This window comes from Pseudonaja textilis, chromosome Z (assembly GCF_049901715.1).
Source record: "Pseudonaja textilis isolate UNSWEBS1 chromosome Z, rPseTex1.2, whole genome shotgun sequence".
Classification (NCBI taxonomy): Eukaryota; Metazoa; Chordata; class Lepidosauria; order Squamata; family Elapidae; genus Pseudonaja; species Pseudonaja textilis.
In genome coordinates, this window is record NC_142008.1 from 100,535,803 (window position 1) to 100,679,981 (window position 144,179).

General features: G+C 38.9%; 2 protein-coding genes and 1 long non-coding RNA gene across 20 annotated transcripts; 1 reads left to right on the forward strand and 2 right to left on the reverse strand.

Annotated features, from left to right (window-relative positions):
* Nucleotides 1–1,050: 1,050 nt before the first annotated feature.
* MPP2 (MAGUK p55 scaffold protein 2) lies at nt 1,051–99,210 on the reverse strand. 18 transcript variants are annotated; one of them, XR_015740285.1, is made up of 16 exons: nt 86,211–86,416; nt 77,536–77,644; nt 60,321–60,439; nt 55,728–55,880; nt 45,353–45,502; nt 43,305–43,532; nt 37,425–37,556; nt 35,319–35,424; nt 30,966–31,034; nt 28,830–28,991; nt 25,389–25,591; nt 24,748–24,876; nt 23,482–23,598; nt 19,603–19,659; nt 16,163–16,212; nt 1,385–1,672 (listed from the first exon to the last, which is right to left on the reverse strand). XR_015740285.1 is itself a non-coding variant. In XM_087917440.1 (15 exons), exons 2-14 carry the CDS (start codon nt 77,564–77,566, stop codon nt 19,645–19,647), a joined length of 1,614 nt encoding a protein of 537 aa, XP_087773566.1. In that variant the 5' UTR covers nt 77,567–77,644; nt 86,211–86,416; the 3' UTR covers nt 1,386–1,672; nt 19,603–19,644. The 18 variants fall into 18 exon arrangements, 16 of the variants coding, with proteins under 16 accessions (XP_087773564.1, XP_087773568.1, XP_087773566.1 ...); XR_015740284.1 differs by having other exon boundaries at nt 23,450–23,598; XM_087917440.1 differs by lacking the exon at nt 16,163–16,212 and having other exon boundaries at nt 1,386–1,672.
* Nucleotides 55,805–63,664, forward strand: LOC148124178 (uncharacterized). The gene is made up of 3 exons (XR_015740286.1): nt 55,805–55,887; nt 56,148–57,593; nt 63,399–63,664. It is a non-coding gene; the product is annotated as an uncharacterized LOC148124178 (long non-coding RNA).
* A 24,651-nt stretch (nt 99,211–123,861) lies between the features above and the next one.
* On the reverse strand, nt 123,862–130,698 carry LOC113442976 (goannatyrotoxin-Vere1-like). Its single transcript, XM_026710902.2, has 4 exons — nt 130,628–130,698; nt 129,855–130,042; nt 126,038–126,112; nt 123,862–124,347 (listed from the first exon to the last, which is right to left on the reverse strand). Exons 2-4 carry the CDS (start codon nt 130,040–130,042, stop codon nt 124,323–124,325), a joined length of 288 nt encoding a protein of 95 aa, XP_026566687.1. The 5' UTR covers nt 130,628–130,698; the 3' UTR covers nt 123,862–124,322.
* Nucleotides 130,699–144,179: the final 13,481 nt, after the last annotated feature.

Here is a 144,179-nt window from a genome sequence, read left to right on the forward strand (position 1 = left end):
CCTGAAAATCAGACATAAATGCTGCTTTGGGCAAAATGTTCATAAAATTCAGCCATGTGACTACAGATCATGGCAAATGAGCATCAAAAAGGCCCAGTGGTTGAATGCCTAAAATGTAGTCAGATGACTGGGGGGGGGCGGAGCTGGGCGAAGCATCCATTAATCAGAATTCTGAATCCAGGTCATAAGTTCACTCAGGTAGGTCCATCATAACTGTAAATGGGTCACCAAGCAACCAAGGAAAGTTGACGGCTACCTGAATAGCCGATCTCAATCAGTTATTTTTAGCTTTCCTGTGGAGAGAACGTATTGTTCTGGTCGACCTGATGGGGCTGAACCACTCCATTACTAGATCTGTTTGAAAACAGCAGCCCAACAACTATAAAAGGCAGAGGGTAGAGATGGGAAGAACGCCCACCAACCAAATGGGATGGAAGCATTTGCATAAGTCAGAATCAAATGCTACAAGTGAACTGGACTGCCCTGCTTGTGTGCACACAAGGGGAAAAATACTGCTTTCAATGTCCAGCAAGAATTGCAAGGGGAAGTTGCCTTCTTAGTAGATTAGAGATGCATTCTTTGTGATGTCTCCCCGAATGGTAGGTAGGAGGAACAGATTAGCCCTTTATTAGTTCAACTCTTTCCTACTGGCTTTCACATTTCCAGCTCCCTTGTGCAGACTTTGGGGGTCTTTTGAAGATCACTAGAAGCAGATATTGAAGGCTAATCCCAGTATTCATCATGGAGTGAATTTCCCTTCCTGCCTTCCAAGTCCACCTTGTTTGTCCAATGAACCAACAGACTGGTGTCAATCCTGCTTTTAACTAGTACTGTTTTTAGGAGAAAGATGTTATATAAGCAAATTTCATGCCTGCTTGGCTAAATACATAAATGAAAAGAAAATGGAAATCTTAGAAATTCTAGGTTTCAAATTCATGGCATGAGAGAATATGGGGCAGAGGTATTCAGCAGGCTCTGATCAGTTCTGGAGATCCAGTAGCAGAAATTTTGAATAGTTTGGAGAACCAGTAAATACCATCTCTGGTTGGCCCCACCTCCATTTATTTGCTGCCTCCTGAGTCCCAGCTTATTGGCTGGGTCTTCTTTTGTTGCCCTGCACAGGACAACGGAGCTGGATAGCAGGTTAGTGGGGTGGGGAAGGGAATGGAGATTTTGCAGTATATCCTTCCCCTGCCACGCCCACCAAGCCTTGCCTACAGAACCGGTAGTAAAAACTTTTGAATCCCACCACTGATTTGGGGCCATCCAACTAAAAGGATGGTGGCAAAGCACAGTAGATACAAGCTACTGTAATCTCTCTGGAAATCTCTCCAGAAAAATATTTACCCCTGATGTTAGGGCCTAGAGGCAAGCAAAAAAATCAAAACAAAACAGGAAAAGAAGATTTGTTGTTTGTTAAAACATTTATAATTGTCCTTTGCCAGGACAGTGTGCAAATGGGATGGAAATAAAACATAACGTAATATCAAAGCATCTCAACCACATTAGCTTGTGTACTTATGGGACTACCTATCTCCCATAATATCTGACAGGGTGATGTAATCTGGCAGGGTTGATGTACTTCTGGTTCCTTTGTTTAAACAATTCCATCTATTGGAATCCTGGACGTCTGGACGCCTTCTTTGCAGCACAATCAGCCCTTCAAAGCAGCCTAGACAGGAAAAATAAAACCATGAGTACTAGCATGCCTTTATTGTGGGTTACATTAACACAACCTTGCAAGCAGTCCTTCCCTCCCATACCTTGTTTTCCAGAGAACTAGGGAGGATCCCTCCTGAAATAGTTTCTCTGCCTCCCACCCACTTCTTTGGACTTAGATTTCTCTTATTAGACCACTGTCTAGCCTTGGCTTTTCCTCCTGTCTCCCAAGACGCCATGGTATGTGGGAATGACCTTTGGAGAACCACAGCCTATACCAGAGATGAACAACTTTGGCCCTTTTATGACTTGTGAACCTCAATTCCCAGAATTCCTGAGCCAGCCATGCACAATATTATAGCAATATTATAATGAAACTGAGTATTGAAAGAAATCTTACTACTGATACTCCTCAATTTATGAACACAATTGAGCCCAAAATTTATGTTGCTAAGTGGGAAATTTGTTATATGAGTTTTGGCCCATTTTATGACCAGTCTTGCCACAATTGTTAACTGAATCACTGCAGTTGTTAAATTAGTAACACGGTTGTTAAGTGAGTTTTCCTATTGATTTTGCTTGTCAGTAGGTCACAAAAGGGAATCATATGTGTCCTGTCGCCAGTAAAAGAGACTCGAAGACCGGAGTTGAATTCAGCTCTTTAATAGTAACCAGTAACTTCAACTGCAGTCGAGCTGTGGCAGCCCTTTTTATAGTGGCTACTCGCGCTCGCAACCAATGGCATTTATTTAAACTTCCCACCGCTTTAGGCGGCCAATCCGATACTGACGTTATTAACCAATCATTTCATTGCATTAACTAACCAATAGGAACATCAACTTAGAAGTCTCTATTTGAATACACTACACCCCTCCCCTCTTGGTTCATTCCAACATGACGTAGTTGCGCAGGTAGGTGGGGTTCTTGTGAGTCCTAGTTGACCTGCGCAGTTCAGTCCCTGTGTTGGTCTCCACCGGTTCAGACAGGCCTGCTGTCCATCCCACTCTTCTCCTTGGAACCTCCTGGAAGGGTGCCTCAGCCATGCCACTCCTGTCGTGCCTTGTTGGGTTGACTTGTCTCTCCTTGCGCTCTGGCTTTGTTGGATGGACGGCGTGGTCTCCTTGCATTGTGTGCAGGCAGGTAGAGTTGGCTTGGCTGCTTCTCTCCTGAGGTTCCTTCAGTTCTTCTTTTTTCTTGAAGTCTTCTAATGGTAAGTGATTTTAATTTTTTTCTGGGTTCTCTGTTTCCGGTTAGTGTTTTGTAACAGGATGATTTTCATTTTCTTTATTAATAAATGGTCCCCCCCACCCTGGACTTTTTATTAATATCTGGGGGTGTTTGGGAAAATGTTTGTTCTGCTTTTCGGGGAACGTCAGTGTCTTGTTCGATGTGTCATGACCGTAGTTGATCGATGTATCATTTCCATGATCTGCCATCAGCGGTTTCTAGTTGGTAAGAATGAGGGCCAGTGATTTGTGTAATTGTTGCTGGTAACCACAATGGTTCTCTGGTAAGATTTTTTGCATAAACTAAGTCACCTGGTAAGAAAGAGTGGTACTTACTGGAAGAGTCTGGTGGCTTTTCTGGGTTGTAAGTACGGTGCAGTCTATCCAAGTAAGAATGCAACTTTCTTCCCATCAAAAGTTCAGCCGGGCTCTTTTCGTAGCCATGTATGGTGTTATATGTTGGATGGTGAGCATGGTGTTGAGTTTTTCTTGCATATCATTTCCGTTAAGCTTTTCCAATGCTTCTTTCATGTAACAAACCATGCGTTCCGCTCTTCCGTTCGCTGCCGGATAAGCTGGCGCTGTCAAAGCGTGTCATATTCCATGTTCTGCGAGAAATTGTTCAAAAGCCAAGGCTGTAAACTGTGGCCCATTGTCTGATACTACTACATCTGGTAGACCATGGGTGGCGAAAAGTTTTTTGAGTTGTTTGGTGATGGCTTCTGTTGTTGTTGAACTCATGATGGCGACTTCCAACCAGTTGGAATAGGCATCCACAATGATCAAGTAAATATAATCTTTTGTGGAGCCAGCGAAGTCCATATGGATTCATGACCAGGGGCCTCTGGGTGTCTCCCATTCAAGGACTGGTGCTGAAGGGTGGGGGGGGTCTGGAAGATTGGCATTTGTTACATGTTTTAACCCAGGTTTCAATGTCTTTATCTATTCCTGCCCACCAAATGTAGCTTCTGGCCAGGGACTTCATCTTTACCATGCCAGGGTGTCCTTCGTGTAGCATGTTTAACACATTTTCTTATAATTTTTGAGGGACAACCACCTGGTCTCCCCACAAAATGCACCCTTTTTCCAGTGATAATTCAGTTTGCCAGTTTTTAAAAGGTTTAAAAGTCTTGGTTTTTATGTTTTCCGGCCAACCCCGTCCCACCCAGTTCAATATTCGGGCCATCATTGCATCTTTAGCCATTTCCCTTGCGATGTCCGATATGGTGATTGGCCAATTTGGAATCGTTTCAATTTGTAGGGTCTGTGTGGTGGGAGCTGGATCATCATCGTGACCTGGTAGTGGTGAGTGGCTTAAAGTGTCTGTGTGGGATATGGCTTTCCCTGGGCGATAAATGAGTTTGTAATTGTAAGCTGCCAGAAATTCTCACCATTTAGTCATTCTTGGGGACAGGATATTGGGGGTTGCCCTGTCTCCGGCTAGGATTCCCAATAGCAGCTTGTGTTCAGTAATCAAAGAAAATGTCCTACCATATAAGTATTCGTGGAAACATTTCACCCCCGAGATGGCTGCCAAGGCTTCCTTGTTCAATTGACTGTAGTTTCTCTCGGTTTTGGACAACATCTTGGAATAAAAAGTGATTGGTGCTTCTCTGCCATCTGGTAGTGTGTGGCTGAGTATTGCGCCTATTCCAAAGGGCGAAGCATCACAGGTGACAGTTAGAGGTAGTGTGTCACTGTATTGAATCAATACCAATTTTGATGTGATTAAGTCTTTAATTTTTTGGAACGCTGTTTCCTCTTGGTGGCCCCATTTCCAGTTGGCTTTTTTATCGAGGAGTCTATGCAGTGGTTCTGCTACTGTTGCCTTCTGTGGCAGAAAGACATGATAAAAATTAATGAGTCCCAAAAATGCTTGTAAGTCCGTTTTGTTTTTTTGGTCTGAGAGCTTCCTTTATTGCTCGTATTTTTATTTTTTATTTTTTGTGGGGTGGATTCCTGCTTCATCAATAAGGTATCCCAGGAACTCGACCTGGTTTGTGGCAAGTTGGCATTTTTCTTTTTTGACTTTGAGTCCTGCTTCTCTAAATTTTGTCAGAACTGCCCTTAAATGGTCTTATAGTTGTTTTTTGTTTTTAGCTGATATTAGTACATCATCAAAGTAGGGTACCACCCTTTTAGTCCTTGTAGGAGACATTCCATTAGGCTCTGGAACATGCCAGGGGCCACGCTTACACCGAATTGTAATCTATTACATTTAAAATCTCCTCTATGCGTTACGATGGTTTGTGCCTCAGCTGTCTCAGGATCAACGGGTAATTGTTGATATGCCTGCGTGAGGTCGAGTTTTGCAAAAATCCTTCCTCTCCCCAATGAATGCAACAGGTGTTGGACTACCGGAACAGGATATGTGCTGTGTTGCAATGCGTGGTTCAGGGTGGCCTTATAGTCTCCACAGATGCGCACGGACCCATCAGGTTTTATAGGGGTCACAATTGGGGTCTCCCATCTGGCATGGTCGGTTGGCTCTAGTGTCCCCTGAGTGATTAGCTTGTTTAGCTGCTCGTCAATTTTTGGTCTTAGTGCAAATGGTACCCATCTGGCTTTAAGCCTGACTGGAGCTACGTTCGGGTTTAAGCTAAACGATATAGGGGTCCCAGGGTACTTGCCTAAGGTCCCATCAAATACGTCGTGGAATTCTTCCATCAGGTCTTTTTCCCAGTCAGTCATGGTGATGCTGTTGATCCCTGTCACTTCCATTCCGAGTGGTTCGAACCATTCCAACCCGAGCAGGCTGGGATGATCTGGCTAACGGCAGGATCTCGGTGTGCCTTTTAAAATTTACTTTGAAGTGTCCCAGTCCCACTACTGGTATCTTGTTACCCTGTTAGTCCTTGATGATCAGGCTTTTCAAGTTCTCTTCATTTTATGTCGGGTATCAAACTTTTTATTGTGTTCCATGACACCATTGATAAATACGAACCGGAGTCTACTTCCATTTCACACAGCTCGCCTTCTATCAGGACGTTGATTTGAATCTTCTTAGTGTTTGTTGTTCTGGCCATCCCAATTGTGATAGTTTGATGCGTTTCTTCCTTTTCATTTAGCCATTGACTTTTTCCGTCTTGGCTCCAACGGCTTCCGGTTGACCTTTCTTTGTTTCGGGGGAGGTACTGCCTTGTACCTTTGGATTATAGCTCTTTTTCTTTTGGCATACCCTTGCAATGTGCCCCCGTTTCTCACAATGCTGGCATGTGGCATCCAAGAATCGACACTCAGATCTCAGGTGGTTTCTGCTGTAACCCGCACACCGGAACTCAGGTTTTCTGCTTCGTCTCTCTCTCCGGTTCCTTTCTGAGTAGAGCCTGTTTACTTCCTCATCTTCCTCATCTGAATCAGTTGATGATTCGATGTCCTCATGGTGAGAGGTTGTGGCAGCATGCTTTTGGGTTCCTTCTGTCTTCTTCTCTTTGTTCATGCCCGGGCTGCCCGTTGTATTCATCTGCTTCATTTTTGCTGCAGATTTCTTTGCGGCTTCAGCAATGGCTTCGTTCGCAGTGATGTTGGGTCGGTTTAGTAGTTTGCTCTGTGGGGTTGCGTCTCTTAGTCCAAGGACTATGTGATCCCTCATGGCTTCGTCCATGTTGAGGAACTCGCATGCCCCCCCCCAATGTCTCTTAAGGCTGCTATGAAGTCTCCAATGGTCTTGCCTTCTAGTTGGTCATGCTTGTAAAACTCGTGCGTTCTAATGAGGTTGGATACAGCCAGTGCATAATGGTTCCTCAACATCCAATTTAGGTCTGGCCAGGCCATCTGTTTAATGTCATTTGGTCTTGCTAATGTCTTGGCCATTTTAAAAATAGTCGGACCGCAATGCGTTAGGAATACGGCTCTCTTTCTCTGGTCAGTGATTCCCTGCAGTTCGTTGCTTTCTAAAAACATCAGGAATCTGTCAATGTATGACTCCCAGTCTTCTTCAGCTGGGTTGAACGGTGTGGGTGGTGAATTGTTGCCAGCCATCTCATTGGTCCTTTGGCTATCGTTGCCACGTGCTTACGGTCTTTGTCTCTTCGATCCCATCTTCGTCGCCAGTGTTCTGTCACCAGTAAAAGAGACTCAAAGACCAGAGTTGAATTCAGCTCTTTAATAGTAATCAGTAACTTCAACTGCAGTCGAGCCGCAGCAGCCCCTTTTATAGTGGCTGCTCGTGGCTTGCAACCAATGGCATTTATTTAAACTTCCTGCCGCTTTAGGCGGCCAATCCAATACTGATGTTATTAACCAATCATTTCGTTGCATTATCTAACCAATAGGAACATCGACTTAGAAGTCTCTATTTGAATACACTACAATATGAACCAGGGGCCATCATAAATGTGAGTTAGTTGTCAATCATCTGAATATAAAAGATATTATCATGAGAATGCTGCAATGATAAGTGTGAAAAATGATCGTAAGTCCCTTTTTCAGTGCCTTTGTAAAAAAGTTACTAAACTGTTGTAAGTCAAAGACTAACTGTATAAGAAATCTAAAATTCTAATTCCTAAACAAAACTAAGAACACTCTTTGGTCTATGCTTATCTTTTCCTGAATTAAAGAAATCACAACAATCCTATTTGTCTTAATCTCTTTTATATTTAATTAAGTTTTCTTGCTTTAGAGATCCTTATTACAGAATCTTAGTTAATAAACTCATATCCATTTCCCTCATTACTGAAAAATTAGGCCTGTCAGAAGGGGTGGGATTCAAATTTTTCAACAACCAGTTCTGTGGGTGTGGCTTAGTTAGTGGGCATGGCTTGGTGGTCATGTTATTGGCTGGGTGTGGCCAACTCAATATCACTCACATCGAGGCATGCATCTCCTCTCCTGGCTTCTCTTGACTGTGGGGATACTGCAACAGTTGTAAGTATGAAAAATGGTCATAAGTCACTTTTTTTCAGTGCCATTGTAACTTTGAATGGTCACTCCACACAAGCAAAGTACCAGCAAAGGAGGGGGAAAAATCTCCAGAGAAGTTCCTGACACAGCAAGTCTAGTCCTGCCAGGAATGTAATAAGGGTTAACAGAGAGGCAGTTTCTGTAAGCAACACCAGAATGTTTCCTTCCTGCCTTCCTTACAGGATTAGGCCAGTAATTTCTTCCAACAACCGGTTCTCCGAACTGCTTAGAATGTTAACAACCGGTTCTAGAGAATAGGTTCGAACTAGTAGAATCCCACCCCTGCCTGTCAGAAATGACACTGTAGTGGCAGGAATAGTTCTGTGGAAGGGAGGGGGGCTTGATTTTTAAAAAGTAGAAAAATCTAACATAGCCACTCTCTGTTATTCTCTTGTTATTCTCCTTGCATAAATGAGGGTCCATAAATGAGGGTCCATTAACTATGGAATCAAATTATTCACAAAGTTCATAATAAGGTCTCCCATTTAAACACATGAGTCTGCTTTAGAAGAAGTTGGTAACAGTTCCCAATTATATGTTCCCTCAGTGAAAATATTCAACTGGAGCAGGATTGAAAAATGATTGCTAGTGTGCGCCTTCTAGGCCCTTAGCATAAGGGAGAAGGTTCCTAGAGATAATTATATAGTCAACAGCATTCATTCTGGAGCCAGATAGGTAGATGAATTCAGATGAATTCAGCTGGATGATCACTAAACAGCCATGGTGGTGCAGCGGTTAGAATGCTGTACTGTATTGCAGGCAAACTCTGCACACGGCCTGGTGTTTGATCCTGATGAGACCCAAGGTTAACCCAGTCTTCCATCGTTATGCGGTTGATAAAATGAAAACCCAGATTGGTGGGGGCAATATGCTGGCTCTGTCAGCTGCCCAGAGAGTGTTGTAAAAGCACTATGGGGCGGTATTTAAGCCTAAATGCCCTTGCTCTTGCTATGGCACTATTTAACATATGAAGGTTTAAATTAAAGGCTGTTTGAACTCAAGGCCCATGGGCTGGATTCAGCCCATGGTGCTTAAATGTGGCCTGTGGGATTGGCCTGGAAATAGCAAAGGACCAGCCTGCGTCACCTCTGGCAGCCAAAATGGATGCATTTTTGGCCTGGACAGCATCCTGCAGCACCTTGCCAGCCAAAATGAGGTGTGTGGGGGGGGGCATGTGCACCCTGCACCCTGTTTTCAACCTGGACGACCTCCTACAGCACTCTGCTGGCCAAAATAGAGCACACAGCTCCTCCACATCCCCGTTTTGGCCAGCAGGGTGCTGCAGAAAGTGTCCCCCCATCTCCTTGCACCCATCCCCACAGGCCCATGGAGGCGAAGTACAATGCTGATCCAGCCCTCCAAGAAATCCAGTTTGACATCCCTGAGCTAGCCAGAGACCTGCAAAATCTGATTTCTGATCTTTTCATCAGCGGATGAAGAAGAATCTGGATTGGGAGGCAGAGTTTTGTGACTCTGAGTTTTGTGCATTGAACTGTCACAGTTCAGAGGTATTAATTTGCTTATTAAGGAATGAACGGAAACAGAACCACAAATGCTCCAATAATTTAGCATTGGGCTACTGCTGATCATCAATGCTCTATTCTGCCTATCAAGGTATTCCATGTGCTTTGCTAAATTTCCTAGTTGACTCAAGCCTGAGGGAAGTTAATTTTAGCCCTTCACATTATAATTTAAAACTGGTGAATTTGCAGATCAGATGTCGGTAGAAGCTTTGAGAATTCAGAAAACCAGAAGTTGAGCAAGAACATTATTGTGTCTTTTTCAAAAGCAGACCAGCCAAAAGAAAAAAAAATATGGAGTCATCCTGATGAAACTAAGAAGTGGGCATCTAATCACTTAATCATACCCTGATCTTGTCCGTAGCGAGTGAGTCAATTATGGTAAAAGCAAATTGAAGTCTCTATTCAAGAAGATTCACTTATGACCACAATTGAGCCCCAAATTTCTGTTGCTAAATGAGACGATTGATAAGTGAGTTTTGCCCCATTTTACAACTTTTCTTGTCATAGTGGTTAAATGAATCCCTGCAGTTGTTATGTTAGTAACATAGTTGCTAATTGAATCTGGCTTCCCCATCGACTTTGCTTGTCAGAAGTTTGCAAAAAGACAGTCCCTGGGCACTGCAGCCGTCATAATTACGAGTCAGTGGCCAAGTGATTGGATTTTTTGACTATGTGATCATGAGGATGCTGCAATGGTCGGAAGTGTGAAAAATGATTATAAGTCACTTTTTTCAGTGCAGTGGTAACTTCGAACAGTCACTAAACAAATGGTTGTAAGTCAAGGACTACCTGTATAGTGATTGCCAGAATATATAACATATAGCACTCTAGAAATAGAGAAGGAAAGTGTGGGGTATAGGGAGATTTTTAAAGCAAGTTTTATAGTTTCTATAATTTCAAACTATGGCTTGGTTAGTCACGGTTTTGTATTCTGTTCATGCCTTTTCCACTTGAGTATCTTCCTCTCTTCTAATTCCCGTGGCCCATATTTTCTTTTGAAACCATTTTGAAAAGATTTTCTCCTTGAATCAACTTTGGACTCTTCCTTTTGGCGTTCTTCTACCTGCTGCATAAGTGGAAACCTTCTGGAACAAATCTCTCCCCATTTATGGCTTCTTTGGAGAAGGCCCCATGTGTTCCATCTGTCATGCTTAACTATTTATACTTCCACACAAATACATTGCACAAAACTCCATGAAAACATGCATTTAGACACTTGTTAGCACTAAAAAAAAAAATTGCCAGCTGAGAGGAGGCAAAGCTGTTGGCTCAGGAACACACAGCTCCTGCCTGTTTAGTTTTATTACTAGTTTTTAGCGAGTTTTAAATGGAACTTTTGCCTTAAATTCACCTTATTATATTGCCAGTTGGTGTATTTGCGAGTTGCATTAAAAAAAAAAAGACATCTAGAATTCCTATCCTTAAAGCACCAGAGATTCACCACCTCAGTGTGCCACACTGAGTCTGGGTTGCAGTGGGATAGGTAGTCAGTCAACTGACTCACAAACACAGTTTTGTTGGTCATGTTTTATAGCCTTTCAACATTTTCCTCCCCTTCCACCCCCAGAGCTGCTTAGTTTAGGCACAGCAGGAGAAATTTACATATTAATGAGGAATTAAGTCTACTAGGGCTCCTGCAAAAACAAAAGAGAAAAATCATTATCTAATTTGGGTTAAAGTGGAAGGTTTGAATTAAAAATGTAGATCAATCATAGGCCAGTGCAGATAGTCCTCAACTTATAACCATTTCAAGTTACAATGGCAATTTGATTTATGGTTGGTTTTCACTCTTACGATTGGGACAGCATCTCCACAATCATGTGATCAAAATTTAGGTGCTTGATAACCGGCAGGTGTTTCCAATGGTTGCAGCACCGCAGGGTCATGTGACTGTCATTTGTGATCTTTTCAGCTGGCTTCTGACAAGTCAATGCAGGGAGCCAGATTTGCTTAATGATAATGTGATTCATTTAACAGCCAACACTTAGCAAACAGCCTTGCTTAGCAACAGAAATTTTGTTTCCTAATTGTGGTCATAAGTTGAGGACTACTTCAGAGGTGGTATTCAGCAGGTTCTAACCAGTTCTGGAGAACCAGTAGTGGAAATTTTGAGAACCGGTCAATACCACCTCTGACCGGCCCCACCCCCATCTATTCTCTGCCTCCTGAGTCCCAGCTAATCGGCTGGGTCTTCTTTTGTTGCCCTGTACAGGAGAACAGAGCTGGAAAGCACATTAGTGGAGTGGGGAGGGACTAGAGATTTTGCAGTAACCTTCCCTCAGGAGTGGGGAGGGAATGGAGATTTTGCAGTATCCTTCCCCTGCCACACCCACAAAGCCATGCCCACAGAACCGGTAGCAAAAAAAATTGAATCCCACCACTGGATTACTTGTATCCATGAGGACTACAACTTGGAAAAAGCAAAGTTGCATTTACTTTCTAAAACATGTAAGATGGCCAAGGTGCGCCCAAGAGGGGAAGGTGGAAACAGAAAATCAGGATATGACTGAAAAGAGTAATGCTAAAAAGCAAGCTACAAGTGGGGAGATGCTAGCCAGAAGAATATTAGGATCCAGAATCACAGGAAAGTGGGCATTACAATTAATTCCCTATTTTTAAGCCCTGTATAAAGGGCTATTTATTATTGTCTCCTCCCTTTCTGAATGAAGAGGATGAGGGTGCTGTGGGAACTTCTAGTGGATATAATTATGCCCTGGTCTAGGAGGACTTCAATTACTGATTTAATTCTTTCTTTAGCTTCTGGGCTTAAAGGATATAGCATTTACCTAGAAAATGGCTTTGTGGGATCAATTTGAATGTTAAGTGCTCTGCACATTCAAGCTGGCTATCATCCTGGAGAGGCATTGAAGGTAGAACCATTTGGCTTTTTTTTCTCTCCTTATGCTGGCAAATACAATACTGAGTGCCTCTAAATGGTACAGTGGATCTCTTCTAAGGGGATTTAGAAAAGAGAGACTTAGGAGGAAGGCTTGCTGAGGGGCAACAAATCCTGTAGAGACAGTGAGCAGATCAGAAAAAGGATGTGGATTAGACATTCCAACTGTCTTATGCTGCAGAGGAAGAAGATTTAAGAATTCAGTAAAGTTCCGGCCACAGAATGAAAAGTGCTATTATCTGAAAAAGAAAACTGATATAGCATAGGTTCCAGGCTAGAAACCTGGAGATAGTGTGTCCTTGTCATCCGTTGCAATAAAGCCAGCTGGATGACCAAGCACCCTTTCAACTCCAAGAAGCAAGCATGGGCAAACCATGTGGCCAAGAAAATTGCATGGACTTGCCAGAAGTTAATATTCATCTGAAGGGACTTAGATTAAAAAAGAATCCAAGAGGTAAGGAACAATTCATAGAGCATAGAAGTGAAAGGGGCCTTGCAGGTTTTCTAATCCAACCCCTTGCTCAAGCATTTTGAACAAATGGCCATCCAATCTCTTCTTGAAAACCTCCACTGACGGAGTATCCACAACTTACAGAAGGTAGCTGTTCCACTGACTAATTTTTCTCACTATCAAGAAATCTCTCTTTAGTTTTAGGTTGGATCTCTTTTTAATGATCTTCCGTCCATTACTTCTTGCCTTGTCCTTTGGAGCAGGGGTCCCCAACCACCGGGCCCTGGACCAGTACCAGTCCGTGGAACATTTTCTACCAGGCCGCTGGTTTGCTGGGCGCCGCCATCTTGTTTCGATGAGAAAGTGCTTCCAGGTGAGCTTTTCCAGTTGGAAAGCGGCATTTGGGTCCTGAAGGAATCCTCATGCCTTAGTTTCATTGAAAGGGGGGGGCAGCTTTGAACGAAACTAAGGCGTGAGGATTCTTTCAGCACCCAAGGCAAGGCGAGCCAAGCGACCATCCCGAAACCGTCCCGAAGCCCATCAACAAAAGGTACAAAGGAGGAGTTGAAGGTGGTGGGGAGAAGCGGGGGACAGCTGGCTGGCCGGTCGCTCGGCTCGCCTTGTCTTGTCATGCGTGCTGATGCCGGTACCGGGCCGTGGCACAAGAAAGGTTGGGGGCCACTGCTTTGGAGAATAGGTTGACCATCTCTTCTTTGTGGCAGCTTCTTAAATATGGGGAGACTGCTTTCATATCACTCCTTGTCCTTCTCTGTCAGACTAGGCATAATTAACCTAACACCATCTTCCTATGCTGCAGTTAACAAAGCCTGCATACGTAGAACAGGGTAAGAGCAGCTTTCTTTTTTCTTTTTGTCATTTTAAGCATTTGAATTTAAGAGTCTATTGTAGAAATCTTGTAGAGTTTTTCCTTTGCTGGTCTAGAGATAAAGAATTTAAAAATAAAAATGCCCTTTCTGTTCTCTATGCCCATGCTACCAATTTATCTTTAGTGTCTCTGCTAATCCAATCACCCTCATGCTGAAATTGCTGAATAGCAATATCTTCATTGCCAGGCAGTTCAAAAATCACCATTGTACCTAAAACTATGCAGAGCAGTGTTTCTCACCCCTTCGCAAATTTAAAAAGCGTGAACTTCAATTCACAGAATTATGAGTTGGAATTCATACATCTTAAGGTTGCCAAGGTTGAGATATAGTAATTTAGATAAAAACACCAGGAATGAAGTGCAATCTCTGAAGGTAGAGAGACTCCATATGCATATACATCAACACTATTTCCAAAAGGAAAATAGCTGTGCAAATAAATCACAAATCTTCCACTAGCTGATGTCTAAACCGCCATCCCAAAGGCAATTTCTTTACACATTAATCAGTATTATCTGAGCTCATAAATTCTGATATTAAAGAGTATACTGCAAATAAAAGGTGTTTCTACTGTTTGGCTCAAGGCATGGTAATGGGCTGTGCCTTGTGAGTTGGGAACCCCTGTTCTATTGTAACAAAGAAAAGGTGTCAATCCTGAAGCAAAACTGGCTAAGGCCATCTTTATGGCTTCAGGGTTGCCGCAAGACAGGGAGGGTGGAAAATAGTTAGTTAGTCAAAACAAAAGTGTTCCTGTGGGAACCAAGGACATTTCAACAGGTAGCAGGGAAAAGGAGTAGTAGACCAACCGAACAACCGGCCAGCACCTCTATCGGATAATGTGACTGATGGACTGGGATGGAGGGGAAAAGGGGAACTTTCACTTTTTAATTAGATGAAAACCACAGGAACTTTCTGAGTCAGTTTTCACCAGTTGTGCCAATATGATGTATCCAATAAATTGTTCTTTGAGGAACCTACCTGCCTTGGAGTTCTGCTTTCAATAGGTGTATTATTTAGAATGTTGACACAAGTCAATGTATGTGTGGTTATGGGAGCACATTATAGTTCAGAAATTGCAAAACATAAAGGCATAATAATTTCATAATGAAGTTCAAGTGTAATTATGCAAAACACTTCCCCATGTACTTGGCACTCTTGAGAGAGAGAACAGGAACAAGATGGCCCAGTAGACAGCTTGAAAGGGCATATATTTGCAGGTTATCCTTGACTTACGAACACAGTTGAATCCAAAATTTATGTTGCTAAGTGAGACATTTGTTAAGTGAATTTTGTCCCATTTTATGACATTTCTTGCCACAGTTATTAAATGAATCACTGCAGTTGTTAACTTGGTGACATGGTTGTGAAGTGAACTTAGCATCCCTTGTCAGTGAATTTAGCATCCCTTAGCATCCCTTTGCTTGTCAGAATCTGGTCACAAAAAGTGAACACATGACCCCAGAACATGGAAATCATCATAAATATGAGTCAGTTGCTATGCATCTGAATTTTGATTACATGACCATGGAGATGCTGCAATGGTCATAAATGTGAAAAACAGTCATAAGTTACTCCTTTCAGTGCCATTGTAACTTTGAACAGTCACAAAATGAATGATTGAAAGTCGAGGATTACATGTATATTATATGCAGTGATGGCGAACCTTTTTGCTGATGTGCCGAAAGTGTGTACTTGCGCAATAGCACACAAGCATGCCTGCCAGCACCCACAATTCAGTGTGCCCCGCCCCCCCCCCTGCGCATGCATGTGCAATACCCCCGCCCTGCCCCCTTACCTGCACTGCACATGCATGCGCCTTCCAGCTGATTTTTGGCCAGTTTGAGACCATTTTTGCCCACCCAGAGGCTCAAAGGAAGCCTCTGCAGCCTCAGGAGGCCGAAAAATAAGCCCGTTTCAGCACTTCCAGTATTTATGGAAGGCCCATTTTTCAGCCTCCTGAGGCTGCAGAGGCTTCCCTCAAGCCTCCAGGGGGGCAAAAACGGCCTCAAACTGGCCAAAAATCAGCTGGGAGGCACCCGCATGCACAGTGAAGATAAGTTTGGCTGGGGCTCTGCATGCCCGCAAATGACTCTGCGTGCCACCTGTGGGTATGCCATCACGGCTATATGCAGATGCCCGCATCCATTCTGTTGTACTTCTTTTACTAAAGCTAGTGGGATATACCTGGTTTCTTATAAAACAGTATTTTATTCAGTGGCCATATTATGTTACAGTTCCACAAGGAATAAAAAGGCGACCAGACACTAAAACATCAACAAAATATAAAAGGAACACAGATTTTAACTTATCCCTTAGGGAGATAACATTCTGGGGAATCGATATAAACTGGTATTTAAAATGAGAGTTGTTTTCTCTGTTCAGAAGGAGAACACAGAGACTAACAGGAGATGGATATCTCACAGTATCATTTAACTGTTAAAATATGCCCACAATGCATGATTTGATATTGCATTTAATCTTTTAGGTTAAAGATAAGAGAACAATGCAGTTTATTTGCCTTAAGGACCAGAGAGAAGATACATAATTAGAGCCTGATGGTAGCATGAAACCAATCTATGACAGTCTTAGATGCCCCTGAACATCAATCACATCCAACTCACAGTTGGTTGATCCAGACATCCCAATTTCTCTTGACATTTTTGCCCATGTCCTGAAGGATGAATAGCGGTTTTGAGTGCACAGGTAAGAGAAATAAACAAAACTGGTGAGTTCCCATTAATTATCTCAGCTCCTGCAAGCTTAGCAGTTCGAAAGCATGCTAATATAAGTAGGTAAATCGCTATCACTTAGGAGGAATGTAACAGTGTCCCATGCATTACAATCATGTTCTCCACATGACCACAGGAAGTGTCTTTGGACAACGGTGGCTCCCTCAGCTAAGAAACAGAGATGAGTTTTGCTCCTTGAGTCAGACATAACTGGACAGGGGAAACCATTACTGTATCTCCTTATTGTGTATTTTGTGGGTCTGCTTTTGAAATGCTTGAAAATTTTATGTGGTACAAAATGTGGCATGCAAATACAAGACATGGAGATTGCATTGTGCTTGCATTAGCAGCCAGTTGTCTAACAGGTACAATTAAAGTACTGATTTTTTTGTGGTTTAGGGCCTGATTGAAAGTACCACTTCTCTCAATGGTAACCTGTTCATTTTATTAGATCAGCAGGAAGGGTTGATTTGAAAATGGATGACTACCTGATATGTAAGACATGGCCACCTTCTGTGTGGCCCGTTGGCTAAAGCCAGCATTTCTCAACTTTGGCAACTTTAAAATGCATGGTCTTTACCTCCCAAAATTCTGGGAGTTGAAGTCCACACATCTTAAAGCCACCAAGGCTGGGAAATACTGATATAGGACCCACGGAAACTCTTTCTTCCCCTACCCCAACTCTCTCACAGGATTTAGCAAAATGGCAAAATGCATTCTTTCGTTGAGTTGTTAAGCAAAATTTGTTGATATTTTTGTATTTCATATTTTATTGTTGCACACTGCTCTTAATGTTTATTTACATAGAAAAGCAGGGTATAATTTAATAAATGATGAAAATATGGGAAAGGTTAGAAGTTCATTTATGGGAGATTTTCAAACGCTACCAAGTCTAATTATGAAAATACATGCCCATTTTAATTTCTCCATTTGGCATATGGAAAATTATGTAGGCTGGCAGCTGAATATGTCTGGAGTTGGATGATTGTATGAAACAGCATCATGAGCATTTAGTTGCCAAGAAAATATGGAAGGGCCAGCATTTCACAGCATAAGAGATGATTTAATTAAAATTAGTACCAACTAGTCAGAAGAAGACACAAAAGCACAACCCTGTGGGTTTTTTTTTCTGTCTGAAATTTAATATGTAAACAGAAACATAACAAAGAGGAAGCTTTTTCATTTAGTAGCTATAGGATTATAATAGATATAATCAAGAGAAAAATGCACATTATCAGAGTTCTCAAAGAAAGTACATTGCAATGCAAAGAATTACTTTTAAAAAGTGTGAATTTCTTTTAAAAAGAGGGCCAAAAAGGCAACACAAGATCTGATGAACTATTGGAGAGGTAGAAAAACATTAAGAAGCGGAGGGAATTATTTTGGTTCTTAATCCCTCTTTACTGATTTAGATCAATAATATTCACATTATATCTTACTTACATTATTACAGTTATTTCTGGAGCCACAATGGGCTCCATACAATGTGTGTCCAATCCAGTTACTTATTCAGCAGTAATTCCAATCTGACCATATCTTGAAGACCCATTGACCTCATTCTGAATAGGAGTGAACAGGACTGAGCTGATGGCATCTAATCCCGGAGATGGGAAGAAGAGTATTCACTTCAGCAGATGCTGTTAGACTGCAATTCCAAACTGACTATTGTTGTTGTTGGATGATTCAGTGGAAGTTGGAGAAGCACAAACATGTACAGATCCTGATATTCATGAATGCAAACATTTTTATTTTCAAGCAAGTGGCTTAGGAATAAAACTTTTTGGTAAATGGATGCCACCTGCAATGTCTTCTTTTGTTTACTTCCTGCTTCTTGCCTCTATTCTCCTCCTACTTTATTATTATCCATCTTTTTGCCATTTTCTCTGAACATTTTGAAAGCAGTTATTATTTTATTTTATTTATTTGTATTCTGTCTTTATTATTTTCACAAATCTTGAGCTAGTGAACATATCCAGCACACCTTCCTCCTCCGATTTCCCCCAAAATCGATAGCTAGTGGACCTCCACAAACATCTGACTGATCATGTTTATTCATTTATTTTTTTCATTTATATACCATCTAACCTACTTCTTGCGAACAATAAGGAGTCCTTCCAAGATTGTACCAGCCTGAAATTAGTGATATTGCTATATTACACATCTCAAGAATGGTTTCAAGGAAATCCAATGACAGCAGTTTTGCAGTAATTCTTCTAAAGGTAATTGGGGAAAACAGGCACTTCATCCTGCCTATCTATTCAGAATTCTGGCCTCCTTTTTTGAAGCTATGGTGCCCCTGTTCACTTGTCCTCCTCTTTTCCAACTGCAAATGAAGGAAAATTTGGCTACTTCCCTGCAGTGCCATGATGGAACAAGGAAAGCAAGGCACTGACTAACTGCTCTTTTATGTATCTTCCCATTTGATTAGGTAAGGAGAATCTCTGGCCAAATCTAAAGAAGGATACACCACTTCTGGAGCAAAATGAAGCCACTTCTGATGATATACATGGTAGTTAGTGGCTATAGTAGAAGTAATTTGAACATGGGGTGGGTTTGTTTGTTTTTTGCTATTGCTGTTTTTTACCACTTTTAGGTGGTAGCATAATTTACTTATCTCTGCTTCTCACCGAAACATTATCTGGTGCTCCCTAGTTAATGGTCTTCTGCAAAGGCCTCTATGACTGCCACAGCCATTTTGTAATGAACCTGGGGTAAAAACAGCCAGGAAAATAGATACTGATCAAGCAGAGCACATCACACCACTTTTAAAACAAGGGTTGGCAAACCAAGCTCTAGCAGAAGTGCAGAAAAGCACTTTGGAAGGAGAATAGGAACCACAAAGCATCTCTACTCCAAAGTGCCTGAACAAATCAGCACAGATCTAAATAATTTCCAAAAACTGAGACCATACAAGAGCAACCATGAGGTCAGAATTGAATAGCAAATATCAAGTATTTGTACTCAAAGTTCAACTTAGGTTCTTCATGTGATTGGTAATAACTGCAATAAACTTGAAACATTCCCATTCAATGAATTGTTTTTGTTTACAAATAAATATCCAATTGTAATGAAACATAATTCAAAATAGAAAAACTTGGATAACTTCTCTTTTGGCTATCTACAATGAATGCATTTTTGCCCAGCATTAAGAGGAAAGAAACACTTATAAAGAAGAGGATACTCTGGCAAGCTAAGCCTTCAAGACATGTTTTTTTTTCTTTAAAAAAAAAGATATAAATCATCATTTGCAACTACGTGGTGCTAATTGAAGTAACAACACTTTCGAGAAAACTTGTCTAGCACAGACAGTAAATAGACACTTAACTATTTACCTTTTAAATAATGATTCTGGTTTTAAAAACACACCAGATTATTCAAGGGGAAGATAACTGCAAGATTTTTAAAAAAAGAAATTAAAAGAGGAAGAACAACAATACAAGAAATGACAGTTTCAAGGAATTCTATTTCACAGTATATGCAGTTTAAATACACACACACATACACACACACACACACATATATATATATAAGCAAAAATTTTAGAAATGTTAATGTTGTTCACTGGTAACATATATAAATGCATGTAGAAAGGGAAGTGCTTAAATAAATTGTCACTAAAATAGTAACAAAGTGGACTGTGAATAATTCTTTATTTGACAATGTATATTATAGATGTGTTTTAATGACTAATATTATAGAAAGGAACAAAAAAAGAATTTAGCCCTTGTAATTACCTAGACAGAAAATTAAAAGAGAATTAAAAGCCAGATAAATGTTACATTAGGTTGTTTGAGGACACACAGATGGAAGGATCAAAACTGAGGGAACGCAAAGGGCTTAAGCACAGGAGAAACGAAAATAAAATTACATGAGGGGGAAAAAATAAAACGGGACTGGTGTGGGGCCAGTTTGCTGCTCAACAAGAACACCAAATCCTTCTAGGCCCATCTTGAAAAACATGGATGGCTCCACTTAAGACACCAATAGTTTCCTTCATCTAATCCACTTCAAAGGCTCACCTCAGTAGGTCATTTAAAATCTATTGTGATCACAGAGTAAAGCCCAAATCATCACACTCAAAGTGTGGAGGTTGAGATATTCCTATTGTGGTAACATAGGAAGGGAAATATAGGATAAATCTGATAAATTTTGGAGAGGTTTTTCGGCATGCTTTTTTTACATAGAAAATGGGGAAGAAATTGTGGATTAGAATAACAGTCCCCAAATCATTAATGAGCTAATCTAGAATATATTGTGTCCACATTATAAAAAGATTGCTATGAAGTTGGGCTTCCACATTGACAAAGTGGATGTCCTGCTATGCCAATAACAAAACATTTAATTATTTGGACCCACAACACCAACTGTCCCCAGCATTGCCCCTTTCCCCCATCTGTGTATATTTAATGCCATATGGAAATACTTCCAAAAAGGAGGGGGGAAAGTTTGAGCTGCGATCAATATTTAAATATAAAGCTGCCTTAATGCATTGTTGTCCCCACAATAATCAAGTGGATCAAATGGATTCCCTGAACAGTTCTTGTAGGACACTAAAATTATAGGCCCATCAGACTTGATTACCAGCAGATGGAGTTATTGCTTTAGAAAGTATATGCTCTGGTTACAGGAAAGGAGAGAGAGAAAGAGGGAGGGAGAGAGAGAAAGGGAGAGAGAGAGAGAGAAAGAGAGAGAGAGATGGCTGGGTGTGCAGTAACCTAGTCACCCATGTTAGTCAATTTTTCCAATTGAAAAGGGAAGTCTTTCCAGTCTGAATTCAGATGCAGTGAAGCTTCACAACCTGTACAGTGAAACACTTTTATACAAAGCCTAGCTAAATTACAGAGTGTGCAGCCGTCAGATGTGGTATGGCCACAATTTAATCGTTTTAAAAGAAGACAAGACAAATTCATATTTCCTCCAGCATACAGGGGCAATCTACTCTAGAGATCAGTTGCTAGAGAAGACTGGAAGAGGGAGATCATTTCTGAGTGGTTGGCTGCAATGTGACACAAACAGAATCCTGGACTAAATAAGCTAGCTCCATCAGGGCTGTTAATCTCATCCCTTTACACTGCCTTGTCCCTCTTCCAACCAATTTAGGCAGACTCAGCATTTTTCCAAGCATCATTTAAGATGTGGAAAAATCAGAACGAGGACAGGGGGAAATAAAGAAATGAATGTATATAAAAGGATTGCTAGAAATGCCCTTCCAGGTTTGGCAGTGAAAAGCTGAGCCCGAGGTCTCACCCTTGGTCTGTAGAGGCTTCTGCCACCATTTAACAGCTGCCATAGTATGTGAGGTAGTGGTAATTGTCTCTCAGAAACCCTAGAATCATGAAGCATTGAACCTACCATTATGGCGAAAGCCAAACTGGACAGAAATTGAATGGTCCACCACAGGCATTTCTCCAACACAACAGAATCTCACTGAAGGCAAGGTTGGCACAACCAAGGAACTGAGTTGGCCATCCTCAACAATGAGGAATTTTTAGTAATATCTGTGTGGCTGTGAGGAATTCTGAAGTTCACACATTTGGATGGTGTATGTTGAGAAGCCTGCATGAATAGATATAGAAACTGTGGGGAAGAGATTTTATAGTATGCATGAGCATGTATTACAGTCAGTCCTTAACTTACAACCACAAACAAGTCCAAAATTTCTGTTGCTAAGCAAGATAGTTGTTAAGTAAGTTTGGCCCCATTTTATAATCTTACTTGCCACAGTTGCTAAGTGAATCATTGCAGTTGTTAAGTAAGTTGAATCCGGCTTCCCCACTAACTTTGCTTGTCAGAAACTAATAAAAGATTATCACATGACCCTGTCATAAATATGAATGTTGCCAAATTTACAAATTTTGATCACATTGATGCTGCAATGGTCATAAGTGTGAAAATGGTCAAAAGTCACTTTTTTCAGTGCCATTGTAACTTTGTAACTCAACAAATGGTTGTAAATTGAGGACTACCTATACAATTATTGTGAAGCACCGGTCATTTGAATCAATGATTAATATAGGTCAGTCTTTGATCATTTGCCAGATGTATAGATCTCAACTCCAAGAATTTTACAGTCAGCATGATAGGACTGAGAATTATGGAAGATGAAATCTATAACTTGGAAAAGCACCCAGACTGACTAATACTGAAAAAAAAAATGCTTAATTTGACAATGAAACATCTTTGCTATTAATACATCAGTTTCTGGAAAGATAAGGAAGAAGTCTCAGTTGAACATAGGAAAAGCTGTCAGGTTCAGTTGATCCACCTTGTCTGTTATAAATTGGAATAGCTTTCCAAAAATTTCAAGCAAGAGATCTGCACCATTTTCAGATAATACCACAGAGTATAAACATAATTACCATGATACTTAGCCCCATTTTATAGATAGGAAAACTGAGTCACAACACTTGCTTCTTATCACCGCCCTGGTATTTCCAGGGCATTAGGTTCCAAAAGACCAATCATTCGTAAATTTTCACTATAAACTTTTTATGTATGTATCCATAAATCCCCTTAAAATGTTGCAATATTAGTGCAGGCCAGGCTTATAGCGGGCAAAGCATTCTACCCTGGTTCAACAATCTCAATGAGCAACACATCCAGTTATCTCAGGCTGACAAGTTCTTTTGGCAATATCAGAATTGTGGTCCATCTAGAAAAACAGGGATTTTGGCAGTGAGTTAGCTGTGACTGGAGAAATATCCTTCTCATCTCACAATGGTTGAATTACAAAAGAGAGGATCAGGAGTAGCAAACCTAGCAAGGCATTGTGGGTATTGCGTAGCTCTGTTCCACTCCCCTCCAATTCTGTGTTCACCAGATTGAATTCATATTTAAACAACTTACTGTAAAAAAAAGAGAGAAGGAGATGAAGGACATCCATTCACTTATGGCAATTTAAAAAAAATTCCTGTCAGGCTGAAGGTGTTATGAAACAGAATGAGGAAAAACACCTTTTCTCTAGAATAGAGTGAAGCCAACTGAATTTAATCTACACAGCCTAGACGCTTGAGTAAGGTTGATGGTTGAAAAGGGACATGGGCACATTAAAAAAAAAAAAGTCTAGGGTCCCCTGGCAAAAATGGAGATAGTAGAAGGTGGGGGAAATCAAGGCTCAGAGGCTACGGACCTCTGGAGAGGGGAACTCCTTCCTAGTAAACCCAGCTGACAGGAACCCACTGTGATTCGTTGTACAGCTTCTGCAAGGCCACCTGAAGTTGCTGGAATGTCCGCTCCATATTATCATTCACTAAGCAGAGATCAAAGTAATGGCCATAGCCTCGCTGGATTCGGCAGCTCTCGTCCACAGTTCGCTTCAGGTCAGCATCCTGGTTAAATACAGAAAAAGGCAGAGCAGGCGGTAAACCAGGGGAAAGAGACCATAGGTAGGTTTTGTACCCTTCTGAAGTGCAAATATACAAAAACGGTAGAACAATCCCTAAAATAAACATGTATGTCTCGTTCTCTTTGTGTATGGTATGTGTGTACGTATATGCTATACCTAGGCACCAGTGGTGGGATTCAAATTGTTTTACCACCGGTTCGGTGGGCGTGGCTTGGTGGGCGTACTTTGCCTAACGTCAGCACACAGCTTTCCCCACACCAGCTGAGACCTGCAGCGCCAATCAGCTGAGAAGATAAAGAGGAGAAAAGCACAGGGCTAGGTGGGAGGGCCGATCCTGCACATTTCTCTTTTTTCTCCTCTCAGCTGATCGTTGGAGGCTTTTTTTTTTTTTACTACTGGTTCGGTTGAACCGGTCCAAACCAGTAGCGTACTACCACTGCTAGGCATGCATACACACACACTGTATATACATACAACATCCCCTCCCCAAACTCATAAAGAGATAAAAATAACATTCTGACTTCATTCGTGTGTAAGATAGCCTCAATCATTTTGCACCATCACTTCACCCACTGAAGTTTTCAGCCTTGCAAATGTTTGGACCAATAAAAGGTAAAGCCACCCTTGCTATAGGCCACTTAATTATAATCACAGTTCCGGTCAGGGAAAGTGTGTGGGGGTGTGCAAGAGGAATTACACAGGACATTCCCTTCCTCCTTCCTACCTGCTTTTCCCTTCCCAGGAGGTAGATAAATGGCTTCTGCTGAGGGGGATGGGGGGAAGGGAGCAAGGGTTTGCAAGAGTGGCTGGGAAACTGTCATGTAATATTAAAAATTGGGGTCATGTGCCCAGGTCCCAGACTCAGTATTTTAGTCAATTTGAAGTCTCTTTGTTGACAAGGTTTTGCCTTATAATGCACCAATCTGCTCAATTAAATGTTACAAACGTAAGAGTGTTAGTGTCAGGATTCCGGCAGTTGCCCTAATTAAATCAGGAGCCAATTTATAAAACATTTCCACGCATGTTTTAAAATTGCCAGTTAGCATATAGATTTAGCATAGGTAGTTAGCTCCATTCCCAAACTTATCACTTCTCATTTCCATCATTCTGAAACCTTCTCATGAAGACTCACCGTGAGTTGCTTAGTAGCTATACCACTTTCCAAAGCTGCTTTGTTCATAGCTCGTAAAGTCTCAAAATCTGGTGCTTCAATGAACACCACATATGGAACGAACTCAGCTGTCCTCAACACCTTCACAGCCTATCCAAATATCCAACAAAGAGAATACTTGCTATTAAAAATACCCAACTTTCCACATCACTAGCATGCTAGGCACTATACAAAGTAGAGATACCATTCATTATTTCTGTAGTCACACATTTACCTGATTGCAGAATTATTCCATTTTCCAGATTAGCACAACACTAATTCAGTCTCCTGAGATCATACAAATAAATCAAGGTTGACACCAACTTAGCGAACAGCTGTTTCTCCATGTATGTTAGGAGAAAAATGTGTAGAAATATGATTTGTAAAGTAATATGAACACGAGGCAGTACAATTGTCAACATTTCAACAATAAGAGAAAACTGAATTTGGTGAACTTCTATTTATCTGTCATAGTTAGGATTATTACAATCGAAGAAGCTGTCATATTAAGAAGGTATACAAATATACTTGGATTTCTAAAAATTACAGAAATCAACGTGTTTCAAATCCCGTAAATAGACAAATCTCTAAGTAACCAGTGGATAATGGGAAATATTTCCTACCTGTGGGTTAACATCCAGGATACACATTTTGCCTGACTCCACAACCTCATGGATGGAGTCAATCTTAGTTCCATAGAGGTTCCCCTCATATTCACCATGTTCCAGATAGCGGCCTGCTTTGATGTCTCTCTCCATTTCATTTCTAGTCACAAAGCTGTAGACTTGTCCAGTTTTTTCATGTTCCTTGGGCCTCCGTGAGGTGTCTGCCAGAGACAGATTAAGACACTGGGTTCAATTAGAACAAACTTTGGCAATATTTTAGCCTGGATACTGTCATGAGTAAATATAATTCTACAAAAACATTTTTTAAATTGTCATTTGATGATGTCACAATTTTTGGTATTTTTTGAGCAGCAGTGATAGCCTAATGGTAAAGATACTCTCCTCCCACTCTTAAGGATGACAGTTCAATTCTAGGTAGAGACAGATGTTTCTCTCTCAAGACACAAAGAGAAAATATCTGTAAGTATAATGAAAAGCATCCAGCCAGTAAACAGTCAGCTCCATTCAGCTGCCTGAACTCTATCCCGAATTAAGGGATTACAGGTCATAAAAAAGAGAAAAAAATGTTGGTGTTTTCATAAACTGCAACAGGTACTTCAGAGTCCAATGGTTCTCATTTCCTGAATTTGAAAATGGAGATGATCTCTACCTCCTGATGAAAGGCCTGATGAAAGGTCAGAACTCATATATAGTCCTCTCCACTGCCTCCTTTGATCTAGGCTCAGAAGAAAACTGATACGTCTGGTATGAGTGGTTTAGAAATAAAAATAAAATAAAATGGCAGTTAGGAAAAGAATGAGGAAGTATGTAAATATGTATATATGTTATAGAAAAGATTGAATGTAAGATTAAATATATTGATTTGTAACAAGAGTAAGATGTAATGGTAATGGAATAAATAACCATATATTGAAAAATGTAAAGAAATGTAAAAGATATCTTGATGTTGATAACAATGCATAGTTTTATTTTATGTTTTTAAACTTTGGAAAATTAATTTAAAATTTTTTTAAAAAAAATAGAAAACTCTTTGCATTGCCCTGGATCTTTTGTTTCTCTATATCAGGAGTTGGCAACCTTAAACACTCAAAGAGCCACAAAGGTCCTGACCGGAAGTTCCCGTTCAATTCTGGAGCTGACTAGACTCTATTGCAATTCCCCCACCATAGAGCCTCCTCCTAGCATGGCGTCCTTTTTCCTCTACCTGTTCTAACTAAAAGCCCTATCAATCGTGGAGCCGACCAGCAACAGGGAGCTGCAGCAGAGGGATGAAAGAGCCACATGCGGCTCCAGGTTACTGACCCCTGCTCTATATGTACTGCAGATCCTTCACTGGGTTTCTATAAGAATCAGGACATAGTACTTTGACTTACGACTACAATTGAGCCCAAAATTTCTGTTAAGTGAGACATTCGTTAAGTGAGATTTGCCCCATTGTATAGCCTTTCTTGCCACGGTTGCTACGTGAATCACTGTGGTTATTAAGTTGTTAAGTGAATCAGGCTTTCCCATTGACTTTGCTTGTCAGAAAGTTGCAAAAGGTGATCCCATGTCCCCAGGGCACTGCAACCGCCATGAGTCAGTTGCCAAATGCCTGAATTTTGATCATGTGACCAAGGGGGTACCGCAATGGTCGTAAGTGTGATAAATTGTCATAAGTCACTTTTTTTCAGTGCCACTTCAAAAGGTCATTAAATGAACTGTTGTAAGTCGAAGACTACCTGTAAAGAGTTTTGGGTTTAATCTCTCTAGATCCCTGTGATGTAATATTCCTTCTTTTTCTTTTTTCTCTTATGTCTTGGTATATTCCTTCTTGGGCTACTCATGCAGCTCCACAGGACTTTTGGTGATGCCTCCTTTTCTTCATGTTGCCTTTAGACAATTTTCTGAGTGAAATCATTTCATGGTAAACTTGGGGTTATAATTGTCCTCACAACATTTTAGGAGATTTATATATTTTGAAAAGGAAAGTACAGTTCTCTATAGCCTCCAAAGGAGAGAAAAAAAATCCAGGCTGGGGGATTTGATGACTCTCACCTTGTTCAACATCAAGAGGTGGTTGTAGGCACTGCCTTTGCACAAAATTTCTTTAAGTTAAAAAAAACTGCTTTGCAATCTCTCATAGCAAAAGAGCAAAAGAGAAAGGAAAGTTTTTTCAAATGCTCATCAAACCAGCCAACAAAGGATGTGATGCACATTCTTAAAGCACTTGGAAAGTGTTTTCCCTCCCCTCCCCAGAGTTTAAACAAGCTAGCACAGTGTTTTCAAGAGCTCAATTCACATTGCATAATCATTAAATTAAGACAAATGAAGCAATTGGGCAGGGGGCTGACTACATCAGTAAACAAAATATTCCAGGTTTTGTAATATTTTTGTCTCCTGCTTTGAAAGAATGGCAAAAAATAGGCCAAAACATAGAGCCAGCATTAATTTAGCAAATTCCTACGGCTGAGCAATCAAAGCACAAATATCAGATCCTGGTAAAATGAGGTCAGTAAAATGAAGACCTGTTGGGGGCAATATACATATAATTCTTAAACTGCAAATTGCCCAGAAGGTACAATAAAGTGATATGGGATGGTACATAAATCTAACATGCTATTGTTATTGCTATTTACAGCGATCACTCCAAATTTTATCTCCACAACAGCACTGTGAAGAAAGTTAGGCTGAGAGGTAGGAATTGGCTGAAAGTCACCAAGGAATATTTGGGATTTGGGTGTAATCTCTCCATACATAAAAAGCATTGCATATTACTATATTATTATATAGTACTATACAGAACTTCATAAGAACTTATGTAATCCATTCAAGGAAGAGAAGTGAAAAACTAGAATAAATTGTTTTGCTCCATCCATGGGTTGCTTCGGGTACATAATTCCTTCTCCCTGCCTCTCTATGAAATCAAAATATTTTCCACTGAAAAGGATCTTAGCATTGCTTAGTATTTCCCATCAAGAGATTACATGAAGAAAAGGTTTCCATGAAAAAGCAAGCGTGCACATAACATGAGTGATGCTATTTATGAGAAAGGTAATTTCAACCCCCATAGATCAAGGGTCTTCAAACTTGGCAAGTTTAAGACTTGTGGACTTCAACTCCCAGAATTTCTGAGCTAACATGACTGGAGGAGTTGAAGTCCACAGGTCTTAAAGCTGTCAAGTTTGAAGACCCTTGTCATAGATGCAGAGACTTGAAAGCAGGACCACCCTTTGAAACACAGGCATGTCCTAAGCCACAAATACTCAAGTGTAATAAAGGGTGTTTGCCAAATTGTCAGCATCGAAGTAAGACTTGACTCCAGATAACTTTCTGTTCCTCAAGTGGAAAATAACAACCTATAAGGTCTCCTTGCCCAACCCTGCAGCTAAACAATGCTACTAAAAATATCTGGCCAAAAGACATTTTCTTTCAAATTGCACCACAGCCATGACTCACATGGGATGGTGGTTCCATACTGAGACTGGTCAGACATGATAAGCTTGTTCTTAATGCTACGTCGTCCAACCCCCTGGGCACCAATGAGCACCAAAGTTTTCCTGCGGAAAGGGGGCATTCGAGCCACTTCTTCATAGATCAGCAATTCATGTCGATCAAACTCTGCAATGAAGAGGAAAGATATCACTGCTAACTGTACTGCAGAATCCCTGTGAGCTTTTGAGGCTGGCTAGGAACTACAGACTTCATTTCTCTAGGCTGGGCTGAGTAAATCTAGTCTTGGCAGTTTTTCCGTAGAAAAATGCTTGGACAGATTTGAAAAAATGTCCAAAATAAGTTTGCTTGATTTTTTAAAATGTTATTTTCCATATATGTAGAAATTATTCTTTTGAAGTAGTCTGATTCATCAAAATGGAGACAACTTTATTAAGTTACCATTTGACAAATCTTTATTCCAACTCCCCAACAGTTTCATTTACTAGGAATGCCAACTGTACCGGATCTCTCCAGCTCCCAAATTATCTATTAAAAAAATCACAGATACGCAAACATGAAGTAGAAGAAATAGAATAATAAATCCTGAACACATTGTTCTTTTGAAAAGTCCGTACAAAAATATTTAAAGCCCGAATGGCATGAAGCCAGGTTTTCTCCCTGAGAGTATCTGCCCATCCCAACAGGTCGGATAAGATAGACAGACTTCTGGTCATTTTGCTTAAACGTGGTCATTTGGCAGGACTTTAGGAATATGCCTTTTCTGTGGGGTTGTAATGACAAGGCAGTCAAGTTGTTTGATCATGAACAACTGAATCATGATGATCTTTATTGGAGTCTAGTCTTGCATTTATACACATTTTTAGTTATCCTCCATCACTGGTTAACTTTGGTTACTGCTTAACTTTTGTTATTGTTTAGCATAGTAATTAATACAATTAATTATCTCTAGTTAAAGTCTAACATATGTTTACTTCCCCTCTCTAATCCTCCTTTAGATTAGTGACTTTGTTTGCCTGAGTTGTATTTGCTTGGAAACATTCTTTATCTGAGGTTTGCCATCCGAGACTGGAACATTCCTGCAATTACAACTCTAAATTGTGGCTCCCCCAACCCTCTGGGACAGTCTCCCTTTTTGGAATGTCTCTGCCCTATTGACCTTTTGGAGAGCTGTGAAACCTGGCTTTTTAGCTGGGCTCTGGACTAGGATAGAAGCAAGCCCAACAAGGTAAAGAGTATGGGGAGAATGTGTGATCTTATGCCACTGTACGTGGGATATGTAGTGCAGGGGTGGGATTCAAATTTTTTAACAACCGGTTCTGTGGGCGTGGCTGAGGTGATGGGTGTGGCTTGGTGATCATGTGACTGAGTGGACATGGCTTGTTGGTCATGTTATTGGCTGGGCATGGCCAACTCAATATCACTCACATCAAGGTACACATCTCTTTGCCTGGCCTCTCATGACTGTGGGGATGCTGCAACAGTTGTAAGTGTGAAAAATGGTCATGTCACTTTTTTTTCAGTGCCATTGTAACTTTGAATGGTCACTCCACACAAGCAAAGTACCAGCAAAGGAGGAAAACAAAGGTCTAGAGAAGTTCCTGAGACAGGAAGTCTAGTCCCGCCAAGAATGTAATATGGGTTAACGGAGAGGCAGTTTCTGTAAGCAACACCAGAATGTTTCCTTCCTGCCTCCCTTACAGGATTAGGCCAGTAATTTCTTCTAACAACTGGTTCTCCAAACTGCTTAGCATGTTAACAACCGGTTCTAGCGAATAGGTGCAAATAGGTAGAATGCCACCCTGATGTAGCGGCGTCCTTAAGTTAGTTTGGTTTATTTATTGTTTTATTGTAAGCCACCTAGGATTATCTTGAGTTATGTAGGCAGCCATGTAAATTTCTAAATATACATACATACATACATACATACATACATACATACATACATACATACATACAGTGCACAGAAAGGAAATTTTGACTCTTCTTACCTTTCTTCCATTCAAAATACCACATTGGTGAACAACAGGCTGGGATGGAGAAGATTACAGGACCCAGTGCTTTGTAAGAGATTTCTGCTACTGTATTTGCTTCATGCAATAAATTGTGCATTAGTTAAAAGAAGATTAATTCCCCACTTGCCTGCATTTTTGGTGGTCAAATACATCATCCTTTTCTTTTTCTTCCCACTAAGGCTTCCACACAAGGCCCCTGCCAGAAGAAAGAAAGAAAACATGAAACTGATTCAACAAGGTAGAATAAGGACAAGTAAAATTCCAGAATGAGATAGCTTTAGGAAATAATTCATAACAAAAACCCTGTTTAAGAAATGGTCTAATTACAGTAATTGTTCTCTGCTTATAGTCAAAGAGCTGTCAATTCAAATCCTATTTACGGGCTTGAGGATTTTTAAAATGCTTTTGAAGATATGGTAAAACAAATAGTGATAACTCTAAATTATTTCTACATGATGTGATATTGGCAAGCAGCAATGAGTCATTAAAAATGCTATGATTTTAGTTGAGTCTGGAACACTGAAACAAAATGTTAACTAAAGATGTCTTTAGTGTGATCTAATAGACACTTTGTTCTAAAGACAACTGCAGTTGGACAGTGATTATATACTTTGAAATCAGTAAAATAATTCATATTACTACCTGGAAAAGCACCCCACCCCTTAAAATTGTTAGAAATCCAGACTATGCTACAAATTCACAAAATGAAGAGGAAAGGGACAAAAGGGAAGGCTCAATAAAAATAAAAAGAGATGAATGAAAAATAATATTTTCATCTCCAAAATTCCAAATGGAAATATTTTAATACATGAAATAGGAAAACAATCCTTGACGTTATCTCTTTTGTTATCTGCATTTACCTTTCCACGTAATCACTGGTCCTCTCTGCCAACAATGGACAAGTTTCCTAAGGCTGTCATAAAAACCTCCGAATTTTGTCCCTTCAACCAGGTGCAGACAATCATTTCTACTACTTCACTTGGGATAAAGAGAAGCCCATAAAGGTATTTTCTTCAATTGTGGGGGAAAAAAATTGAAATTGCATAGTGCCAAGACTGGATTGCATAGCAAATAGTGTAAGATCCAACTTTCCCTCTTGAATGGTTTATAAAGAGTCCTAGCATTATCATGTTCTTCTTTTGTTTTTAATTAAACTCTGCTTAATTATTTAAAAATTTAAAGTATTACAGTGTAATCCTCTGAATTGATTCTGTTGCCAGATTCAAGGAAATCCACTGAATAACAATATGGACTGATACTTCATGTCTGAATCATAATCATGAGCACATGTTTTCTGGTTTGTCACAATGCTGTAAAAAAATCACCACCTTCTTTCTCATAATATTACAACAAGCTGTAAATTTCAGTTCTTGAAGCTGTTATCTCTGCTGTCAGAATGTGAGCAACTCATTTTGCATAAATTTTCTGATACTGGAGAAGATCAATAATGAGTCTCATACAGTTCTGCAAAACACTAAGTTTTGCAATACTTTTTTCATTGTCTTTAATTTATTTCATCAGTCTTTATGATGTAAAACTCTTCTGTTGCTCTTACTGGCCCTTTACAGGTAGTCCTTGATTTATGACTACAATTGAGCTCAAAATTTCCCTAGCTAAACAAGGCAGGCTTGCCCCATTAAACAACCTTTTTTTTTTTTGCTGCAGTTGTTAAGTGAATAATTAATTGAATCTGGCTCCCCCATTGATTTCGATTATTGGAAATTATCTGGGAACATTACAAATAGAATTCTGCAATTCAATTCAAACCTTTATTGTCAGAGTACAACATGTGTACAATGAGATTGGCTGAGCCTCCCTTCATACATTACAGCAGTGGCCCCCAACCTTTTTTGTGCCACGGCCCGGTACCGGCATCACAAAATGATCCACGGCCTGGTACCGGCATCAGCACGCATGACAAGGCAAGGCAAGCTAAGCGACCAGTCAGCCAGCCGTCCCCCGCTTCTCCCCGCCACCTTCAACTCCTCCTTTGTACCTTTGTTGATGGGCTTTGCTTCGGGACCGTTTCGGGATGGTCACTCGGCTCGCCTTGCCTTGGGTGCTGAAAGAATCCTCGCGCCTTAGTTTCGTTCGAAGCCCCCCCCCCTTCGATGAAACTAAGGCATGAGGATTCCTTCAGGACCCAAACGCCGCTTTCCAACTGGAAAAGCTCACCTGGAAGCACTTTTTCATCAAACAAGATGGCGGCACCCAGCAAACCGGTGGCCCGGTAGGAAATGTTCCACGGACCGGGACCGGTCCGCAGCCCGGTGGTTGGGGACCCCTGCATTACAGGAACTGGGCATGGCTAGTCTAGTGAAGACAAGGATCAGGAGAGACATGATAATAATGTTCCAATATTTGAGGGGCTGCCACAGAGTGGAAGGGGTCAAGCTATTTTCTAAAACACCCGAAGGCTAAACAAGGAATAATGGATAGAAACTGAACAAGGAAAGATTTAACCTGGAAATAAGGAGAAACTTTCTGACAGTGAGAACAATGGAACAGCTTGCCCTTGGAAGTTGTGGGGGTGTCATCACTTGAGACTTTCAAGAAGAGATTGGACTACCATTTGTCAGAAACTGGTGTAGGGTTTCCTGCTTGGGCTGGGGGATGACCTAAAAGGTCCCTCCCAACTCTGATTATCTTTAATTGTCTATCCCCCTCAACACAATACAACTCACAATGAAGACAGAAAATCCCTAACCCAGTGAATCCTACTAACAACACACAATCCTATTGCATCATGCGAACTTATTGCATGTTGCACTGGCCCTGCAAGTCAATCATACTATATTATTATGAGGTTATTTTCCACTCAGGTGTCTGACAGTCCACGGATAAAAACTATTCTTCAGCCTATTTTGTGCATGTTTCAGTTCACCGGCAGCAGGTGCGGGCGGCTGAGGCCTTGGAGAGTGAGGACTCAAATGAGGGGCCTGTGTGTGATGCAGGGATGGGGCCAGAGCCTGGAGTGCTCCCATCAGAGAATGAAGTGTTGCCTTCGGAGCTTGTGGAGGCTGGCAGCAGTGATGCAGAGGACCCCGAGGAGCCTGTGCCCAGTGTACACAGGGCAGCTCGAAGGAAAGAGCAGCTGCAGCAGCACGGGAGTAAGGCTGCATGATGATGGTCCCTCTCTTAAGGGATAAAAGCCAGCCCTCAGAGGTGGGATTCTTTGCAGGAAGCAAAGAAATTCTTGCACTTCATGTCTTGTGGAAGTTCAGACTATCCTGGTTTGTGTTGGGAGACTTTTGGTTTTGAATATTTCCTTGTAATTTACTCTAGTGTTCTTGGCAGCCTTGCACAACCTTGGCAAGGCTTGTTCTTATCTGGGACAATTAGTTTTAATAGCGTTCTACTGTGAATGAACGGAATTCACAGAGAAGCATTAAAAAGGTTTTGCTTTTATCTCTGTTTGGCGTTTGTTTTCTTTGAACAAAGCTTGGGTCAGACCAGTACAGGTTTCCCAATGGTAGGAGAGTAAAGAAGTGCTGACCAGGGGGTGAGTCATCCTGGGATATAAATATATGCCAGTTATGAAGTGTCCAATTTTTTATGGGAATGTTGTTGTAATTGTGAAAAATGGTCGTACATCACTTCTTCAGTGCCATTATAACTTTGAATGGTCATTAAATGAATAGTTATAAGTCAAGAACCACCTGTACTCTGTTCTTGATTTCACAGATTAGCTCTTTCTCAGTTCACTATTTTTGTATATTTTTGTCCCAAATAGAGAGACTCTTTCAGCAAATTCAATCACTGTTTAAAGTGCATTGATGAATATTCACTGAAGATTTCCATGAAATACAACTTTTTTTTTTTCAGGAAGGGTAAAAAAAAAAGATGCTAAAAAGTGACAGAGCTTCAAGCACATCAACACTGCTATCCACTGGTGACCTTATTTACTCTTTTTTTTTTACATAAGAAGATTTATAAGGTTGCTTAGCTACAATATTGGGTGGTGTTCAACACAAACTCACAATAAATTAAAAAAGAAAGAAAGAAGCAAAGGAAATTAACCACAAACAATGACTAATCCTTCTTTCAGATAAAAGTAATAGTTTTAAGGTGAAAGTACTTTTGAAAGAAAGTATGGAAAAAAAAAACTTGAGAGGAAAAATTATTATTACTCTGGCTTCTGAACCTGATAGCTTTATTCAATCTCCAGATCAAACGGAAATGCAGTATTGTCTCTAATCCCAACCACTGGACAGAAGCAGTAGAAAATGCTATCACCCTCCATGTTGCTTATGAGTTTTTGTGTTGCATCTGGTTGCTCCTTAACAGGCCTTAGACCTGAGCCAGCAAGGCTCTCTTGTGTTCTTTAGACCTTTGATCTTCACAGATGCTTGTAGCTTGATCTCTAAAATGGACATGTGGCACTAATTTTCTATTGGTCTTGTTGACATTATGGAGACCCTTGTTTTCCATGTTCCTAAGTAGTTCCAATTCTACTGCTGACAGGATCTTTGCCTTTTACCTGAAGTTGGTGTGACTTCGAGGTCACGCTTCACAAAAGCCTTGCGCTTCTCTTCCAGCAGCTGGCTTGGGATCAGCCCTGCACTGCCACCTTCCACATGGCAGGCCTGCAAAAACAAAGGGAGGTTTGAGCATCAAGTAGGGTCCTCAACAGGCATTTCCTCTGGGTAAACAGACAGTGCTAGGCAGAGAAATTCTTGCATTTTCTTCCTACCAATTTTCATTTCATATAATGAAGGAAACTTCTTGATCAACTAAGGAAACTGCTTTAGCTTCTTTAGATTCTGTGCTTTAGAAACTTTAATAATTGAGGCAAACTTTGGTAACATTCTCAAGAGTGTATGTAGTTATGAGACTGCCCTATCAATCCCTGACCAGTTCGGCCTCCGGTGGTTTGCATTGGCACTCCATGTTTTCATTAAATTCCGAGGAAAACCATTATAAAGCAGTTACTTCTGTGGAACTTTTTTAAATAGTAGGGCTGCTGTCATAGCAAGGCTGTGCTACTCTGTCTCCTTGTTTATTTCTAGCATTGGGAAATAAGTTCCAATTTTTGCGCATGTTCTATAAACCCACAACTTTATTCTCTTACTGCATCAAAGGTACATGGAAAGAAAGAATAATGGGGTGATCAAATGGAAACAAGGGTGGTCTCACTGCAATGGCAGAAACCTCAAATAATTGCCACCAAGTGGTAGGCAGAATTCAGCATCTCAAAATATATCAAATTTATATTTCTTTGAGGGAGCTCAATCTTCCTCTCTGGGATAAGAATCAAACAAAATATGTGCACTGGTAATGCTCAACCCATTCCTAATTCAAATTTGATTTCAAGAGTCACATGGAAGAGTCCTAAAAAAACACTTTTAACAAAAAAAAATAAACTCCCATTTTAACCAACTCTGTCAGAAGTATTGATGTCATCCTCTTTTCCACACTCCAGTTCTGGTTTTAGCAGTGGCAGCATCTTCCTATTTGCTTTTAGCACAGCAGTGGCAGCTTCACCATGCTGTGCTTCATTTAATATTATATAATTATATCATATTGCCTTCTGGCTAACTTCTTCCACCACCTCTTATAACAATCCAGAACAGAGTAAATTTGAGAAAAACGGTATGTGTCTAAGCACAATATAAATAGCTTGGCTGAAGTTGGAACAAACTTCCAACATAGCAGGGAAAAAAATTCGTAACATGTAAGAAAGGAGAGCAAGAAGGTAGAGCAATTGGCAGGAATTGTATCACTTCAAAAAAAAAAAGGGTGGGGGGGAGATGGTGGAGACATCAGGGGTTTAATTAAGTGAAAATAAGTTGGGGAGATTACAGGTTCTATTCCGCCCCGTTTAGATTTCAATTTACCTTGAATTTGTTTTTCTGGTTCTACCCAAAATACTCGCTCACTAACAAGATGGATTTAACCAGAATTCCCCAACCCTTCCGGGTTGGTGGCCTGGACCAGGGGAAGGGGATGATTTTGTGGGAGGGGCACATGCATGTGCACACGTATGCATGTGCCTGCGAAAGTCATGGCAACGCTTGCGCAAGTGGGGCTGTGAGTACCTACAATGAGGCTCCTGCCTGTGTGCACACAATGGCGCATGCTTCAGACGGCCATTCATGTGGCCCAATGGCAATTAGCCCATGGCCTGGTAATGGGCCACAGCCCATAGATGGAGGACCCCTGGATTAAACAACAATCTTGATACAAATGTGCAAAGAGATTAAATTATGCTCCTTTGAACTGAAGCTTGTTAGCTTTACTGTAGTGCTAAGCTTTTTAGTAAACAGTTATAAATTACCATGAAGGGCTCAAAATACTTTGCTGCCTGAAACAATGTGTGTTGTCCCCATTCTTATTCCTATTCCAGGTTACAGATACTACATAAATTAGCAATTGGTCAGGATCCTCTCCATTACACCAAAAAATAGCATGCTAGTTTAGGGATAAAAAATAGACTCTAAGATATTGGCACGGCTGAGGATTCTGGAAGAATAATTGGGATGCTGTTCTGCTCTAAAGACCCTCTACATTAGTCAATTGCCTAGCTCTGCCTAACATTGACCCAATATTACACAGAGTTCATTGACAGACATAAGGCTGATGATACCTGCCACCAGTTGGGATCATCCTGGTTGACAATCTGAAGAAGATCTCCAGCTACAAATTTCAGACCAGCTTCCTTGCAGGGAATGAGGTTGTCAGTGACTGGATCATAGTCAAAATGCGCCTTCACAAATATCTGAGAGAGGAAAACGAAGCTATGTAAGAAGAATTGTTCCTTTATACTTTCTACTGTTGCCAAGACTGCCTACCAACTAGAAGTCAACGGCTGGCAATCTTGCAGGCATCCAAAACAGAAATGGCAAGACACCATCAACAAAGATATGCCAGCCACGGGCCTACCCCCTAGAGTCACAACTGACTGTGCAAAGTGGAATTCAATGATCCAAAAAGCGGACCCTGCACTAGGAAGAAGAAGGAGATTGTAATAATAAAATCTAAAACAAACTAAAAGAAAATAGAATAGAAAGAACTAAAAGAGAAAAAGTTGGAATATAAAAAGAACGGAAAAAAGAAATATATAAGGAAGCGATTTCCAATTTTTATCAATTTTATCATAACACATATAAATAAATTTAGCAACCTTTCACTCAGTCTAAGGTCACAAACTTCTCTTTATCCCTTATCCCAGCACTATAAGTTGGATAAAAGAATTGTGAAGAATACGAATCAAACAAATGATCAAGAGTCATTGAACTCTAACTTATCAGGTTTGGAACAAAACAAAAAAACCTGGAGATCTTTGGGGAATTGAGATTTATCATTACTGGCTCATTAAGCATTCTATGATCCAGTATTGCTGCCTCATTACATTGATTTGCTTGATATAGTGTAATACTTGTGGACTTTGGAAATAATTCTTCTAAAAGCCTTAATAAGGTAAACACCAGAAAAACGAATTCCTGATTCTATTGTGTTTTTCTTGATCAGAAGAAAGATTAAGATTCACCTACACTGCACAACTGGCTCCACAAAGCTAGGAATACAGAATGTAAAGCTAAGATAGTAAAATTGCTTAAAAGATGAAAGTGAAAGGAGAGGAGCCCCCTGGTTGTTTTTTCTTTGGCACAATTTATTAATAAATTGCTATCCTTATAATTTCCTAATACATCCTGATCCATGTCTTTTTGTGTGCTGCTTTTCTCAGAATTCATGTTTTCTTACACAGCCCCAGAATTGCATCTCAAAATCCAAAGAAGTGTGCAATCAAACAGGTAAGCCGTGTTCTTAGCTACGCTTTCATCTGAATACGTTGGAATGGCTCAGATTCTGCTTATGCAGATGGCTTGATGTAGTAACTTTCCTCCATTGCTAACAACAGCCCTCTTTGTGACCTGAAAACAACAATCCAACAATCAAAGTCATAGCCTACATATAATAAAAAACAGAAACCACAAAATAAGAGCATGGTCAGTACAGGATCCATTCTGCCAGTTCTCTCTTTTTTGAACAATGGATCCTGGCAGTGGAAGGCAGCAAATGAAAAGCACTTGTAGGGTTTTTATTTATTTTTTTCCACCCTGCATCATAAGACTCCTTTTATTTGCACTCCAACCCGCACAAAATTGTTGATGTCTCCGGGGAAACAGTCATATCTGAGCCTGTCTGTACAGGACATTTCATTCACACTCCCCTTCCTCCACATACAAAAGCTTGCAGAGATGGAACAAAGACTGGGATTTGTGAAGGAACTCTGAGAGTCCATATTTGTTCAACAACAAAGGTGGAAAGAAATTTCCGTTCATCTCTTCCCCAAATCACTTCTGGATTTTTCCCTCAACATTTCTACAACGCACAGCATTAAGAATTCAACTGTATGTATAGTAAAAGAGAATTGGATGTGGAGTTCTTTGGAAAAGAAAATGCAGACTGGGGATTTATTGGCTGAAAGTAGTTGTACATGTGCTGCAGGCATGGGCTGAGGAATTGAAATTAGACTAATGTCACTGTCCAAGCATAAATTACAAGTAAGCCCAAGGCAGAGGCTGAAAATGATAAGGCATATTTTTTTTTACTGTGAAGCTAATTTTAATTTAGCAAAAGCTAATTCATGTAGCTATAGCTTGACAATTTTGCTGGGTGTTAGCAAAGTACGGAAGGTCACCGTGAGGGAAAAGGCAATCTATATTCAAGGACCGAAGGTGGAAGCCACGTTTAACCCTTTCTCTGTCTTTTTCCTTTCATGTAAATTGTATCCACAGTAGTCTCTCCAAACTGGAATTCAAATACCCACCTGTGATGGGGATTTCATCCATCTCATCTGTATCCTTCCCCCAAAAAAGTTGAAGCATTAAAGCTAAATACACTACCCATTCTCAACTGACCCTTCCACCATAATAAAGTGTATTTGTACTCAATTCTAGTTAGAGAAGCTTCCTCCACACAAGTATAGCTTTACAAATGCATTTACATGCATAAGCTTGCTGGATTTCCATGCACCTTAATTAGCTATCATCTATTTGTTACGCTCACTGAAGTGAAATAAGAAGGGTCTATTAGCAGCTAGTACAGAAGTCCTCAATATGGCATGTAGGGACACCAATAAACCCTCAGTCAGATCTCATGGAATGTATATGGTTCTTTGCTCCTCCTACCTATGTAGATTTTTCAATACAAGAAAAGATACTTGGTCCTGATTCAAAGCAAAGATCCAAACTTTAATAATATTTTAACTCAAAAAAAATTCATCAGCATGATAATCATGCATAGAAAAGAAGAACTTGTAGGTGATTTCTGATCTACCTGTTTCCCTCCTCTCAAAAAATAATGGTAAACTGAGAATGACAGAATACATTTGAAAAGTGAAAGGATAGCAAATATTACATATTTTGTTTCTGGTAAACTGGTGCTGACTCGTTGGCTTTATCTACCATGGCAAAAAATTCGGAGCTGTCACCTTCCAAATAATTTAGGTAATGCCCACAGCACATGTCCAAGTCCTAAAAAGGTTAGAGATACCTTTTAGATAGACAGAAACTTTATTTCAGTCATTGTCTAATAAAAAGATATTCAGGAGGGAAAAAAGCAAAGTTAACCCCTAATATCAATGACTACTATTAACTATTAATGGGCAAAGTTTACACATAATGTGGCAAATTTTTCTCTTTTTTTGGAGAGACAGATTTATCGTGGTTATTTAACAAATAATGCAAATAAATATTATCAGAGTTCCCCAGAAATTTAAATAAAAGGGGGTAAGCAGTTGGTGACGAAAGTCCCTGTAGAATTGTCAGCAGAAAAGAACACGGGTTGTGGTTTCTATAGCACTTGTTTGCAAGTTTCATGAAATATACTAAAAGTAACTAAAAAAGTTTGGATTGGATAGAACTGAAGAATGGAAGACAAGAAACAAGTTTCTACAAGAGCTTGCCACAGTGTGATTTATCTGGCTTTGATTTATAATCTTGTACAATTTAACCAATTGTAGTTTATAAAATAAACCATTGTTATTTAACTTTGGCTTAGTGCAATGTACTAATCTGATATTGCAATCTTTCTCAATCTACTCCTTTCAGAAGTACTAGAATTTCTTTTGAGCATACTGGCGGGGAATTCTGAGATTGGTAATCCCAACACATACGGAAAAGATATAGGTTAACTTTTACACCAGGGCTGTCAAACTCTTGGCCTGTGGGCCAGAGGCATCATGTGTTGGCCATGCCTATGCCTGATTTAGCGAAGTCCCAATATGTCATGTAACGCCACCATGATGACGCAAGTTTGACACCCCCGTTTTACACAGTTAGTGGTACCCTCTTACATGGCAAGCCAACAAATATTGATCAGTTTTGAAGTACCCTAGGGAGAAGTAAGGGGTTTTTTTTAGCTTTTTTCCACATTCATGTATACTCTGAAGGACTAAGAGACAGTTCAGAGGTTCACATGAAAATAAGGACCAAACTGGTTTACGCCAAACAAGAACATGATTTTAAAGTTTTGACTTCTCAGCATGAATTTGCTCATAGCAGTTTTCAGGTCATCTAGGATTACATTAGCAAAGGAATGTGTGGGAAACCTGTAGTTTTTCATTGTCGTGATGACATTAGTGGGCCGTATATAACTGAGTTGACATCTGCTTATTAAATTCTTACACCACTTTGCCCAAAGCACTCATGCATTAATTCATATTTAAATCTCTCCACATGACATAAGGAAAGCTCCATGTGGCGGAGCAGAAAGAAAAATAACCTGGCTAAGGAAAAAACAGAGATGGGGAGGACTAGGTCAGGCTAAGTCTCCAGATGTATCTCTTTCCCCTGAGCAGAAACTTATCAGGAATGAAGAATGACATCATTCAGTTTCAATTACAATGAAAGTTGATTTCTGATATGTCACTTTCACTCACTTTAGCCTATAATCCCATTCAAGTTCTGTATTAAGGTGTTATGGAGTCTTTGGCAATTTCTCTTCCTGATTAAGCTCAAGACTTACGCTCCATGCCAACTGTGAGAGGGGCAACATTCTCTTGTTCCACCTCCATTTACATTGATGTACTTTTTAATTTAATTTAATTTTTTTTAATTTAAAATTGTTCGGAAACGTTTATAAAGATACTTGAAGGGCATCAGTTTTCCTAACTCTTAATTTAGTGAATCAAATGGGAAAAGAAAGTTGAATTACTCCTTCCCACCACTATTTAACAAGTTTTGATAATTCAGAAATAAGTGAGCAGCAATACAATCAGCTGAAAAATATGTTACATTCTTGAGCTCAAATATATTGACGTCCTTGGAAATTCCTGTGAACTTACTGGAGAACATTTTTTTCCCCAGAAGATAAATCGGGAATCTTTTTATCAACACTTTTAAAACCTTATTAAATAGATAGAAATAATACACAAGACATTTAGAACAGAGAACTGGAATTTCCTAATACTACAAAATCAGTGGTCTCAGGTTTTAAGAGACAATTACATTTCTTATAATCTTAGCACAAGATTAATTACAGGTAGTCTTTGACTTATGACCACAGCTAAACCAAAAATTTCTATTGTTAGGCAAGACAGTTAAGTGAGTTTTGCCCCATTTTACAACATTTCTTGCCATAGTTGTTAAATGAATCACTGCTGTTGTTGAGTTGTTAAGTGAATCTGGCCTCCCCATTGCTTGTCAGAAGGTCATAGAAGGTGATCACATGACCCCCAGGACACTGCAACCATCATAAATATGAACCAGTTGCCAAGCAACTGAATTTTGATCACGTGACCATGGGGATGCTACAATGGTCGTAAGTGTGAAAAATCATCATACATCACTTTTTTCAGTGCCATTATAACTTTGAATGTTCACTAAATGAATGATTGTAAAGTGAGGATTATCTATAATCAAAATTATATGTCAGATAATTGAACCATTTAAAAAACACACTGTCAAACTCTGCTTTAGTTATTCCTTGTTTTTTTTTTCTTATTTGGTTGATTATTCATGCTATGGTGAATCAAATTCTTTGAGGAAAGTTTATTTAAGCTGTGTAGCTAAATTATATTTTTTTTAAAAATGCAATGTTTCTATTTGTTAAGAAATTTGAATTAACCATGCTTGAACATTTATCACATGCTCCTGGAAAGACATATGTGTAACGGATACTAAAGGTTGGCTTGATAAAAATGTCAACTTTCGCTTTTTCAGTGGCCTTCTTTCAGAGTATTGGTTAGACGATATAATTTTATATGGTCAAGGTTTGTTTTAAAGATGAGTTGGTTGTACACTTCTTAAATAAACATAAATAGTAGTGTCAAAAATGAATTAGCATTTTCCTTATTTTTATTATGTCTTATTTTACATATAAGACAAAGTTATAGTTCACATATTTTGTTTTTGCTTTTCTAGATGTATAAAATAATAAAAAAATGTTCTGTATTTTATTCTAATTAGGAGTGATCACAATTAGCAATATCACACTCAAGAGATGAGATGAGTTCTCCTACCTGGCGTGGTGGATGTGGCTCCTGGTAACTGGGCAGGATCTTGAGTACAACACTTCCACTTGCATTTTTTAGCACTTCTTGAAGGGCTCGTGGATCACTGCCCACTTCTTGCCCATTAACCTCCTTGATAATATCACCCACATGCAGCAACCCCTGCTGATCAATCATGCCACCATGTAGGATACGTGCAATAACCAGCTCACCACGCTCCACACGGAAAGTCACGCCCTGGGACGAGAGAAACAAATGCAAACATAGGATCCTACAGGTGACCTTGGATGGTCTGAAAGAAATGACTCAAAGCTAAAGTCAAACCTGGTTAGGCTTCAGGCTAGGCTGTGAAGTTCTTTAAAAGCCTACCTCTTGAATGAAGAAATACCGTTTTCCTGTTGTTGTTTTTAAGAAAATAAGATGGGTAGGCCATGTAGTCTCCAGGAGTTGACTTTAGTTCAAAAGTCGATGATGATGATGATGATGATGATGATGACATGCCATGAGGCCATGGTCACTTCCTAGCACATAGATTTTCTTCCCAAACATCTGTCTCCAGCCTGGTCTTTCAATCTTCCAATGGTGCGCCTATCACTACTGTAACTAAGTCCACCAACCTTGCTACTGGTCCTTCTCTTCTCTTTCCTTCCACTTCTTAGCATGAGACCTTCCCCAGGGAGCTGGATCTTTGCATAATATGTCCATAGTAGGTTAATTTGAGCCTTGCCATTCATACCTTGAGAATTTGGGTAGGATATGCTCAATGATCCATTGATTTGTTTGTTTACTTATCCTTTCCTGGAACACCCCCCATTACAATAAGATAACACAGCAGGATTTAGTGGGGGAGTCAAGAGTATTTATCTTTCTAATATTCATATAATGTTTCCCCTGTTCTGCTCAGTTATCAAGAGCATCTATTACTCATACCTTAGGAACCTCCCTCATGAATTGCAAGATGAAGTCAATTTGATGTATTGGGAAAGGAGGAACTTTTATATAGTCTTCTTAGCCAGTTTGAGACTGGCTAAGAAGAATCTATAAAAGTCCTCCTAAGCTTCTCCAAGCTTCCTACTCTTTTTTTTTTCCTTTAAAGGTGATTTTTCCTTTTTTTTTTTCAAATACATGTTACATCTATAAGGAATATAAGATAGTGAAATGTGGACAGATAGCCAACACATCTCGAATAGGAAGCTTAAAATATCATATGGTTAATATATTCTACTACATAACTAAACATTTAATAGGCTATAAAGCAGCGGTCCCCAACCTTTGGGGCACCAGGGACCAGTTCCATGGAGATAGGTTTTTCTGTGGATTTGGAGGGGCATGGACTTGTATGCTATACGCGATTTCATAAAAGTGAATTTTCCAAAGTACTTGCACAGCAATAGAAGTTATAGGCATCAGCTGGTCTGTGGTTAACACAGCCAGAAATTTTATGGCAAGCATTATGTTCATTTAAAATGTACTACGTAAGTAAAACTAAATACAAACAGTGCAGAAACACTTTGAAGACAATGTTAGATGACAGCAAAATTAGAAGCCAAAATTATAATGACAATGAATCTCCCTTCCTTCTCTTTTCTTAAATCAGATATTTTCAAAACTTTAAGCATTCTTCCCACTCTCTGATTTTTCAGTTCCTCTCTACATTTTCTTCCCATATTATATACCTGGATACCTGGCTAACAAATTATATCAATTTATAATGACTCAGGAATAGACTGCACTGTCTGATGATTTGGTAAAACAAAGAAGGGGAAATAATTCAATTTATTTCTAAACAATTAAATTCAGACCTCTCCATCATTAACAAAAGATGAATTTTCATTCTCAGGTCAAATATCATAAGTTTGTTTATATCAAACCTGTTCGTGTTTTGTAACACTTTCTTCAGATATCTAATAGATTTCTCAATACTACCAAATGTTAGATGGTAAGCTCTTTGGGTCAACAATTTTATTCTATATTTTTGCACATAATTTATTCTGATACTATTAAAAAAAAAACCAACAATTGGTGTAAAATTCAGTCTGTAGAAGGCATTTGCTCACCAAGTGTTCTCCAGCAGTCTTACGAATTCCCACCATGCGTACAGCATCTGGTGGAACTGGCTGGTTGTTGAACATGGGGTCCAGGACAGGACTAGGTGGTGGAGTCTCATAGCTCTTAGAGGCGACAGAATCGTGGGTTTCCAAAAGGGACTGGGAAAAGAGAAAGAAAATGATAGCGACAGAGCGGGGGAGGGGGGGAAGGCATAATCACCTGAGATCAGAAACTGGCTAAACAAACACATGGGGGAGGGAGTGACTAAGGCTAAGATGGGCAATTTCAGTGGGTCTCCAAATGGTCTTGAATGCCAATGCCCATCAAATCCAAATAGTGATCCGGTAGGAGGACAGCATTAAAGTAGAAAAATATATCTGCCCTCCCTAAAACAAAATCCTCCTCATGGAAATACTGTAAGCTTAACTAGCCCAGTCGTAAAACATTTAGGCACAAGCAAATGTTGATGATAACATTAAATGAGCTTAAAAGTGAAGCAAAGATATTGGAAGATACTCTTATATCCAGAAAAAGTAACATTCCAACAGTGACTGTTCTTAAATACTGCTTTAATTCAATAAGTTGCTGCATTTGTAGTGTCACTCTCATTTTTGTCATCCTAATTTTACCATAATCAAATAATTATTATATTAAATGTAATGCCTAGATTCAATATATATTGACTATGGATATGGGCTTGTATATTGTAATTTAACAATATAATTTACTAGTTAGAGACATTGCGTCCTTGCCCTTTTTTTTATAAGAGGCAGCAAGATTTTTAAAAAATCTTGCTGCCTCTTATAGTTCACTGAGCACTTTGTGCTTCAGATTGGAAAATTGTGTTTCACCAACAATTAACCATTTGGCAACCTGGAAGTTTTTGCCAATCTACCCACCTCTTTGTGGATGACTGCCTCTCATGATGAGAATCTCCCACAGGGATGGGTGCTGGTCAAAATTAAAGTCCCTCTGGAAAAACTCCCTCATTTTTCCAAAGCAGTCCTTGCTTATTGACAATAATTGTGACTGGAAACTTTCAATAAGCAATGTGGTCATAAGGTGACTGCACTGACTTACAATGCCATTTCTAGTAGTTCCAGTTGTCCTTGTTAGGCAAGCCCCACATAATCGCATGTCCCGCGATCATCATTTGCAACCTTCTGGAGATTTCCCCATTGACTTTGTCAGAAGCCAACAATAATGGTTGCAAATAGTGATCATGTGATCAAGGCATAATGTGATGTCATAAATGCAAGCCAATCACCAAGCATGCCAAATTGCAATTGAGTGACCATGGAGATGCTGCAACATCCTCAACCACAAGGATCTGTTATAAGTGCCCATTGCTCATTAGTACCTACTTTCTGACACACCAGCTAATCGACTCTGCTGGTTCCAAAGTCCAGAATGGTCACTCAATAAGAGACATATCTTCTCCATTTTGTTCAAGATATTAGATCTGCAAACCAGTTTGTGATTCCAATTTGTCATATTGTTCCCAGCATAGTCCTTGCTTCTGTTCCTCCAGATGCATCTCACTTTTCCTTTGTGGATCTTTGGTCTGCTTTTTTAAAGATTGTCTATATCCTAATGCACAATAAGGTATCTATTTCTTTACCGCTATCAGAAACACCAGTTCACCATGCCTGGCTGTCCCAGGGATTCCAGAACCCTTTAATTTTGTCCTTCTGTGAAAGAGCTACTGTGGTTTAATACAGAGACAAGCTCCTGATTCTAACTCCCTTCTAGGAGTTGTGTCAAAAGACATCCCTTGACATGTGCATCCCTCGTGGCATCCAAGTCATAAAGTAGCCAGAGGAAAACTTGACTTTTTGTCTTTACATGTTCTCCTATCTGGACCATCATATATACACTGAAATTTATCTACATTTTTTGCTGTCTTTCTTATCTCTATCCAGCTACTAGGCAGGCTCTGAAGAGTTTCCCTAAGGCTGCATGTTGTCGTCCATGGGTTGCTGAAAATTTTGCCTTAACTAAATCACTGCATCCGTTCAATGCAGAAACCAATTCCAATCCCTTACAGTGGGATCGGGAAGCAGAACTAGCAACTTCACTTTTAAGCATACATGTTTTTGCAGCTCCCACATTAGGATGACCTTTTTTCAAAAAAAAAAAAAAAACCTTTTTACACTGGTGTCAAACTCAGTTTCATTGAGGGCCACATGAGGGCTGTGTTTGACCTCAGGGGCCCATGGTAGGCAGGGCCAGAGGGGCATGGCCAGCTCAACATCACTCAGGTCAGGGGTGGCTGTGATCGTGCTCTGCCAGGGAAACAGGCTCCTGACCTCCATTTTTGGCTGCAACGGCCTTCTACAAACCTCTGCCAACAAAAACAGAGCATGGGAGGGCCATACATGGCCCTTCTGGGCTCCATTTTCGCTGGCCGAGGCAACTGTGGGCCAGTCCTTCACTATTTCCAAGACAACCCTGTGGGCCTGATCTAAGCACCCCAGTGGGCCAGATCTGGCCTACAGGCCTTGAGTTTGACACCCCTACTGTATTTTGATGAATACCAAGGACTGCAAAGAAGATGCTGATTCAACTGGCTACTCTGCCCCCTTTCTAGGCCAGTGGAGTTCCTCTCAATGAAGCTTGGTCCAGTTATCAAAGGATTTCCATCTTGTTTCCTCCCTTTGATTTTTCTGATACTTCTCCTGGCCACTCGAATTTCATTCTTTTCTTTACTGGCGTTTGCCACCAGGATCCCAATGGAAAATTAGATGCTGGATGTTCTGGGTATTCCCTTCATGCTATTTTTCTTTGCCTGAGATACTTAAGCTTTAGTGCTGCTGCTTTTGCTTGTGCCTGCTAGTTGGCATAGGGACAAACTGCAATTATTTACCCAGATTCTAAAATATGCTTATGGCATTTGTCATTCTTTTGGTACTCTCTGGTGGAAGAGTTCCTAACCTCTGCAGGAACCTCAGATTCCCATGCTCCTTTAATTCATGCTTTGCTTCAAGCTCTTTTGTTGCTATAATGTAGCTATTGTCTGGGGTAAAGCACACAGCAACAGATGACCCTGAAGTTGCTAGTGGAAATCAGTGCACTGGTAGACATGCACACTGGCACGCAAAAAACAAGGCTGTAGTAATCTGAGCTGCCATACAATCCAGAGATTTATTGGGAGCTTACTCTCAAGTTGTTACAAGGCCTGCACCCGCTCTTGTAAATACTGCTATTGGAAATGGGCATGGAATGCAGCAGAATCCACAGGGATCTGGCAGCTTCTGAATAGAGGCGTAGTAGAATTAGTGAAATTCAGGTTTCGTATAATATATAGGATGTCTCGCACAAAGAGGGGAGTAGCTTAGTCTTATTTTGTCTGACATCTGATTGGTTATGCTCATTCTGACCAATATGCCATTATACAACATGGATCCATGGGAACCTACTACTTCTATAGTCTGACCTTGGGCACAGTGATGTCTCTGAGTCTTACAGATGGATTTTGCACTCTGTGAAAAGATGAGTTCTGGGTTTGTTTGTTTATTTTTTTTGTGTGTGTGGCTGTAGACTGTATTTTTTAACAAAATAGATGGAGACATACCCTGTCACCATGCTAGTAACAGGGAAACAGGGAAACAAAGTTATTTTGTTTCTAGGAAGGCTTGCCTTACTCATCAGATTGTGATACAGATACTTAATCCACCATTTCAGGAAACCAAAACCATTTGCAGAGCTTTAGGGATTAAATTATAATTCTACACTCCTTGTCCCTCAAAGGGTATAGTTATATAGAAGAGTATAACCAAGACATTAAAACTCAATTAACTATAATCACAGCAGATATTGGCCTTGTTAATGGCCAGTGGCTTTCCTTACATTCCCATACGTACATGGGAATCAGAACACTCTCCAACAGAAATCTCTTCTCCCCTTTGAAACAGATGCCAGGACCAGCCAACCTCAACCAACAACTGCAAAAAGAAGCTAAAATAACTTAGGCAATGGATTGACCAGTATTGCTTGTCTTTAATATAAGAAACACTTCCAGCCATCTGCAGTGACAATGTGCCACTCTATATGTCAATGTTGCTCAACCTTGATGACTTTAAACTGTATAGAGTTCAAGTTCCAGAATTCTCCAACCAGAAAATCTTAAAGCCACCACAAGAAACACTGCCTTATGGACTTCCGGTTTGAGCTTCTTCGGTGACAGACCGAAACCACATCTCTACGCGGTTTCGATCCGTGCTCACCGCTGGAGCACCCCGAGCCGGCTAGTTTCGGAGCTAAGCCACCCCGTAGAGGTGGTGAAGAAGGGGGAGACTGCCTGCAGGGTTGAGGAGAGCCGTATCTCTCCTCCTCAGCTGGCCATTACTCCCTTTCCCGAAGGCGGTTGTAGCGGTGGTCAGAAATGGCCACCACAAAGAAGAACTCGACTGGAAAAGAATGTGCAGGAGGAAGATAAGAAGAGAAAGTTTTGGTTGACTGGGTCAAACAGCAAAAGCAACAATAAGGTACCCTGGAATTGAAACTATTAAAAAAAAAACAATAACATTGTTCCCTAAGAAGATTTTTAAGCTGCAAAGGAAAGAGAAAAGGGAAAAGATTTGGGTTTTTTTCTCCTTTTCCTATACTGACAGCTAAGAGACTTAAGCAAGAAATTGGAAAAAAAATCCACTTTGACATTAATAGGCATTTAATGCTGAAAATAAAAAGTCAAAGGGATAATAAAGATTTCTGGATAATTAAAAGCTTTTGAAAACATGAAAGGAGAGAAAAAGAATAAAAGGGCAGGGTCTGGAAGGGAGGAGACCGCCTGGAATTAAAAAGAACTTACAGCAAAATCTCAACAAGACTTCCAAAAGATACATTTTAACTGAAACATTGCAACAAAATAGTAAAACCCCAGGAAGAGAAAGTGGAAAAAGAAATAAGAAGAAACAGCTTGGGACTATTTGGATTACTTGGTGATCTCTGGATTCTTGGTTATTGTATTTGAATGACTAAAATCAATCGGGTGGTTGTTTAAAACTGTTTAAAATGGCTCCACTTTTAGAAGAACTGAAAATGGAACTTAAAAAGTACAAAGAAGATGCACAAGAAGGGAGAGGTTCTTTTGGCTTCGTATTCCAGTTCTTAGAAATGGAGATTTGGAACTATGAGAAACAACAAGAAATGCCTGCAGAACAAGGAGATTGCGACAAAGAAGAAGCTATCTTTAATGAACAAATAATCTTAGGTGGGGGGGGAGGAAAGGGGGGAAAGAGAATGGAAAGTTTAAGATTGGGAAAAACAACCCCAAAAAAGAATACAGTGAAAAATAAGTATAAAATCAGAAAGCAACAGAAGAGGGAAATGCAGAAGAGAGAAGTAGAGAGACAAAGGGGTAAAAAGGGGAGGGAGAAGATGAGAGGGAAGAAAGAAAGGAAAAGAAGTTATATAGGACAGAAACAAAATATAGAGAAACAGGGCCTATTTAGAGATAATGGGTGAAAATCTAATGGAGAAAGGGAGTCTGCAAAGGTACATAAGATAGTATTGTTATAGAAATAGAAATAATTTCAGAAAATATGAAACAATGTATGATTAAAATGTTTGATAAAATAGCTATCATAACTCAGTAGAATGCTTGTCAATAAATAAATGTAACAAAATGAATATTTAATGATTTACAAAACATACATGAAGAGAAATAAGGGAAAATTACTTATGGAGATTATATGTGTCTTTAAGGAAGTATGATATTTAATTGAAAAGAAATGTTAAAGATGTCAAGATTTTAATGATTATTAATGATAGCACTGAATTGGAGTGGAATGAGGGTTTATAATTACATATATTTATAATCCTTTTTTTTAAAGAATATAGTGTGTATTATAAGAATGTACCAAGCAGAATTTGATTGGAAGTTATGTATTATGTATTATATTGAAGGTCATAACCTTAAGGTATATATTGAAGTTTAAATAAGAGTTGAATGGATATAATTAAAAGATATAAAGGTGTCATACTCCAATTAGTAACTACAGGAGAAAATTTACTTAATGAGAAAAGATAATATGAAATTGAAACAGAACAGACTAGAGTATAAATATAATGATTTGAATTGAGATGAGATAATCAAAATAAAATTGAGAAAATTAAAAGAGGGGAAAAACTATATAGAAAATATAGAATAGTATAAGATATGGAATAGAACACAAAAATGAGCATGAAATTGAGTTTGTGTCTGTATAAAGAAGTTCAACCCGAGACCATGCTATTTTCAAAAAAGATGTTTTACTTGTATTTTGTATGTTTGAAAACCCAAATAAAACTTTATTAAAAGAAAAAGAAAAAGAAACATTGTCTTATGATCCAGAAACTACATTCTTCTCCAAAGATATTGGAAAAATAATCTGCCTAAGGCAACAATAGAACCTGCCAAGTGTTGTTGACCATTCACATTGCAGTAACCTACCTGAATACATCACACTGCTAGTTTTCACTCAACTATTTAGATTTACTGCAGATCCCTTGAAGCCTCTGCTTCAACACAATATTCTTTCAGCTCTTCAGAATGTTTTCTGCTTGCTTATATTAAATGATCTGGCTTTATATACAATCTGAATACCTATGATGAGGGTAGAAGATTGAGTCTTGGGACAGAACACACTGATTGCTGTATTTTGCAGAATAGTGAAGATATTATTTAGTAACCACCCTTCATTACATATGAAAACCATTTGCAATGACATACTTATAGGATGGGAACAGCAGAAAAAAAGAAAGAAAAAAGAAAAAATATATTCCCTTTGCTTGTCTCGGTTTATGCTAATTTATTCAATAAAACTAAATGGGTGGATGAAAATACTGCATGTGAATATATTTTAAAACCTTATTGGTTGCATTGTGGGTAAAAGGATATTTCCAGAGAAATGATTTTATGAGAGAAGCAAGTAAAATCCTTTGCGTAGATTAAAGCAGAGTAGATTCTCTATTCCTCTCCAAACCATGATCTTAATTTACTCTTCCAAACAACAGCATTCACATTAATAACTTGATAGAAGGCCTCATTTACTACTTAGAATGTAATTGCAACTCTTCTTTAGCTTCTCCTCACGCATGGTCAAAATTGTATTAACTCATAGCACAGCAACAACATACAAATTATTCGACATCACATATAAAAGCTTCTGGGCTCTTTTATATAGTGATAATAAAACTTACAAAGTCTTGCCCTGGATTGGGTGATTATATCCAAATACTTCCCTAGTCTGAAAGCTATTTGCTTTCAGTTTGCTGTTTGCTATTTGCTTTCAGTTGGGAAAACAATTTAACTTGAGAACTTTTACCTACAGAGCATGAAAACAGCGTATGTTGTATCAGAAACTCAAAAAACAAGATTTCACAAAGTCATTAGAGCTATTTCCCCGTATTAGGAATCTCAAAAACAAACAGATTTTATTTTAGATTTGAGACCCAGTTTAGTGTACTGGCAACATGGAGGAGCCAGCTGGGTGATTGAAGGCGAGTCATTTCTTTCAGACACAGGAAGGAGGCAAGGGCAAACCATTTCTGAAATATCTTGCCAATATATTTCTGCAGGGACTTGTTCAGACTCTCTGAGAATCCAATAGGATTGAAAGGAAGAAAATAAAACATAAAAGCCTTATGTTAATTTGCAACTTGTTTTTTTGATGCTTCCCTTGATTGTAGCCCTCTAGGTTTACTGATACCATGAAAGCAATATTGTTTTTACGTAGACAAAAGGAGAAACATAGAAATAGGATGTTCAGATTCTAAAGAATACTATAAAAAATTCCATTAAATTACAAACATCAGAAATAACAGCAGATAGAATTTTTCATGGCTTACTTTTCCCTACCTTGGGGACATGAAAGAAAACTTTTTTGAATGGGGTGGCTATATTATTATCTTCCTATTAAACACTGTCATCTTGGTTTTCTATTGTGAAATATGTACAACAACCACACTTCATTCCAAGTTTAAAACAGCCAATATAGAACTCCAAAGAGAGAATTTTGGAAATTGGACAATGAGAAAGAAATTAAATTACACCTATTCCTATAAAAATAAACACATGAAAAGTGAAGATAATGAAGGTGGTAGAACACTGTGTTGCTCCAAAGTGAGGACTCTGTATTGGGAAGATGGTGTTGATCTAGACACCCATTTGCTCGTTTAACTCAATAAGCCATCATATTTACAGTGCCAGCAGGATTACCTCCCCATCACAACCTGATTATCAAAAACATGTTACTGACATCCAATCCGTTATTCAGTCATACTGTTTAAATGTATATTATCATTTTTATTGAATTGAATACTTTATTTAGCCATGTGGGATTAGACACACAAGGAATTTTCTCTGGTGCTCTCAGTGTACACGCAAAGCAATAGGATGATGATGATGATACCAACAATACCAATATAAGAGGGGAAAACAAAGAAGATAAAAAGGATTAATAATACTACTACAGCCATACTACATGGCTAATGCATAAATATTAGACAGAATGCATAACTCTATGCCAGGTCTGATTAGGTTGAGATCAGAGGTGGTATTCAGCAGGTTCTGACCAGTTCTAGAGAACCGGTAGGGGAAATTTTGAGTAGTTCAGAGAACGGGTGGTAACCTTTCCCCAGAAGTGAAGAGGGAATGGAGATTTTACAGTATCCTTCCCCTGCCACGCCCACCAAGCCACACCCACAGAACCGGTAGTAAAAAAAATCCCACCACTGGTTGAGATTATATTATGATGATTCTGATAAATATTTTGGTTCTGATAGAAGTTTTTATTTTGTACCAATGTTTTTATTTAACATTTTTGTGAAAGGTTAGAGGAAGCTATATTGAAATTTGGGCAAAATTTGTGTCACTAAGGTGGGTGATTGTTACTTTAGCTTTATGGGTTGGAGATAACTAGAATCATAGTCCAAAGAACATAGAAGACATTGAAGAAGGCATTGAAGGCATAAAAGGGGTGAAGATGACTGCACTGCTATATTTTTTCACAGACTAAGAATTGAGAATCTAAGCATACCCATCCAACCATGCATCCAAACACTCTGCCATTCTACTCAGCTGAAGATATAGGTTTCTATATACATCAAAGAAGAAAAACTCATAACAAAGGGAAGAGAAAGAGGCTGCTATTACTTTAAAAATTATTAGGAAAATGTATGTGCATAGATTCAAATTCAGAAATAGTGGCTATAACTTTAGTATTATGATAGAGAGAAGGACCAAGCTGAGTAGCTTGCCGTTCAAGGGACATATTGACAGACAGTTCCAGATCTTCTAACTTCTATTATGAATCTTTATTTTAAGCCCGGTGACAACTGGATAGCAGTTCAAGCAGAGTGTAAGTTAGGCCACACAGCCATCCTAAACAGATTTAAACATGCCAGTTGGGAGTAGAGGGAACAAGTGACAAAGTGTAGAGTAGAGTGCAACAACATGCCATAAGTGTGAAGGGGGAGAGCTTGCATTATGAGGTCACCATACATATTTCATCCTTTTGGCATCATCATGATTAAACATGGACCCTTATGAACAGACATGCTAAAAAGAAGTAAAGTATGTCTAGCACCCCATAAACACTCATCTCTAATGAACTGCAAGGCACTTTACTTAGAGAAAGCTGTGGTTGAAATTTACTAATAATATACCTGCTCTAATTCAAAGTCTTTATAACAATGAATTACACAAACTTACCAAATAATAAACAATCTATAAAATCTCTTCAGCTATACAAATCTACCCACTCTTTTATACATATATAAAACAAATATTTGCAACATAAGGTGTCAATGAACAGACATGGATAAATGATACAACCTGCAGTTATACAATAGATATTTCTTCTTAATTCAGCACCTGGATGAAAAAAGATGCAACTGCCACTGAAGAGAATATTATAAATGCAGGTCATTAATTACTTTGATCCAGATGTTTTAGCTCTTTTTTTAAAGCAATAATCTGATATTCTTTCTTATAAAATCCCAGCAAAAGAAATGTTACTGTAAGTAGCAATTCCCAACTCAATCAGATATAATGCTAATATCCTAAGCTCGGTACAAAACACAGTGGCTAATATTTATTGCTTTTGTCCCCTTTTTTCTCTCTCTTTGATTAATACATATACAGATATAACCTTTTTGAATAGACTTCGGGGCAAAATCTAGGCAATTTCTAAGCAGGAACAGAAGGCTTCTAAATGTAATAAAATTTCAAGAGGTTCCCCCTATAAGTTTACGAAGTCCAGAATCTACCTAATTTATCTAATTGTACCATTTTTGTTCCTTATCCTTCCAAATACTCTACAAACAAATCAACAAAAACATACAAAAATTCTGAAATTCTCTCTCTGTTCCCCAATTTTCTCCTCCCTCCCCCACTCTTACCTGGAAGTGGGGCTCCTGGAGGATGCGGGCCAGTTCAGCTGCTGTGCTATCTTGCTGAGCAATGTGTGTGATGTCTTTAAGTATCTCCTGGACCAGCTCCAAATTGTTGTCCCGCACAGCCTCCAGCTTTGTCTCCTCCAGACGCTCATGAGCCTGCAAGGTAGATGGAGAAAGGGCAAAAAAGAAGGGATTAAAGGGACACATAAACAGATAAACCCACACAAACCCTTTGTCCACCTCCTACAGCCTTGTGTCCCGGCAGATAATGTAAGGATATTAAGTTATATTCTTTGGGTTGCCTAAAAATTACAAGATCATCACTTTTAAGGATTGTTGATTTTTTTTAAAAAAAAAATAAGCATAGAGGTCTTATAAAGATTTCTAGAATTAAATAGCTTTACGCAGTGGGTACCCGTCAAGCTTTTGTCAAGTCTTTCTGAAGACAAACACAAAGAATGAGCTGTGCATGTTATAAAGAAAAAGAAGCCAAGTAACTACTCTTCTGTATGGAAACACACAACCCACTTGCTCAGAAACACAGCAAGGGGAACAGTGAGACAACTGAGAGCTTTTCCTGGCCCTCGGTGGCGTGTAGCCAGAAATCAAACAGGTCTTTGCTTTATGGAAGATGAATAGCTGCTCTAGATAAGCCTCAAGCAGGGAAACAGATACAAAAGAGGAGCTAAAAATAATAGACTGGCAAATAGAGGCTTAACTTCACTCATGGAAATTGGGGGAGGGTAAAAAGAGCAGGCTTAATATGAATCCTGTCTGGGAACCATTTTCGGTGCCAAAATAAGTGCAGGAAAATCCTGAAGTATTTTGCTGCTGCATTTATTTGGTTGAATAAAGACCAATTCTTCATCCTAACCCTACAATGCTTGAGGATCAGGAAACTGATCACCTAGAACACAGGGAGAATATCATTTTGTCAGAACACTTCCATTATTTTTAATAGGAAAACGCCAGGGAGGACTTTAGAGTCTTCTAGGCCAGTAACTTAACAACTTTAAAGATGTGTGAATTTTGACTTCCAGCATGCTGGCAAGTTGGAGTCCATATGTATCTTAAAAGTTGCTGAGGTTGAGAAACACTGTTGTTAGGTATTGACTTCTTTGGGATGAGGATGGAGATGCTGAGAAGATTTAGGAGCTCAAGGCCTGCATAACTATTATGAACTTGTTCCAAATAATCTCTAGCCTGATTCACAGTGGTAGCCGGATGATAAATCCAGACTTCATCTCAGAATAGTTGATGTGTCATCTGAAAATTGAAGATGCAGTTTGTGAATTATTTGCAGTATTTGGATCACTTTCTGTCACCCCTGATAATATTTGAAAGATCAAAGGACTAATTAAATGGTCCATCCCTGAAGCCTCGTGGACTGAGACAGATTTTAGCAGACCTTAGGGATTTTCCTAGCAATTCAACAGGTCAAATTCTGAAATGGCTTCTCTTTTTTCGCTTATTCTGAGACGCTGCTTGGTTTACCAAATGAAGTGAGCTTGACTGAACGGGTAAAGTTCATTTTCAAGCTTACAATGTGACTCACTCCCCCTCCCCACCCCCATTACCATGACCTCTTTCGGACAGACTCTTTTTGAGATGGTTTAAAATGCTTCTTTCCAGGTTTCCTGTTGCACTGCAATTTAAGAGATAAGCAGTCGACTATCTCTTGATTGTTCATATGGATTCTACTTTGCACTTCTTTCCCAGCCTGCTCACAGCATCACATAAAAGTCTACTTGAAGAAGCTGCAAGAGGTCATCTATTAATCCACAGCGAAGTTATCAGTATGTCAATGATATGCAGATATTAGTTTCTACTCCAGGTTAAGCTACCAAATGCAGAAGGGCCTTAAATCAGGTGTGTGAAGTCTGTGAAGAATTGAATGGGAAGGAACAAGCTTAAGTTGAATCTTTGTGAGATATGTGTTATTTATTCCAAAACCAAATGGCTTTCTTCCAGCTCAGCTGTGCCACCGGGTGGGGTGTCGCTCTCTTTAAAAAAGCAACCACACATCTGAGAGTACTGCTAGACTCAGGGCTACTGTTTGATAGGCAGACGGAAGCCATGGTTAGGAGAGCCTTTGCTGACAAATTCTGAGGATGGGTGAGCTGCAGCCCTTCTGGAATTGGAAGCCTTGGTGGAAATAAACATATGCCTTCATTACTGATTAGACTACTATAACATAGTCAAGTTGAGGCTGTCTCTGAAGACTGCGTAAAAGCTGGCCTTTAGTGCAAAAAAAAAAAAAAAAGCCATGTAAGACTGATTTTGTTGTGAATACCAATAGGCTTCTGAGTAGAGTCCAAATCTATGGATTTTAAACCATAAGAAACTACCATCTCTTTCAGGCAGAGCTGATGTATTGAGGGATATTGAGGCTCCCCCCAGGATTCATGGGGGGCACAGGGCATATTTTTTTTCCTTTTCATTTTTTCCCCAGTGACAGTCTTTAGAAAGGCGTTTATGTTTTTAATTTTGAATTGTAAGCACTGATGCTGGAATAACAGATAACAGGGTGGTTAATGATTACTGTTTTGCAATTACTTTATTGATTTTAGGTATGACACTGTAAATCACCTGGAGTCTTCTTAGGGGACAGCAAAATAATCAGAGGGATGTTTCTCACTCTTGACAACATTGGTGGAAAATTCTGGAAGCTGAAGTCCACACATTTTAAAGTTGCCAAGGTTGAGAAATACTGGCCTCAGGGATTCAGACTGATAGGTTAAACATTTTAAACATTCCTTTAAAGACCAACAATAGATCAACTGCTGCTTGCCTTTCACCATATACTGTATTACTTATAGGAGTTTATTTTTCTTTCATTATATTGTATTTCTTAGGGCTTCTAATATGTGCAAATCTGGAGTCGTTAATTACAGGAAACAAGAGGGGCAGAAATGAATAACGGAAAAAGAGGGAGAGACAACAATTCAGTTCTAATCATTTTTTGGGCAGGAGTCTTCTAGGACCTAGGTTGCTTGGAAGTTTTATCTTAGGTTTGGAAGTAGCTCTCCGGATTTTGCTAAACAATAACTCCCCGCAGTCCCGATTAGCCTGTTTAATTGTGAAAACTTCTGAAAATTGTAATTAGCAATATACTGATGGTCATAAATTCCCATTCTAATTTTAGTTGTAATACTGGTAGCACGTTGAGATTCAGAGTTCTAATTCAAGATATAAAAGAGCACTTCACATATTTTGCGAAGACTTAGCTCTTTGGAAAAGGCTCCAATGTTAAGAAAAATAGAAGGAAAGTGAAGTGGATAGACAGGAGCAAGGTAGATAGATTACTTATAGTGTGAAGAGCACACCATTGGGAGACTTGGAAGACCATATAAAGAACAGATTGTCACAGAGAAAATTTACCTTTATGATCGCTAGGAATAAAAAATGATGGCACAAAATCACCTCATCTATCAATCATGAGCCAACATTCAGGATGGTGGAAGAGGAAAATGACAGTTTATGAAATGTACTGTCACCACCTATTCCAATAGATTCTAGACATCTTACAAGATATACAACTAAAACAGTTTAAAACACAAAACAAAACAGCATGGGCTAAAAACAACCATACCAAATTATTTTGGCTGATCTAAAAAAAACCCAAAGATTTGGTTAGTACTTGGTTGGGAGCCCATCAAGAACTCACAGGCTATAAAATAAATTAAGTCTAAAACAGACCAGAGCAGACAATGACAAACCACTTCCACATTGTTGTCAACAAAACAGAAGTAGTGCAACTACTGGTATTACCCATCTAGTTATTGAGTTCAGCTTCATGTTTTTCTAGGAAAAGTTACAAATAAAAAAATGTATGCTACCACAGTAAATGCTGGGAATCTAATGGTAATTGTTGAAGATGGCGGGAAAGAACAGAAAGAAGTGGTGGATCAAGCATTAAAAGGCCAGCAAAAATCAATAGTCTTTCTTAGTATGAAGGAAAGATTTAGATAAAATTATGAAGAATTTCTGAATCAATAAGTAATTTCCTAGGAGAGAAGATGAGAGGAGATACTGCAGAATCACCAAACTGGCATCATCCAGGATTCTATAAGTTCAGAAACTCTTAAACATGATTTTGCATATGGACAGTACATTATAACTCTTTTGTTCCAAGAGCAGCTTGCTTTCTTTTGTAATTCTCATTTTCCTGGTTAGTCTTGCCACTAAGAATAGATTCTGCAGCTGTAAATAGTGATTTTTTTCAGTAAGCAGTTATCAAAATTAATAATTATATTCATAAACAAAATGGAATGATTTTTTTTAATGAATGTAAGGTACAAATTTATTCATGAGGAAGGAAGGACAGAGGAGGGACAAAGGAATAGGGGAAATTGTCAACTCAACTATTTGGAAAAATGTGTTATGGCCAAGACTGAGAAAGAGTAAGTGATGTAGTGCAGAGGTCTCCATACTTGGCAACGTTAAGACTTGTGGGTTTTCAGAATTCTCCAGCCAGCTATTGAAGTCCACAAGTGTTACAGTTGCCAAGTTTGGGATGTAGTGAAAGTGAGTGGAACTGAAGGTGCAGGATTTGCTCAGCTACAATCCCATCCCTAGCTACCCATTTAACTGTACCTTAGCCAATGACCTTACTATTGGACTCTCCATGAGGCCACGGAGAAAGATGAGATCCAGATCTCCAGCTCCCATGGAATTGGGGAGGTCACTGAGGTTGTCCAGGACCTGCTGCATAGCTGTGTAGAGAAATGATAGCACTAGCATTAGTCTTATTAAAATAAAAATAATGAAAAACAGAGAGTTAATCTACCCACTCTCTAACCTTTCAAGAGATGGAAAAGGAGGAGATGAAAAGTAACACATCTTGAATACGTAGAACAGATATGAAACCATATGGGCATTCAAAAACAAAGTTGAAGTGGAAAGAATTCTTAGAAATATGCATAGTGGAGAGGAATTGTATAAAATTTAATAAATATTTATGAGTCATTCATTCACAAATACTGACACAAATCTCTTCTTACAAGTTACCAGCCAACCGCTTTGTCCAGAAATTCTACCACTAGTACTAAGAAAAGAAGGCAATTTGTGATTATCTTTTTTTTTTCTCCCAGCAGCACTTTAGGATTTCTCAAATAAATTGGACTTCTTATCTTCAGGTTTTTTTTCCAGAATGATTCTCAAGTACTGCAGTGTCACTTCAAGTACTGCAGGGTCACTTCACTGCAGAGACAGATGCCTTTGTGTTTAGATTACAAAATAAATTCCCTCTTGAATGAAGAACAGGACTTCTTCCTTGCTAATCTCAGTCTAATGCTTTCACTAATGCATTCACAGTCTCTAAAAATCATGTTTTTAAAATTAAATTAACTAATTGAATGAAAACCTAACATTCTTGCTCAATATATGTGGATATAGTTCATCTCAACCTGTTCCCTTAACTTCTGCTGCCAGAAAAAGCTGTGTGTTTCCTGAAGCTATTTCATTAAGCTGCTTTAAGCGGATTTGAGAACAATCCGTGGTTTTACTATTATCATTTGTCATGCAATTTGCTTTTGTGTTCTGCATTTGGTCAAGTTCACGTACTGAATTGCTCCATTGGAAATGGTTGGTATACCTGACTGCTGAAGTAGTAACAAAAGACTCAGCTCAGTGACTGTAGAGACTTGAATTTTGCTATGAAAATCAAGGTGTGAAGAATGAGAGCTAGGCAGGTATTCACAAGATTGCACATTTTATTTCTAATGTTATAATTGCAGTACTATGTTTGTACACCTTTTTTTCTGATCATTTTTCTGTTCATTTGGATGAATCTGTTACAGGTTAACATACAACCATAACAGAACATAGGACATAACAGTTGTAAAACAGACCAGGCATGTGACCAACCCAATTGTGCAATCTTTTTTGCAATTCTTATTAAGCCTTAAACATGGATGTCATCAAGCAAATCAACAGTTCACTATCCGTACAGTTTTGCCAAAAATTAGAAGTTCTCATTTTCATAAAACCACCATAAAATACAATCATGTGACTGTGACATGGTGTGAATGGCCATAAATGTGGCCATTTATTGTGTGCCTGAAATTCAGTCATGTGACTATGGAGGGGGATTGAACATGCGAGCTTTGCATCTGGGCCATAAGTCTCCTTTTTTTGAGGTCAGTTGTAATCTCAAACAGTCACTAGGCATCTTGAACAGTCAAGTGCTACCTGTATAGCCTGAATGCTAGGGACTGTTGATTTTCCAATAAAGCTCTAAGTGACTTTATAAATCTTGGAGTATTATCAGGGTTCAGAATCAGATTTAATCAAACTGCTCTGCAGCATATTGTCCAGCCCGCAAAGATACATAAATCATATTCAATGAATAAGCTGTCCGCTTGAATTTATTGCTTTCCAATCAATGCTGAATGATTCAGATGGAAGGTATATCCAAAACTAGAGGGACAAAGTCTTCTGATATTCTGCTTCTTTTGGAAGAATTAGGTCAAACTGACATTCCCTCCTCTTATCAGCATATCCCGGGCAGAAACTAAGGCAAGCAATCCCCTTTGCTTTTTCCACATGCAAACAAGCAACCTTTCTATAACCTGATTAACGCTGGCAGAGTGCCACAGGCATTGGCCTCATCTCTGTTTCACAAATTCATCTATACATGATTTAATAACTAAGATTTTATTCTCAGTCAGTCAACAGGACAGACAGTCTTTCAAAGCTGCAAAGGAAATTATATTTTTTTTAAAAACCCAGCAACAGTCACATCTAAAGACAAGTATTAATTACTGAAGCTCTTCCAGCGATGCATCTGCTGCTAATCTTATCTTATTTGTTTCTCTCCCTGAAAGTGTATTTGTTCTTAACATAGCAAGCACAACAGCAAAGACAGTGGAAAGAAATGAAAAATCAAGCAATAAAATAAAAGGGAAAAAACCACTATGGACAATAAATCAAAGTTGTTTCCTTTGCCTATTCCAAACAATGTTCTTCAGCACCACTATGTCTGTATACAATTTCCAGACCCAACCATTGGGCTTCATGTCTCAGTTTTTTTTTTTAAATATCATTTTTCAAACAACAATTACAAAAATTAACAGGAAAGCTGGCACACAGTAAACAAAGCATAAGATTTTGGCAAGTTATTATACTTCGAAATGTGTCCTGGAGTCCAAAATGAGCCCATTATCATTCTAAAGACAGAAAGGGGTTAGCGGCTTTAGCTTAGCACTCAACCTACAAGCACTTCTACCTCCCTGGAGGCTTTTGGACACCATGGCCAACTCACTGCATACATTTTGTCGTGGTCATCTAGCTGCAACCAACCCAATGTGACCATCTCACTGCAGGACAACTCACCATGTGTCCTGCAGTGAGTTGGTCATGGAGACATGGCTGCAGTGAGATGACGGCAGCAAGATGGACATGGCGAGTTGACCCATTCCACTTCCCAGAGACAAGGAAAGAAAAATTTAAGGAATTAAAGAAGTGAACAAACTTATCTGGTCACACATTATGGCAGCCACTTTACTGTTAACAAAAATGCCAACATAAGCAAACATTTTTGATAGTAGATGCAATGTGCTCTCAATTTTTTGAATATACATTTCCATACAAACTTTTATATACTTTCAGGTTCAACATACTCTATATTTTCTGCTTATATTCTATTTTCTGCTTATACTCTATTTTCTGCAGGAGAGTTTTAGAGTATGGAAATATTAATCCTGTCTTTCCTTTGGAGCCCTGTGAAGTAGTAAAGCCAATGATGGACTTTGGAAGCAGGATAGGAAGAGTATTGACACTGTTGAATTTTGGAGTTGGGGAAGACTCCTGAGAATACTGTGGACATTCAAGAAAATAAACAAATGGGTTAGTGAACAATCAATCCAGAATTATCCCTCAAGATACAAACGACCAAGCTCAAATTATCCTACTTCAGACATATTGTGCAAAGACTTAATTCTCTGGAGAAGTTTCTAAGGCTTAGAAAGATGAAAGGAAAGAGGATGACCAGCAACAAGGTGTTACAGTGGCAATCAATATATTGTCAGGGGACCTGAAAGGTTACTGATACATCATCATGTGGGTGGGGGTGGAAATCGATGTGGTTGCTAAGAGTTGACAAAAAGTAATATCACATAAATCAGACCAATCCAGGCATCAGGAAATCAGTCTCATCTTTTTAAATTTTCTACTGCAGACATGAAAGAGAATGGTAAACCTTGCTGTGTAAATATATATTGGTGTTTTTTTGCAGAGATAATGTTTTAAAAATGTACATGACCAACTCTTGCATCAATTGCCCAAAGTCACTGGTATGAGATGGATTTTATACAAAATGAAGGAATGAATGAAACTTTGCATTTAGTTGAACTAATAGAAATAAACAGTTTATAAGAGATAATGCGATAATAAGCAGTATATCTAAAGTCTGGAATAAATTAAAAAAGAATCAGTCTACAATTTCATCTTTTGCCTCAAAATTCTCACAAAAAAAGGAAAATGCAAATTTTCTCAGTGGAAAGGTAACAAATCACATTGCCTACGTTCATTAATAAGACAAATATGGAAACTTTTTAACATGTAGATTTACCAGAATCACACATATAGTTTCAATATCTTCAAATGAATGAAATAGCTTTAAAGAATACAGAAACCCAAAGAAACACATAGAATTTATATTTATAAAACAAAATTCAGAGAATTTTTGGCTCTTATTTATAAACTGTTGGTGAAATATGACTCACCACAAGTTTTAACAAACAAGTTAAAAACTGTATGTTTAGATGGATGCAGAATTTAGATATAATTGGTATGCAATTTTGACAATTTCAGTGAAAAAAATCTATTACACAAAATATACTTACAGAAAAGTGGTATAAAATGTTTTACTGCTGGCATATAATTCCATTACTGATTGCTATAATGGACAGACCATTTGCTAAAAATTGTTGGAAATGTTAACAACAGGTTGGATATTTTTTTCCATATTTGGTAGCAGTGTTGTAAAGCTCAAACATTTTGGAAAATAATTTCTAACAGAATGTATCAAATTCTAAAAGCTGGGTTTCCTTTTTAACTTGCTCTTTTTATTATACATTACAAAACTTCACATTCCAACAAAATATACCAAAATGCAACACGGCAACTACTCCCATTGAAAATATATTCAATTCTTTTTTTGCAGAAGAATCACTAATTAAGTGATGGAAATTCACCTTAATGTTAAAAATTCATATTTGAATTTGATGTACAGATATTCATAGTTAAATAATAAATCTTTACTTTTTATGAGCATGTACCACAGCTAAAATTTGGATTTCACTTAACATGAAATCTTAATATTCTGACCTTCAATGATCTGTTAAATGAGGAAAGATTTCCAACTGCTCAAATGGGATGTACTATAGTTCTTTCTTATGAATCAGACTATGTTGATTTAAATACAGATATATATTATTTGTCTGTAATAAACTTGTTTTGATTTGATTTTGATATATATTACTTGAATCAATGGGTTTTTAAAACAATGTAACCTATTCAGTTGTTTAACACTAATTAAATAACTGGAAATGTCTACCTGATTTTATACCTGTAAATTTACAATTTATTCACTTTATTTGCCCCCCCTTTTTTTTCTCCTTTCTTAAAAATGGTTAATAAAAATATAATAAAAAGAGAAAATAAAACCACTAAACTTTACATTTTGTCTGGGTGTCCTGATTGAGATAAAGGCTAAATGATGTTCTTCCTAGTTTTATCTACCCAAGTCAAGCAGATTGCTAGTTGATTTTACTTCAACTCTGAGGAGGGAATAGTATTCCCTAGTGAATATGAGGGCAGCATGTTAGCTAGATACAAAGCATAGGTGTATTATTGTACCCTTTGTCTTACTGCTCACTGCTGTCTAGAAAACCGATCCATTCCTTTTAGGAATGTCCAAACCATGCTCACATGCCACAGCTAGTAATGTGGCCCCACAAGATCATAAACCTTTAACATTAATATGTAATTTATATACATTAACTATATTTTATATGCAGCCTAAGAAAATTCAGCTTCATTCAATGTGGCCCAGGCAAGCCAAAAGATCAGACAACCATGTTCTAGGGGAATGATAAGCTCTGAACCACATTCATTTCTTGTACACAGAGCAGATCTCAGAATTGCCTTGCACATAAATCCAGAATTGCCTTGCACATAGGCCCTTGCACATATGTTTTCTCTTCAGAGAAAACTAACTGCCTTTGCCAGTTAGTCTCATCCTATCTTTCCCTTTCTTCACATTCCAACAAGGCATAATAAATCTTTCTAAGGAAGAAGATGAGGAGGAGCAGGAGTAGAGGGATATTTCTCTAATGAACACCAGATGGTTGCCACTGTAATTATCCCTACGGCATTGAGATACATCACAAAGCATCACCCAAGGTCTTGAGGATAATTACAATGATCACTAACTATTCATTGGAGACACAAAGAGACACAAAAAAGGGAAGCTAACCATATCCTCGTGTGTTATCTGAGAATGCCACCTGCTGAAGACAGCTCACTTTTAGATGGCTAACCTTGGTATGTTCAACATGTCTAGGTTCTCAGGATCACATTTCCAAAATAAATTTAGAATTTTATGGTAAATAGCATATTGTGACAAATGGGTTCCCAAACACCATGTATATGAAAGATTGCAAGAAGTTTTTTTTATATGAAAGATTGAAATAATTCAGGTGAATCTGGTTTCAAACTGGAAATACCCTTTCATCCAAGAAATAATTAAAGAGTGGGTTACATTTATGTGGGAATCATAGAATATTCACCAACCTTTGTAAAGCAACAGAATTAATGTTGATTTCAGCTATTTTCCTAAACAAACTTCATACAAAGAAATACACAGTGTATCAGGTGGTATTATTACTTATAAAAACACACCCTTCTATTTCTTTTCACCTAGAAAATGAGGTTACTAGCTATCTTTGGATGAACAAGAGAAAGAGGGATGAATCTTAAGTGCTAATAAAATGCATGTATGTGGTCTGACAAAAATTGAAAAATACTCCTTTTTCAATAGTATTGAAAGAACAAGGGATGTCAAACTGGATTTCATTGAGGGCTGCATCAGGGTTGTGTTTGACCTTGGGATGCGGGGAGGCATGGCTTGGTGGCCAGCTCAACGTCATTCATGTTGAGGGTGCCTATGGTGGCCTAAGTGTTCTGCCAGTGAAAATGGGGCTCAGGAAGGCCCTCCCAAGTTTCATTTTCATTGGCAGATGGTTGCAGGAGGCCATCACAGTCAAAAAAGGAGCTTTGGAGGGCCATATGCAGCCCTCCTGAGCTCCATTTTCACTGACAGAGACACAGCGGGCCAGTTCTTAATTGCTTCCAGGGTGGCCCCGCAGGCCAGATCCGGCCCACAGGCCTTGAGTTTGACACCCCTGTTCTAGACTATCCCTGAGCTGATTGACCACCATACCCTGCATAGTTAATGGACATTCCAGAAATGCCCTTGAAAAAGGATACTTTCCAACATTCAATCTGGGTCAGTCACTGAGACCAGAGACTGTGTCTTCTGAGCTTTTGGACTCCTGCTGGACCTATCTTCAGGTAATTTCTCTGTGTGCTCTGGGCTGTTCTCTGTGTGCTATTTATATGGTGGCTGTTGTGTGTACCGTTTTAGATGTAGATCGGAGCATGGATGAGTCGCTATTAAGTCATTGGCTGTTGTTTCCTTATGCTACCAAACCCTAGCCTCCTAAGTACTTGATAAACTGGAGGTAAATCAGCATTGATTGATGAGGGTCCTATTTCCCAGGCTTCAATCATCTCCCTGCCTGATTTTTGCCTACTTGTCCAATGATCTTACTAGCTTCAAAACTGAATGTATATCCTTGTGTATTGCAATGTAAGACTACCAGTGAGTTTGGGTCTCCTCATCTGACCACTCATTTGTGTTCTTGCAATCTGGTGGTTAGCTTCTTTCCTTTCTGTCCTACCTAATCTCAGGGACAATTCATGCAGGGCATCTAATAGGTTACCTACAATAATTTGAGTACATTAGAAGTATTTCCCACCTCCAAGCAGTCTTTCCAATGCATAATTTGCCCTCATATGATAGCCTCTGGGCAGTATGCAATGCCCACTTGCAGATCTCAGAAGCTGCATTCTCCTGCTTCTGAAATTGATATATATCAGGTTGTGCCATGTAATTGGTCTTGTGTCTTGTTTTTTTCCTTTTTCTCCCCACCCCGTTGTGCAGACAACTTGTAACGAATTATTGTAGGTACCCATTCTACCCTGAATTGTCCATGTGCTCTCCAGCTGTTTGGCTTGCTGGGTGCTACAGTGAGTTCTGCTATATAGTGTTCCAATACAACTCTTTTTGTGTGACAGTGGATGATTGCTGTTGAAATTTGGAGTGTGTGGAGTGTTGGTGGCCTTGCTATAAACTGTGATTTCTAGACTTCTGTCTTTTTGTCTGTTGACAAGCACATCTAAAAAAAGTAATTGTCTAGCTATTTCTTCTTCCATTGTGAACTGTACATCCGGGAGGATGGAGTTCAGCATGGCATGAAAGTTTTTCAGTGCATTTCTTTTGATGATGACAAATGTGCCATCTGCACAGCGGCACCAAAATTTGGGTGTGTAGTTCTGAAATGCACAGTGTTCTAGTTCACACAGGACTCTTTCTGCAATAACTCCTGATATTGGGGATCCCATGAGTTCCCCTTTTATTTGTTCACACATTACCTTTCTAAATGTGAAGAAGGTGTGTTAACGTATTGTAATAGCCTCATGATTTGAGTCCTTGTTAGATTGTTCTATCTGTGCTGTATTCTTCTTCTTTTAGTTTTCTATTTGTTACTTCATATGCTAAGTGGGGAGGAGGGATATAAATAAATAGGGACACTATGTCAGAAGAGACTATAATCTCATCAGGAGCCAGATTTAAGCCTTGTAATTTTGTCAAAAATCGTGTGGATGATGTGACTCTGCTGTTTGAGAGTTGGTGAGGAAGCTTGGATGTTGTGCCAGCCATTTAGCCAGTTTATATGTAGGGGAGTCTCATAGCGCTATGATAGGTCTGAGGGGGACTCCTATTTTGTGTATCTTGGGGAGTCCGTACAATCTTGCTGGGCAGGGTCAGTTCCTCTCATTTTCCACCACTCTTTCTCCATTATATTGTTGTTTTGTTTGAACTGAATTTTGTTTGACTTTTCAACATGCACTGGGCTCTTGGGATTCAACTCTCTTCAACTCTCCCTCATTCATTTCAGTGCTTGTCTTTCAATATCTTTGGGTAAGCAAAATATGCTTAAACTTTCATTCTAGTGGACTTGTCTTGGCCAGTGAAGCATGGCATTATACAATCTTGGTCAAAGTGTTCCATTTTAAATGAGTAGTCTTTAGTAACGTTGACTCTGTGCATGGTATTAGAGATGAAAGATTATATGTGAGCATGTAGAAGACATGTTGATAATCTACATCAATTGTTCAAAAGAAATCATTTGTTGACAGATATTGAAGTGGCATGAAGGAGGAAAAAAGAAAAAATGCACCTTTAACTAAAGGCTCTCCTTGGGTCAGCCTCTGTTTTATCTCAAATCAAACTTGACCTGGCTCAATCAAACTTTCATTTTCAAGAGTAAAGTCAATAATTTTCCATACCACTCTACAAAATACCTTCCTCAGCCACATCAACTTAACTCTTCATAGGACCACAGCCTATCTTGGCAAAATAGTAGACGTGAGGATTGATCAAGTGGCTTAATTTAAAGGGAAAGAATATAGGAAGTTACCTTGTACATAATTAGACTTTCAGTTTATCTAGGATAGCATATTGTACTTTAGGGATGAAAGTGGCCCTCAATGTCTGTTGAATCGCAACTCTTAGCACAGCTCAAAAAAGGATTTTCTCATCACCTATCTCATCCTTTTAATAAGAAAAGCAAAACACCAGATTCGAGACTGCATTCAAAACATTTACTATACACCTGATCTATAGTCCTTTCATGACAGGTGACCATTATCCAACAATTTAGAAGTGCTGCGCTTGATACGTAGGTGTCAAATTATGTATACTGTAGCAGACAACAAAATCAAAACCAGTAATGTTTTGTGTTCTCTACCTTCCTTTCAAGATTCTAAGGAGGCAATTGACACTCTAAAATAGCAGCCTAAGGAGACAGTTCAACAGTAAAGTGAAGTTCCATAAAAATAATACTAGCAAGCCCTTTTCTTGAAATGTGACAGTAATTTCTGTTAGTGTGCAATAGAAGCATTAACAAAGCAGTTTCAGCTGCTTCCTGTCTGAGCACAGCTTGATTCAATATTTTAACACTGAAAAGTGTTAGCTGCTAAGATGCCGGTCCCTCTTTCTCCAGCATTCACCCTATTACATCTTTGTTTCTGTGGCAATGGGAGAAAAGATTTGCATCTAAACCAGGATGGATAAAGCAAATATTTAAATATTGTCAAAACTGTTTACTACAACTGATATAATTGTACTATTTTCCAGAGTAGTTGACAAGGGTTTTTTTTTGCAAAGGGAGAAACTGGAGTTTAAATGACCCAGTATACCTAGAAAAGATTTGTCCCAGAAATATTTCATGCCAATTGACATTTACTGACCAAATCCTTGGGCACAGTCTTCCATCTACCTCATGAAAATTCTGTTAGTTCCAACATATCCACTTCTAAATACAATATACTTCTGTACAGATGGAATGAGGCGTTTAAAAATAGATGCACCTATCTTTTACTATTTGTAAGGAAAAACGGCATCATCGCCACCACTAGGGCAGTGTTTCTCAGTGTTGGCAACTTAAAGTGTCTGGATTTCAACTCAGCATGCTTTCTGGGAATTTCTAGGAACTGAAGTTCACACACCTTAACATTGTCAACATCGATCTGTGTATGCATTGTTTTCTTTTCTTTTGGATTTTGTAAGTTTGACAGCTTCCTATTCTCTCAAACTTGGTGCTTCTTTAATGTATTACACTAACATTTTACCTAATTACTAGCCAATCAATGACCACTCTGGCTAGGACTTTTAAGAGTTTGAATTCAGCACCTGGAGAAATATTTAAGTGTGCCCTTCAAAGAAAAAAATATGTGCTTGTAATATAGGACATATTATTTATAAGGGTGTCTATCAGAAGAAAAGACCAACCAAAGCACAGCATAGGGAGAATGGATGAGGTGGCAGCTTAGGAAAATAACTAAGATAAGTAGACCATTATGCCTAATATTTTCAGAGGTACTGGATAATATTTTTTTTTTATCATCTCTAGGCAACATAACCATGTTTTACAACTTTTTTCTCACCCTTCAGATTTCTGGACATCAGCTTCAATTCTCAACAACACCTATGTTATCAGATTGGAAAAGACATGTGTTATCTTCAGATATTTTTAATTAGATACTCCAGCATGTGAAAGAGCTCTTCACACATAAATTGGGTCTTAGCATTTAGCTGTATGTGCATTAGAGTTGAGATAGGCATTTTCTCTTCCTGGACAGGAAAAGCTTGGCCTGAATGAAGACTCTACTGCAATAATGCAAGGTATCAATATTTTAGGGCAGTGTTTCCCAACCTCAACAACTTTAAGATGTGCGGACTTCAACTTTTTTAGGGAGAGGAAAGATAAAGGATCCAACCTGATAAATAGCAGCTGTGGCCATTCATGCATTCAAATCCTACACAACATCACTAGGACTTTAAACTGTATTTCCTATGTAATCAGTAAAATCAGACTAAAAATTTAAACAAGTGATGTAACCAGGCTTGGGGTCTGTAGGTGTGGTAGACCAATGCAGTGCCTGTCTTAATTACTGTTGTTGTTGTACATATCTTGGCTGCTGTTTATACTTGTGTGGGTTTTATATTGGTTCATGGTTCTTTAATGTAGTTTTTAATTGTTGTTAGTGAACTGTTTGGTGTAGTGGTTATATATTAATCTAGAAAAAAGGAAATCATGAATTCTAGTCCTGCCTTAAGCTTAGGTAACCTTGGGCTAGTCACTTTCTCTCAGCTCTAAAAAGGAAGCAATGGCAAACCACTTCTGAAAAACCTTGAGAAGAAAACTGCAAGACTTGTTCAGGCAATCTCTGAGAATTGGACACAACTGGAAGCCAAGAATACTGTTGTTAGCTCAGAGTTATTGTCAAATTTAAGATTATCTGCCATGATTTTGTAAACAAAATAGCAGCAGAAGCTGTTCGGGGATAGGCAGCCTCTTTGAATGCCTTGTAGTTAGGATATTCAAGGTGTCAATCTTATGCACAATCATTATTCTTCTGCTGCATTCTGAGTAGATATAAAACTAGATTACATATCACATGAGTGAACATTTGTTCCCACAGTAGATGACTCATGAAAAACACTAAAACTGATATCCAAGCCAAAAAAACCCTCTAAATCACCCTGTTTCTATATTATGCTAACCTCAAAGAAGCCATTATTTTTATTTAACATGTCGCTATGGTTCACAGATGCTGGGACAATAGTTGAATTTTTTTTTACAATACCCTGAATTATAAACCACTAAACCACAGTTTATTTAGTTAACAAATTTGGTTACTGAGTTATTCTCACAGTTCTAAATGAACTTAGGTTAAAGCTGATATAATTATCCTTTTTCAAACTCAGGTACAGCATATCCCTTTTCTTACAATATTCAAAATGTACCTTGAAATTAAACTCAACAATGTCAATATGAAACTTTCCTCATAGGCCTAACTTATCTGAGGAAATAAGAAATAAGTCAAATAAAATCATATTTGAGCTAAATAGGATCACAGTCCAAATTAGGAGTGATTGCAAAACGACCTGACCTCACAGTTCGGTTCTTAGAATGCAGATTCCTTAGCTCATGTCCAAATATTTCATAAATAAAAAACATGATCCAGATTGGAAACTTTTGTTGACAAATCAAACTTAGAAATTCCGAGGCAGAAGGTAGATACGGTGACCTCCAAAATACAGTTCTATAAATCTATTATTCACCCTACTACGATCTAATGTTTTCTTAATAGTATGTTAATGTCTTCAAAAATCAATAAAACTTGTTCTTAAAAAAAAAAAAAGAGGAGACAGAGAACATTTAAATGTTAAAAAAAAAAAAGTATGTTAATGTGTTATTAATTCAATACCTAATCCTGCCTAGTTTCTTTCACAATGTAATTTTAAAATTGTTGCAGTTAGCATACATTTCATCTTGGTATGTACATGGAAAATAAATGGCAATATTAGAGCTTTTATTTATAGTATAGCTAATGGGCACTGCATTGCTCAGAGACATATGCATGCACATGCTCAGATCCTGCGAGATACCTGAGGGAAAAGACAGTAATCAAGAGTGTTACTGAAATAAGTGCTAATTATCTTTACCACACACAGTTGCATATTGTCAGACTAATGAAGCCAATTGATTTTAACAAAAGTATTATTCAACATACCTACAAAGATGAGAATTGTGCGAGCTATGATATTCCCTATGGATTTCAAAGAAACAGGATAGGAAGCAAAACAACTTGATGGCACAAAAATCAATAAACCAAACAAACAAACATTAAAAGGACCAATCCTGCCAACAGGCAACATAGATGTTTAACAAGTATCCCTACTCAATATCTGAAAGCTAATAAGGACTCTTACAAAGATAGTAATAATAATAACCAAGATACTAAATGTACATGCCACCTGATTCCCTGTGATTCAACAAATGACAACAAAGAGGATTTTCCAAGCAATCTGATCCTGTTTCTTTGATTTATTTGAGGACCCAGATTGTTGGGGGGAATATGCTGACTCTATAAACTGCTTTGAGAAGGCTGTAAAGCACTGTGAAGTGGTATATAAGTCTAAGTGCTGTTGCTATTGTAGCATAAGAGAAGCAACTCATCCAGTTAAATAAATAATAGATTTTTATGAAATTATGTAATGATTTATAGTTTCATATTTTCTCCTATCTTTGTCCCGTCTTTTTAAAACAACATATCGACTTTATAATTGTTTTTAACCAAATCCTTTGGTTTAACTGAAGCATACTGAATTTGACACTTGTACTTATTTTATTATGTTGCTTTCATCCATTATTATTAATAATTTTATTTTCTACAATTTAAAGCAAAAAGCACGGTTGAATTAGTCAATCCATTTTGCAGAATCTTAAGTAAATCTGTTTGTCCTATTTCTATAATTCTCTGTGACTTTTGTAAAATTGTGTGAAAAGTTTTCCTTATTATATTTTTTTTCTCCAATGATGGACTGACAGAATTTTGGGGTTGTGTTTTTTTTAGTGAAGAAACATATTAGAACATTTGGAAAGTGTGGGTGGAAAAGTACCAATCTGTACATTAGCCCAGAAAGTTCAGATCAGTTTCCATGAGAATTCTTAGAGATCTATTGCAACCTCCAAACCATGCCATAGCTTGGTGGTTACCACTTTCTTTGAGTTTCATGGTTACTGAACAATTTCCAAACCTTTGGTTACAACCAGGCTGAAACGTGTAAATTTGGGCCATCTAGACCAAATCATGTCAGCTCTGGAAGATGTATTTCTGGATTAGGCACGAAAAAAACAAAGGCACTGATGGCCATGCCAATTGATTGATTGATTCATTCATTCATTGTATGCCATACAATGTCAGGGAAATCTACACATACTAGACACAATCCAGTCTTGACAACTTATATTTCTAGTTTATTTTGTTAGATCTTTGTGGGCCTATCTTTAATGTACCACAGGGGGCAAACTAGCTAGGTATGGGAATTGACTGGATATAGTCCTCAACTTACAACTGTAATAGAACCTGCCCATTGCAGTCATAAGTTATGACAGCCCTAAAATGAGATGCCAAATGTTAGTGAATGCCATGCTTGTTAAGCATCATTTGCTGTTGTTTTTATTTTTTTTGCTGAAAACTGGAAGTGAACGCGGGCTTTTAGCAAAAACTTTGTAAATTCAGGGTCACATGACTGCAGAATGTTCAAAAAGCTGTAAATACAGGCTGATTGCTAAGTGGCCAAAATGCAGTTACATGACCATGAGGGGGATATCAGAAACTGCTCATACCTTCTGGAGGTTCTGACATAATTTTGAATGGTCATTAAGCAACCAAGTTGAACGTTGAGGCCTATCTCTAGGTTTTATTGAAAACCAATGACACTGGAGATGGAAAGGGTTAAAGAGAAATAGGACAATAAAGGCACTGGGAAGATGGGCAGGCAGGCCAATATTCAAACCAAGCAGAGGAGCATGGAAGAAACGACATGGTCCAACACTTTGTAAGGATTTGTTTAAGGCAAAACTTGGAGCAGCCAAGAACTTCCGCCAATCTGCTGCCTACCGAGATATGCTATGACAAACCTTCTAAAACATGATGAATTTGTTTCAGGTTTAAAACAAAACATCATTTTCTATTTCATGCATTCCCTAATGCCTTATGTTGAAACCTATTGGTATCCTGTTCTCTACCCTGGTTTAAAAAGGGTAGAAAACTTAGGAATTCAGAAATTTCTCAGATGCTTTCTCAAGTTAAGTCAAGCAACTAGTGGGCTACTCTTTATTTATTTGTTTGTTTGTCAAACATGTACAAGATAACCAGTATAAGTATGGACATAAACAAGAACCAAAACCAGCAATTTCATAGAATTATAAATCTGGAAAGAATCATTTTGGCTTTTGAGTCTAACCCTCTATATTTTCTTCCTCTTCAAAAATCAGTAGAAAATCAGGAATTGTTTTTATGGAGGGATTATTTTCAATATTCAATTTTATTTCAGGAGGTGCAAAACCAATCCACTTCAATCAACTTATTGCATTTAGAAAGAGGCTTGATTACCTCTTAAAGAAAAATTTGTAAAATTTCATCTGGTTTCCACAAATGGCGTCTGAACTGGAGCTATTTTGCTGATTTTTTTAGGAAACTGAAATGTAGATTTAATTATTACTATCTGGGGGAAAAACCCTGCCCATCTCTGAAGGACAAAGAAATATTTTGTTAATAAACAAATCTTGTTCCAGGCTTAAAACTAATGGCCAGTAACCTAATTCCAATATAATAGTGCACAGAGACAGGCTGAAGGCTTATTGGGTTTCCATTCCCTCTCAAAATCATTTTAAGTTTCTGGACATAAAATAGGCTTGTCAAATGCAGGAAACAGTTGTTTTCATTAGATTATGATATCTTGGCTGAATTCTAACTAATTATTAGTTCAAATTATTGTCCTATAATTTAAAAAAAGAAGGGGAACAATGCCAGGACAAAGCTGAGCATGTGTCCATGTGACAACAGATTGAGATTAAACAGGTATATCTGAAAAATTAACAATAATTCTACCGTACAATGCAACAATTAAGAGAGAGGGGGGGAAATATGGTATCTTGAAGAGCTAAAACTCTTCAAGATCAGGGGTGTCAAACTTGATTTCATTGAGGGCTGCATCATGGTGGCTGGGTGGATATGGCCAGGGTGGGTGTGGCAAGGATGGGCATTGCTATCTTGATGTCATTCGTGTCAGGGATGCCTGTGGTGGTCCAAGCACTCTGCCAGCAAAAACGGAGCTCTGGAGGGTCTTGTGCAGCCCTCCCAAACTCCATTTTCCTGGCAGAGGGTTGCAGAAGGCTATCGGAGCCAGAAATGGAGCTCAGGCAGGCAGAAGCACTGCAAGCCAGTCCTTCACTGTTTCCAGGATGGCCCTGTGGACCAGATCTAAGCACACCATGGGCCGGATCCAGCCCATGGGCCAGATCCAGCCCATGGGCCTTGAGTTTGACACCCTGCTCTCGATCCAAAGAATAAGGCAGTCAGCAATGAAATGTGCAGCAGATCCAGAGAAAGCTGGTTAAATTTTATCAGCACTCTGTTTATCCAGACATAGATTGTTTGCATAATTAATCATGGATCCAATATTGCAGAAAACTCTTCATTTGTAATTATTCTCCAAGACCTAAAAGTAGCTTATACACATATCATCTCCACAGCCAACAAACTTATGAGATGCTGAAAGAGAGGCTTCAAATCTTTCAATGGCAAAGGCTAGACTTGGGAACTGAGGCCTCTCTCCCTTCTAGTCAAAAACCTTAATCCCTGCAGCCCACTACCTCCTATAATTGCTTGGGCTTCATTAACACCAAATCTCCCCTAGTCCTAGTGAAAAAGCAACAGGCTGGGCTAGCCATCTTGTGTGTCATCTCTAGTATGTATAGGAACATACTCACAATCCTTAATCCCTGGATCTATTGGGAATTGTAAATCAAAATATCTAGTGAGTTCTAGGGCTGGCTGCCTTCACCAGATGAAAAAGACTAAGAGAGAGTAAGAGCAAAATCTTAATGCAAAATGTAAAAGCAGAATAGCTGGGTTTATGCAACCCAGTTATCCAGGTCAAAGACCTAGCAGCTGCATTTGCACAATCTGTTATATTTGATTACTTTTTAGCTGAATCCAGCCAATCTATTAGTTTATATGCATACATATGTCTTTATTATGGTTACTAACCAGAGAACATCAATAAGTATTGGAAATAAAACAGTTTGTGACTAGTTCATTGACACAACCTGTGAGTCAGAGTTTTGGCAAATGCAGAAAATGGGGTAACTTGTTAAAGATTAGGAACATTGTAGTTTTCTGGCAAGTTCCAACTTGAACTCCTGGAAATCCAGTTGATACTGACAAGAAATTATGGGAGCAGTATAAAATACCTGCAAATCTTTGCTTTATCTCATAGAAAGTGCAACCTCATGCCCTCCAGTTTTGTTCTAAATTTAGCTTTAGATTTCTGAAAAATACCAGGCTGGAAAAATATGAATCAGAGATAGGAATAAGTTCTTACCTGTCTCAGAGTTGGTTGAAGCAACAGGCATTTCGACAACTAGAGAAGTCTTCTTAGTGATAGAATTACAAATAGTTAATTCTTCTTCTTATGACTATCTGAGGTGATCCTACAGAAAGAGAAGAAATTGAACAACACCTCTTCAAAGGATGGTCTCAAAAATTTATCCCATGGCCTACAGTAGCATACAACCACTTAATTCTGAAACCCCATATCAAGTTCAGAGATTATTTATAAATAATAGATATGGTCATCACTAGATTTTTTTTATTTATTTTGCATTTTATTCTTTAGGTAATAAAAAGAGGAATACGAAGAAGAGCTAAGGAGATACTTATCTTCTGCCAGTACTAGTAAAAGAACATAGTAGAAAAATGGGACTAAAATTAAATATAAAGAAGACAAACGACAACAATCAGAATCACCAGCCCACATTCTCCCACATTCAATTTTTTAAAAATCTGAAAATTCCTCATCCTAATTATGAAGAATATGCAAATTCTGGCAAGATTTATCAAAAGCCCACCTAAATGAAGTAATCTACCATCTGCCCCATTCAAATTTGTGGAGTTATTTTCAACATTAAAAAACTAAACAAGGGTGCAGCTATGAATGATGAAGACTGCATCCAAGAAAAGAGAGTTGTCAACCATAATTAAACATTGCAAGCATGGAAAAAAACACAGAGAGAGTCAAAGCCAGGCTTGTAAGACTGAAAACATTTGAACTTTTCTGCCTAGATCTCATTTGTTTTGCTTTTACCATCATTTTTAACTAATCTCACATTCTTTGGGGCCAATATATTCTTAAAAAGCAATTTCTCTTACGTTCTTCAAAACTTCATAACGTTCTGATCTCAATAATACAGATAATAAATATGGTTTATTGTTCACATACATATACTGAACTGTATGCTGACATTTCTTTGCAAATTGATGCTAAAAGATTATACAGCAACCATTTGAAGTTACAATTGACTCAAAAACAGGGACTTACAATCTGTGTTTGAAAATCAGATCCACCCTGTGATCATGTGACCCAACTTCAGACGCACATCAATACTGTGGCATTTATGGTTATTTGCAACATTTCAGTTTTGATCAGTTTTCATGATTTACCTGTTTTATGACCATTACAACAACATAAGGAGCAGGCTCCATTATGTTCATATGTAGAGGACTATCTGTATAATTGGAAATGATAAGCATGTTTTAAAACTGGAGAAAGAAACATCAAGAGCCTACACTGTGTTGATGACATTACAATGCTGTTAGTTAAAAATGCAAAGCATTGGCAAGCCCTAGTACTAGTAAAAGAACACAGTAGAAAAATGGGACTAAAATTAAATATAAAGAAGACCAACTAATGACAACAATCAGAATCACCAGCCTCAGAAATAGCAAAGTAGCTTTTTAGAATCAACTATCAATAGTAAAGGAATAAGCCATACATCATCGACTAACACTTGATAGAGGAGCTATTGAAGGTCTTAAAAAAGATATTCAGCATCTAATTAGATATGCTGCATCTAATTACAATCATGCTGTGACACTCTATGGAAGCAAAAGTTGGACTTAAAAGAAATAGGACAATAACAACATTGACACCTTTGAACTTTGGCTTGGAGAAGTCTCCTGAGGATACTATAGACAGCTAAGAAAACATGTTAATGGATCATCAAATAAATCAACTTAGCATTTTCATTCCAGGTATAAATACTGTAACCAGGTTCAAATTATCCAGTCAATTATACAAAGATCTACTGTAGTTCCTTAAATAAGGCTTTAGCACACTACAAAAAGTACAATGAAGCAGAAGAGGATGACCAGCAGCAAAGACTCAGTTATAGTGGCAAAAAGTACCCTGTTGGGAGTCTTGAAATAACAGAGATAAATCATCATGAGGGAATGAAAAATGACTCAATAGTATATAATCAATCAATCATGTTATTATCTGACATAACAAAAACATTGTTATTCTGAAAAGGGTGTTAAACTTTATCACTTTATATATTCCAACTATAAACAGTGTAATATTATTCCGTTTAATTTAGGAATAAGTCTTATTGTTTTCAACAGAGCTTTCATCTCAACTTCATTGTATTCCCCTACAGCTGTAGTTTTAAGTTCTAGTAAAAACCAAATCTTTCTTTCTCCCGTGTATAACTATTTATTGCACTAAATAGAGGCTAGACAGAAGAAAGGAAGTCTTGGTTGTTATGGGCCTTTAAAAATTACAGCTGTAATGAAACACAGAGAAGTTGGGATGTAAGCTCTTAGAGGCAAATCCTTCCAGCTGGATTGAAAGGTTGCTCATTTTGTCCCTAGCTTCCTGTAAGGGTCATTGCCAAAGAACTAAAAATATACTGTATTTTCCCAAAGGATTGATGAACTGGTTCAATTTCCCCAAAGCAATCAAACTGTTTCAATCCTGCAAGATTGATGTTAGCAATAACCCATGAGGTTATCCAGACAAGAAGCACAATCAGGAATACTATCTCTTTCTTTATTGTTAAGTTACATTAACAGAATTTTACAAGACTGAACGTTTTTTCTCTTTCTCCCCTTCCTTTGCTTTTACAGTCCAGAAAACTAGGAAGTGAAATGTTTCCCACACCATCCTCCCTTTGGGTGAACTAAAACACCTTCTACATGCTGGTTATCCAGTATACAGCTCTCCCTCCCGTCTCCTAAGGCTATTTCCACAGACTATCACACTCTCAGGCACTAGGAAAAATATTTGCAAGAAAACATAAATTATTATTTATCTTTTTTTCTAATCAATAGACCTGTACTATTTTTTCCTTCCAATAATGCTGGAAGATGGTGAAGGTTGACAGAGAGCAACTGGTTCAAGTCATCCAGTGAAATTATAGTTAAATGGGGATTTGAACCAAATTCTCCCAAAGCTTGTCCAACAAATACCAAATTATACTGAATATTAATATCTTTTCAGCAATTGTCTCTTTTTCTAAGATCTGGAGATGCAACATGATTTGATGCATCCCTAGATATGGTGCAAATGAACCGGATATGTGTGAAAAAATATAGATGTTCTTATAAACGCTAAAGTTTTAGCCAATATTTCTTGCATGGTTTCCTGGTAAACAAAGGAACTGATTGGGCTGAACTCCTCTAATGTGCTCCATTATTAGTCCAACCTTCATTGACAGTTCACAAGAAAAATCTCAAGCAGATCTGCTGACAGGAGGAAAATATCAGTCAGAGAACTGACATGCCCACAAGCTGCAGTTAATCAATAATTGGACAATCAATAATACATTAGGAATGGAGTTAGTCCTAATTAAGAGGTGAGATGTAGCCTTTCCCCACAGGAAGTATAGACTGAACTGTATAAAAGAATCTAAGACTCAAAACAACAACAACAACAATAACATACTCAGATAAAAGTTCTTGGTAGCCCAGCCTAAATTGTGAAGAGGCAAGACAAGGACATAAAACCAAGATTTCTTTTACTCTGGTTGCCATATCTATTTTCTGGTATTTTACATGCAGAAAAAGAAACCACCTCTAACAAGTTAGCTTGGTTAGACTCCAGGCTGTTTTTAAAAAACCCAACAAACACCTAAGTCTTGCTTTTTAATCCTGGTTCTGCCTGCAGCATGGAATCAGACACTGAAGAGAGAGTTTTAGAATTCCCAGCAGCTTCTCTTGCCATTTTATGCCACTACATTCCTTTTCAGAAAATTGAAGGCAGCTTTTGCAAGATTAGCAGGAAATAGATTGAATGCTGCAGGATCTCCCCACCCACCCAAATTACTAAAATGATGGGAACTCCAGGGTAAAAACTATACTAAAAACTTACAGCAGTTAACCAGTGGGTGAAAACAAGACTCATAATTTAATGCATACCTATAAAACATACAATGGAACTGGGGGCTCAATCAATTCTTGATATTCCACCCTCTTATTTCAGAAGTTTGCAGTATGATTTATGATCATTTAATAGCATCGTGGACCGATTTTTAGGCTTTCAACATTATCTAATTTTTTCACATCTTGGATACAGGCAAACAGAAACTACAGATTCCAAGGCAGAAAACTGTTGGACACAAATTATGTTTCCCATCTGTATAATCACGTGGGGATGCTTTAGAGATACAAATCTCAAAAGCAAGAGGAGGAGGATGGCAAGCAAGGAGAATAAAGCCCAATAAATTCCTTAAAGATTAGAATAGCTTCTATTTGCCTGCTGCATTTTTCAATCTTATCAAATCCTTGCTTTTGCTGCTACAATAAAAATGTTTTCATACAGCATATTGTAGTCTAACATAAGCTTTAAGGTTGCAAAGTAAGCAACTCTTATGGAATTGCTTTAACAAAAAATATTCAGCAGTAAATCTTTAATGCTAAATCTGGCATTAAATTTTGGAGTATGAGATAGGCAGAATGGAATTCTAATTTCCATTCTCAATTCCAATTTAGATGGAGGAAGAATCTGGAAAGAAAATATTCAATGAATTCATACCGTAAAATGGCAGTGAAATATTGGGTTCATAAACTAATTGTGGAACATGTAATATTCACAAACATGTTTTTGGTTGAAAATATTTTAAACAATTTAACTTTATAAAGTGAAAGGGAGGAAATGCTTATGAGATTCCCATTAGATAGAAATGTGGTATATGAATTGATTATGTGCCATCAGTGACCTCACAGATAAATTTTTACTTTCCCATGACAATCTATTCCCAATGGGGTATAAATAAAGTAAAATGATTTGGCTCAGAAAGGTCAGTAGAAAAACATTCAGTGAAGAAGGGGAAAGGCTGGAAAGAGAGTGACATAGAAATAATTTCCCTGGTAGCTGGAGTTAATCCTTGCTCTTTGCTCTTCTACAGACAAAGCTTCAGGTTTTCCTCATCAGCTATGCCTTTTAAATTGCATGATTAACTTTATTGTTTTTAACCTTTTTAACTTTGCTTGTTTTTTTTTATTTCTCTTGAAGCTGTTTTGAGTGTCCTCAGGAAAAATTGAAAATAATTATTTGAGAAAGAGTGATAGAAGAAAATTATATAGAATTGCAGAAATCCTCACTGAATGCAAAGCAAGCTAGATCCCAAAAGATATTTTTAATTTTAACAATTTAGAAGGGAAAATCATGGCTATCTCATTCTTAAGGCCAAGACCCAAAAATCTTAAACTGAGAATTGTTCAAGAGAGGGGTTGTACTTATGCATTTCCTGTACAGGTTGTATGCAAATAGTATAAGTAACAATAGATTTTTTGCACTATTTGACAGCAGGTAGAAGGATCATTAAGAGAGATCATTTAGAGCAGCTGTTCACAGTATGAACACCTTGGGCAGTCATGGTTGGTTGACTGAGGGTAATAAATATGTTTAAGGGACAGAAAGATTGCTGTAGGAATTTGAGCTTGCACTCATGTTGCTTTTAGGAAAGCATCAATCTTCCACAAAACAATCCTCTATATCTTTCATGCATACACAGGCCATCACAATCTATTCATCCACTAATCTCCTAGACCAAGGAAATTAACACCATTATGACACATCCATTCAAAATTATCAACCAGCACACTTGTGCATTATGCAGAAATGAGTTCACATGACAAGGGGGGGCAAGGAGACCACTAATCTTTTGGTGTACCAGCCTATCATCACATTTCATATTATGTAATATGCTGTGCATTCCGCCTCCATGGAGTGCAATGTTAGTAGCTTTCTATTTTTATAGACACACACACACACAGTAAGAGTCTTCTTACTGTGATGGATTAAAAAAAAGAGGAAGTGCACATCATTCAGGGCCATTTTGAAAATAAAATCTCAAGTATGTTTCAAAATTTGGCTACAACTGGGATGCTGAAAAGGAATGTTAAATATAGCTATGCTCTTATCTACTGGAATTTTAAGCACCAAATTGCTTTTTTCCTCTTGCCTCCTTTCCCCACCACATACGAAGAACTTCTGAAAAGCTATTTCAGCAACTAAAAATCTGAGACTAGGGGATAGGGTAATGTAAAAGTGTACATTTTACAATATAAACCACTTTTTACTATCTCTCATGGTTGCAAAAATGTATATCCATGGACTGCATCCACACAGATAAACCACTTTTTACTATCTCTCATGGTTGCAAAAATGTGTATCCATGGACTGTGCATCCACACAGATAAATCATTATGAATTAAGCCTTAATAATGAGTAATTATACTGGCTTTGGGGGGGCGGGTCTGGCTGCAAGCCAAAGACACTTTACACATGCTTGTGAGTCAGTTTTTTCTTTATTATGCCAAATAAATTTAAAATGAATCTGCAATGTTAATGTGATCTGCTTTTTTCCCCCTAACAATACAATCTGTGCAACTTTCATCTTTTTGCCATAAGTACAATTTGGAATAAATATTTAGTGACACAACGTTCAGAATTGTCCATGGCAGAGCACATCTGGCTGGATATCATTCAAATAACTAATACATTATATGTAGATGTTGGTTCTGTATAAATTTATTATGCCACAAACTAAAATTGATTCAAATGGACTATGTCAATGACATACAGTAATAGAGATTATGCCCTAACAATACATGTAAATTATCAGTTTGGTGGATAAGGCATCCAGCTAGAAACCAGGAGATTGGGAGTTCTAGTCTCATTTTAGGCATGAAAGCTGGCTGGGTGATTTGAGCAAATTGGTGGAAAATAGGAGAAAAGAGTATTAGGAACGTTAGCTGCTTTGAGTTATATAATAAAAATAAAATATAAAAAATATAGAATTTTAAAACTCTAAAAAAATGTGCAAAATAAATCACAGCTTAGCACAGCGTGTCTTGTGTATGACTGATCATTAGCCAATAACAATTACTTTAATACAGTTTCAAAGTAGTGCTAGAGAACTTTGCATATTCCAGATGTGATAGATTCCTAAAATCAGCATGGTCATTGATCAAGAATCAGGGGAAGGCAATACAAAACACTTGGAGACTAGAGGCTTGGTTACTCCTGAATTTTTGTGTTGGGTGAAGAAGCTCATGGTTCAAATACTTACTCAGCCAAGGATCTAATTAGGTTACTTCAGTTCTACTTTCTCAATTCAATCTACTTCAAAAGATAAGGAGAGGAGAGAAAGTCAGCCACATAAGTGACAAAGAAAAAGAGCATATCTCCTAATTTTTAGGCACTGTTTTCTCTTTCTTTCTTTCTTTCTTCCTTTCTTTTTTTCTTTTTAAAAAACAGCATTTTACACTCCTAGCTACATACATTGAGAGAAAAGAGGAAACATAGAATGTAATTTATTTTTCTCATTAAGTCTAAACAGGTTTCCAGCATCTCTAAAATCTCAAGAGTTGTGTGTGTATGTGTGTGTACACATGTGTTATATTAGATATCCTAGCTATCCAAACAGGTAATCCACCTCAAATTCAGAAATGCAGATCATCACCTACTTTGTGTTAATTTGCTGCAAAACACTAAAATACTGCACTGTTGCCATATTCTGGAATAAGGCAGAGATTTAGGGAGTTGAATAATGTGAGACCTGCCATCCATTTTGTCTACCATCACACTATGATGAAATAAGGCAAAGCAATTTAAAGAAAAAGGTGTGGTGAAGATTGGGTGGTTTAAAAGCATATTACGGTTTCCCTGCACAAAAATAAATACTTTTGTCCAGGAAAAAGAAAATGTTCATTTATTCATGCCCCAGTAAGAGAACATTTTTCAACTGGATTTGAAAGGGATCATCATCATCTTGTCAGAAACAAGCTGCAAAGCATGATACCTATTCCTCTGAAAGCAATTCCCACTGAGACTTAATTCAAAGTAGACTCACATCCCAGATCGCACTACAACTAAACCCATGTAGTGAGACAATGATTGCCATTTTGCACAATACACTAAGCCATACCCTTGGCTACCCATATTTTGGCTTAATAATGCTGATCGCCTAATCCAATTTGTTTATGATTCAGTGTGTTATGAAAGCCCAGAAATCTGGCTTATCCTCATCGTGGTTTAATTAACCATAGTTAAATACGTCACATGAACACCCAGCTATTCTCTATGATGTGGATAACACACATCTCCACCCCTCTTTTTCCAACCAGAAATCGGAGGAATTATTATATTCATCATTTCAGGTCCCTTCCACCTTGTACTACACTTAAATCCGCGAACAATTTAAATGAAACCACAGAATCTTCCAAGACCTCACACGAGCAACGCTACTCAAGGCTGAAAGAAAATCGGAGAGGAAAGAGATAATCTAATACTCTGGCAAATCCGCCCATTGATAATAAAAAAAGGATCCGCGTGGTTTTGGAGTAAACTGATCTGAAAGAAGAAGGAATGGAAGGAAAATAGGTTGCGGTGGAGGGAGTAAATCTCCATCGAGAGCTAAATCTCAAGATAAGAGATTCTCTTTAGGGTTAGAGGCGAGATGACACAATATAAAGGAAGAACCGGGGCGACAGCGAGGGGACATTCCAGCCGAGAGGAGCGAAATGAGTCGGAGTGGGAAGGACAGAAAAGGAGGCGACGAGGTCCACGCAGCAGACACTGAAATCGTGGGAAGGCTTACGGTGGCTTACAGCTCCGTTCCACTCCCTTTATTAAAGACAAGAGCCGGGAGAGGAGAGAAGGAAAGAGAGAGGGGGGAATGGGTGCGCCGAAAGAAAGTGGCAGCCCTCACTCACCTGTTTACGGCGGCGCTTAGAGCCGGAGGCTGGGTGGGAATACCAAGTCCCCCTTTCTCTTGATCTTGGAGATTCGCGGCTTCGTAGCTAAGCTTTCCCTTGGCTTGACTGGGAACCGGCTCGGATCACTTCCTGACGTCGCCTCTAGGGGCTTTAAAGGGGCAACGCTTCACAGAAAGATACGCTGGGCCCCACCAAGCCCCTGCTAGCGGGGAAAGCTTTCTTCTAAAGCTTTTTCTTATTATTTCACAAGCAAAGTGCAAGCGATCGGGTTTTGACTGGGTATGGCTCACCCATTAGATTTGGCCGAAAGGAGGGGCTACGTCTCTTTGAACAGCTTCCTCTCTTGTGGCACAGATGCGTGCTTTCCTAGGACGAGTTTACAGGCATGTTGACACCCGAATGGGCAACTATTTTTCAACATCGCTTGTCATAAGACCACCCAAAATTGCGTTGATACCATAAACCATGATTGTGTAACAAACTTAACTATGGATAACAAAAAGAGCCACAAAGAAGGTTTCACTTGCAATTATACTAACATTTTTTTTATTTAGTGGGAGCCCGGCCAGTTGCAGATATTGGTCTACATATTAATAAATGGAGGCGTGGCATAAGGTGTGAAAACAGTCAAATAGGCTGAGTTTGTTTAATATGTTATGTCTAATGCTTGTTTTCAGCAAGTTTTTATGATTAAGGAACAGCTGGCTGAGCTTACAAATCCTACTGCTAAGTCCAAACCAAACAACCTTTATTATGACGAGAACATCCCTGGCACCATTTTCCCTCCATCCAAACCTCTAAACCTTGGACAGTTGAGCAGAACTCTACATGATATTTATCCTCCTGCTCCAACTGAGATAACACTTCACACCTGAACATGTGTATGTTATTGAGCTGTGAAAAGCACCAGAACTGAAAGTTTGGTGTGCAAAAATTTCAGGCAACATGCAGAGTTCATGGTTAATTCATAAAGATAAAATGGATTTAATAATTTTAGCAGGTTGTATAATGAGTTACTGGCCAGGGAAGAAAGGGTTAATAAATTGTGCTGGAAATGGAACCTGAAAAGAAGATGCATGCAAGGGTAAATCAAGGTGCAAAATGTTTCATGGCTATATATAGAGGTACTTCTCTACTTACAACCACAATTGAGCCCAACATTTATGCTGTTAAGTGAGACATTTGTTAAGTGAATTTTCCCCATGATCCTTCTTGCCACTTATTGTTAAGTGAATCACTGCAGTTGTTAAGTTACTAATGTGGTGGTTAAATGAATCTGGCTTCCCCACTGATTTTGCTAGTCAGAAGGCCATAAAGGTGACCATGTGATCCTAGGACTCAGCAATGGTTGTAAATAAGAATCTGTGGCCAACCACCTGAATTTTGATCTCATGATCAAAGGGGAATGCAGCAGAGGCCATGAGTGTGAAAAATGGTCATGCCACTTTTTCAGTGACATAACTTTGGTCAAAAAAATGCACTGCTGTAAGTTGAGGATTCCCTGTAAAGATGCGGAGAATTTAATCAAGCATTTTCCTAATAAGACTGTTGTCATTGAAAATAACAATTTGATCTGATTGAAAGCTGCCAATATTAATGACATGTTGAGATGGTCCATCAGTCCAGCTTGCAGAAGAACACCCAAGGGGAGAAAACATAGTCTCATCTGTTATGTCCCTGGAACTTAAAGAAGTTCCCACCCAGGTCCGTTCGTGATACGGGGGCGGTTGCCCTCTCTCCCATTGGTTGGTTCTCCCCAGCAGCCAGCTATAAAAGCAGGCTGCGGGGTCCAACCAGTCACTGATCGCTGCGAGCCAGTTCCAGGCTTGGCAAGCACGTTCAGTCCTTTATTATTCTAATAAAGTATTTGTTGCATCCATGCCCTGGTTCAGCCTCTCATTTCCTGAACTTAACACTGGCAACGAGGATGGGATGGCGACCAGAGGCACAATGCAACCGCTGAATCACTAGCCGCTGATCCACAGCCAGAGAGAACGATCAGCAGGCAAACGAGAGCGAACGCTGATCCGCAGCCAGAGAGAGCGGTCAGCAAGCAGAGAGAGTGAGAAGCGTCTGTAGCCGCTTGTTAGCCAAGCTACAGGGAAAGTGAAGCGCTGCGAGCCGCAGCCGCTCGTTTCTTTAGGCGCGAAATTCAAACGGCTGTCATTTGAATTTCCGCCTAGAAGTACAGCGGTGCTGTATTACAAAGTCACTGACGCCACGCAGGCGCGATTTCAAAACGCTGCCAACGACCGTTGCAGCCTAACCTCGTGTTAACCCAGAGAGAGACAGAGAGTTGTGAAAAGCCTCTCCAGAGCTGAAGTCACTAGCCTGCCACAGGCACAAAAACCTTCCTGCTGCTGCCCCAGAGAGATTTTCTCAACAGATTATTCCAACCTGATTTTTTTTTCATCATGAACTCCAACCCGGTTTTCCCAGCGTTCAAGCCGGATGAGGAGAAGTGGGAGTCATACAAGAATCGCTTTAACCATTACATCGACGCAATTGGGTTGGCTGATGCAGGGGAGCACCGGAAAAAATCATATTTCCTGATCTACTGTGGAGCCATCGTCTTTGATACTGCCACAGCACTCGTGGCTCCACGTGAGTTAAAAACGTTCCTGGACAGAACTGTTAGAAATCCTTACTAACCACTATTCTCCTAGACCCTCACAGATTGCCAGGCGGTTCACTTTCCGAATGAGGAAGCAATCAGACAAAGAGACCATCAACCAGTACATGGCTGCCCTCAGAACTGCAGCTCTCCATTGTGGGTTTGGGACCTACCTGGAGGACATGCTCCTCGACCAGCTAGTCTGTGGAGTCAAGGACCTTCACCTCCAAAGGCGCCTACTCACTAAGAAGGACCTCAACCTCGCGCAAGCCGTCGAGGAAGCCCTGGCAGCAGAGCTGGCAGCACACTCAGCCACCGAAATCCAAGGTCCTGCTTCCAAGCAAAGTGCAGTTTCAGTCCACTCTGAAGAGGTGGTCATCGAAGAGGACCCCAGCGATGCAGCCGACATCCACCGCCTAGCCCACGCCAGACCCCCGCAGGTAGGAGCCAAGCAAGAAAGCGTCAGTCCACCCAAGCACATCACCCTGTGCCTATCCTGTGGTGGATCTCACCTGAGGACCACCTGCAAATTCAAGGGAGCTACTTGCAACATTTGCCATAAAAAGGGGCACATCGCTAGAGTCTGCCAGGCCGCTCACAACTCGGCACAAAGGCACCCCTCCTTTTCACATTCGGGACCCCAAAGGCAAGTATTGAACTGTCGCACTCGCCACCATGCTAAGCACGCTTGCCATGCCATTAGTAAAATTTCTCTCTCCGTTTTGTTAGAAGGTAGACCATGTCGCATGGAGGTTGACACGGGGTCAGCGCTCTCAATTATCTCTTGGAGCACCATCAAGAGACTACAGCCCAATCTATCCAGAACCCGGCTCCAGAAGTGCCAGTTTAGCCTGAAGGACTACCAGGGGAAGGACATTCCTGTAATCGGCAGAGGCAAGTTTCTTGTCAATTTTAAAACTTTCAAAGGCCACCTACCTCTAGTGGTAGTTAACGGCAACCTACCCACACTCTTGGGGCTTGATTGGTTCCCCCATCTCGGCCTAGGGTTAACAGGAGTCCATGCTGTCTCAACCTCAGACACTGACTCCTTATTCGCTGACTACTCAGACGTATTCAGCAATGAACTGGGGTACTATAACGGTACCCCTATCTCATTCTCAGTCGACCCCCAAGCAGTCCCAATCAGGCTAAAACCTCGTAGAGTCCCATTCGCTATTCGGCCTAAATTAGATGCGGAACTGGATAAATTATTAAAACAAGGGGTCATTGAGCCAACAGATTTCGCCAAATGGGAGACGCCCATTGTCACACCCCTCAAAAAAGATGGTAGCCTGAGAATTTGCTCGGACTATAAAACCATAATTAATAAATTTTTACAAGTTAGCGCTTACCCAGTGCCCGTCATTCAGCACTTATTACACACTTTTGAACCTGGCAGCATTTTTGCCAAATTGGACATGTCTCAAGCGTATCAACAGTTCCCTGTTGACAACCAAACAGACCATCGTCACCCACAGGGTGCTTTCCAGTGCAAGCGTCTCCAATTTGGCGTAAGTGTTGCCCGGCATTTTCAATCCCTCATGGAGCGGATTTTGCAGGGCCTCCCTGGTGTAGTACCCTACTTCGACGACATCTTAGTCTCGGCTAGGACAGACCCCAACTCTTCCAGAGAGTTCGAGCAGTGTTAGAGAGGTTCAGACAGCATGGCCTCAAATTAAAAAAAGAAAAATGTGCCATTGCCACTAGACAGGTGGACTTTCTGGGTTATAAAATTGACGCCTCAGGCATTCACCCCTGGAGTCCAAGGTTAAGGCAATTCACGAGGCACCCACTCCAACCTCCAAAGCGGAACTACAGGCCTTCTTGGGGCTCTTGAATTTTTACGCATCGTTCCTGCCCCATAAAGCATCTGTGGCGGAACCCTGCACAGACTTTTGGATAAAAATCGGCTTGGCATTGGGGGTCACAAGGAAGACTCCGCCGTGCAGTCAAATCACTACTCACGCCGGAGGCGGTCCTTATTCAGTTTGACCCCAACCTTCCATTAGTGCTAGCAGCGGACGCATCCCCTTTTGGAATTGGGGCAGTATTAAGCCACAGGCTCCCCAATGGCTCCGAGGCCCCCATCGCTTTTTTTTTCCAGGACGCTCTCTGCAACAGAGCGCAACTATAGTCAAATCGATAAGGAAGCTTTAGCAGCTGTCGCAGCTGTGAAGAAATTCCATGAATTTCTTTTTGGCCACTTTTTGAGCTGGTCACGGATCATAAGCCTCTCCTGGGCCTACTAGCAGGTGACAAACAGACCCCTCAAGTCCTGTCTCCTAGAATGACGAGGTGGACTCTTTTCCTAGCAGCATACTCGTATAGACTCATACACCGTCCAGGTAAAACATTGTCTCACGCAGACGCCCTCAGCCACTGCCCCCTACCTGCTCCAGCTGAGGACCCGGCCCGGTCCACGCTATCTTTGAGGTCACCCAAATGGACCTCCCCATCACTGCCCTTGACATTGCAGCCAAATCCAAGGCAGACAAAACGATCGCCCAGGTACTGGACTGGGTGAGGAGGGGGTGGCCGGGCAGTGATGTTGAAACCAAATTCACGCCTTTTAAGACCCGCCTACAGGAGTTATCCAGTTTGCAGGGCTGTTTGCTGTGGGGCACACGAGTGGTCATCCCGACCTCGCTGCGTACTCAGAGTTTTGGAGGCGTTGCACGAGGGCCACCCTGGCATCGTCAGAATGAAGGCATTAGCACGCAGCTACGTATGGTGGCCCGGCCTCGACGATGACATCAGCAGATGGGTAAGCTCCTGCCATCCCTGCCAGGAATCCCGTCCATCCTCCAATTGCCACCCCCATCAAGTGGGAAAGCGCCAGCGCACCCTGGTCCAGGATTCACATCGACCTAGCAGGCCCGACACACGGCAAAATGTTCCTGGTGGTCGTGGACTCTTACTCTAAATGGATTGACGTGGCACAACTGTCCACAACCACCACGCAAGCGGTCACCAAGGTATTAACTCGCCTATTCGTAATGCACGGGCTACCTGACTCAATTGTTTCCGACAATGGCCCCCAGTTCGCATCGGCTGAGTTCAGTCGCTTCGCTGACAATCTGGGCATCCGCCACATCTTCACGGCTCCCTTTCATCCTGCCAGTAACGGGTCGGCAGAAAGAGCCATTAGGACCACTAAAGAGGCTCTGGCTAGGTTCAGCAAGGATGACTGGCACCACAAACTCTCCCGTTTCTTGCTGAGCCAGCACCCAACCCCGTGCACAGTCACTAATAAGTCCCGGCTGAACTCCTGATGGGTAGACGCGCCTGCGGACTGTATTGGACAGGCTGCACCCACATTACTGCCCTGACGCTCCCTCGCTTCCACATCGGGGTTAGGCATTTTGTCTTACAGGAACCCGTGTTCGTGAGGAACTTCGCTGGAGACCCTCTGTGGATCCCGGGCGAGGTCGTGGCCATCACCGGACCCAGGTCGTATAGAGTCAGACTGGAGGATGGCCGGATCTGGAGAAGGCACCTGGATCAGCTGCGAAAGCGCCAAGACACGCACGTTAGCAGTGACTCATGGTTGCAGACCGGTGCAGGGCTACAGCATCAACCCCACATCAGCACCAATTCCAGGGACCAGCTCACGCCTGCAGCCGAGTCGGGGACCCCGAATACGACCCGTGACCACCTGATGGCTGACCAGTCCGAACCAGCCAACGGAAACACTTCCTCAACGATCAGCCCTACAAGCCCCGATCCGGCACTGACCGAGGAACGCGCTCGTGACACCACACCGGTCCAACCTTCAGTTGCAGACTCCGATCTACCAGACAATTCCCCAGAGTTGCGCCATTCTGGGCGCCAGCACAAGCCTCCCGCGTACCTTAAAGACTATGCGTGTTCGCATCTGGGGGGGAAGGGGTGTTATGTCCCTGGAACTTAAAGAAGTTCCCACCCAGGTCCGTTCGTGATACGGGGGCGGTTGCCCTCTCTCCCATTGGTTGGTTCTCCCCAGCAGCCAGCTATAAAAGCAGGCTGCGGGGTCCAACCAGTCGCTGATCGCTGCGAGCCAGTTCCAGGCTTGGCAAGCACGTTCAGTCCTTTATTATTCTAATAAAGTATTTGTTGCATCCATGCCCTGGTTCAGCCTCTCATTTCCCGAACTTAACAGCATCTTTTCCAGGTTTAGTTTTGAGGGCGCTCTCTAGAGCAGGGGTCTCCAACCTTGGTAATTTTAAGCTTCGGACTTCAACTCCCAGAATTCCTCCTGCTCCAACTGAGCTTTGCTGGCTGGGGAGTTCTGGGAGTTGAAGTCCGGCAGGCTTAAAGTTTCCAAGGTTGGAGACCCCTGCTCTAGAGACTTCCTACCCTCTTTCTTGGCCAGAGATAAAAATGGTATTTTGGTATGTAAGATCTGAATGATTGAGTGAATATGATATGCTTATGCTACTTAAAAGTCTTTAAAATATTCCGATGGTATCCTGGAATCACTGACTTTGCTGCCGCATAAAAAGAAGGGCCGCCATTTGAAAACAGTGGGGGAAGCAACTTTGTGCCCTCCAACCTTATATTCCTCAGCTCCAGTCAATCCAGGGAATGATGGGACACTTGGGGAATTGTATTCCAAAATATTTGGAGTGTACTGGTTGCCTGAATCAGAGGGTCAGCTTGTACCAATTGCAGTATGTCAGCCAAATGTCTTAAACTTCAGTTTCATCATTCATACCCAGCTTGCTCTTTGAGACAGATATTACTGGATTTCTGGAAAGCACTGAATTAGGTAAAGTTGATATAGGTACATTAGTGTCTGATGTGCACTCAATCATGCTTGCTTGCTTGAAGAGCAGCTTCAAACAAAACAGTAACTCGATGAGCTAAAATTAGAGCAAACCAATTACAAACTTTATACAATTGCATAATTTCACATAATGGTTTCTAATATCCTTCAGGAGTTGGATTTGAGTAAGTTTATCTTAAATTTACCTTACAGGGTTTAAGGTTACTGACTTCTTGCTAGGCTGTAACGTTTTGCAAATGATTTGCTTATTCACAGCTTCAAGAAGGTAGGGATGCAAATTCTTTTCAGCCAGTGGCATCTAGAGTATTCCACAATGAAATCAAAAATGTTGATATGTCTAAAGATGTCAACATGCAACTGATGTACTAAGGTAATGACTTCATGTTGTTTGATACAAGTAAAAAGTCACAGCATATGTCATGTCATGCATGTTACAACATTTGTTCAATTGGCAGACACCAATGTTTCCAGCAACTGACTTTATTTCAAGATGGATCCTCAAACACCGAGCCTATTCTCAGCCATAAAGGAAATTTTTGTGGATTTAGATTCAAGTGGCAATTATTTTCAAATACTAAATTGTTAGTACCAGGGCAGTTTTATTTCAGTAAAATATAATCCCAACAGACTGTTATTATTACAACAGTCCTGTTCTGGGAGTTATGCTGGGAGTGATGGATTCAAAGTCACCCAATAAACTTGTGGATAAAAAATTTGAATCCATAGCTTCGACCTTTTAAGTTAAGTCCTTCATTACAATTCTGCTCTGAACACAAGACAAAGAATACACTGGCCACCTACTTCTATGTAAACCAAGTATAGCCATCGTGTTAAATAAAAAGATTGCTAGCTCTTCAAACTTTCATTTTTACATAAACGGTTTAAATTTTTTTGGCACCTGTAAATTTATATCAGTCATTTACTTTAACTTAAGGTGCATAAGGAAGTAGTAATGATATAGTTGCCCACTACTAAATGGCAACTTGGGAAGGGAAATTGTATGCAGAATAGTAAGAAAATAAATCGTGAAAGCAGGAGTTGTGTGCATAAAACACCTATGACTAACTGAACCATGGTTTACTAAGACAACACTATTATCTATATTCACATAAAATATTGAATAATAACAGGTCATAAAAGGTGGGTTTGGAATATATACCGTGTTTCTCATATAATAAGGCCGGATCTTCTTTTTTTTTTTGAGTCCCGAAAAAATGGCTAGGTCATCTTTTCGGGGGTGAATTAATCCCCCCCCCTTGCACCTTCGGGCAGGCGGGCGGCAACGGCTTGGATGTTGACCTCGGCATTGGTGGGGCACTTCGTATCGGGGTCAACGCAGGCAGCACCATATCTGGGTGTGCAACAAAAGTACTTCCTAACGGCAAGCCCCCCCATTCCCCCCCATTTCACATGTTTTAATATAGGCCTTAATTTGGGGGGAGGGGCTTAATTTCATTTCATGCCTTTAAAACATGCTGGGACTTCCTATTGGGGGAGGCCGTACAGGGTACTAGGCCAGGGGTGTCAAACTCATGTCATGGTCTCGTCATGTGATGTATTGCAACTTTTTCCCGCTTCGCTAAACCAGATATGGGGGTGGCCAGCGTGTGATGCATCTGGCCCATGGGCCACAAGTCTGACTAAAATGTGGCTGACTCATTTGTAATTCAGCATGCCTTATACGATTTTAGTGTTTCAGAATGATTAACAGAATTAAGGGTTGACAAGGTAACCAAGTTTGGTCTATTTGTTAAGGCACATTTTAAAGATTAAAAACCTCTGTGAAACCCTGTTTAGCCACGAAGCCCCCCCTCATTTCCATCTATTCCACAGGCAAATCCTCTCTTGACCCATATGCAAGGTTATAAAAATCTTTAAGCTGAAAATTTAAAAATCTAAAAGTTAAAAAAACTGAAAACTGAAATTTAAATTTAAGCTGAAAACCTGTAAGCTGGCAGCCAATACACGTGAATCAGTCAGGAAGCAAGATCATCTCAAAGATATGGAAACCTCCTAACTCACAATACTGAAGCCAGATCCCTAACACCTCATAAAAATTCCACACCTAGAGAAGATTCCACACTTAGAAAACCACACTACACTCCCTGTGATGACCCGGGGTGTGGCACAAAATCAACAAAGTCACAAAAATAGGTAAAGTCCTGTTAATACCTCCAACTTGGCCCCCAATGTCCAGTTATCATCAGCTGGAGAAAAAAAATCTCCCAAAAACAGTTTTTAAAGGGAAGAAATTCCATCTGAACCCAAAGTACATATAAATTATACATAAAAACCACACAAACCACGCTGCAGCAATTAACGAGACAGGACAGGATAAGGAATTGAAGACTTCAAAAGATAACAAAACATACACAGTTGGGAGGATGCCAGAACTCAGATAAGACTTGACAAATCAAAATAATTCACACTTTGCTTCCAGCAAGGAGCTGTGTGCAAACACCTTCTTTATCCTGTTTTCCCAGCTGCAGCTAATGAAGGGAATCAGGGCCTTTTTCTCCCCCGTAACCCACATTGCTCCCTTATCTGTTCCTCCCTGCATGCCCTAGGATGGAGAGGGGGTGGGCCTGGGTCTTCCTCTGAATGCCCAGCCGGACTGTGCCCTTCCCCAGTTTCTTCCACAGCCACTGGAGCCACACTACCCACGCCCTGTCAGCTGTTCCACCTCTCCCTCAGAATCAGATTCCAACAGGGCCATGACACTCCCTAACCATGCAACCCCAGAACAAAAGAACACTTTGATCGATGTATCTACACACCTCGCAATCAAAGCCCATTTTCACTATAAATATTACTGCTCTGATTTCATGGCTATTTTGAAGAACTGAATTGTACGTTTTGATTTGCTGTCAAATAAAATCTACCTCCATTTCATGCACTGTGCTCATTTATTCCATCACAGAATGGATGGATAATTTTTTTCTAATAGCACCAGGCTACAAACCCAGAATATGTGACTTTTATTTTGGCCTTAAGCACAAAATCAGCTAGTGACTTTGGGTCAGTTGCTCTCTTTCAGCCCAACTCATCCCACAGGATGGTTATTGTAGGAAAAAAAATAGGAGAAGAAAGGAATATTAGGTATGTTTAATACTTTGAGCTATTTATAAAAATAGGCAGGATTTTTTAAAAAGAATCTTTTAAAAAATCTCCCCCCTCCCCCAGTCTTGGGGAAAGGCTCAAATTGGAGGGAAAGAAGAATAAGTACCTGCCATTTCATTCAAGAGGCCTGCTTTTCATATTCTTCAAGCTATGATAGTTGCCTCAGTTCCACGTTCCATAGCACACAGGTCACAATGTCTTAGGCAATCATGGTGAAGCGTGTTTCTAATACTTACCACATTTCTCAGAGGAGCTGAGAAATTATCCTTCCTTTTTCTGTTCTTGGGTTATTGTTATTTCCACCACCACCACCAGAACAAAAGAGATACCAGAACCATGGACAGAGTCAGGAGAAATGTTTTTCAAACCACCAGTCCCCCCCCTCCCCCGCACCTTTCACCCATGCCAATCCTTTATTGCACTTATATAGTTATTACAGTCACAAACCAGCAATTTATACAACTTTTGTAAGAAGACTACAAGGCACAGATGCATAGCCATTTTCTAGATTGGGGATCTTCCCCCCCTCCTTTTTTTTTTCCTTCAGGCTACCAAACCAGTGCAGATTTTAAAAAAAATTCCAGAAAAAACGATCAAGGGTCAAATATTGAGAGCTAATGTTTTGATTGCAAAACCAAAGCTAAACACTTTAGGTCAACAGTCACTTGGTCATTCAGTTGTGGTTTCCACATGTTGAGAAAAACAAATCATCCTAACCTCAATTTAGATGTCAAGGCCTTTAAAAAAAAAAAATCCATTGATAATTCCTGTGTTCTCAAATAGGTATTCTTCGTCATCAACCCTTTTATACTCTAAGCTGGAGGGGAATGGGAGCAGGAAACTGAAAAGTCAGATGAAAAATGTAAATATTCTCCCAGGCATGGCAAGATTGTCAGGAGCCATCCTGAGAATCTGATTTTGGCTTCACTATTAAGCCAATGAGGAAACTTTGTTTTCAAGTTGACATTCTTGCATTAAAGGATCTGCTCTCTGGGAAGTTTTTCAATATGCTACTTGAAGATATATTTCTAGCCTTGGAACTGATTTGTCTCCTGAATTGCAAACATGCAAAAAATGCTATGATCTATATTGATATCATCACCATCCCCACCAACCCAATCCAATCTTACATTTTACATTCTTGCTCTGTTACATATCTCACCCAATACCAGAGATCTACACTTTCTGCTTTGTCAAAATTGCAATTTTATACTTGCCATTCAATTTCAGGTTTAACACATGACTGGAAGTAAAGGACTATAATCCCCAGATACTTTTCTTGGCACTTTCTACAGTCATTTCTGGAGGCATTCTTAGAAAATAAAAAGGAAGCAACAGTGCAGCCCAGTGTTTGGTATGAACCCCCACACCCTTGCTTATTCATCCATTCCGATACAGCAACTCCCTCGTTTGGAAGGCACACACATTTATTTCCACGCATACAAATGAATGTATACATTTGTATAAATTACTACAGCCATTTTAATTGCCAATTTTAGCTATACCCTTTCTTAATAAGGTTTAGAAATTTCTGTGCAATGTTTTCTGGTTTTTTTAATTAGTCTTTTTGTTGTAATGCAAGCCCCACCATGTAATATTGTGTGTGTGTCTGTCTGTGTGGTGGTGGCGGTGGGTTGGTTAAAAATAAAAAAAAATATTTTAATTAATTTTACTGTCCAGTAGAACATGTTGTCATCTGTATCATGTCATCCAAATTTCCAAAAAACATTTAGGATTACCACAATATTATTGAGGGCTTTGAAAGGACTTAACTTTATTTCCCAAATAGGAGAATACAGGTAGTCCTTGAGTTATAACTATAATGGACCCTGCCTGTTATAGTCCTTAGTCGTGATAATCATAAAGCAGATCGGTCATGTGACTGACCTGGTTTCATTACCTTTTTGCAATGCTGATTAAGCAAACATGGTCATTAACCGAACACTGCAGTTGTTAAGTGAATATTGTGGTCATTAAGCGAATCTATGAGCTGAGTTTGCTGAAAATTGGAAATAAAAGCTACTTTTCAGCAAACCGTTGTAAAACATGGTCACATAGCCATGGGATACTGCAAAAAGTTGTGAATGCAGCCTGGTTGCTAAGCACCTAAAATGCGATCACTTAACTGGGAGGTGGGGGGGCTGATCATTTGAACTTCAAATCCAGGTCATGATTACCTCCCAGGTAGATTTGTCACAGCCAGTCATAAATTGAGGACTACCTGTATAAAAATGAGATTGGATTTTGAACCACTATGTTAGATTTTGCTTTCTTTTGGTGATACTATCAAGCTTTGTATTGTTATGAGTTTGCAGAAAGGAATACTTTTATTGCTTTAGGCTACAGTACAGGCATTTCTACAAGAATTCATTGCATAATCCCAAAACCAGCTCTAGACATCTACAATTGCATGCCATTATCTGTGCTTACCAGATGACAAAGTAATGCATAGTTTTATAGAAGAGCTGCTTCTTTACCTGGTACAGGTGCCTATTCTCTGCCCCAGTACTTGCAGTCAAAAGTCCAACAGTCTCCCGGTTGTGGCCTTTGCCTGCTTCTTGGGGCTTTTTTTTAAAATTTCTGTGTGTTGTGAGGTTGCAGAAAGCATTGCTATAATTGCTTTAAGCTACAGAACTGGCATTTCTCCAAGAGATTATTCTATAGCCCCCAAATCAGCTCCAGACTTCCACAATTGCATGTCACCATCTGTGTTCACCAGCTGAGCTGTTTTATTTCTAGCTCAACCGTACAATACCCACAATCATGGGAGGGGGGAGATAGAAGATGCTTTGCAGAAGCTGCAGGCAGAAATACCTTTCTCCTGGTGATGAGAATTTTAGAATGAAGAGATAAATAGTATTTTGGTGGTTCTCAAGTTCTTCCGATTCCCATCCTCTTCCTCACTATAACAAGCATTCAGTTAGGGAGAGGGGTTATTGTAAAACACAGAGTAAACATGGACTCCTGGTCAACTGGGATGTGACTCCTGATTGGCTTAAGCTCTTCTCAGCATTTTAAAATGTTCAGAAAGTCCCAATTTTATAGGGATTAGAAATATCAATTGAATAAAAGGCTTGAATCAAAACCCATGACAACTTACTTCCAGAAGTTGTGAATGCTCCAACATGGGAGGTTTCTAAGAAAAGATTGGACACCATTTATCATGGTATCACAGGACTTCCTGCTTGAGCAGGAGGTTTAAAAGATTTCCAATGTTCCTTCCAACTCTGTTATTCTGTCAGTCAAAGGTCTGAGAGAAGAGGATTTGATTTCTCTAATAGAAATGTATAAAATTGACTTTGGATTTTGAAGCACTGAATCAGCCTGTTAGATTTCACTTGTATTTGAATGTACTTGGGCTTGAGAAATAGTGTTCCCACAGTGACAAGCTATACTTGAGTCTCACTCGTTATTTGCACTAGGCTTTGAGCTTAGAAGCATAAAATAAAAACCAAAACACGATAATCATGTTGTACTAGTGAGGTCTCCCTCAGTTTTATGAAGTGTTTTCTAATATGTCTTGCAACAAAGGAAAAAAAGTGCTTTAACCCCAATTGCCAATATCTTTTCATGTTGAATCAGGCACAAATATAAATAAATTTTTCATGCATAATACAAAACAGCCGTTTTTCCTGAGTTCGCTCTTTTCTGAAATTTTATGAAATGCAAAATTACTTCCATGATGCAAGTACTATCTTCAATTCTAATCTGAAACACCAGAGCAAGAATTGAAAATAGATTAGCATATAATCATATATATGGCTTACTTTCCTAGGAGTAAAGGAGGTTTAGCCATTAATAGACAGGTACAGAATTACAATATGGAAAGGCCTGCCTTCTCTAACCTAAAGCCCTCAAGACATGTCAAACTACAATTCACATGATTGCCTTGCTACCAAGGAGAAGAGATAGGAGTTATAATCCTCCCTAATTTTGGAAAGTTTGTAGTATAGATTGCTTTGAAATAAAGCACATTGATCTGATGATATTCTTGGTTGCAAAGCACTAAATCTGTGCCTAGATGCCCTCTTTCTCATTAAATTCTTCTCCTTGTTGATCCTCTTCATGAGATTAAGTTTAATCTGCTTTTTTTGTTTGTGTGCTCAGAAATGGTAGCTGGCAATATAGAGTGTACCGTAGGGTAGGTGGTTGAAAAGTTGATGACATAATTTGAAACAAATAGGTTTTTCATAAATTCCTAGGAGAGAGAGGGATTTCCCAAAATATAATTTTCATGATTGAATGTTTTAAATCCTTGTTAATCTATTCCGTTTACTTTTTTCTGCTATTGTCCAGTTCTGCATATATTAAATTCCTACTCAAATGTCAAGCCTAGTTACAAAGTCTGAGATGGTAGAGGACAGGAAGGCCTAGGGGAACATTGTCCATGGGGTCGCAATGGGTTGGACTTTATGACTAACAACAACAAATTACAATGTAGTGAAAAGAAAAGGGCATATTTTGATTTGCTGCATATTTAACTTCATAAATATTTTTCTGCAAGGAAAGTTCAACATTTACCAGAACACCACAATGTATTTTTGCACTGCTGCAAAAGGTTACAAGGATACATGGTGCCCCCAGGTGACAATGACTGATAAAATCATCTCACAAAATGTGAGGATTTGCATTGCTAGAAGGATTTGAAAGGAGGGGCATAATGGAACCTCCCATTAGCGGCTGTTCGATCTTAGCTTAAAGCCAGCCCTTCTGGTTATACTCCAACATTGCCAAGAAGAAAGGGGATGATTTGTATTAAATATGTCTACTTTGTGGTATCCCTTCCTTTTTACAGGTGCCTAAATTATAGTATTTCTACTGGCACTTGTCAATCTACTTTTCCTGGCATTTAAGGAAATGATTTTTGAATTATTAAATAATGTTTTACTCTTACACACCTGCTATATTTGTATTATCTTTATATTATCTCATCTCAAAAGCCAAGCGGAGACAGGAGACTCAGCAGAAGAGCAGGAAGTCGAAAAAAGCTGCACAGAGGGCAATGTACTTCTGTATTGATGCCAAGAAAACTGAGTGAAAGCGAAGGTCCATGGAGTTCCTATCTTTATTTTTAAACTGTTGTTGCTATTGTTGCTTCTGTTGGACACGTGTGTGCACGCACTGTTAATTGTTTTAGATTGGTTGATTTATTGTGTATATATTTTAAAATAATTGGGCAGTTTTATAATTTGGTTACATAATTGTTTTTTTTTAGCTGTTGGTCACTCAAAATCATTTGGTAGTTAGGCAGCCTATAAATTAAAGGAGAATATTTGTAGCTCAGGGTTGAAACAAGGAATCCTGGGTGCTCAGAAGGGGTTTTTTTTTTTCTTGCAAACATTTCATAAACTAAATTAAATTAAATTCTATAAAGTATTATTTTTTAAAAAAATATTTAATATTTAATATTTAAAAAAATAATATTCTATGTTTGGAAATGGAGTTAGTAACTTGTTCTACCAGCCTTATATGGATTTGTGTTGATTGGGGGTATTGTTTCTTCTTTGGATGGCATATTATTGTGTAGTATAGATATAGGTGCTGTTGCTTGCTTGACTGAGTGAGTGATAAGGATGTGTTCAGATCTATTTGCCCCTTCTTTGACTTCTGGTTTTTGAATAATTCATAAATGGAGTTCATTTTTATACATACTTTATCAGAGTGTCGAACATCTAAGAATCTTCTTGCATTTCTAGACCTTACTTGATCTAAAATATCTACATTTTCCCAGTGGAAGCTGGGCTTGAACTGGTCTATGTGTGGTGAAATTAATAGATGTTCACTGTACCTCCTTGCTGCCAATTGATGGACCAATACAGTTGGTTCAGTATTGCAGTGAAGACTGAAATAGTAATCAGCTAGTTCCATCTCCTGGGCATTTATTAGAATTGAACAGCTGGAGCATGGAACTCTCAAACAAATTACAATACCACTTTTTTTTTTGGAAAACATTCAAACTGATATTCTCCCATTTATTGTTTTCCAGGATTTTAAGCAAAAAGTGCTGTTACTGCTGAGTTTTGTTTTGTTTTTCAAATAAAAAGCAGTCAACAGCATTGACTTTTGCAATGCAACATCCCTTCGATTTCTTTAGGTAGGGACTTCTTACTAAATAAATCATATGTGGAACGAACAATAGAATCCTGCCTGTACTCTATGCTCATTAGTGTGGCCAACCCTTGTCTATAAGACCTCAAAGAACCTGTTTTTAAAATAGTATTTATTTATTATTTATTTTTAAATTCACTTTTATTATTTTTATGAATTACTCAAGGCAGCAAATTATAACTGGAATTGTGAGGCAAAGACTTCGTTTTCATTTCTTTCTGCCATATACCTATATTTTATATGCTTCTATAATCTTGTATTAAAATATTGCAAACAAAAAATTAAAAAAAACTTCACTTGGTTGTATATCCTGACTAAAAAGAAGAAATAGTCTTTGCCTTGTTAACTCATGGCAATATTAATGAGTATAGGAAGAAATGGAGGATTTCACTTGTATTTGGATGCATTTGAGCCTGAAATATACTGCTGTCACACTGGCAATTGATACTTGAGCCTCACTTAGTTCTCACTCCTTATTTGTATTTTTCTTTCAGTTTAGAATCAAAAAATAAAAGCAAATACGCAATAAATATTTTGTTCTAGTTAACTTCCCCTTGTTTCTTCAAATGTTTTTCTGGTATGAATTGCAATATAATTTATTTCTAAATTATTGCTACTTCAGATGAGTATATCTATACATCCTGCCACTGTTAATTACTTTAGATAGGTTTGGGGTATAATATTTATATTTAATGCAATTGGACAGCTTCACAATTGACATAACAAATTAAATGTTGTCTGTTGATTTATAAAATAAATAAAAAAGAAGAAATAAAAAAGTGCATGAAAAATAAGTTGAAATATATTGTAATAGAATCTCACTCCCTTTATTGAAAGGATCGGGTTCAACAGGAGGAGAAGAGAAGGATGTATAAAAGATGGTCTTCCAAGATAGCAACAATGGTGGCTTGAGGAAGAAAGGAAGCACTAAATTCAGCCATATATTGGCTCCCTACAGCTGTCCACTGAGAATCAGTTCCTGAAAGAAAGAAAAAACATGAAGGAACTTCAGGGGTGTCAAATTCGATTTCATTCAGGGCCACATCAGGATTGTGTTTCGCCAGGGCTGGTGGGGTCATGGCCAGAGGGGGTGGCCAGCTTTGTCATCACTCGTGTCAGGAGTGCCTGTGGTGGCCTGAACACTCTGCCAGTGAAAATAGGCTCCCGAGCTCTATTTTCGGCTTCCTGCAACTCTCTGCCAGGAAAAACAGAGGTTGGGAGGGCCGCCTATGGCCCACCCAAGTTCCATTTTGCTGGCAGAAGCACAGTGGGACAGTCTTTCACTGTTTCCAGGGCAGCCCTCCAGATCTAAGCAACCCGCAGACCGGATCGGGCCTGCAGCAGAGGTGGTATTCAGCAGGTTTGACCAGTTCTGGAGAGCTAGTAGTGGAAATTTTGAGTAGTTCAGAGAACTGATAAATACCACCTTTGACTGGTCCCTCTCCCATCTGCCTCCTGGGTCCCATCTGATTGGCTGGGTCTTCTTTTGTTGCCCTGCACAGGAGAATGGAGCTGGAAAGCAGGTTATTGGGGTGGGGAAGGGAATGGGACTTTGCAGTATCCTTCCCCCAGGAGTGGAGAGGGAATGGGGATTTTGCAGTATCCTTTCCTGTCATGCCCACAGAACCGGTAGAAAAAAAAATTGAATCCCACCACTGACCTGCAGGCCTTGAGTTTGACATCCCTGTACTAAATGATGCAGACAGGAAAATCTACACTCCTCCTAAAGGCCACATCTATGAAGTCTATTATATCATTGATAGATTTGAAACTGGATTTTTAATTTCATCTGGAAAATGTAACTGTAAACTATAGTAGACTACTATATCTATCTATCTGTTTACTACAATATCTATCTATCTGTAGAGTACAATATATATACTAGAATATCTATCTGTCTGTCTGTCTCCCTCTCCTTCTCCCTCCATCTATCCACCTACCCAATTAATATAGCCATCTGTCTCATATATTGACTCTGGGTAGCTTACAATGTTAAAACACATGCATACAGAGGAGCAAATACTGAAATAAATATATAAACACAACCATAGAACAAAAACCATGGGGGGACCTATAATTAAAACATAAAATTAAAACTTTTAAAACTATACTTATTAAAACATTAAAAATGTATTCTGTGAGAGTACAATCTACTTTACAAATAATATAGCCATCTGGCAAGTTCCAGCATACCACTATTAGGTACCTAGGCAAGATAACAAAGCCAAAAAGTTTTATAAAAGCCAAAAAGTAGGGAAATAATGTTCCAAAGAATGGGCCTCATGGCAGAAAATATTCTCTTTCTGGATCCCATCAGATGATATTTCTTAGTGAATGGGACCAATAAAATGCCTCTTCTGCTGGATCTGATGGGAAGCGATACATGTAACCAAGGAAAGGTGATGTCCCAAACATCCCAGTCCCATGCCATGAATTACCAGGTGCATTACCAATGCCATCAATGACACCTGAAAGTACACTGACAGTCATCATGGCTCATAGAACAAAGGTGTAGGGTGCGTTGTTCAAGGAGTGCACATAACTACACATACAGCCACAATTTGTACCAGCTACAGTTTCTGAATGCTCTTTGAGCTCAGACCCATGTACAGTGCATTACAGTAGTCAATTTGGGAGATATCTAGAGCATGTGTGACAGAGAGCAATGCTTCCTGGATTCCATTTCCAAGAAAGTGGAAGCACTGCAAAATCCAGGTAGACTCCCAGGTTGCTCACAATGTCTGTTTGGGGCAATGCCACTTCATTCAGAATAAGAGATATTAAATCCCTACAACCAGAAGACCCCAAAACCAAAAGTCACTCAATTTTGCCAAGACTGAATTGAAGCCTTTTTCTTCCATTTAAACCCTCACAACCTCCAGAAATGAAGACTGAATATCAACAATATTGCTTAATTTGTCAGGAGCACAGCTATAAACCATACCGATGACACCTCACCCCCATAATAATGGATTATCATCCAATGGCTTCATATAGATTAGACAGGAACAGAGAGAACTCACAGAGCAGGGGTTGAGGGCAGAACCTCCAAATTCTTAACAATACCATCTTTGGAAGAATGAGGAAAGTAAGCATAATACAATGCGGCCCACCCCACTCCCAATTTCTCTCTGCCAGTTCAAAAAAATACTATGGTTGATGGCATCAAAAGTAATTGAGAGGTTAAAAAGATCCAGAATGGATGCAATATCCCCAACTTGTACATACCAGATATCACCCACAAGTGTAACCAATGCTATTTCAGTCCCAGTCCAGGTCTGAAATTGGACAGAAAGGGGTCCAAATAATTCATTTCATCAAGTTTTCTAATGCTACTGAGTGACCATCTTCTCAATAACCTTTCCTAAATGGAAGCTTGGCCATGGACAAAATTATCCAGTATATTGTAATTCAGTGTAGTGATCATTTTTTGAGAAGGCGGTGAACACGGGTTCCTTAAGAGGCAGGGGGATAATTCTCTCTCTCAAGAAGGAGTTCATAAATTTTGGAAGCCAGCCACACATCACTTCCTGGAAAGACTTCATCATCAAGGAGGGACACAGATCTAATAGGTGGGTAACTGAATTCACAGTTGTGAGGACACTGTCTACTTCATTAGGCCCAACAGGATAAAACTTCCCAGATAACATGGCAAAATTGAGTGTCATGTACTTCCGTAAGACCTGAAACAAGACTTGAGTTCAGCTAAGAGGAGATTTGAGTGGTTTGGTCTAATATCTAGCATATTCTTCTGCACAGCTCTGTGCAGGTGATATTCTGCCCCACCCTCACCCAGGAATCACTGAATCACTTTAAGCAAGGTTGCCAGGCACTTATTTGCAGATGCAGTAGGGACAGAGAAGTACTGGTTCCCATTTTTAGTAGTTATACAAGAGGAATGTATTCCAGTCAATCTAGCAAATTGTTCTCGCCTATTAAGAACTGACCCAGGGAAGAAGTGCCATTCAGTTTCAGCCCTTAAGGAGCGAATTAAGCCAGAATGCTAGATACACACATACCATCCAAAGTCCCTCAAGGTGCTAATACAGATTTGGGTGAAGAGTTTTCAAATAATTTCTGCTCACTGGGAATACCTTGAATATGTTCAGATTCAATGCCCTTTAACATATCTAATCTAATTTTAAACTTCTCTACAGGTAGTCTCACTTAACATTCTCTCTCTAGGGTAGAAATAAACCAGGATTACTTAGGATGAGTCCTCATAGTTGTGACTCCCACAGCGTTCCCATTTGATTGCAATTTGGATACTCAGCAGTTTCCTCATGATAACGACATTATAGAGTTCTGCAATCACGTGATCAGCATTTGCAATCTTCACTCCTGACCTGCAACAAAAGCAATAGGGATGGGGAAGCCAGAGAGAAGTTGCAAATGAAAATCATGTGACCATGGGATGCTGCACTACCAATTGTTAGCTATAAGTCACAAATATTTAACCTATTTTAAAAACAACAAAAATGCTTCACATTTCAGGAATGCAAACAGTAAAAATTATGGCCCATTTTCTGTTTTGACTGTTCTATTGTGACCTTTAATTCCCCATGGAAAAAAGAATTGTTTCCTTAATTAATGTAAAATAGGAAAAAAAAGAGGGAGAACTTAAATTGAACCTATGTACTTCTATTCTCTGTTTTCCAAAACTGCTTCTAATATTTAGAATTAAAAGAAGTTAATGTCAAATGGGAATAAGTGATACTGTCTCTGTAGTACAATGGTACCTTGGTACTCATTGTTAATTGGTTCTGGGAAACAGAATATATATCAAAAACAATGAGTAGCCCAAACAAATTTTTCCCTTAAGGAAGTCACAAGTCAGCCCATACTGATTAGTTCTACCTTATGAGTTGAATACCAAACAAATGATGAATACCAAGACAATTTTTGTCATAAAATGCATTGAATATCAAATAGGAGTGATTTTTATTCCTGATCAGGTCAGTTATAATTATTGCATTAAGCCATTTTCTTGGTGATTCCTCAATGCTTCATATAACTTTATAAGGAAATGTAGCTTTCATTCAGCTTCAATTTTTTTCAACTTCCTCTCATACAATTTGGCGTCTAGCAAACAGGCATTTGTAGTTCCTTATGCCTACCACGACAACTATTGGTGACAGTGTCTAGACAGGCAAGTTATGATATGATTAGAGCAGAGGTCATCAGTCTGGCTCTTAACCAATTAGCTGGTTAGTGTGCAGAATACAAATCCAGAAACGAATTTTGCCTTTGTAAGAATTCAGAATGAATGAGTAAATAGTGCAGTATAGCAAATAAACACCTAAGGGAATTTTAAGAAAGAATTAATTTTTTTTCTTTCTGAACGTAGAGTGGAATGATAGAATACATTGGTTTCCGTCCCAAAATAGGATTCATTCTATATAATGAAACTGACTGCAAGTTGTCACCCATAAAATTACAAAGTCAAGTATGAATCACCTTTAAGGTCAAGAAATTTAGGCTTTTCAAATGTCTTTCATGGTTGAAAGTAAGTATCCACCTTTGGACAGAAGAGATTTTTTTACTTGATGTAGAGTGGTTGTGGGGTTGTTGGTTTTTTTTGCCCTTTATGTTGGAAAATCTTGATTCCAAGAAAGTTTTGAAAAGTTATATTGGGGCTGAACAGGAGAAATCTAAGCCTTTCCCTGAGGCCTTTCCTCAAAAGAACAGGACAGGCTGCTTAGCTTGTCCATGTTATCCCCTGCCTGGATATGATCAGCTTTTTATTTAACTTCCACCCTTCTAGATTGTAGCATGTAGGAGAAAGAAGTTACATTAAAGATTGGCCATGCAGGGAAAAAATAGGGACACATCTGGTTGCCATTTACTCTGTCTGTCTGTCTGTCTGTCCTCTATCTATCCATCCATCCCTCCATCCATCCATCCATTCATCCATCTATCTATCTATCTATCTATCTATCTATCTATCTATCTATCTATCTATCTATCTAGCTAGCTAGCTAGCTAGCTAGCTATCCATCCATCTATCCATCTATGATCTCTACACTTACCATCTCATCTAATAAAAATATAAGAAATATTAAAACATAGTTAAAAGACAGAGATAAAACAGAATTAAGAACAAGGTTAAAATGAAGATGTTGGAAAGTTAAAGAGGTGGAAGGAGCACTCTCCACCCACCAACCACGCTTAGGGTTACATATCATTTTTAGACCCCCATGCCCATTACTGGGGGTGTAAATTCCTGGTGTAGATGCTAACAGACAATTGTTTCCCCATTATTTGATGAAAGAGAGGCAAAAAAGTTGGCTGCTGAACAGGTAGTCCTCAACGTATGACCACAATAGAGTCTAAAATTTCTGTTTCTGAGCCAGACTGGTGTTAAGTGAGTTTCATCTCGTTTTATGACCTTTTTTTGCCACAGATATTAAATTATTCACTTCAGCATAAGTGAATCAATTGTTAAGCAATCCCAGCTTCCACTACTGATTTTGCTCTTTGGAAGCTGGCTGGGAAGATTGCAAATGGTGATCACATGACCCCAAGACATTGCACCTGTCATAAATAAGTACCAGTTGCCAAGCACCCAAAGTTTGATTAAGTGGCCATGAGGCTTCTGCAATGCTTGTAAGTATGAAAACCAATCATGGCACTTTTTTTGGTGCCATTGTAACTTTGAACAGCCCCTAAATGAATGGTTATAAGTGAAGGACTTCCTGTATAGAAAAAAGGAAAACCAACTTGAAAAACCTAGCAGAGACATGACATTTATTTCTAACACCTATCTCCAAAATAAATCACAGAGGGCATATACATATACATATACATACAAATACACACACACACACACACATACACACATATATATTCATCATTTAAAAACAGTAGCAGAAATATTTGTATTTCTATTCCTTTATTCTACCTATATATCTGAAGTTGGCACGTCAAAGTTTCTTTCAAAGAGGGAATAAAGCCTGGATAAAGTTGAAGGTGGTGAAAGGGACAAAACAGTTTCAGTTGGGGCAAAAAAACCCACATTTATTGATATTCCATAAATAAACTCTCATATGAGTTAAAGCACAGTTTCTGTGACTTCATGGACTACCTGATTTATAGAATGCTGTTTGAAAAAAGATGCATACTTGTAAAAAATGCAAACATATTTACAATATGTACATTAACCTACATGTTTGCTAAAATATTGTACAAAAGAAATCTTATATTAAAAGAAAACCTATGTGGAAATCTATTTATCAAGATAATTTTTGCAATATACTTATATAACTTCAACTTGAAATCTATCAAACTATAAATGTCTGCAAGATTTTTTTTTTCATGAAATTTGTTTTAGCAACAGCAGGAAAAAACAGAGAAAAGAAAAAGATGAGCCAGGGAAGAAGATTTTAGATTTTTTCAATGTTACAAGGGACACATTAGAAGCTTTTGTGTAATCATGTTCTGTAATTAATGCCTATACAGGAAACAACGAGGAAAGGCTAATCAAGAAAAGAATTGATTGGTTGAGGTTGATGGATGAAGTTGAGATATTGTTGGAATTCAGAGTAAAACTTTGTCATTTCATCCACTGAGGTATCTTTGCCAGGTAATATGCATTCTCAAGATGACTGAGAAATACAGCCAGGCATAAAGTCAGGGTAATCACAGTAAACCATCTTCTTTGATGAACGAATACCTGAATCCAAAAGAAGGCAGACAGAAAACGGCACAGGCACTATTCCTCAGAAATCAACTTCAGGGAAGTTTCGGTAAAATGTTCTACTAGATAAGCGTGAATAAGAATTCAAGCCATGTCTTTATAGATCTATTAACAGAGGAACAAAAGTTATTCTCAGTGTCTCTCACACACACACACGTATATGTAAAACATCATGAAATTTCAACCAAGTTTTAAAGATTTTCAATCACACCTCTGATTCTCATTATAATTTATTTATTTATTTTTAATTTTTTTATTTATTTTATTTGTCAATTGCTTACAAGATAATAGGTATAAGTATAAACATGAGTAAGAATACAGGAAATAGGAACGAATAAATGGGGACAATAAGACAGGGATGGTAGGCACGATGGTGCACTTATGCACGCACCTTACAGACCTCTTAGGAATGGGGTGAGGTCAATAGTGGATAGTTTGAGGTTAAAGGAGTGGGGGTTACAGGACGTACAACAGAGTCAGGTAGTGCATTCTAGGCACTGACCACCCTGTTGCTGAAGTTGTACTTTCTGCAATTGAGTTTGAAGTGGTTTACATTGAGTTTGTATCTGTTATGTGCTCTTGTATTGTTGTGGTTGAAGCTGAAGTAGTCATTGATTGATAGGACATTGTAGCAGATAATTTTGTGTGCTACGCTTAAGTCTAACCATAGGCAGCGTAGTTCAAAGTTGTCCAAGCCCAAAATCTCAAGCCTGGTGATATAGGGTATTCTGTTGCGAGCAGAGGAGTGTAGTATTCTTCTTGTGAAATACTCCTGGACTCGCTTGATTGTATTAATGTCCGATATGCAGTGTGGATTCCAAACTGGTGAGTGTATTCGAGTATTGGTCTGGCAAAAGTTTTGTATGCTGTAGTTAGCAATTCAATATTTCCAGAGGAGAAGCTTCGTAAGATTAGATTTACAACTCCTAATGCCTTTTTGGCAATGCTGTTACAGTGAGCTCTGGCACTTACATCATTAGATATGAGTACTCCAATGTCTTTGACAGAGTGAGGATCATCAACAAAGTCATATCCACCTAGTTTGTTTGGTAATGTCAGCTGGTGCTCCATTCAAAATCCAAGAAAGAAATACTTAGACTCTTTTAATTAGAGAAAAGATATCTTTTACTGGAAGTCAAGTGGTAGCAACAAAAGAATTCTGAATCTGAGAAAATGAGCGCGTATATCACATATACAAAGTATGGCAATGTTCCCATCCCCAATAGTTCAAATAGTTCTTCCAATTAAAAGTTGTGAATATCATCATGTGGTGATGAGGCTTCTGTCCGTTGGTGATGAGGCTTCTGTCCGTTGACCTTGGCATATTTTGATAAAGGTTTGCAGCTGCACATAGCATAGAAGAGAAAGCAAGGAATAGAAACCTAAGCAAGAAAATATCCCCCCCCCCCAGTTTATACAATTCAGTTTGTAACACCTCCAGCTCACTTCCCAACTATCCCCCATCCTCCTTCCAGTACTTATGACAGCCGAAAGATGCAAAGCAAAAGGGGAAAATCTTGAAGGTTGATAGGTGTACTGATTTTTTTTTTTTACCAATGTGTAGGACAAATGTGATCGCAAAGGTCATTTATATAAAGTATTTTGTATAATATATAAATTTAGTAGAATTTAGTAGAATTTCCTACAGTCTAGTTTAATAACAACAAAATGTCTCTTTAAAGCAGAGCTTAACATTTGATGATTAGATGGAAATAAATGTAGTTTTCTTGGCTAAAGAAATGATTTGGCATTGACTTGTGAGATGCTTTTCAATTGCCCAGACTATCTCATAGACTTTTCTATAAGTTACTCATACAAGTACTAACCAGCCTCTCTTTATTTCACTTCCACTCCTAGATGAAATCAGCTTTAACCCTCCTAAGATTACTAGGCAATGTATATACACTCAACTGGTTTCAAACTTTCATAATATAGTCCCCCTGAATTTTTCTTCAATGAACTTCTATAACAGATATTACTGTAGAGTTGTAATTGCAGGAATGTTCCAATCTCGGATGGCAAACCTCAGATAAAGAATGTTTCCAAGCAAATACAACTCAGGCAAACAAAGTCACTAATCTATGGATAAAGGAGGATTAGAGAGGGGAAGTAAACATATGTTAGACTTTAACTAGAGATAATTAATTGTATGGATTACTGTACTAAACAGTAACGAAAGTTAAGCAGTAAACAAAGTTAACCAATGATGGAGGATAACTAAAAATGTATATAAATGCAAGACTAGACTCCAATAAAGTTCATTATGGTTCATGATCAAACAACTCGACTGCCTCATCATTACAACAAGTGGCGTATGAACAGGGATCTTCTTACTTTGTCCGACAAGGATTTGGTGCACCTTCAACCCTTTGTGGTTTCTTCAACCTTTTGGTTTCTGTAAGTATGGGGTCTTCGCTTTCTGAGGAACAAAGGAAGCATGTAGATGAATTAGGCTATTTGTTGAAGAAAAATAATACTGAGGTACCACAGAGAAATCTCTTAAGGCTGGTCCAGGAGATTGCAGCTCAGTGCCTATGGTACCCAGAAAAAGGGGTCTTTAAAATTAACTGATTGGGAACATATAGGGAAAACATTGCATACTGAACCTTGAGCAAAAATAGAAGTTTTGCATGTGTGGCATTTACGTAGGCATGCAATTGAAAAATTTGGTCACAATGAACTTTCTCTTTTAACACCTCCACCTTCACATTATACTAATGCTGTCATTTGTCCCCCTTCTTCACCTGAATATATGTCTTCAATTCCCTCAGCTCCTGCAGATACAGGACAAAAGCCTCCTGACTCTATTGTTCAGTCTTCTTTTCAGAAAATGGTAGAGACTTGTAAAAGGGATGTCTCTGTCTTAGGAACAGAACTTGCAGAATTATTGTCTGTTTGTCCAGTACAATATTGTCCTGGTCAGGGGCCACAGCTTGGACTGCAAGTAGCAGAATGGGAGGATCTGCCTTATCAGATCTTAAGAGAGTTTAAAAAAGCAGTTACAGACTATGGGATTAGTGGTAATTTTACAAGAGGACTTGTAGAAGGAATAAAAAAATGGTTATACAATGATCCCTGAAGATTGGAAGCAAATATTTCGCATGATTTTAACATCCATGCAATATGTGGTTTGGGAGAGTAAATATATGAGACATGCTCAAGCTGCTGCTTTAGGAGGAGGAGGAGCATATACAGTTGAGCAGCTATTTGGTTCTGGACCGTTTGACACAATTCCTACTCAAGTTGTCCTTCCTCCAGCTACATTAACTATTGTTTCTGAATGTGTCTTTCGTGCTTTTCTTAAGATACCCCAAGCTGGAGAACCTAGAGCAAATTTTTCAAACATTCGACAGAATGCCAATGAGCCTTATGCTGACTTTGTTGAGCATCTGTCCAAAGCAATTAGACAGCAGTTTGATCATCAGGAAGCTGCTGGTGAACTTCTTCATCAGCTAGCTATTGAAAATGTTAATGCAGATTGTAAAAGAGCTTTACAGCCGTTAAAGGCTACTGCTCATTACACTCTGGCAGATATGCTGCGAGTCTGCCAGGATATCACAAGCTTATAAAATGCATATGTTAGCAGCTGCTATTCAGAAAGGACAGTGACCAATTGATAACTGTTTTAAGTGTAAGAAGCCTGGCCACTTTCAGAAGGACTGTCATTCTACACCTTCTATGCCTCAGAATCGTCCTTCTAAGAAGTGCCCTATTTGTAAAAAGGGATTTCATTGGGCCAATCAATGTCGGTTTCGGTCGGGAAACTTGCCAATGGGTGTGGCACCCACCCAGAATCCAAAGCGTGCCTTTGACTCTGACTCCTCCAGCAGTCTCTCTCACTCCTCCCCAGCCACAGCCGGTAGCGCTGGGATCGATTTAATCACTCAAGAGGAAATTGAGTTTAAATTTCCCATGGAAGTTAAAATAGTTCCATCTCAATTTAAAGGTCCTCTTCCTTTGGGATTAGTTGGCATAATTTTGCCTCGTTCTTCTGCACACAAAAAGGGCTATTTTGTTGTGCCTGGGGTAATAGATTCAGATTACCCTGGTATCCTCATGATTCAGATTTGGGTGAATCTTCCTCAAGTTCTTCCTTGTAATTCTTCTGTTTCTCAATTGCTTCTTCTTCCACATGAAATTCCATCTCCTGGTATAGGTAATCGTGAGGTTGCAGGATTTGGATCAACTTCTTTATCTTTAGGCTTACTTCATCAGCTGAACTCCTCTCATCCTTTGTTAACGCTCTTCCTTAATAAACAACCATTTCAAGGGTTATTGGATACTGGAGCCAATGTTACTGTCATCTCCTCTTTACAGTGGCCAGTACAGTGGCCAAAAACAACAGTTTCTCCATTGTGGGGAATAGGAGGTTCTACAGCTGCTTGGCAGAGTGTTCAAGAAATTAATGTTACAACATCTGCTGGTAAGTCCTTTTTCCTACAACCATACATTCTAGATATTCATACTAATATTTGGGGTTGTGATATCCTTTCTCTTCTTAATGCCCATTTGATTCTTGATGATGGCTCTTCCTCTTAAATGGCTCTGTTCTACGCCAGTTTGGGTGGAACAATGGCCATTATCAAGGGAAAAACTCGCTGCTTTATAACAATTGGTTCAAGAACAATTGGCTGTTGAAGGTTCATATAGAACCTTCTACTAGTCTTTGAAATACTCCTATTTTTGTTATATGATTTCAGAATCATATCAGATAGCCTTTTCTCAATATGTGGGAAACTTGTTGTATTCTTTACCCAAGGATCCTAGAATAGTGGTTACTACTACTTTAAATCCATCCTTTTCTTCCATTTTTCTGTGAAATCCTATTTCTAAAACTCTTACAGTCTTTACTGATGGATCACCTACAAGGGGTGTGGTTGTCTGGCAGATTCAACAACAATGGTATTCTAAATTTACTGCCACACAGACTTCAGCTCAACGTGCTGAACTGGCTGCTGTGATTTTGGCTTTACGATTGTTCAATGACCAACCTATTAACTTGATCGTTGATACTCAACATGTGTATTTAGCTATGCAATCTCTTCCCTTTTCTTATTGTGCTCTCTCTTTGTATAAGAATTTGTTATCCTTGTTTTTATCTTTAAAGAATAGTTTGGAAACTCACTTTTATTCTTTGTATGTAGAACACATTCAAAGTCATACTCCCTTTACTAATGCCTTGACTGAAGGAAATCTGAAGGCAGATGAATCCTTAAAGGATGTTGCATCTTTGTTTGCTGATCCTGTTGCTAGTCATTCTTATTTTCATCAAAATGCCAAATCGCTTGTAAAGCAATTTAAAATTTCATCATCTCAAGCCCGGGATACTGTCCGTGCTTGTCCAGCTTGTCAGCAACTGGCAGTTCCCTTTCCAGTAGCAGTCAACCCACGAGGAACCCAAGCTAATCAAATTTGGCAAATGGATGTAACTCAATTTTCAACCTTTAAGCCATACTGTTATCTTCATACGTCTATTGACACTCATTCACACTTCCTTTGGGTTACTGCTTCAAAACATGAACATACTTCAGATGTTATTTCTCATTGCCTATCCTCTTTTGTTGTAATGGGTCGGCCTTCTCAGTTTAAAACTGACAATTGCCCCACTTATATTAGTAAGGAACTTCAAACCTTTTGTCAGAAATGGAACACTATTGTAGCGCACGGAATTCCTTACAACTCTCAGGGTCAAGCTATAGTTGAGTGAGCTCATCGTACTTTTAAGGCATTGCTTCAGAAACAAATACAAACTGAGTCTGGTCCTTACCATCTGTGAAAGATTCAAAATCTCATTGCTGTAGCATTATATACTTGGAATTATTTAACCTTTTTAGATTCTCTTGCAGACTCACCTGTTAATTTGCATTTTCGAACTATTGAATCTTTAGCAAGGCCTTTGGTAAAGTATCACCAAGCTCCAGATCCAACCTGGAAAAGCCCTACCCCGCTGATCAGTTGGGGTTGGGGTTACACCACCGTGGAAGATCCTTCTACTCGATAAGCAGTGTGGGTTCCAGCGCGCTGTGTTTGTCCGTATCATGGCATGGCATCAGGGCCTTCACAACCCAATTCCAGATTTCAATCTTCATCTGAGCACGGAAGTCCGCATTCCAAGGTCAACACACCTGCAACCCAGGTTAAATCTACTACATATCAAGCTGTGGCCAGGTTAAATCTACTACATATCAAGCTCAACAACAACTGCAACAGGCCTCATTACCTCAGACTCCTGAAAATCTTGTTGCTGCTGTTTTTGCTATTATTACTGCTAACTCTGTTGCCATTTTACTTTGTATTTTCTTGTTTATGGTTAATGGTGTTTCTGCTCAAAATGACACTTCTGTGGTTCGTCTTAACCCTAATTTGTGGGTTCATCATGCCCGATACATGTTTATGACTCATGGCACAAATATTACTTTATACTATGAGCCCCCAATGGCATTTGGTCAAATTTCTTTTACCCCTAACTTGATCATGTCTTCTACATTTATTGTCTCACAGCTACAATCTATTCCACACTCCTGGCTATTTTCTACACCCCCTATGCAGTTGAATTCTGTCCATTGGCGTTACTTGAAAGTTAGTCAATTTACAAGGGGTCTGTGTTTCTGTTGTCACGCTAAACACATTTGGCTTCATAATTGGTCTGATTATGATGCTGCTCAGCACATATTAAAAAAGCTAGGGAATTATAGTTATTGTTCTGACTACTATTGGTTGTCAGGTACCTTTAATTCTTCTTTGCATGGAATTAATATAGCTCCTGATATGTATCCTGACAATTTTCCTATTTTTAATGCCTCTGGATCAATATGCGCTGATTGGCAGCTTAAGGATCCTTATATGTAGTTCTTTTTTGATAAATATGCCACTAATTTTCATCCTCAGAATTATCAATGCGCAACTATAAGTTGTTTTACTCTACCTGTTCAAATAGGTATGCTCCCATTAACTCGACAGTGGCGTTCCACTCTGGGGCCTACATGTAACGATGAAGTCATTATTGACACACAATTGTCTTCTGGTTCTACATTTGGCCGTGCATTGGAAGAGGCTGTTACAGGAGTCCTTACTCTAGGCTCTTATCCTGGCATAATTGCTCAAGAAAACAGACGATCTATTCTTGGTCTCACCTGCTGACTTAAAAAATACATCAATGCTACCGCTGCTATTATTCGTGATTTGCAGCATGAAATAGAAGACTTAAATCAAGATGTCTTACAGCAGCATTTTGCCATAGACTATCTTTTAGCCCGTCAGGGAGGGTTCTGTACATTAGTTGGATGCCATGGATGTGCTGTACATTTTCATTCTTTGAATGAGGATGAGCTTGCCAATTTACAATCATACATTCAAAATAATATCCATGCTCATTACTCACCTTTTGAGTGGCTAACCAATTGGCTCCCTGATTGGTCTTGGCTCAGTCAGTTTTTCTTTTATGCTATAATTATTATTTTTGTACTTATTGCAACCTGTTGTTTTATTCAATGTATTCCAAATTTATTTGCATTGTTTCATCCCGCTTCCCCCTCTCTTAACCCTTGCGATACATTCATAAATCTTTGAATCCTTCATTTAAAATAAAAAACGAGGATATGTAGAGTTGTAATTGCAGGAATGTTCAAAATCTCGGATGGAAAACCTCAGATAAAGAATGTTTCCAAGCAAATACAACTCAGGCAAACAAAGTCACTAATCTATGGATAAAGGAGGATTAGAGAGGGGAAGTAAACATATGTTAGACTTTAACTAGATATAATTAATTGTATGGATTACTGTACTAAACAGTAACGAAAGTTAAGCAGTAAACAAAGTTAACCAATGATGGAGGATAACTAAAAATGTATATAAATGCAAGACTAGACTCCAATAAAGTTCATCATGATTCAGTTGTTCATGATCAAACAACTCAACTGCCTCATCATTACAACATATTACAGTATCTACCCTGTTTCTCCAACAATACGGCCTCCCCCAATAGGAAGTCCAGCATGTTTTATAGGCATTAAATGAAATTAAGCCCCTCCCCCCAAATTAAGGCCTATATTAAAACATGTGAAATGGAGGAATGGTGGGGGGGCTTGCCATTAGGAAGTGCTTTTGTTGCACATCCGGATATGGTGCTGCCTGCATTGACCCCGATACGAAGTGCCCCACCAATGCCGAGGTCAACATCCAAGCCATCGCCACCCGCCCGAAGATGCAAGTGGGGGAATTAAGTCACCCCCGAAAAGACAGCGTAGCCATTTTTTCGGGGCTCAAAAAAAAATAAGACCCGGCCTTATTATATGAGAAACACTGTATATATCTCTATTCAAATGCAGTTCATGTCTATCCATTATATAAGAACAATGGGTTGTAGAAATGTACATTTTAAATCAACCCAAAGCCTCGTTGAAATACCAAAGGCAACATAGTCAAGCGTTGTCCCTATCAGCTCCCAAATTTAGTAGGAGCAAATGCCTGGGAAGATGCATTGTTAATGCCATTAACTGGTGTCTGCTTTTGTTCTTCTTGGAGCAATCTTCTCTAGAACTAGTCAGCATTATAGTTTTTATTCAATCAGAACAAAGTGCACTACATTTCTTTATATCTACCCATCCATAAAAAAGGCTGCCTTGTAAAGAGCTGCAGGTAATAAGTGTTATTCTTCAGAAAAGTCACTGTTCTAGAAAGCCAAGAATCTTTCTCCCAATGTTTACCTTGAGCGTCTGGCAAACTTGATGCAGCAAATGCTGGTCAGGATGGCTTATTTCTAGGCCCAAGTCTGGGACATCTTTATATTTCTAGTCTCTTCCTTGCAATCTCTGTATAGCTCATGGACAACCCTATGTCATTGATGTTCTCCACCCATCTCTTTGAAAAAACTACATAAGTGAGATAAATGTAAAGAGTGAAGAAAGCAAAAAAAAAAAGAACGGTTGTTTGTTTTCAGTCAACTTGAAGATAAATTGGACAGAACTGCAGTCACAACTAAAAAAAAAAATCTCTGGAAAATGTGTGACATATGCTTGTGGACATATGTATGATTTGCAGAAACATACATAGGATCCTTTACTTAAAGGGGCATTATCTTTCCAACATGTTAATGAGAACATCTGTGTAAAAGCAAAGGATACAGAATCATTTCCTTCAAATATTGTGAACTACAATTCTCAAGAGCACAAGATAGGGTAACCATCCATGAAGAATGTGTAGAGTTGTAACTTAGCTACATCTGAATGACCCCATGTTTTTAGGACATAAGTAACAACTTGCTACCTACAAGCTCATATATCATTTCTGTATATTCTTTATAATTAGCAGGATTTTGTTGCATATCTATTTTTGGATTCGAAAGGCTAACTACTTAAATCACAATAGATACAATTGGTACAATTCCACAGTAGATTTGCAAGTGTGGTGCAACCTGTAGAATGCACAATTGCAAATCTATTGTGGAATTGTACCAAACAAGGTTTGAAGCAATGGAATTTCTGACTACTATCAAGAGGTCAGGAAAACAGTAACAGTCTTTATAAGATACTGTGGTGAAAATGATATGAAGGCATATGACTTCAAAACATAATAAATTAAATTTGATTCTCATCAATTTCAGATTTTTAAGATAAGTAAAAGCATATGCCTCTATTTTGCCTTTCGTATAGGCACAGAAGGGACCATGTTTTATCTTCCTTTTTCTTTTCCAGTTCTTGACATGAATTAATTCGTACCTATAATTTAAATATAACATAATTGGGAGTACAGCCTTCTGATATACCAATAAGCTGCTAAAATGGATGAGATATTCTCTGTCAAATTATCAGTCTTTCCAAGAGTTACTCCAGTCAAATCATACTGTCAATTTAATTCTGTCAGGAATCACAGATGCGAAAAATCTTTGTTACTGTCCTCTCATTCTAACTGTTCCACATCCCTTTCACACTTCTCTTTTATCTACATCCAACAACTCTGACCCACTCTGCTTAATGCACTTGTGTCTCTTTTCATTTACCACACAACAAACTAACTCACTTACTTGACATTTTATGGCTAAATATCCTATGATTTGGGGTAATAGTAAAACATCAAGGACTGAATCTGGAATCCTGCATCGGAAAGCTTCCCCAAATATATTAAGTCTTACCCGGACCACCAAAAATGTGAAAGCAATGAGCAAACTTTTGGACTATCAAAAATTTTTACCTTTCTAGGTAGAAGCAGGTTTGTACGGCAAGTAGTACTGTGTGCTAAAACATATAAGAGTCATTGTTTTTTTATCCCAATAGACTTTGATGCATACTGAATAAAATCACAACTATTCAGTATACATAATACTTTTATTATTGGGATGACTACAGATTATAATTTATTATTTCTTTGCTGCCAATTAATATTTGCTTATATGGGTTCTTTTGGTTAATTTGCAAGTTGTGTCCAATATTCAGTGAAGGTTCAGCAGACAAATGAACAGATAGCATTAATCCACATCACCTTTGAAATATGGAGAAGGGAGACCAAAGCTGTTAAAGAGTTTTCTAGTTTCTTCTCTCACAAGACATGAAGGTCATCATACCAAGATAAGCTTAGAGGCAAAGGGCTACCCTGTCGCAACTGACCATATAGGAGGGGCACTTTGTTCTCTCAGTTCCCAGCCACTGATTTTTCAGGAGGATTCATCTTTTGCAATGAGAAGGTCAAAGTTCTCCGCTGTGCCAAAATACCATCTCTGCTGCTTCTCTTGACAACTCATGAATGCAGCAGGGGTGAAAAAGGAAGGAGGGAAAATGGATCTTTGAGATACTAATTCTCCCAGCACTGAAAAGAACCCATTATAAAGTTATGGCTGAAAAGCTAACTTTGTTTATACACAAATGGAAATGGAAGTGCTCTTCCCCTATCCCAACCTCTCTGACAAAATAATGTGTAGTTTTAAGGAAGGGCTGTTCCTTTTCATGGCTTTCCCTTCTCCTAGTGCTTAAATGATGCAGCACCTATTCTGGGAGAGGACAATGTTTATATAAATGTCCAGAATTGATCTTTGTTTGCAATTTGGATCTATGTTTTTATTTCTATATGGCTGCATTAAAACACCTTGTTGCAGCTACCACTAGGTGGAACTCCAATATACTTGAGATCCCAAAAGTATTACAAGTTTGCCAGGAACAAGTGTTTTTATTTGATCAGGGATGTTGCCCTTTAGACCAGCTGTTTAGAGTCTAAGCTTTGAGGTATCAATTGTGTGGATTTAGGAAAATCTCACTGAGAAAGAAATAAAGGAAAGTAACAAGATATCAATAGTTTTCTTTGTCTTTATAATATACTATTTTTTTCTATCCCATCATCAGGATTCTTTAGAAATTCTTTTGGTGCTATTTTTAAGTTTTATATTGCTGTGAGTTTGCAGAATATATTGCTTTTATTGCTTTAAGCTACAGCATGGGCATTTTTACAAGAATTCATGGCATAGCCCCCAAATCAGCTCGACTTCTACAATTGCTGCCACCATCTGTATTTACCAGCTGAGCTGTTTTATTTCTGACTTAATTATACAGTATCCAAAACTGCAAGAAAAATAGGTGGAAAATGCTTTGCAAAACCTGAAGGCAGTGTATCATCCTCTTGGTGGTACTTGTGTTACTCTGCCTCTCACTTCATCACAAAGCAAAGAGAGGGAGGTACTCAAAACAGCCCAAACATAAAATCTTCTGCTATCTGGTATATAAAAGATCCAGAAGTCAATGGAAAACCTTCAGGTAGATATTGAAACTCTTGGTCTGTTAGCCATATGTGATCAATTTTATGATGGAAACACAGCATAATCACAGCCTATACTTGATGTCCATCGGTCTTGCTGTCTCGTGTCCTGGAAGAGGTTCCAACATGATAGCAACAAGCCTCTTTCCCAATAAATGCCCCATGCTGAAAGTACCGGGGTGTAGCAATGGCACAAGACAAAATATTAAATGGAAGAACCATGCTAGCCATATATGGGGCTTCCTAATCCTTGTGCAGTCAACTGGTCAACTGAGTGTTCCAAAATTGTAGATTTGTAAAGTGTAGAAAGATTAGACATCCATCTGTTGATATTGTTTTAATCTGAATCCCTGCACTGAGCAGCGGGTGGCAGTCAGTGGCCACTATTTTTCATGGCTCTTCCTCTAACCTTCTCCTGCTTCTATTGCTGTCTTTCAAATCACAGCAGCCATCTGGCTTCCTTCTAGGGTAACAAGTAAGGAAGCTATATAGAATTTACATAGCTCATAGCTATCCTCAGATGGTAACAGAATAAGAGGGAAATTCTATTTTAATCACAAAACAATTTTAAAAAGCAGGCACCAGCAATGGAGAGATGCTTACTTACACTATCCTGGATTTATAATTTATAAATTTACACACAGGTTACATCCTCTACTTACGATGAATCATTTAATGATAGTACGACAGCCTCAGAAAAAGTGATTTGTGACATGTCCTCTCACGGCCATTGCACCATCATCCTGCAGTCACATGCTCACAATTTGGGCAATTGGCAACCAGCTGATATGCACAATGGGTTGCAAAATTCTACCATTGAATAATCATAATTTGCAATCTTCCCAGCTACTTTCTGATTTTAAAAAATGTCAGTTGGGAAAGCTGGATTTGCTTAACAATCAAGTCATTCACTTAATGACTGTGGTTTAAAAAAAATGTATGTGATGACTTACTTTAAAAGGGGAAAGTTCCCCCACACATGTGTGCTAGTTGTTTCCGACTCTAGGGGTGGTACTCATCTCCATTTCTAAGCCGAACAGCCAGCGCTGTCCGAAGACGTCTCTGTGGTCATGTGGCTGGCATGACTAAACACCAAAGGCACAGAGTGCTGTTCCCTTGTCACCAAAGTGGTACCTATTTTTCTACTTGCATTTTTTACATGCTTTCGAACTGCTAGGTTGGCCAAAGCTGGGATAAGTAATGGGAGCTCACTCTGTTATGCTAGGGATTCGCACTGTTGAACTGCTGACCTTCTGATTGACAAGTTCAGCATCTTAGCCACTGAGCCACCATGTCCCTTAATGACAACCCCAATTTACAAAGGAAATTCTGATCCCAGTTGTGGTCATAAGTCAAGGACTTCCTTAAGACTACTATTGGATGGTACCAAAATAAGTGGAAAATTCTACTAAGATGATATAAGCAGTCTCTCTCATGTATGAACTGAGGCAAGTTTAAGACAATCCTGCAGGGATTGGTAGAAAAAAATATATGCAAACTTTGTTCTGTGTTCAATTTGTTGCAAGGACTCCCGATGTGCCAGTTGAAATGATGAAAAGAAAGAAGAAACATCTTGCAAAATTCTTCTCCAATACACTTGCTTTTTTATTGTTAATGCATAAAATTCTTTGAATATGCATACATTTATATATATATATATATATACACACACACACACATACATACTACACACACACAAACATTCATACACTCATACACATCTATTGTTGTATAAAATAAAGAATGGACATAGTGTGATCTTTCATGGGTGAGTCAGACATGATTTCAAAGAAAGCCTAGGCCACTACTCAATACAGGTATACATCATACCTGTCCCAGCACAATAGATTTCTTGCAGTATCTCCTTATGCTTGCAAGAAGCATTTTCTTTTTTTATTTAGAGGGCAGAAGGAATCCCCAAAGGGATAATTTTCCAAGATTCAACATTTGATAGAAAACAGAAATGGGGAAAGAACAGACTTTTTAAAAATGTTAAATGACACAAGAGGAGTGGAATATTTAAAAAGAGGCAGCTGATCTTCCATTCACTGAAAAGTGGGTAAGTCTTCACCACATATAGGAATCATCAAACCTATGAAAAAGAAAGACAAAACTAAAGTAAACCTTTTTAAAAAACCTTATTTCAAAGGGAGACTATCTCTATACTACATTATTGAATTAATAGTTTGCTGGTGATGTAATTATAAATTGATTCTTGACCTTGTAAGGTTTGGTGGCATTCTAAATCTGAATAAACATTGACCCATGCAGATAAATGAATGGGTACAAATGCCATTTTTTCTGGGATTAGTTTGCATGGATTAATAGCAGCATTATCCAATTTATTTATTTATTTGTGTCAGAAGCATCACCATTAAAATAAGGCATACTAAACAACATAAAATTTAAAATATAAAAAAAGATTAAAATATGTACAAATTAAATAGATCTTGCTGGAAACTAGCAATAGTAATTATGTTATTCAATGCAATGCTAAAATATTTAAAAAAATCATAAATTGTGGTCCCCACAACACTAAAACAGGACCAGATTGAGAGACTGCTGTACAGAATCTCTCTCTATTTAGATTAGCTAGAAAGCAGGAAATTGTTGCATTTCTTGCTTTCTAGCTAATCTTTAGATCTTCAGCTCTGCTTTTAAGCAGAGCTGAACCTTCCTTAGGACTGAAGCTTCTATTTTTCAGTGCAGACTCGAGTAGCCAATGGCAGAAATAAAGATCTCTGAGTGTGATTCTGGGAGCAGCTCAATCTGCCTGCCTGCTTTGCCTGCTTTGGGGTAAAAGTTGCTCTTTTTTATAAAAAAATCAATATTTACATACATGGTGTAATGCAAGTTGAATTTGGGAGTTTGCTTGAAAGCTAATTTTATGTGACAGACTCAGGCAGGCGATGGCAGAAAGATAGATCTCTGAGTGAATCTGTGATTCTGTGAGCAACTCAATCTGCCTGCCTGCTTTGCCTGATTTGGGGTAAAAGTTGCTCTTTTTAAAAAATAAAAAAATCAATATTGACATAAATGTTTATAATATTTACATACAAGCCATGCCCAACCAGTCATGTGACCACTAAACCACACCCAGATTAGACCACGCCCAACAACCAGTTGTTAAGGAATTTGAATCCCACCCCTGCCTCTGTGTGTGTGTGTGAGAGAGAGAGAGAGAGATTAGATCAGATCTCTCTCTCTTTCTCTCTTTCTCTCTCTCTCTCTCTTTCTCTCTTTCTCTCTCTCCATAAACCTCTAAATTCTTGGACTTCATGATTTAAGCAATATTTGAGAAATGAGATTCAATTTCTAATCAGATTTTATATACTTGAAACTGTAGAGATATTTCTTTTGAAACCATTTGAAAGCCTGCAAACTCCACAAAACTTGTAAGATAACTTCTAGATAATCCATTTCTCCAGGAATTCTGGGATCACTTGCAGCCTAGAAAGTGAATGGTGCCCTGATGGATTTGCAACTTCAGAAACTAGGTTTTCTTTTCTTTTTGCATACAACCAGAGAAATGCACAGTTTATAAAATTGGTGGTGGTAGTAGAAATTTAGTATATTTTCATGTTGTGGGAGATTTATTATACTAGGAGTTGCACCAATTCAGCAAGGACAGTGATTAATTGCTCATCTTTGCTCTTTTTTTTTTTTTTACTCACTATGCCAAAGTCAACAGAGGTAAAGATGATCACAAGTTATTTTTAATAAATAGAAATGGGAATGGAATGGATTGCAGCACCCTTATAACATGAATTGTTTAGACCCACCTTGATCTGCTATTACTGTTGTCTCCAAAAATAAGCTCTGACATCAAGGTCTCTGGGATAGATCTCTTGCCAAACCTGATTATAAAAAGCAAAGATTGAGTAACTAAGTTAAGGCTCCCCAGTTGTTTCCTTGGAGAGAAAAAAATTCCCGAATTTTATTCATTTTTTTCCTTGTACCGGATCCCTGCAATTACACACACACACACACACACACACACACACAAAATCCTACAGCTAGGACTGATTACCTGGAATAATAAGTATAACATGATATTACTTTTTAAGTATTTTAACTGTGTTTTGTTTGTCTTGCTTTTATCTTATTTCTACATATCAAGTTCTGTTAACTCCCTAATCATCCTGGATGGATGGATGAAAAGGCAGGATATAAATAAAACAAATCATGAACAAAATGGATAAATAACTAAATAAATTTTAGTTACAGATCTTCTGCAAATTGTTAACAGCTAGGGAGTCCACCATCCATTTCTGCACAACCAAGCTTAAGGCAAGGAATTTTAAGCATCCGTCTGGCCTTAGCCCTATATTTTTTCATTTAGCAGATTAAAGTTTGACTCCTTAGAATTCTCATTGTAATTTCTTGGCAACAATATGCCAGTGCTTGAGCACTGTCTTCTTCTGGGATTTTAAAAAACTTTTCCATTTAGCTTATAGCTATGGAATTCCCTCAAAGTATCACCCGGACTTAACTCTGCTTAGCTTCCAGTTCCAGAAAAAAGTTGCCCCCGTATTGCCACTTGTTGAGATTTGGGTTGTACAGTTGATTGCAAAATCTGAGTGCTCACTTTATACAATCTGTAGAGATTCTCAGTCATCCAGGTCATGGTTATCCTAAAGGTGCTTTTTCAGGAGGCAAAGGGACTTTCTCATTTTTTTCTTTTGAAGACATTTATTGTATGAGAAGCAAAACATCTTCAAAGGAAAAACAAGAAAGTCCCAGTTGCCTCAGGTGAAAAGCACCTTTGTGTCACATTATGCAGATAACTCTTCCACTGACATGCCCTGACTCTGCCATGTTAGAGTCAGACTCTGAGAGAGAGGAGGAACAGCCAACAGGGAATGGAGGTGTGGCTCCAGAGGTTATGGAGAAGGCCGGGGAAGGGCAGAAGCCAGCTGGACAGTCAAAGGAAGAACCAGGCCCATCCCCTCTTCATCCTAGGACACACAGGGAGGAATGGAGAAGGAAACAACTTGGCTTATGAGAGAGGAAGTGGCCATGATCCCCCTCATTGATTGCAGCTGGGGAGAATAGTATATAAGAGAGATGGTTAAAACACAGTGTTGCCAGAAGCAAAGAGGTGTTATTTTGGGCTGAAGTTAACTTGTTTAGCATCCTTCCTACAGACTGTGCCTTGTTATCTCCTTGAAATTGGTAATTACTTATCCTGGTCCGTTGTGGAAATTCCTTCATTGTAGTTTGTTTTAGTTTTTTATTTCATCTCTATCTGCTCATTAAGTTCGGACTGTATTGCTTTCTTTTGAAGACTATTTTTGAATAAGTTTTATCTCCAACTGAGAATTATTGAACAGTGGGGCCAAGTTGGAGGCATTAAAGGACATTTATTTACATTTTGGATTTTGTTACATTTGTGTTACACTCTGGGTCATCACATCCACCTATAACTCTTTATTCAGCGATCATTCAAAGTTCAAAAGCACTGAAAAAAGTAACTTACAACCAGTGCTCACACATAACATAATTGCAGCATCATGTGGTCCCAATTTAGATGCTTGGCAATGAGCATTTAATAACAATGGTTGCAGAGTGTCCTGGGATCATGTGATCACCATTTGCAACCTTCCCAGCTGGCTTCCAACAAGCAACAAGGGAAGACAAATTTGCTTAATATTCTGCATTTAACATGATTTGTTTAACAACTACTTAATATCTAATAAAAAAGATCATGAGATTGGGTGCAATTTTATGCAATAACAACTACCTTGTTTAGCAATTGAAATTCTGATCCCAATTGTGATTGTAAGTCAAGAACTATCTGTAGGAGATTCATCAACTAAGTCTGAGCAAAAATCAGAGGACATATCTTTTAAGACCCTTATTTCTGTTTCTCCGTTCTTTTTAATTATCCTGAATGATAATAGGTCCAGAGTTTCATAGGAAGTTGTTGAAATATTCCAAGTTAATAGTAGCTAGCAAAGAGCAGTTGTTCAGCTATATTGAAGATGTGCCTCTTTGCTGGAAGGTGTCAAGAAAAGATTGGGCAAGCATTTGCCTGAGATGTTATAAGCCTTGGGCAGAGAATTGGACTAGAAGACCTAAAGTTACAGCCCTATGATTCAATGGTTTCATAACTAAGATAACGGTTCCCCTTGCACATCCATGCTAGTCGTTTCTGGCTCTAAGGGGTGGTGCTCACCTCCGTTACAAACCTGAGGAGCCAGTGCTGTCTGAAGACATGGTCACATGGCTGGCATGACTAAACGCTGAAGGCACACAGAACACTGTTACCTTCCCACCAAAGTGATCCCTATTTTTCTACTTGCATTTTTACATGCTTTAGAACTGCTAGGTTGGCAGAAGCTGGGACAAGTAACAGGAGCTCATTCCATTACACAGCGCTAGGGATTCAAACAGCTGAACTGCCGACCTTTCTGATCGACAAGCTCAGTGTCTTAGCCACTGAGCCACTACATCCCTCTGAACTGATAATATTTTCCTATTTATTCTAAGATCCAAGAATATTTATGCAGAAGAAAATCTATAAGTTGACTTCTGGCTGCTAACAAGAAAAAGTTCTTTGACTGGCTTCTAAGGAAGAAATTCACTGTTTTTCCATGGCTCAGTAAAAAAAAAAAAAAGAACAGTTTCTCAACTTTATGACTAAACCACCGACACTGAAGAGTTCAAAAGTAACACAGGAATAAACACCAACAACTGAGAGAGACAAGTGCTTATTGGTAGTCTCCTGGATCTGTTTTCCAATTAAGCTTCTAAGACATGAGAGATGGTGTAGGCTGCCATGGGTGGTTTCTGTTGGGCAGTGTTGGGCTTCAGGAATTAATGACCATTCACTCATCTACAATCAACAAATCTAAAAGCCCAACACTGTCCAGCTAATGAGCTGTTCCAAACAACCAACACTAATAGGGAAAAAAAAGCTAATGGAGCATTTTAGAACTGAGTTCCTCATTCCCTCCTAAAAGACTGCAAAGCACAGCATTCCCTGGAGATTAAGAGCATCATTATGTATGCACACACTTGCAACAGGAAGGACCCATTAAAGTGTTTGTAAAGTGCATGCACCACACATGCTTATTAAGTGACCGACAAACATAGAATTTATCAGGATGAAATCTGTAAATTGTATCAGGATAGATTTAAATTAAATTTGAATTTTGATACTTAAATTTGAATTTTGATACTTCAGTACTTGGCTGAAGATAGATGCAACATGAAAAGAATCCATAGTTTCTAGGCAGATCTGATATAAAAATCTCATGCATTGAATAATCATGATTTAAAATATTCAAGTAAACTCTATAGTTTCTCAGCCAACATTCTTGCATTTCCCCTTACATGTATTTACCAATTTGCTACTGCAAATTTTTCACTTAGAAATTTTTTTTAACAAAATGTGCTTGGAGATGGAAGCTTGAATGAAACGAGGCCACATTAATTCTTCCTATTCTTTGGATCCACACAACAAATTCTTATCCATTGTACATTAAGAAGAAATAAAAGAAATCAAGGTAGCATTCACAGGTGGACAAATGGCATAGAACACCACCCATGAAACATGCCCACGACTACAAAAACTACATTCATGCTTTTTCACACCTTTGCCTTGTCACCAAGTTAATGTAATGCCGAAGGTCAGCAAGGTATTTTGCCATTTCTTCTGGTGAAGCATTTTCTCCAGGACTCTCAGGCTTGGGTGGATAGGCTTCCACAAAAGTTCCCAGACAGAACATGATGCAAAGAGCCATGGCAATCACAAGAGGCCAAGACTTCAGAGAGGCAACCATCTAGGAGGAAACAAATAATACTGACAAGTTCATAAAAATATAGTGAATAAACCAGACTAGCCCTAGATGTAAGACTGCAAGAAATCTGATACTCTCATGTTTTGAATGAAGTCTACCCTCTATATTAACTGTTGTACCCAAAATAAGCTTAGTAAAAGATATTGTGGAGAAACTTATAATTTGTATATTGTATTCTCTCTGTGTGTGTGTGTGTCTCCCTCCCTCCCTCCCCTCCTCTCTGTATGTATAAAATCATTTGATATTACATATATTTATCATTTGTAGGTTAACAATTGTCTAGATGCACGGTCCCATCCTACTGAATATCAGTTTCATTGATATCTTCAGTCTAGTTTGTCAAGCTCTGGTTAAGAGTTTGGTCCTGTGGAGCATTTGCCGATAATGCTTTTCTAAAACCAGTCTAATCCTGACTTCACTGGAACACAAACATCTGCTTGCAATAAAGCACACATATAAAAGTAAGGTGGGGTGTGAGGTAGCAATAACCTTGTCCATCTATTTCATAAAATGCACAATGGCACTTTTTCATCACTGAATTTCCTCCACCCTGCCCTAGCTACTCACTGTGAGAAGGAAGTACAAAGGCAAAGCTGGATATGAAGAGATGCTGAAGTTCTGCAATCTTCAAGTTGAATCTTGCAATTGCCTCTGTTAACAGCTCTCACAATCAGGATTTATATGCTTGGTAAGTGAGTAAGTGAAGGAGGGGGAAGGCTCCTCCCCCTGCCTCTTTCTCTCTCTCTCCCACGTTCATTCAATCATTCACCCATAATTTGTTGATCGACGCAATTCTGTATCAGCTACCTTGATTATCTTTCCAAGGAGGGAGGGAGGAATTCATCAGAAAACTAGCCGAACTCATAGGGAATTAAGAACTGTGTATCCAAGCCAGTGTCAAAGAACTACACCTTTTGATGACCATCAGTAGGATGGCAATGATGGAAAAATATACCCACTAAGACTGAAGGGTACAGAGTGAAGACACATTCTTTTAAAAGCATAAAAAAATTCCCATTGGAATGGACAAATTCATATTTAAGACAAACTACAATGTAAAAGAGGCTTCATCCCCATAGTAGTAGACCCAGTCCTTTTTGCTTATGACTATTCTTTCACAGGCAGCTGACATCAAGGGCTTAGAAATAATATATGGGATTAAGGAAAATATTACATTTTCAAGTAAAATAGAAATCGACATTTAATTTTCCAACATAGGTTGCTTTGACAGTTCATGATTGCATATGGTTGTAAAAGGCAAAGGGAACATAAGTCCAGATAACATAAGTCCAGTTTTCTTCTCCAAAATTATTATTATTATTATTTTGGTAGGAATGGTTGAAAGCAGAACCTGCATGTAATTCTTCTAGGATCTAGTATTACAAAGTTACAAAAAAATACGGCCAAGGTTTTTTTTCCTGAATTCACTGCACAAAATAATCTCAGGGTGAATTATGACTGCTTGAATATTCATTGAAAGAATCTTTAATGAACTATCAAGTCTTATTTGGTTAAAAAAGGAGTCCCTGCAGATTTTATTCTGCTAGTCATTGCTTTGTAGAGGGCTGAGTTCACTCCATTTCAAGGCCATTGATCCAGTGCTGTCCAAAGACATTTCCATGGTTATGTGGCCAGCATGACACCAAAGAGCACTGTTACCTTCCCACCAAAGTGATAGCTATTTATCTACTTGCATTTACATGCTTTTGAACTGCTTGGTTGAACTGCTTGGTTGGTTGAACTGCTTGGGGTGAGGATGGGAGCTCATCCCATCAGGTGGCACTTGGGTTTCGAATCTCAACTGCCAGCTTTTCAGCCAATAAGCCCAGCATCTTATCAACTGAGCCAGCACCTTGCCCATTTGTGCTTAGATATAAATAATAATTTAACCAATATTTATTACTTATTCAACTGGTATTTCCTATCTTCCACAAGAATTCAAGATTGTTTGCAGAATACTTTTTCTTTCATTCTCCCTGACAATAAATCAGTTGGGTTCTGAGGGAGTAACTAGTACAAAGTCAACCAATGACCATCTAAATCTGATAGCACAATTATATCTCAGTTTGTCCCACCCTATTTCAATGCTTTAACCACTTCACCCAGGGGTGGGATTCTACCAGTTCGCATCTATTCAGTAGAACCGGTTGTTAACATTCTAAGCAGTTTGGAGAACTGGTTGTTAGAAGAAATTACTGACCTAATCCTGTAAGGAAGAAAGGAAGGAAACATTCTGGTGTTCCTTACAGAAACTGCCTCTCTGTTAACCCTTATTACATTCTTGGCAGGACTAGACTTTCTGTCTCAGGAACTTCTCTGGGTTTTTTTCTCTCTCCTTTGCTGGTACTTTGCTTGTGTGGAGTGACCATTCAAAATTACAATGGCACTGAAAAAAAGTGACTTATGACCATTTTTCACATTTACGACTGTTGCAACATCCCCACAGTCATGAGAGGCCAGGCGAGGAGATGCATGCCTCGATGTGAGTGATATTGAGTTGGCCATGCCTAGCCAATAACATGGCCACCAAGCCACATCCACCCAGTCACATGACCACCAAACCACACCCACCAACTAAGCCATGCCCACAGAACCAATTGTTAAAAAATTTGAATCCCACCCCTGACTTCACCCACTTGCTTTCGACAGAAAAACAGGCAGAATTCTTGTAGCTGAATTTTATATTAATTGTATCTTTCAAACCATCTTCAAGAGCTGCTCTGTATATCATAATGAATGTTGAATATGCACAGCTGATACATCAGACAAACTATTAGAACATACTCCAAGCAAATAAATTCCAGAACTGGGAGTGTTTATTTATTTATTTAGAAAATGTATATGGTCATTCACTCACTCTAGGTGACTCTGCGTGGCTTACAAAGAATAAAAACCCAATATCAACCAATAAAACAATAAACCCTCATCTGAGACTCCCAATTTCATAGTGACAGAAATCTTTGACAAAATAATGATTTTTTTTTTTAAATGTCTCTGGAGATTTCAATCATTCAGGTCGTGGGTGTCCCAAAGGTGTTTTCCTTTTCTTGTCTTTGAAAATGTTTCATGAAACATTTTCAAGGAAAAATAAAATCAAGAAAGCCCAGTTGCCTTTTGGGAAAGCACCTTTAGAACAACTGTTTTCTAAGATTTACAGAAAGAGAAGGATACAGGAAATCCTCTCTAGCACATAGACCACAAATACAAGATCAGGCTTCAAGATCAAGAAGCATGACTTCTGGGACTGTAAATATCCTCCTTAACCTATATAGAATTTTCAAGTCTGATCAGTTCACACCTTCCGATTTTCAGAATACCATGAGACCCTACTCAGAAATAATGTCCACTACTGCCACTTTCATTGTCTTGGTGGAAAAAAATTGTGGTCTCCAATTGGTTTTGAACCACAACTCCCAGCAACACCAGCCAGCATGGCAAATGCTGAGGGCATCATGAAAACATGTCTGTCTTGTCACTTCGTTTTTATCAAGAGCCATCAGCATCAATGGAAGACTATTTTTGGTATCTCAGTATCACCTTCCTAAAGTTTTCAAAAGTTCATTTCATCCAATATGATATGTTGTTGAAGAACATGTTGGGTTCAAGATAATAGCTGGCATTGATATGAAATGATAAAACTGGCTAGTGAGGAGACAGGTTGGATAATTTAAATATTACACTTGTTTTAAGTTTTACATTTTATTTTGTGTGCATTTCTCATAAAAGTAAGAAAAATCAACTCCCAATTTTTGCAATTATTAATCAGGCTTCAGTCATTTCAGCAGAATTGAAATTATGTACTGTTGATCACTCACCAAAAAATCCAAGAAATGTTATTAAGCAATATTTTTGATCCTCATTTCCTGACAGATCATTGGACTCCCTCTTTTAAGCAACTTGGCTTGACTCTATTTTTTAATTTTTGCAATTGTCAGATTTCTTTTTAAAAAAATCCCTTTTTATTGCTTGACTTTCCTCATTCTTATGGCTGGATGGAGCCTCCTCCCACTCCTGTTAATTAGAAGGACTAATGATTTGTTAATTAATCATTGCTTTGCTGTCCAATCTCCCAATATTTCAACTTTTAAGCCATAAAAAGAGTTTTAGGGGCCACAGATGGACCCAAAGTCTTAGATCCTTACTCCTATGCTCCAATTAAATAGATGTCTGGATTTTATGAGGGACTACTTAGCATTCCTCTGAGAAATTGAGAGTATTCAAAACTCTGGAGCAGAAAAGAAGAACATAATGTACTCCTGTTGTTCAGGTAGTCCTTGATTTACAATCACAGTTGAGCCCAAACTTTCTGTTGCTAAGTGAGACAGTTGTTAAATGACTTTTGTCTAGTGTTGGAATACAAAATACTTTACTACCGGTTCTGTGGGTGTGGCTTGGTGGGCATGGCAAGCGAAAGATACTGTAAAATCCCATTCCCTCCCCACCCTTTTCCAGGTCCGTTCTCCTGTGCACGGCAACAGAAGATCAGCAACTAATCAGCTGGAACTCGGGAGGCAGAGAGTAGATGGGGTGGGGCCAGTCAGAGGTGGTATTCCGAACTATTCAAAATTTCTGCTACCGGTTCTCCAGAACTGGTCAGAACTTGCTGAATACCACCTCTGCTTTTGTCCCATTTTGCTATCTTTCTTGCTTCAGTTGTTAAGTGTATCACTGCAGACCATTATTAAATGAATATGGCTTCCCCACTGACTTTGCTTGTCAGTTTCTAAAAAGGGATCACATGGCCTGGGACACTGCAATTAATTTGTCTTAGTTGCCAAGGGTCTGAATTTTGATCATGTGACCATGGGGTTGCTGCAATGGCCATGTGAAAAGTGGTCACTTTTTTGAATGCTGTTGTGATTTCGAATGCTCACTAAATGAACAGTTGTAAGTTGAGGATTAGCTGTACACCTTTCCTTGGTGATTCTACATACTCTGAATACATCAACAAGCAGTCACCCATCCTCCTCCCACTCCTGTTAATTAGAAGGACAAATGATTTGTTAATTAATCATTGCTTTGCTGTCCAATCTCCCATTAAGAGTTGATTGCATCACAAAGATTTTTTCCAGCCTAATCAATACTCATCCAAATTCCCACTTTATAGACAGATTAGTTGCCCTTGTGGTTTCAATTCATTAAAACAGCAACTTAAGTGGAAAATATTTCAACTTTTAAGCGTTGCCAAGTCATAGGCTAAACTATGCATCACACAATCCTGGAGTGATATGGAAGTTTGTCTTCCATAAATTCCAAAATTAATACGTTATTGACTGTTTGATTCCTACTTTACCTTTGAATCCTATATTCTAACTGTTCTTTGAATAATCACACAGTAGCTGATAACAATAGATAATTGCTTATTTTAAACTAAAATTAACAGTGAGTGAACTCTCATAACATGCTGGACATTCATCCCTGTGATTTTAGAGTTCTCCGTTGAAATTCTGAAATCTGAGGTTTCAGATGAGAATGCTAGAGTCACAAGGACAAGCTCTCCAAAATCTTACCACTTATGAATTGATCTTGCTTTTTTTTTTCCTTTGGTTTGTGTGTGATCATGTAAACTAGAAATAATTTAGGAATCCACATATCTAGGGATGTTTTGAAAGATGGATTTATGGAACAGTCTGAAGTTTTCAGATCTTTTGTTGTTGTTAGTTGCAAAGTCATGTCCGACCCATCGTAGTCCTTCCTTTATATTTAAGCTATGGTTATCTATATTGTGAGTCATATTTAGGATGATTGGATCTTTTCTAACATATTTTTAACCAAAATAACAAGCTAACCTTTTTGCAGTTAATTCAGTGCTGAAATGTTTACAGTAGAGTAAATGAAAGCAACAGATGAGGAAATTAGCAAAAAAAATCCTTTTATAGCTATGAAAGAAAAATTCATTTGGTCAAAAGTTTTTATGCCCCTGAGGTAAAAAAAACTTCCCTGAGGCAATTTGATTGATTGTGATTGATTATATAACCATCCATTCCAGTTTATGGACAACACAGTAGATGGAATCTGCCACTGCCTTCTTCTGGGGCAGTTCTGAATTTCTCAATCTGCCTATAACACTTAACCTATTTCTTATTTCTTGAACCCATATACAAGCAGTGCACTTGCATGCACATTTTCCAACTGTTGGGATGCAGCTCACAAATCGACAAATGCTCCAGGATATACAATATATATGCAAATTACCTGCAAAATGCAAATAAGAGAAAAGCATGAACATTTATTTCTGCATTTATTTGCAGAAAGTATGCATTCAGAGAGACCAGCATACAAAATATACATATTAAAATAAATTTATGTACAATCCAGATACAGGCGAGAAAAAAATCTTAGTTAAAAAACTGGAAATCTCTACCAGACTTTTAAAAAGATATTCTACACAAAGTGAAGATTAAATTCCTGTTAATTCTGAGGTTTTTGCAAAAGCTCAATATATAACAAGATAAAAAGAATGTCCTAAGGATTGTAGAGGCATCATTAAAAAAGACATGTTTAAAGCTGCCAACACTGAAAGATAGTAAAACCCAGAACAAACTAATCACAATTTAAGCAAAATACACTAATTAGCAAATATTAATAACTATATTATAAAACATTATTTAACTATTCATAAATAAATGAATAATGAAAATATAGGCTTGATACCCTCCCTGAAAGACAGAGAAAATAAGGACAAATAAAAACACAAAAGGAAGATATAATTTTGAAGTGGTATAGAAGAATATATTTTCTGATTTTCCCAAAGTGAGTGGATCTCTATAAAAAGACAGCAATCATAAAACCATTTCCTTGAAGATTTGCACCCATTTCTGGATAGAGAGGATCAATTCTCAGTCACTCTTACCCTGTCACCTCACAAATAGACTACTATATAATACTGTTTACATACCCTTGAAGAATATCTGAATAACAGCTAACCCAAATGCAGTGATGTATGCTCCAAGATCTGCATATGTTATACCTGTGTCATTTGAGCTGCATTGGTGGCCAGTTTGCTTCTGGATCCAATTCAAGATTTTTGTTATCACCTTTAAAACCCTACATTGCATAGGACTGAGATATTTGAGGAATGCCTTACTTATTCCACCAGGTCTGCCAGGATATGCATATTGGGTGGATCCCATTGGCAGGGTGTGTTGGCCTGTTGCAAGGTGCTTAAAACAGATACTTAGTTAGCTTGGCACTCTCATGATGCTAGATGGCTGTAATGACAGTTAATGGAAGGGACTCTCTATGCTTCACGGCTATTTTATTTTTTTGTCTTGTTTCTGTTTTAGTCCAAACTGGTTGTTTTAATGTTCTTATATACTTTGATTATTACTAAATATGTCGCCCAGAGTAACTATGGAATATAGGTGGCTCTACAAATGTGGATGAATGAATGAAGTTAAAAGTCCGAATAGATTTACAATACAACAGTGAATGCCTTGCATAGCCTGACACTGGATTGAATTAAATTTTAAATTGGGCCAAAAAAATTTGGCAAAAATATTCCAATATGTGGACTGGTTAGAGGCCTGGCTGTGCATCCCCAGCTGAAGACTTCAAATGCTCTTCCTGAAAAAAACCAGATAGAAATGAACTTGTTCACACAGCAAAACCACCTGCTTCTTCCTGTTAACACTTGATAGTGCCCCACAAACTCTCATGCTGGAGAATTACAAGGGCAAGGGCAAGACTTCATGGTACAACCAGCTTATACCCTTGGCCAAAGCAGTAGAAATAGGTTTGGGTTCAGTGCTGCAGCCAATCACCACTAGGGAATTGCAGGAATTTAACCCGGACATCATCAAAATATCGGTAACCACTATGAAGTTAGACCAAATCAACAATGACTATAGTTGATGGAGCTATACATCTAACAACTGTTGACATCGGGAACAATGCAGATGACACTAAGCAATTACTTTTAGTTTTATAGGGAAACTATAAGTCCTTCCAAAACAAGCTGCACCCTAATCTTGTTCTATTTGCCAATTTTACTGCAAAGAGAATATGTGACCATCTTACAAACAAGAGTTACAGCTCACTCAATCTAACATCTTTTTTAATGGCTGAAATATGTGACACAGATTGTTTTCCAGCTGCAACTGTTCTGATGCAACAGGTCCCTCAAGCTGTCACGGCAGATTTGCAATTAAGAATTTTCTGGGTTCACTTAGTTATCTCTGCTACAAAGCGGCCCATGTGTGTTAAATTTCTCACAAGGAAAGACCAATATAATAATAAACAACAAACCCTGTTTTCCTCATACTGTCTCCACTATGATTTTTAAAGAGATAACCTTTAGTATTGATCTTTCTTTTATGAAGTTCACAAGAGTCTTTACAGAAGGCTGCTGTGGTTCAAGCTGTACTAATAGCAGTACTAATTGACTTGAAAGCAGGCCTTGTCTGTATGACTCATGATCAAGAGATATGATAAGGACCAATCTGATAATTCTGTTATGAATATCCCTTACTGCTTCAACCATCCATAAAGATTCTCAGTGGCCTCTTACAAAAATAAATAAAATGCTGTAGTTATAGATACCACTGAACGTCCTTCCATCTGGTCTATTGTCTTTTGCAAAAGAAGTAAAATGGAAGGCTGTTAATCATCTCAGTCTTCCATACTATTCCAAAACCTAGTTTATTGGGTGGAGCTGAGTTAAATTACAAAAAAGAAAAGAAGAAAACACCTGACTGAGGTGGGTAAAGCTGAAAATGCTCAGGCTATCTTTCCAGAAACAGCCATCAAGTCAATGAAAGTCTATATAATAAGAAATAATAACATCTGTAGTTGTGTGAGGGGAACTGTGCACCCTCAAAACAACTTCAAAAAACAAGAACTTTAATGAAATTCAAATAAATACATTTTGACAAATGCAGTATACATTTTTGAAGTTCCGGTATTCATTCTGAAATGGGACTGGCCACTGGAAAAGCTCAAATAATTATTTGGAAGATCCGTCTCTTTTCAACCTCAGCAACTTTTAGATTTGGACTTCACTCCACCAATATCTCCCCTTCACTATTCCATGTTCTAGTGCCAGTGCCAAAGAATAAAGAATGGCTGTTGTGCTCTGTTTAGGAAGGCAAGTCACTCTTCTTGTTACCTGACTTTGTGGTTTCTTCCCCAAACCCCAAAAACTTTAACCTTAGACTGTCTACTATTGACCTCACCCCTTTCCGAAGAGGCCTGTAGGGGGCGTGCATAAGTGCACCAACGTGCCTACCCTCCCTGTCCTATTGTTTCTTTTTATTTTTCTTATATGTATCCATTTCATGTATTCATAACTATGTTTATACTTATAAATGTTATCTTATAATCATTTGACAAAATAAAATAAAATAAATAAATATTTCTTGTGTTACATCATGGAACTCTCTCATTTAGAGCTGCAAACAATGCAAACCCTCAAGATTGGAGTGAAGCCAAGAATGCTATCTCTCATTTCTCCCAACTTTTTCCCTCTTTTTGTAATTCTGCGCCATCTTGCTTCCTTATTCTTTTACATGCCTGTGTTTAGCCATCATTTTCATCCCAACCCTTCCTCTTCGCTGTCTTTATTTCCCAATATTTTCTTGTAATCAATCCAGGAAGCTCAGCCCAGGATCCAGGCTTCTGCCTTCTTTCCTGATGTTGTTAGATTATTATTGCCCAGGCATGATTTGCTTGCCCTTGTTTTAATCTGTTTAATTTATCATTAACATTTTTAATTATTGTGAGCTATCCAGAAACATTCACGGGTGGGAAATTTAGGATGGATGGATGGATTTCAAGAGATCCTGACATAAGACATATTGAGTTTTCAGAGAAAATATGTACTATAATGCTACATAAACAAAACTGTGCATCTATGTTTATTTGAGTTATGCATATATATTTCTAGGTATAAACATGGACAAGATCAGCAGCCCATAGAAAGCAAGTGATAAAAGGAGGAGATTTATTCTTTTTTCCCCCAGATCTCTAGAATTGTAATATCTACTCAACCCCACAAAAGGCCTCTTGAATGGCAGTTTGGGCACTAATTTGGCTTTTTGTTTTTTTCAGGCATCGTGCAGGTAGGAAAAGAGGAGAAATCGCATTTATTTTTTTGCCAACAGTTTCCTGTGGCTGGAAGTTTTCCAGATTGGAAAAATTAGCAAGGGAAAAGATCTGGTCCTCCATACAACTGTGTTTTATTTATTCTGATAGCAAGGAGCCCTGTTCTGTCTCCTTTCCGATTCATCTGGATTAATCAGAGTGGGTGATGGCAAAAGATTCTAGCCGCAATTTACTCATCTTTATTTACTCATCTTTATTTATGGATTTACTCATCTTTATTTACTCATCTTTATTTATGGATTTTTCCCTTCAGAAACAGAACATGTACAAGGGTGGTGGATGAGTGGAGAGGATCGTGTAAGTAATATGTACATACTGTACGTCTGATTAAACTGATTGAAGAAGCAAAGGCTGACATTAACCCATAACTTAAAGTGCATTATTCTCAGATTACTTTGCTGCACATGCATTTATCCCCACCCAACATTAGCAAACTAATTGTTTGTTGCTCTTTTAAGAATTCTAGATCAGTTGCTGTGTGCCTGTCATAGTAACTCCAACTCTTGTGTAAACTCCAGCTTCAGATCAATCCAGCCAGAACAAAAAGAGAACCTCTTCTAATGAATTTGGCTATAGATCCCAAGATCACACTGGAATATCTAGCCAGCAGATTCCCCCCACCCCTCATGCATTTGACCAAGAATTCATACTCTCTTTTTCCTTTCGTTAGAGACTTATTAACCCTTAATAAGTGAATATTAAACTAATGGAAAATTTGAATTGAAGCAAAAGAAGACCCCAGACACCAGGTAGTTGGGGAAAACATGAACCAAAAGGAAGCACAGAGCTGAAAACAGAAGAAAAAGCTAGCCCAAATAGTGTTTCTATTCTTCAGGGCAACTTGACTGGATGCCCAGAAGCTGAATCTATAGTAAGAACAAAGGAGCTTCTGAATATAACTTCTACCGGCCTGGCTCTAAGCAATGGTGGAGAACTTAGAATGCCCCAGATAGAGCTAAACAAGAATTACCATACAGGGCTATAAAACTCACATAACCTAGTGTTAATTTTCCTCATCTTTTTGGGGGTATCTGATGATCATTCAGAGGTTTGAAAAGATTACTTGTAGCTCTAACTACATGTAATCAGGGGTGGGATTCAAAATTTTTAACAACCGTTTCTGTGGGCATGGCTTAATTGGTGGGCGTGGTTGGTGGTCATGTGACTAGGTGGAAGTGGCTTGGTGATCATGTTATTGGCTGGGCGTGGCCAACTCAATATCACTCACATCGAGGCATGCATCTCCTCGCCTGGCCTCTCATGGCTGTGGGGATGCTGCAACAGTCGTAAGTATGAAAAATGGTCATAAGTCACTTTTTTCAGTGCCACTGTAACTTTGAATGGTCATAAGTCACAAGCAAAGTACCAGCAAAGGAGCGGGGAAAACAAGCAAAGTATCAGCAAAGGAGGGGGAAAAAACTCCAGGGAAGTTCCTGAGACAGCAAGTCTAGTCCTGCCAGAATGTAATAAGGGTTAATAGAGTTTCTGTAAGCAACACCAGATTGTTTCCTTCCTGCCTTCCTTACAGGATTAGGTCAGTACTTTCTTCTAACAACCGGTTTTCCAAACTGCTTAGAATGTTAAGAACCAGTTCTAGCAAATAGGTGCGAACTGGTAGAATCCCACCCCTGCATGTAATCCTCACTTAATGACTGGTCACTTAGCAATGGCTGCGTACATACCCTTGGTCATACTATTGCATTTTGAGAGCTTAGCAACTGGGTCTCCTTTACAGCTGTTTGCAGAATTCTACAGTCATGTGACTGTGATTTGCCTTTTTCTTTGCCAACTTGCAGACTTTTCAGCCTGCTTGTGCCCAAACCCACCTATAGGAATGCACAGATTCACTTAATAACTGCAACGTTCGTTGAACAATTGTGGCATTTGCTTAACAACTATTATTTTAAAAAAAATTATAAAATGTGGTGCCTCGATCTACAATGATTATGACTTTTTTCAGAAATTCCTTTATGGTCAAAACTTGAGGGTTACCTATACATGACAGTTCCCAGCATTTTTTAAATAAGTACATTGAACCACAAGTGATGCTGCAAGTTTAGCAATATCCAGAACTCTAAATTTTTCCTATCCCTGATTTAAGACTTGAGCCAAAGGATTCAATACTTGATAAGCTATGTAAAAAATTTATATGTAAAAAAAAAAAACCCTGCAGAATGCATGTAATTATATTGTAAATGCTTCATTCTTCCTATAAAGTTTATGTTCAAGAACATTTTCTTTCTCTGGTAGCCAAGATGTACATGTCTTCTCAGCTGCAAAATCTGAACAATAGACAAAAAAGCAGGGGCCTATTTACTCACTCAGGTGTCAGTAATAGCAGACATTTAACTGAAGGCAAACAATTAATAGCAATACAGTTTGTTCTCCAAAGGCTGGGGGACAAGCCAAGTATTGTAGGACATTAGAGATAATCCAAGTATTGCTTGGCTCCCTTTCTAACCAACTTCCTGCTCCCTCTCACCCAGTTTTGCATATCTCCCTCCCCCAAATTTACCAATCAAAAACTCAGTTCAGTTGACCAGGTCTTTTAGGATTTGATTTCATGGCAGGAAGCTTAGAAGCCAGGTCAGGTCAGCATAACAAGCCTCTAAAGAGGAATTGGGAAAGGGGCAGGATATTCTCCAGTTTTAGTAGCACTATGGAAATGGTGGTTGAACTGCAATTTGTCCACTGCAACCCCCCCACCTTTTATACAGTATAATTGAGAATGGTATGGTATTTAAATACATGTCTGGTATCTCCTTTGGCATCTAATCATATTGAACGCTATTTTCTAATGAACAGTAGATGCTTTGGATGTGTTCAAAGACACGTTGTTCACCACGTCTTCTCTGTTTTTGAAGACACACAGCATGAGCTTACTGCTCATAATGGTTAAGGCAATCTTGTATGTTTCCATGTATATGGAAAGCTTGTTCTATAGCTCCAAATACTGTAATCACAAAAAGGCAGGAATGGTTACTAAGTGAAGGGAGTTGGTTTCTCTACAGTTTTCATATTTTTGTGTATCTGTATGCCTTTGAGTTATTGTTCACTTCTGGCCAATTGCCTCGACTAATCCCTGCAGTTTTCTTGGCAAGTGGTCAAGTGGTTATGCCATTGCCTGCTTCCTAGGACTGAGAGACAGTGACTGGTCCAAGGTCATCCAGCTGGCTTTGTGACTAAGGTAAGACAAGAACTCATGGTCCAAGTTTCTAACCTGGTGCCTTAACCACTGCACCAACCTGGATGCCAGTCTTCCTAAATACTTAATTATAAAAGTTTATATACTGTGACTGTGACTGGATACCCAAAATTTGCATTGTCTAGCATTTCTTGCTCTGTTGTAGGTAGAGAGAATGCTTGAAAGTTTTCTACTGGGAGCCATCATAATTTATTATTTTCAATATTCAATTTCAAAGTTCAATATGATGGTTGCAACCATGTGATGATAGCCCCACCCCTTTTAATGTGTGTTGCAAGGGGAGACTTCCGGTTTGTCGGCTTCAGTGACAGCAGGGATTCGCTTTTCTCTGTGATCCCTGCTGTGCTAGCCGCCTTGGTGCCTCTGATCCTGACAGATTTGGAGGCTAAGGCTGCCCTGTTGGGGCAGCTGAAGAAAGGGGGATCCGGACAGGGGTTGAGGAGTATCGCAAACCCCCTCCCCAGCTGGCAATAACCCCCTTCTCTCAAGACGGTGGCGCGGCGGTCTTTATGGCCGCCATAAAGAAGCTGGCAACTGGATAAAGAATGTGCAGGAGGAAGAAGAAGGAGTTTTAAAACGAAAGTTTTTTCTTGGTCGAACTGGGACCTTAAGGACATATTTAACACCTGGGAAAGTATTGGCTTTTTTCTGGACGCTACAATGTTCCCGGTTGATGTTTTCGCGGCGAAGAAAAGTGATGAAAAGGGGAAGTTACTCTCCCTCCCTTATGGAATTAACAAATGGACAAGGGAAACCAGCCTTTTAATAGAAGGTAAAACCTAAACTCCTTTGTTATAAGTGGGAAGGGAGAGG

What these genes read in the sequence shown, in the direction of transcription:
- LOC113442976 (XM_026710902.2), bottom strand. Translation starts at nt 130,042, where the DNA reads ATGGTTGCCTCTCTGAAGTCTTGGCCTCTTGTGATTGCCATGGCTCTT. An exon ending in AACTTGGTGACAAGGCAAAG is followed by an intron (nt 126,113 to 129,854) that starts GTGTGAAAAAGC and finishes TTTTATAATCAG; the next exon opens with GTTTGGCAAGAGATCTATCC. An exon ending in AACAGTAATAGCAGATCAAG is followed by an intron (nt 124,348 to 126,037) that starts GTGGGTCTAAAC and finishes TCTTTTTCATAG; the next exon opens with GTTTGATGATTCCTATATGT.
- MPP2 (XM_087917429.1), bottom strand. Translation starts at nt 77,566, where the DNA reads ATGCCTGTTGCTTCAACCAACTCTGAGACAG. An exon ending in AGCCACATCCACCACGCCAG is followed by an intron (nt 37,557 to 43,304) that starts GTAGGAGAACTC and finishes TTCCTCTCTCAG; the next exon opens with ATATTTGTGAAGGCGCATTT. An exon ending in TTTGACCACCAAAAATGCAG is followed by an intron (nt 28,992 to 30,965) that starts GCAAGTGGGGAA and finishes TCTTCATTGCAG; the next exon opens with AGTTTGATCGACATGAATTG.